Consider the following 144,179-nt stretch of genomic DNA (forward strand, 5'->3'; position numbering starts at 1 on the left):
TCTTTAAGGAGGATTGAGGGGTCAGCAGGGGGGTGGGGGTTAAAATGGGAAGGAGGGATGTGGTGGGGTATTGTTATCAGAGAGGGCAGGCGCGCTGTGGTTGTTCATTGAATTGTTGTTCTTCTGATATTTTGTATGCATATGTGAAAATGCGGTGAATAAAATATTTTTTTAAATATTCGTCTCTCATTCAGCATTTTCAGTCCTTTAGCTCATTGTTTTTCAATTTTTTCCCTCCAGAGCCCACTTTTGACAAATGGCCGACCTTCGGGACCCTCGTCAGCTGACCTTCGCAACCCATGTTCGTTTACATTTAATGCTAAAGGGGAGCCAGCTAGGTCTTCACTATCTCACTCCAGTCAGGTTCATAGGAGGAGGTGCAGACTTCAGCCAGTTCCTTTGTGCTAATAGAAAATCTAACCTTGCTATGTAGGTTGTCATGAAGGCCAATAACAACTGTTTTACTCAACACTGGATACACCTGGGAGATGTTACCCCAGAATGCCGACAGACTCATGGTTTTGACGAGGTTTTAATGTGCTGTCACAGGTCATGTACAGCGTCTCTTCATTTGGAGTGAGCTGTAATTTAATACTGCCACTGGCATCTGAAACTCAAAAACAAATTTTTCACCCACCACTTCTCTTTCAAAATCTGAAATTTGTCCTTCCATTTGCTCGTATTTCCCTGCATATAAACATGGACTTTGTATTCTTATTTCCATTGGCACAATTGACAAAACCATACCTCAAAAAATCATCTTTATATTGCTTTGTTCCCAAGTTATGTTTCTTCTTTGTATGCTGTTAACTCGTAGCCCTGGAGCTCTGTACTGAGCTAACACTAGCATGCTCTGTCCTGCCATGGATTCTGCTGAGCAACTCTCTTCCACAGATTCAGATGTGAGATCCTGTCCAGTAGGGACACTGTCTATTTGTATCTCTGGCCATCTTTTCGTTTTAACTAAATGATCCATCTTCACAGTCCTCTTACCTTGCTTGCAGCTAGAAAATGGAAGAAGTTTCCTGCATGGGACAGCAAAAGCATGTACATACAGGGCGCTTGACATCAAGTGCATGAACAGTGCGCATGACCTGCTCACTGCTGCCACTTATGGTCAGAAAACTGCACAGAGTCTCATTTTGTACTCATTTAAAATCTGGTAGCAGCCGCCATTCACAATGTAAATGCCCGTAGCAGCTGTTGTGGACGCTTCTCCCATGATCGGGACCACTGCGGGAATGCCATGACTAATCACTCTGTGACCCAACAGTGGGTCGTGACCCATGCTTTGAGAAACTGTGCCTTAGCCCTTCTCTAATGTTTCATTGCATAACTGTAGACTTCTATTAGTGGTTCCCTGTTTTTTTACTTCCTCTTCGTCAGACATTATCATATATACTCAAAAATGAAGCAGGAAACAGATACCATCCCTCTCTGTTCCAATGTTCAAGTGACTTTCTACCTCATCTTCAATATCTTTGTTTAAGCTTGATGAAGTTCTGAGTGCTACAAATATGTTGTTTGCCTTTTTCAATTGTGAAATGCGGTAGTTAAACTCTTGAGCATATTCTAAGAATTTACCTGTTGCTGGATTTGAGAGAGAAAACCCTCAATACATTTTCCTGAAGAATTGTTGTTTAATTTTCTCTGATATCTTCCCCTCCTTCGAGCCCCAGTTTTCTGCCCTTTCCCCCTCTTTCCACACTATTTCTCCCTTCTCATGTCTTGCTTCTCCACATTCAGATCCATTCCTCCGCTCGGCTCCATCCTCTCCATTTCTCTATGCTCAATCACTTTCCCCATTCACCCTCCCCTTGCCACACCCACTCAGCCCCCTCCCTCCATTCTGACACCCATTTCCACTCTCCTATTCTCACATCCCCTTTCCTTCCAATTCCATTCCTCCTCCCACATTCACCTGTATTCCCATTCCCCCATCTTATCATTCCTACTCCACCCATTTCTATCTCTCTCCCTCTTTCCCATCTCCTGCATTTCTATTTCCCTTTCTCCCCATTGCCATCTCTCTCCTTTTCCCCTTCTCCCATTTTTGCCATTGCCACTCCCCCATTCCTCTCCCCTGGCTGGAGAAATCTAGAACATAATCTCAGGATAAGGGGTTGATTATGTTGACCTGAAATGAGGAGAAATTTATTGATTCCAGTGATTGTGAATCTTTGTAATTTTCTACTTCCCTAGAGATCTGTGGCTGTTCCATTATTTAGGGCAGAGGAAGGCAGAAGTTTGATAACTCAGGGAAACAATCGTAATGAGGAACAGCCAGGAAAGTGAAGTTAAGGCACAAGACCAGCCATGGGGCAGCACGGTAGCCTTGTGGATAGCACAATTGCTTCACAGCTTCAGGGTCCCAGGTTCGATTCCAGCTTGGGTCACTGTCTGTGCGGAGTCTGCACATCCTCCCCGTGTGTGCGTGGGTTTTCTCCGGGTGCTCCGGTTTCCTCCCACAGTCCAAAGATGTGCAGGTTAGGTGGATTGGCCATGATAAATTGCACTTAGTGTCCAAAATTGGCCTTAGTGTTGGGTGGGGTTACTGGGTTATGGGGATAGGGTGGCGGTGTTGACCTTGGGTAGGGTGCTCTTTTCAAGAGCCGGAGCAGACTCGATGGGCCGAATGGACTCCTTCTGCACTGTAAATTCTATGATTGCATAGTAGTTGGCATGCATTCATTCACATTCCCCAACACCTGCTATCCCTTTCCCCCTCTTGCCTCAATTCTTCCTCCATCGCTCCTCAATTCCCTGACCATTTTCCCTACATTGCCCACACCACCTTCCCCAATCTCCCCACACTCCAATTGCCCTCTTCCCCAACGCCCATTCCACCCCTCCCCGCCCCAACCCCAGGTATGCACACATTCACATTCCCGAACACCCACTGTCCCTCTATCCATTCCCCCTCTTTCCCCAATTCCCCTACATTCCCACCACCCACCCCTTCCCCACATTACCCATTTCCGCCACCCCTTCCCCCCACTCCCCTTGTCCTCTTCCCCAACCGTACTCCCCATTCCTCACCTCCTACTCCCTTCTTACATTCATCCATCCCCCTCACTCCCATTCCAACCACCACGTCCCCAAATCAATTTTTACCCACCTGTTCACCACCTACCCATTCCCCACCCAGCCCCCCCCCACCTACCCATTCCCCACCCAGCCCACCTACCCATTCCCCATACCCCTCCCACCACTGCGCATTCCCCACTCCCGCGCATTCCCCACTCCCACCCACCCCCCCACCACCTCACCCATTGCCTGCACCCTCACCCCTGCATTTCCCTAACCCCTCACCCATTGCCTGCACCCTCACCCCTGCATTCCCTAACCCCTCACCTGCACCCTCCCCCTGCATTCCCCTACCCCCTCACCCATTGCCTGCACCCTCACCCCCCTCCCTACCCCCTCACCCATTGCCTGCACCCTCACCCCCCGCCCTACTCCCTCACCCATTGCCTGCACCCTCACCCCCTCCTTACCCCCTCACCCATTGCCTGCACCCTCACCCCCCTCCTTACCCCCTCACCCATTGCCTGCACCCTCACCCCCCTCCCTACCCCCTCACCCATTGCCTGCACCCTCACCCCCGCATTCCCTCAGTCTCTTTCTCTCAAACTGTGCGTCGTCAACCAGGTCCCCACCATTCAGGCTTGGCTCCCACACCGACAAAACCAATAAACCCCCGCGCGACATTCCCTTCCTTGAATCGTCCCTGTGGACGCCAAAGTTGAAGAGGAGGATTGACTTGATGCGAACAGGCGGGACGGGGGCGGTGTGGTGTGGTGTTGGGCGTGCGGCGTAATTGGCTCTCCCCCCGCCCTGGGGTGGTGCGCTCCGGCGGCCATGTTGGTTTCCGTTGGGCTGAAAGTTGAGGAAGAAGTTTAAACCGGGGCGCGAGGCAGCGGCCCGGTCACCCCGAGCGGACATGGGCAGCAGCTGAGAGAGGAGGAAGGAGAGAGAGAGAAAGAGGGGGAAGAAAAAAAAAACCAAGCGGACAGGAAAGGGAGACTGCTGAGCCTGAGAAGAAGAATGAGTTCCAACCAGCAGAGCGGCAACCGGCCCCGGGTCAATAACACCGGCTCGATGTTGCTGACCCCGCAGGAGAATGAGGGACTCTTCAACTGCCTGGGGAGGAAATGCCTGGTGAGTGAGTCCGCATCCAAGGCAAGGGCCCTGCCTTCGGTACCTGCTCCTCTAGCAACACCGGCAGGAGCATCGCCCACAGCCGGTGCCGGCAGCCGCCAGCCGCCAGCTGTTCGGGTGGTGGGCTCTCATACGGAGTTGAGCCCGGGGCCTATGGTGAAAGCAGCGCCTGCCATCCAGGCCAAGCCAGGAAGCAGCAGCTCCCTTTGGAGCCGGTGCTAAAAGATGCAAAGCTACCTCCGGCCAGCGGCTCAGTTTAATAATTGCACTGCGCAATGAGGAGCTGCCCTGAAAAAACACCATTCTCCATAACACCTTTCCGCATCCCCTCCTCTTAAAGCTCAGCCCCAACTAATGTTTTTAAAACATTCCCTTCGTGATTTGTGCTTTTTTAAACAGAAACCCTTGTTACCCCGCCAAATATTTTTTGGGGATTTCCTGTTGGGGCTTTTGGTGTTTTGACAGGAGAAATCTTGTACTTGTTTACCGAACGACAAGGGAGTCTGCCGAAAATCTAGTCTGAAATTAAATCTCAGTAGATCTAAACCATCTGGTGCATTGGCCGAACTTTACGAGACGCCGTGTCTCAACTGGAATTTGGCACCAAAGTGGGCTGTGCAGTCCTTTTTGATTTAAACCTGTTTACCTGCGTCGCATTCGTGTCGACAGGATGACCGTCCTATCGGTTGCCTCTTGCAAAGTGCCGCAAAGCAAGAAGGAAAAATTCCCATCTTTTAAGAATAGTTGCTTTCGATAAATAGTAATCCATTTAGTTTGTGTTTAGCATGGTGTTGTGTTCCTGAGTGCATTGTTTAGCAGCAGTTTGCCAGCTTAAAATGCAAGATGTCATTATAAAGTGAAGGGTTTGAAACTTCTGTTACTTCATAATAATCTTTATTATTGTCACTAGTAGGCTTACATTAACTGCAATGAAGTTAATGAAAATCCCCTAGTCGCCACATTCCGGCGCCTCTTCGGGTACAATGAGGGAGAATTCAGAATGTCCAAATTATCTAACAAGCACGTCTTTTGGGACTTGTGGGAAGAAATCAGAGCACCCTGAGGAAACCCATGCAGCCACGGGGAGAACTTGCAGGCTCCACACAGACAGTGACCCAAGCTGGGAATGGAACCTGGAACCCTGGTGCTGTGGAGCAACAGTGCTAACCACTGTGCTACCATGCTGCCCAAATTACTGCAAATAATCACTTGTCACAAGTAGGCTTCAATGAAGTTACTGTGAAAAGCCCATAGCCGCCACATTCCGGTGCCTGTTCGGGGAGGCCAGTACGAGAATTGAACCCACGCTGCTGGCATTGGTCTGCATTACAAGCAGCTGTTTAGCCCACCGTGTTAAACCAGCCCCTCGTGAATGTTCTGAGATGCAGAGTTGCAAAACGTGTCTAATGTGCATGGAAATGTTATTCTTACATATACCACACTATATAAGAGCATAGTCTTGTCATGCCAGGTTTGGGAGAAATGATGCATTGAGCACACTTTTTGCATGTCCAAATTTGCATGTGTTCATGAAATGAGTTTGTTTGAATCACCCTTTCCCCTCTAGCTATGCACCAATACCATATGCCTTAACTCATCTTTACCCAGTCCTGTTATGGCCAAATATTCCTCCAGTGTATCCATTCCTCAAGACTTCCATGCCCAAGTCCCAGTGGATACTCTTATCTTTCCTCTCCATTCAGCTTACTGACTGCCCACTGACCCCAACCTCCTGAATTGTCCTACTTTTTGAACATCCACTAGAGTACTGCAAATGGCTCTCCATTTGTGTGCCTGCCATTGGTGAGGATTCAGGGGTTTCTTTTCCCACCCACTCATGTACTATCTTGTTTATCCAGATTGATCCCAGGCGTTCAAGCTTATTTATCTACTGAAGCAGTTAAGTATTGCGCTGCTGCTTGCCTTGTATGCTTCATATCTCCCCGTAGACTTGTGTTTTTGGGCTTTCTAGGATGTGAAAGCAGAGAGCTGCCAAGAGTGAAGAGAAATAGGAGTAGACCATATAGCCCTGGAACCTGCTCTATTTAATAAGATCATGGCCTACTTTCAATTGCAACTCAATTTTCCCACCCAATTCCTTTACCCCTTGGTTCCTGTGGCAATAGTGGTGAAAAGGAACATTGGGAGAAAGAGGGGATGTGACACTTGGTAGTGATGAGGAAGTTTAGGGTTTGTGGGGAGAAAAGAGTAAAGCAAGTAATTGGAGGGAGAGACTTTGCACACCTGTACTGTAATGCTGAAGAAGGGCAAGGCAAAAGTGAGGTGTGTTTTGAAGGGAAAGAGTAGAAGTTAGCTAATTTAAGGAGGAAACAGTACCCAATGGTGGGCTGATGGAGTTGTTTGTTATTACAGGAGGGGAGGTAGGTTATTTTTGATCCGCAAAGGACGAGAGGACACGCTGGATAGTGGGGTTAAAACAGCAATCCGATCAGCCCTGATCTTATTGAATCGAAGAGCAGGCTCAAAGGGCTAACTGGCCTACTCCTATTTCTTATGATCTTATGTTGAAGAAACCTTGATAAGTTTCAGTATTATAAACTGCTGATATAGGCTTGTGGGTGGATCATGAGTACAGTGGCAATGGCATCAATCACAAAGACTGGATGATGTTGACCATTGGCTGTTCGTACTGCTGTAACAATCCAGGGTTGGTGAATGCTTTATTACACTGCTAACTTGAACCTGTCAATAGACTTTGAGGTCTGCTGGTGAACCACTTCTCAGTGTCCAACCTCTATCTCAGTCTTGTTGGTACAGTATTGATATAGGTGTTTCAGTGAAGTAACCCCCTGAGATGTTGTTATTGGGGACTCGGCAATGATGATGCCACTGAAGATCGTGAGTTTTTTCTTGTCTTTCTCTTGTTTGATCTGGTTATTACTGAATTACTTATACGGTGTGAATGTTGTGTTTCACTGTCAAGGAATGGGTTTTTTGAAGAGTTGTGAATGGAGCTAAACACTGAAAACATCAGCAAATGGCTTCATGTCTAACCTTTATAACAATGGAAAGTGATTGCAGCTAAAAATGGTTGGGCTCTTGCCCTGGAAATGGCTCCCTAAACCTCTCCCACTACTGTACCCAAAGAAGTAACTGGTCCATTCTTTCCACAGTTGCCCGATCTGTTCCATTACCTCAGTGCTTTCCTTGCTGAATTCCTGTCCTTTAACTCTCTGTAAAGTTCAAATTGTTCAAAATCCAGCTGCTGGAAACTCCCATCTGCTAACACATTGAATTAAAAATAATCTTTGTCTTCAAATCCCTCTAGAATCTTTGTCTCTTTTATTCCCATACCTATATCTCTGCAACCTCCTCCAGCAGAAATCCCATCCTGCGGACATTGGTTTTAAAATTAAAATAAAAATCTTTTGGATAGTCTTCGCTTTGATAATGGCTTTATTTTTTTGGCTCATTTCTTTGGAACTTCTTCACTAAACTCTTCCACTTTACTCCAGGGCCCACTCCTTCCTTGTTCATAAGTCGCTGAAAGCTAACATGCAGGTGTGCAAGAAATTAGGACGGTGAATAGTATGCTGGCCTTCATTGCAAGAGGATTTGGGTACAGGAGTAAATAATTCTTGCTGCAGTTGTATAGAACATTGGTAAGACCGCAGCTGGAGTATTGTGTATAGTTTTGGGTTCCTTCCTTGAAGAAGGATATCCATAGAGGGAGTGCAATGAAAGTTCAGACTGATTCCTGGGATGGCAGGATTGACCTATGAGGAGAGATTGAGGAGACTTCACTGTATTCTCTTAAGAGTTTCGAAGAATGAGAGTGTACAGAATTCTTACAGCACTCAACAGGGTAGATGCAGGAAGGTTGATGAGTCTAGAACCAGGGGACACAGTCTCAGAATAAGAGACAAGTTATTGAGGACTGTGAGAAGGAGGAATTTCTTCACTGGTGAATCTTTGTAATTCTCTGCCCCAGAAAACTGTGAAGACTCATTCATTGTGTATGTTCAAGGCAGCAATCAATACATTTTCAGATATTAAACCTATCCAGGGGTATTGGGATAGTGTGGGAAAATTACATTGAGGTAGAAGATTAATATGATCTAGTTGGTGGAGCAGGTTCAAGGGGCCGAATGGCCTATTCCTTCTCCTGTGTTCTTGCTGCTCTTTGTCCCTCACAGGACCAGTGGAACTAAGTCTAGGTAAGTCTTTGCTTTTAAAAGCAAATTCAAAACCCATTTCAGCATGGGCCAGATAGGCAACTCTCACTCTGTGGCTTGACACTGTTCTTTGACCTTGCTTCCCTTTTGACCTGTGCCACCATCCCCAACCGTCCCATCTCACTCTACTGGAATGAATTTGGAATATTTTCTGTTAAAATGCTAGATAAATCAACTTTAGAATTGAGCATAATCATTACTACTAGCTTATCGTGGCATGCACAATAACATTCATAGAAAGGACTGCACAGTTTAATTCAATAAATCTTTAATTGTGTTGGAGTCTCTGATGTTAGAGTCTCTGATGTTCTATTCATTATCTTTTTAAAATGCCAATTGATATGTTGTATTGCATGCAGGGAAGTCAAAAGCAAATGTAGAAATGACCCTAAATATAGTTGGATAGTGAGGAGATAATTGGAAACGGTGGGGAGAGTAGTGGGGAGATTGAGCGGAGCCATATAGGGATGCTGTTGGATGTGGAGGAACTGCTGACAAGGGTGCATTAGTTGTCAGACATACATTTGCACTAAAGCTGTTTGCTATTCTTCATCCAGAACCCCCAGTTGCCTTCTTTGGAGGAGAAGATTTTTTTGTGTTGTGGGTTTCTGAACCCCTCAACGGGTGGGTGAGAATGAGGCCCTTGAATCAGCCACCTGAGGGGAGCAAGTCAGTTGATGAAGAAAATCTTTAATTTATTTTATCAAAGTTATGAATAGCATTTATGAGGCTGACAAAATTAAGCTCCTCACCTCATCCTTCTCAAACTGTCTGCTACCTTTGTCACAGTTAATCATCCTGTACTCATCCAATGCCACTCCACCTTTATCTAACTGGATGGGGCTGCATTTGCCTGTTTCCAATCTTATCTATCTATTTGCAGCCAAGGCATCATCTGTAATTGTTCCTCTTCTCACTCCCGCACGATTACCTCCAGGATCTATCCATGCTGCCATATGTATGCTGAGGATACTGAGCTCTACTTCTACATCCCTCTTGATCCCCTCCACAACACTTCTGCCAGTCTGCTTGTGCATCATCCAAAAATCTGTCTGTGTACTACTTTGCATCAGGTCCTGTTCACCCATTATCCCATGCTGGCTGACTACATTGGCTCCTGGTTGAGCATTACCTCAGTTTTAAAGTTCTCATCCTTGTTTGCAAATCTCTCCATGACCTCACTCCTCCCAATGTCTGTAACCCCCTTCAACCCTGCATCTGAGTTTTATCTGTACTCCATTTATTTTGGTCTTGTGAGCATCCCCAATTTTAATAATTCCACCAGCTACCATGGCCCTAAGCTTAGAATTCTCTCCAACCCATTCCCCTGTTTGAGAAACCTTTGGTCACCTGTGTTAATGTTTCCTTCTGTGACTCGGTGTCATTTTTGTTTGTAACGTTCCTGTGAAGTGCCTGGAACGTTTTTACGTTAACTATGCAAATGCAAGTTGTTGCTCTCTCTTGATTGCCAACTTATTTTGCACAGGTGGGGGAGAGTTGCTTTCCTCCCAGCACAGCCACACTTGAGGTTTGTTCATATTAGTTAAGGTACCCTGCAAGTGAGAATCACTCAGCTGGTAACAGCAGGGTTGGGATACCCGGGTTTTCCGTATGTGCTGGTGCTTGGATGTGGCGACCTACTGCTCCCCGGACCTGGAATACCTGACCATGAAGTGCCGCCCATACTATCTTCCACATGAGTGCACTTTAGCCATTATCACCGCAGTCTATATTCCATCTCAGGCAGAAGTGAAGAAGGTGCTGGGCAAACTGTACACCGTTCTAAACAACTACGAAACAGAACACCCGGAGGCCTTGTTCATCGTGGCTGGGGACTTCAACAAGGCCAACTTCAAAAGTGTACTGCCAAAATTCCACAAGCACATCTCCTGTCCCACCAGGGGCGACAACACTTTGACCACTGCTACTCAAAAATCAAGGGTGCCTACCGTTCCATCCCCCGACTGCACTTTGGGAAATCAGACCATAAGGCGGTGCTCCTTCTCCCGGCATACAAACAAACTCCTGCGGGAGAATCCAGCTAAGAAGGTCATGCAGTGCTGGTCCGAGGAAACAGCAGAGCCCCTACTTGACTGCTTAGAGACAGTGGACTGGTCCATATTTAAGAACTCAGTGACCAACTTAAATGAGTATGCCACCACCATCACAGACTTCATCAGCAAATGTGCGGACGATTGCATGCCAAAGAAAACAGTACGTATGTTCCCCAACCGGAACCATGGCTCAATCGTGAGATTGACTCCCTACTGAAGGACAGGTCTGAGGCATTCAAGTCAGGCGATCCTGACCTATACAAGAAATCCAGGTATGACCTCCGCAAAGCCATCCAAGATGCCAAGAAAGAATATCAGACCAAGCGAGAGTCACAGACTCGCGTTATAGACTCTCGGCGATTATGGCAAGGCCTAAACAACATAACGGGCTACAACGCGAAGCCGAGCAGTATCTCCAGCAGCAGCGCACCCCTCCCCGATGAACTCAATGCATTCTATGCTGGTTTGAGCAGGAAACCAACGATCCACTGTTTAGTGCCTCAACAGCCCATAACACACCCATACCCACCATCACAGCTTCCGAAGTCAGATCGGCCTTCCTGAAAGTGAACCCTCGGAAAGCGACGGGTCCGGACGGGATCCCTGGTTGTGCACTCAGAGCCTGTGCGGACCAGCTGGCAGATGTGTTCGCAGACATCTCTAATCTGTCCCTACTCTGCTCTGAGGTCCTCACCTGCTTCAAGAAGACCACCATCATACCGATGCCAAAGAAGAACCAGGCACCGTGCCTCAATGACTACCGTCCGGTGACCCTGACTTCATAAGACCATAAGAGATAGGAGCGGAAGTAAAGCCATTCGGCCCATAGAGTCCACTCCACCATTCAATCATGGCTGATTTCAACTCCATTTACCCGCTCTCTTCTCCATAGCCCTTAATTCCTCGAGAAATCAAGAATTTATCAACTTCTGTCTTAAAGACACTCAACGTCACGGCCTCCACCGCCCTCTGTGGCAATGAATTCCACAGACCCACCACTCTCTGGCTGAAGAAATTTCTCCTCATCTCTGTTCTAAAGTGACTCCCTTTTATTCTAAGGCTGTGCCCCCGGGTCCTAGTCTCCCCTGCTAATGGAAACAACTTCCCTACATCCACCCCATCTAAGCCATTCATTATCTTGTAAATTTCTATTAGATCTCCTCTCGACCTCCTCAACTCCAATGAATATAATCCCAGGATCCTCAGACGTTCATCGTATGTTAGGCCTACCATTCCTGGGATCATCCGTGTGAATCTCTGCTGGACCCGCTCCAGTGCCGGTATGTCCTTCCTGAGGTGTGGGGCCCAAAATTGCTCACAGTATTCTAAATGGGGCCTAACTAATGCTTTATAAAGCTTCAGAAGTACATCCCTGCTTTTATATTCCAAGCCTCTTGAGATAAATGACAACATTGCATTTGCTTTCTTAATTACGGACTCAACCTGCAAGTTTACATTTAGAGAATCCTGGACTAGGACTCCCAAGTCCCTTTGCACTTCAGCATTATGAATTTGTCACCATTTAGAAAATAGTCCATGCCTCTATTCTTTTTTCCAAAGTGCAAGACCTCGCATTTGCCCACGTTGAATTTCATCAGCCATTTCTTGGACCACTCTCCTAAACTGTCTAAATCTTTCTGCAGCCTCCCCACCTCCTCCATACTACCTGCCCCTCCACCTATCTTTATATCATCGGCAAACTTAGCCAGAATGCCCCCAGTCCCGTCATCTAGATCGTTAATATCTAAGGAGAACAGCTGTGGCCCCAACACTGAACCCTGCGGGACACCACTCGTCACAGGTTGCCATTCCGAAAAAGAACCTTTTATCTCTGCCTTCTGCCTGACAGCCAATCGTCAATCCATGTTGGTACCTTGCCTCGAATACCATGGGCCCTTATTTTACTCAGCAGTCTCCCATGAGGCACCTTATCAAAGGCCTTTTGGAAGTCAAGATAGATAACATCCATTGGCTCTCCTTGGTCTAACCTATTTGTTATCTCTTCAAAGAACTCAACAGGTTTGTCAGGCACGACCTCCCCTTACTAAATCCATGCTGACTTGTCCTAATCTGACCCTGCACTTCCAAAAATTTAGAAATCTCATCCTTAACAATGGATTCTAGAATCTTGCCAACAACCGAGGTTAGGCTAATTGGCCCATAATTTTCCATCTTTTTCCTTGTTCCCTTCTTGAACAGGGGGGTTACAACAGCGATTTTCCAATCCTCTGGGACTTTCCCTGACTCCAGTGACTTTTGAAAGATCATAACTAACGCCTCCACTATTTCTTCAGCTATCTCCTTTAGAACTCTAGGATGTAGCCCATCTGGGCCCGGAGATTTATCAATTTTTAGACCTTTTAGTTTCTCTAGCACTTTCTCCTTTGTGATGGCTACCATATTCAACTCTGCCCCCTGACTCTCCGGAATTGTTGGGATATTACTCATGTCTTCGACTGTGAAGACTGACGCAAAGTACTTATTTAGTTCCTCAGCTATTTCCTTGTCTCCCATCACAAAATTACCAGCGTCATTTTGGAGCGGCCCAATGTCAACTTTTGCCTCCCGTTTGTTTTTAATCTATTTAAAGAAACTTTTACTATCATTCCTAATGTTACTAGCTAGCCTACCTTCATATTTGATCCTCTATTTCCTTATTTCTCTCTTTTGTTATCCTCTGTTTGTTTTTGTAGCCTTCCCAATCTTCTGACTTCCCACTACTCTTTGCCACATTATAGGCTTTCTCTTTTGCTTTAATGCATTCCCTAACTTCCTTTGTCAGACATGGCTGCCTAATCACCCCCTCTGATAACCTTTCTTTTCTTTGGGATGAACCTCTGTACTGTGTCCTCAATTACTCCCAGAAACTCCTGCCATTGCTGTTCTACTGTCTTTCCCACTAGGCTCTGCTCCCAGTCGATTTTCGTCAGTTCCTCCCTCATGCCCCTGTAGTTACCTTTATTTAACTGTAACACCTTTACATCTGATTCTACCTTCTTTCTTTCAAATTGGAGATTGAATTCGACCATATGATGATCACTGCCTCCTAAGTGCTCCCTTACTTCAGTCGTAATGAAGTGCTTCGAGAGGTTGGTCATGAAGCGCATCACCTCCATACTCCCAGAATGCCTTGATCCACTGCAATTCGCATACCGCCGCAACAGCAGATGCCATCTCCCTGGCCCTACACGCCTCCCTAGAGTATCTCGACAGCAAGGACTCCTTCATCAGACTCCTATTTATTGACTCCAGCTCTGCCTTCAGCATCATAGTCCCAGCCAAGCTCATATCAAAGCTCCAAAATCTAGGACTTGGCTCCTCACTCTGCAACTGGATCCTCGACTTTCTGACCCACAGACCACAATCAGTAAGAATAAACAACACCTCCTCCACAATAGTCCTCAATAACGGGGCCCCGCAAGGCTGCGTACTTAGCCCTCTACTATACTCCCTGTACACACACGACTGCGTGGCAAAATTTGGTTCCAACTCCATCTACAAGTTTTCTGACGATACGATCATAGTGGGCCGGATCTCGAATAACGACGAGTCCGAATAAAGGAGGGAGATAGAGAACCTAGTGGAGTGGTGCAGCAACAACAATTTATTCCTCAATGCTAGCAAAACTAAAGAGCTGGTCATTGACTTCAGGAAGCAAAGTACTGTACACACCCCTGTCAGCATCAACGGGGCCGAGGTGGAGATGGTTAGCAGTTTCAAATTCCTAGGGTAACACATCTCCAAAAATCTGTCCTGGACCACGCACGCCGACGCTACCAGCAAGAAAGCACAAAAGCACCTATACTTCCTCAGGAAACTAAGGAAATTTGGCATGTCCATATTAACTCTTACCAACTTTTACAGATGCACCATAGAAAGCATGCTATCTGGCTGCATCACAGCCATGGCAACTGCTCGGCCCAAGACCGCAAGAAACTTCAGAGAGTAGTGAACACAGCCCAGTCCATCACACAAACCTGCCTCCCATCCATTGACTCCATCTACACCTCCTGCTGCCTGGGGAAAGCGGGCAGCACAATCAAAGACCCCTCCCACCCAGCTTACTCACTTTTCCAACTTCTTCCATCGGGCAAGAGATTCAAAAGTCTGAGAACACGCACGAACAGACTCAAAAACAGCTTCTTCCCCGCTATTACCAGACTCCTAAACGACCCTCTTATGGACTGACTTCATTAGCCCTTCCCCCCTGTATGCTTCACTCGATGCCGGTGTTTATGTAGTTACATTGTGTACCTTGTGTTGTCCTATTATGTATCTTTTATTTCCTTTTCTTTTCATATACTTAATGATCTGTTGAGCTGCTCGCAAAAAAATTACTTTTCACTGTACCTTGGTATACGTGGCAATAAACCAAATGCAAATGTGTCCTATCATTAAAGTTTCAGGTTGGAAGATTGAAGGGGCATTGGGTTGCTATGAAATGAGAACCGTACCTTTAGCTATGCTGGGATGTCCAAGTAGACTTTGGTTGCGTGTGGCAAAGTAAAATGTTCTTGAGGTAGCTAGCAGTCACGCAACTGCTTTTATCATCTGTTTTACCTAATGTTAGAGTGTTGTGTTTAAAATAGAAATAGTAGCTCCACCTACAGATATGACTGCTAAACTGTGAGTATTCCAGCTTTCCTTCTTTGAACAAAAGTATGCGCATTGGGATTTTCAGTGCATCTTTAAATTGCTTTCCTGCAGCCCATACATCCTTTTCTAATATAATACATTAGGACTTTTACATCAAATATAATTACATGATGTAATTTTTTTATCACGTGGTGTTGTAGCGTTACAATTGAAACTGTATTCACGGCTTCCTGGCACAAATGTCAATCATCTTGTCTTGTTAAACACACTTTTATTGTCCTTTAAACCTGTAATAGTTTTCTGGTTTTTCACTTTCCTATCCAGAGCTGATCACTTCCCTGTCCAGAGCTGATCAGTAAACAAGATTTTCTGTAGTACTTTGTTCCTAATTAGCCATTTATCTTGTTTCTCTATGTCGCTCTTCATTGGCCATGTTCATGATGACTGACTCAACTAATTGCACGGCCCCTTATGTTTTACTGTTTTCTTGGCCAGTACTTGTTGCTGCAATGCTTCTTGCCTGCCATCCTCTACACCCCTTGAGAGCTCTATTAACAAATTCTCCTGTCTCTGATCAGATGTTATGTCCACCAAGCCAGGAGAGCCAGTGGTTTAGTGGTATTGTCATTCAGCAACCCAGGGTTTGGAGACCTGGCTTCAGACGGTCACATTTGAATCCAATAAAAATCTGGAATTAAAAGTATAACGATGACCATGAAACTGTTGTAAAAATCCATCTAGTTCACTAGTCTGTCATCCTTAATGTTCTGTCCTGCATGTGACTCCAGATCCACAACAATATGGTTTACTCCTAAATGCACACTGAAGTGGCCTAGGCAAGCCACTCGGTTATATTAAATAGTTATATTAAATTATATGAAATCGGCAAAAAAATAGATCTAGGCACCGGAAATGAAAACCCCAAATGCAACACAGTCGACCCTGCAAAGTCCAATTACTAACATCTGGGGGGAGGGGGGATCTCACAGGCTAGTCGAGCAACATAACTCATGAAATCATACCTTAATGTCCCAGCTACCACCATCACGTCCTTGGGTATGTCCTGTTCCACCGTCAGTATGGACACGGCAGAGATGTTGGCACAGTGGTATACGTGTGTGAGGGAGTTGTCTTGAGAATCCTCAACTCCAGACCCCATCAATTTTATGGTATTAGGTCAAACACACACATGCCACCTCAGCTGAGGAATCAGTACTCCTCCATGTTGAACACCACTTGGAGGAAGCCCTGAGGGTGGCGAGGGTGCAGAATGTACTCTGGCTGGGTGTGTCCTGGTAGCACCACTACAGACCGAGCAGGCTGAGTTCTAATGGACACAGCTGCTAGACTGGATCTGTGGCAGGTGGTGATGGAGCAAATGAGGGAAACGCATACTTCACATGTTAGACTTCATCCTCAACAATCTACCTGCTGCAGATGCATCTGTTCATGACTATATCGGTAGGAGTGACCACTGCGCAGTCCTTGTGGAGTCCCAAGTCCCGTCTTCAAATTGAGGACACCCGCCATCCTGTTGTGGTGCACTACCACTGTACTAAGAGGAATAGATCTTGAACAGATCTAACAACTCTATATTGGGCAAACATGAGGAGTTGTGGATCATCAACAGCAGCAGAATTGTACTCGACTACAATCTGTAACCTCCTGGCCTGGCATAGCCACCACTCTGCCATTACCACCAAGCCAGGGGGTCACCATCAGGCCAGAGAATCAACTCTGGTTCAATAAAAGTGCAGGAGGGCATTCAAGGAGCAACACCAGGAATACCTAAAAATGAAGTGTCAGCCTGGTAACATGACAGCTCAGAACTACTTGCATGTCAAGCAGCAAAAGAAGTAAGTGATTCCACAACCAATGGATCATATCTAAGCTCTGCAGTCCTGCCACATCCAGTCATAAACAACTCGCTGGAGGAGGAGTCTCCACAAATATCTCCATCTTCAATTATGGGAGAGCCCAGCATATAAAGATAAGAGTGTAGAATTTGCAACAATCTTCAGCTAGAAGGGTCAAGTGCATGATCCATTTCTGCCTCCTCCAGAGGTCCCCAGCGTCACAGATGTCAGTCTTCAGCCAATTTGATTTACACCATGTGATATCACTAAGTTGCTGAAGGCATTGGATATTGCAACGGCTTTAGGACGTGACAATATTCTGGCACTAGTACTGGAGACTTGTCGTCCAGAACATGCCACACCACTAGCCAAGCTATTCCCGTACAGCTACAACATTGATGTTGCCTAGTGATTGTAGAAATTATACAGGTATGTCCCATACATACAAAACAGGTCACATCCATCCTGGCCAATTACTGCCCTGTCCGTCTACTCTTGATCATCAGTATGGAAGTAGTCATCAACAATGCTATCAAGCGGTGCATGTTTAGCAATAACCTGATCCCTGATGCTTAGTTTGGGTCTGCCAGGGCCACTTGGCTCCTGACCTCATTGCAGCCTTGGTTCAAACATGGACAAAAGAGCTTAGAAGCCTTGGTTCAAACATGGACAAAAGAGCTTAGAAGTGAGGTCAGAGTGACTGCCCATAACATCAAGACAGAGTTTGACGGATTGTGGTATCAAGAAGCCCTAGCAAAACAAGTCAATGGGAATCTGGAAAATCTTTCTGCTGGTTGGAGTCAGACCTTGCACAAAGGAAGATATTTGTTGGAGGTCAATCCTCTCGGTTCCAGGATATCACTGCAGGAGTTCCTCGGGGTAGTATCCTAGGCCCAACCATCTTCAGCTTCTTCATCAATGAATGACCTTTCATATAATCTAAGGTCAGAAGTGGGAAGATCACTGATTGTGAAATGCAGCAAACACATAGGCACATCACCTGGAAGTTCCGCACAATACTCCCCATCCTGATGTTGAAATGTATTGCCATTTCTTCACAGACACTGCATCGAATTTCTGGAACTCCCTCCCTAATATTGTGGGTGTACTTGCGCCTCATGGAGTGCAGCAGTTCAAGAAGGTTGCTTACCACCACCTTTTGTCGGGCAAATTAAGGATGGGCAATAAATGCTGGCCTAGCCAGCAACGCCCATATCCCATAAATGAATTTTTAAAAATTCAGTCATAGAATGGCTGAATCAGCTGCCAGGGACTTGCATGGTGCAGAACATTGTGATGTCCTGCCAGCTATTCTGCCATCTGCATAAAATATGCACTTAGCTGGCAGAATACATTTGAATATAACTTTACGAAGTCTTACAACACCAGGTTAAAGTCCAACAGGTTTGTTTCGATGTCACTAGCTTTTGGAGCGCTGCTCCTTCCTCAGGTGAATGAAGAGGTCTGTTCCAGAAACACATATATAGACAAATTCAAAGATGCCAGACAATGCTTGGAATGCGAGCATTAGCAGGTGATTAAATCTTTACAGATCCAGAGATGGGGTAACCCCAGGTTAAAGAGGTGTGAATTGTACCAAGCCAGGACAGTTGGTAGGATTTCGCAGGCCAGATGGTGGGGGATGAATGTAATGCGACATGAATCCCAGGTCCCGGTTGAGGCCGCACTCCTGTGTGCGGAACTTGGCTATAAGTTTCTGTTCGGCGATTCTGCGTTGTCGCGGGTCCTGAAGGCCGCCTTGGAGAACGCTTACCCGGAGATCAGAGGCTGAATGCCCTTGACTGCTGAAGTGTTCCCCGACTGGAAGGGAACATTCCTGCCTGGTGATTGTTGCGCGATGTCCGTTCATTCGTTGTCGCAGCGTCTGCATGGTCTCGCCAATGTACCATGCTTCGGGACATCCTTTCCTGCAGCGTATGAGGTAGACAACGTTGGCCGAGTCGCACAAGTATGTACCGCGTACCTGGTGGGTGGTGTTCTCACGTGTAATAGTGGTATCCATGTCGATGATCTGGCACGTCTTGCAGAGATTGCCATGACAGGGTTGTGTGGTGTCGAGGTCACTGTTCTGAAGACTGGGTAGTTTGCTGCAAACAATGGTTCGTTTGAGGTTGCGCGGTTGTTTGAAGGCAAGTAGTGGGGGTGTGGGGATGACCTTGGCAAGATGTTCATCGTCATCAATGACGTGTTGAAGGCTGTGAAGAAGATGACGTAGTTTCTCCGCTCCGGGGAAGTACTGGACGACGAAGGGTATTCTGTCGGATGTGTCCCATGTTTGTCTTCTGAGGAGGTCGGTCCGGTTTTTCACTGTGGCGCGTTGGAACTGTCGATCGATGAGTCGAGTGCCATATCCCATTCGTACGAGGGCATCTTTCAACGTCTGTAGATGTCTGTTACGCTCCTCCTCGTCTGAGCAGATCCTGTGTATACGGAGCGCTTGTCCATAGGGGATGGCTTCTTTAATGTGTTTAGGGTGGAAGCTGGAGAAGTGGAGCATCATGAGGTTATCCGTGGGTTTGCGGTAAAGCGAAGTGCTGAGGTGACCGTCCTTGATGGAGACAAGTGTGTCCAAGAATGCAACTGATTTTGGAGAGTAGTCCATGGTGAGTCTGATGGTTGGATGGAACTTATTAATGTCATCGTGTAGTCGTTTCAGTGATTCTTCGCCGTGGGTCCAAAGGAAAAAAATGTCATCGATGTATCTGGTGTATAACATCGGTTGAAGGTCCTGTGCGGTGAGTAGGTCCTGTTCAAACTTGTGCATGAAGATGTTGGCGTATTGGGGTGCGAATCTGGTCCCCATGGCTGTTCCGTGCGTCTGGATGAAGAACTTGTTGTCGAAGGTGAAGACGTTGTGATCCAGAATGAAGCGGATGAGTTGCAGAATTGCGTCTGGAGATTGGCAGTTGTCGGTGTTGAGTACTGAGGCTGTTGCAGCAATGCCGTCGTCATGGGGGATGCTGGTGTAGAGTGCCGAGACGTCCATTGTGACGAGGAATGTACCTGGTTCAACTGGTACATGGGTGCTGAGTTTCTGTAGGAAGTCCATCGTGTCGCGAAACCAGCAGACAATGGGGGGGCCACTGTCGTACTGAACAGAACGGACTACTGCAAAGAAGTATACCGACAACTGAACAACCAAGAACACTACAGACAGTTACCCGCAGATCCGACCAAGGAACACATCCGCCAACTTAACAGACTGATCAAGACCTTGGATCCAGATCTTCAGAGCACCCTACGTGCTCTCATCCCACGTACTCCCCGCATTGGAGATCTCTACTGCCTCCCGAAAATACATAAGGCCAACACACCAGGCCGCCCTATCGTTTCAGGCAATGGGACCCTGTGTGAGAACCTCTCTGGCTACATCGAGGGCATCTTGAAACCCATCGTACAAGGTACACGCGACACGACGGACTTCCTACAGAAACTCAGCACCCATGGACCAGTTGAACCAGGTACATTCCTCGTCACAATGGACGTCTCGGCACTTTACACCAGCATCCCCCATGACGACGGCATTGCTGCAACAGCCTCAGTACTCAACACCGACAACTGCCAATCTCCAGACGCAATTCTGCAACTCATCCGCTTCATTCTGGATCACAACGTCTTCACCTTCGACAACAAGTTCTTCATCCAGACGCACGGAACAGCCATGGGGACCAAATTCGCACCCCAATACGTCAACATCTTCATGCACAAGTTTGAACAGGACCTACTCACCGCACAGGACCTTCAACCGATGTTATACACCAGATACATCGATGACATTTTTTTCCTTTGGACCCACGGCGAAGAATCACTGAAACGACTACACGATGACATTAATAAGTTCCATCCAACCATCAGACTCACCATGGACTACTCTCCAAAATCAGTTGCATTCTTGGACACACTTGTCTCCATCAAGGACGGTCACCTCAGCACTTCGCTTTACCGCAAACCCACGGATAACCTCATGATGCTCCACTTCTCCAGCTTCCACCCTAAACACATTAAAGAAGCCATCCCCTATGGACAAGCGCTCCGTATACACAGGATCTGCTCAGACGAGGAGGAGCGTAACAGACATCTACAGACGTTGAAAGATGCCCTCGTACGAATGGGATATGGCACTCGACTCATCGATCGACAGTTCCAACGCGCCACAGCGAAAAACCGGACCGACCGCCTCAGAAGACAAACATGGGACACATCCGACAGAATACCCTTCGTCGTCCAGTACTTCCCCGGAGCGGAGAAACTACGTCATCTTCTTCACAGCCTTCAACACGTCATTGATGACGATGAACATCTTGCCAAGGTCATTCCCACACCCCCACTACTTGCCTTCAAACAACCGCGCAACCTCAAACGAACCATTGTTTGCAGCAAACTACCCAGTCTTCAGAACAGTGACCTCGACACCACACAACCCTGTCATGGCAATCTCTGCAAGACGTGCCAGATCATCGACATGGATACCACTATTACACGTGAGAACACCACCCACCAGGTACGCGGTACATACTTGTGCGACTCGGCCAACGTTGTCTACCTCATACGCTGCAGGAAAGGATGTCCCGAAGCATGGTACATTGGCGAGACCATGCAGACGCTGCGACCACGAATGAACGGACATCGCGCAACAATCACCAGGCAGGAATGTTCCCTTCCAGTCGGGGAACACTTCAGCAGTCAAGGGCATTCAGCCTCTGATCTCCGGGTAAGCGTTCTCCAAGGCGGCCTTCAGGACCCGCGACAACGCAGAATCGCCGAGCAGAAACTTATAGCCAAGTTCCGCACACAGGAGTGCGGCCTCAACCGGGACCTGGGATTCATGTCGCATTACATTCATCCCCCACCACCTGGCCTGCGAAATCCTACCAACTGTCCTGGCTTGGTACAATTCACACCTCTTTAACCTGGGGTTACCCCATCTCTGGATCTGTAAAGATTTAATCACCTGCTAATGCTCACATTCCAAGCATTGTTTGGCATCTTTGAATTTGTCTATATATGTGTTTCTGGAACAGACCTCTTCATTCACCTGAGGAAGGAGCAGCGCTCCGAAAGCTAGTGACATCGAAACAAACCTGTTGGACTTTAACCTGGTGTTGTAAGACTTCGTACTGTGCTCACCCCAGTCCAACGCTGGCATCTCCACATCATGAATATAACTTTGGTATTGTAAAATGTCTTAATGGAGTTTATTCATACTTGTCAGCTTTTCTTCCAATAAAAAATCTTTACAGTAAGAAATTCACTTTTTCATAACCCTATTTTGGTTGTCAATTTAATGTCTCCTGAATAGTTGTATTGCAGAATTAAATAATTGTACAGATTATATATTTTACTGATGTTGCAAAACATGTTGCAGTAGCAATTTAAAAATAGAAACATTGTGAGAATTTAGGTTGTAATGTATTCTATTGTAGTAATTGAGATTTTCTGAAGTTTAATCACATTTTGTGCTGTCACTTAATCTATGAAAATTCCCTTAACTGAGAAACGTCGGTTTTAAAATTTAGTGAATGTACTGTAATTTCTGTTGTACAACATGCATTTACAGTTTGGAAGTTTCACCAGTTGATTTTTTGTAGGCATTTCTAAATTCAAATTGGTGCATTCTGCACATGTAAAATGAGCATATAAGATAGATTTTAGCATTTTCCCCCCATTTACTTTGATTATAAAGATGTACCATAATTGTTAGTGAAAATTCGCTCTAAGCCATACTGCATTGAAAACAGTATTTGACATTAGATTGTGGTGATTAGAGTGCATAGAATATTTTTGGCTTCCAAAAGCAGGGAAGCAAGTAGCAATGCAAAGTGATTCTAGAAGATTGGATTGGCTCTTGGTTTCCCTTCAGAGATAAAAGTGAGGGAAACCATTGGAAGAATACAGGAATATTTTTAGAGAAAGGGGATTGACAAATAATCAAAGCTTTAGAAGCTGAACCCCCAAGTAAAATGTTCTAATATATTAGCAATGGGTGACCAATGGGGATTTGAGATTCCTCTAGGATGGAAATAGGTTTGAATTGAAGATACGGTAATAATAAATGCCAGAAATGTCCGAAAGTATTCACTGAAGGAGCAACGTCCATACCATAGGAGGTTCTGTAACTAATTCTAAGCAGGATTCAGGAAAAATGTGAACATGTGCCTCTTTTCAGGAAGGATAAAATAAGCTGCAGCAACTATAGAATCATTAGTCATTCAGCAATTGAATCAAGAATGAAGTAATCATTACATACAATTAGGAATATCTGAGCATGGTGTAATGGGTAGCAGCTAACTTGGCTTGACAAGTAGATCCTGAATAATCTACTGCTTTATTTCACTCCAGAAATTGGTACAAATCTGGAAAGCCTTGAATAAACTCCTTCATGGAACATGTTGCTGCACAAGCATTGGATATCCTTTTTTAAAAATAAATTTGGCGTGCTCAATTGTTTCTTTTCCAATTAAGGGGCAATTTAGCATGACCAATCCACCTACCCTGCACATCTTTGGGTTGTGGGGGCGAAACCCACCAAATGGGGGGAAAATGTGCAAACTCCACACTGAGAGTGACCCAGAGCTAGGATCGAACCTGGGACCTCGGCGTCATGAGGCAGCAGTGCTAATCACTGCATCACCATGCTGCCCTAACCATTGGATATCCTGGGTAAACTAGTGATAGGGAAAGAAATTGGCTGAAGGAGATGAAGATGTTCTAAAGATGTGGAAAGCCATTTTAAATTAATCTGACTGATTGAATGCATTGGTGGTTTTACACCCCGCCCATTTGTTAATGAATAATATACTGACTGGAATGTAGAATTAATGAGCCTTCTGTTTGGGTTTTCTATTCAGCATGTTAAAATTATCACCTTGATTTCTGGCTGAGGAGTGCAGTGTCTAGTATTTCTGATCCACAAAAATGAGTAGCTTTGGAAAGACTTGTTGATATTGCTGAACTAATGAGTGGACTTGAATATCATCCATGGTCAAGGAATTACAGAATTCCTGGAATATACAGTAAAGTTGAGTGAGGCTGTCAGCACTCACCGTTAGTAAAGTGTAAAATTTCCAGTGATTGCACGTGAGCAGTTAAATGTGGAAATCAGGAAGTTGCTGTTACAGTTGCCCTACTCCTTGAATTTCGCTATAAACAGTATCTCATTGACTCTGCATTGAAACACATGGAACATTGTGAAGTTGCTGAGTTAGATGATAAATATGCAATTAAATGTGCTTAAAATAGTAGAACTTGTCCATTTCAATGTACGTTCATTTTAATGGTGTGATAAGTCTTAAATACGACCGAACGCTCTGACGCTAAAAATTAACTTTTATAGGTATCTCATTCCTTCAGATTTAGTTGTTACTTTACAATCTTTGCAAAGTGAACACAGTTTTAGTTAACTTTCCCATTTATTTCTTGCTTTAGTTACATCTTTCTTTCCCTCCCTTTCTTCACTTTCTGTATGCGATTTGGCATTAAACGTTCTTGGCGGCAAGGTGGTGCAGTGGTTAGCACCACTGCCTATGGCACTGAGGACCAGAGTTCGATCCTGGCCCCGGGTCACATTCTGTGCGGAGTTTGCACATTCTCCCCGTGTCTGTGTGGGTTTCACCCCCACAATCCAAAGATATGCAGGTTAGGTGGATTGGCCACAATAAATTGCCCCTTAATTGGAAAAAATAATTGGGTTCTCTAAATTTAACAAAAACAAGTAAACTTAAACGTTCTAACTTGCACATCCTGGTTCAGTTTCTACACTGCTCAGTCCCAGTTCTTCAATCTGATTTAGTTAAGGAATTAGACAATTGCTTGCCTTGTTAATACAAGTTGCAGAACTTCTTGTTGCAGGGTCAGCAACTTTTAAAAACTTTATAAGCCTTTTCAAAAATCCTTTTTTAAAAAACAAAACAAAAGCAAGAACTTTTCAGAGCCACAAAATGAAAATTCAGCATTTCTTTTTTTTTTAAATTTAGAGTACCCAATCATTTTCTTTTCCAATTAAGGGGAAATTTTAGCATGACCAATCCACCTAATCTGCATATCTTTGGGTTGTGGGGGGGGGGGGGTGAAATACACGCAGACATGGGGAGAATGTGTAAATTCCACATGGACAGTGACTCATGGCCGGGATTTGAACTCGGGTCCTCAGCACCACAGTCCCAGTGCTATCCACTGCGCCACATGCTGCCCTAAAATTGGGCATTTCTAACCCAAATACTTGGCAAATAATATGTATTAGTGTATCAATAGAAATTAATATAACAAATGGAACTGAGGTAATATTTTGGCTATTGATTCTCGAGATTTTTTCAAATAAGAAAGCTCCTAATGTCGCATTCAGGATGATTTACCATCTTGGCTCTATTGGAAACAATAACGGTTGCAACCATAAAATCTGTTTCTTGAACCAAAGGCTTTAACTAGAGATCATAGAATTTACAGTGCAGAAGGAGGCCATTCGGCCCATCGAGTCTGCACCGGCTCTTTGAAAGAGCACCCTACCCAATCCCACACCTCCACCCTATCCCCATAACCCAGTAACACCACCCAACACTAAGGGCAATTTTGGACACTAAGGGAAATTTTAGCATGACCAATCCACCTAGCCTGCACATCTTTGGACTGTGGGAGGAAACCGGAGCACCCGGAGAAAACCCACGCACATACTGGGAGAACGTGCAGACTCTGCACAGACAATGTACCAAGCCGGGAATCGAACCTGGGACCCTGGCGCTGTGAAGCAATTGTGCTAACCACCATGCTACCGTGCTGCCCATAATCATAATTTAGCTATACATTTGAACAGATTTGTTTAAAGCACAATATGTTTTCTGTTAAAATAGTCGTTGAAACTATATGCAAACATATCTCTTCCTTGACTTAACTTTATAATACTTTATTTTCATGTTAACATGTTAATGCGATCCAACTAGAAATGTTTGGGAGCTGCAAGTGAGAGGTTAAAGAACAACGTGCAGCTCCTGAGCTGCAGGTTGCAGCCTTCTGTTCTAATGTTCTAATGCAAAACTGTACAAAGTCTGTGTAAGTTGTCGCAAGCCGATAATGCTGCAAAATCCTTCCCAATATTTTGAAGTGGGCACATTAATAGTTGATTTAAAAATTGATTTGTGTGGTTTTGCATGTTGAAAGAAAAAAATGACTAACTTAAAGAATTACGTAGGTATACTTGGGACAAAGCATGGGGATCTGGGAGTGCCACTAAACTCAATTGCCTACATCAAGTGTCTGCTGCAGGTAATATTCTGGAAATGGAGTTTGGATCATAGCTGTTTCTGGTGCATAGTAATAACTAGTCTATTTAAAAATCCGCAGAAATTCAAACATCCCATTTGGTGCTGCAAGCTTTCCATAAAGGAGTATCACAGCATGCTTTTACTTTGAATATATAATTAATTTATCTCGGATCCTTTGAAAGAAATTCAGGCTTTAGATGTACCTCCTGACTACATGAAATTGAATTGGAGGTGCTCCACGGAGCCGATAATTCTTTTTGCTGCCACCCTGATGAAATTTGGGAGCCTTGCCCTATGCTTATGTTTCCAGATGTACCCATGTGTTACGGTGGTCCAGGTCTTAAAAGTTGCTAAGTTTACTTTTTAGATTAAAAAAAATTATGTTCAAAAGGAACACTTGCATACTGCTGTGAACATTTGAATGTTAATGAGGAATGTGCTAAAAACGGAATAACAGCTATTTATTTCTCATACGAGTACAGTTCCATGACCTTTCAGAAGGAGATATTTTTTGTGGGAGCCTTTACAGTGCTATTTGACCATGGAGCATATCACAACACCCCACAGGTTTTTTTAATGCAGTCTGTTCTTGTTCTGTTCAAATAGAAAAAGTTGAATTATCGGGTAGTCTAAATGAGTTACAGTTTCAATTTGAATTAACGGGTAATTTCAAAATGCAGGCAAAGTTCTTCTAAACAGTTTTTATGATATTTCTCTTAATGTCTGATAAGTATCTTTCATGTGGTTAACAATTGACTCAAAATGTGGTGTTTCAGTTCCTTTTCCTGACCACTGATCGTTAATCTTGAAACCATTGATGTGCTTTTCTGTGCATTTTATAGCTTATGGCATAATTGTGTCCGAGCACATTAAGAAATGTTCATAACCCTGTGGTTATGAAAAGGAAGTTGAGCATTGATCTCTAGGCCACTATTCTGTTCGGGAAACTTTCACTTCTGTGGTATTACTTAAAACATTTTTGGATAACTATAGAGAATACCCACCCAACGCACTCTGAGCAATATTTTTAACAATTATAGTTGGGCTGTACTCATTTATTTGAACATGGTACCTATCGTCAAGAATATTTAGGAAGAACATTATGCTGAATAAAAACAAAATCCAGATATAGCATCCTGATGATAAAGCTGCCTGGCTGTGACCCAAAACCATAACACAAATTGTATGTGTTGTAGTTGTGGTTTTATTTTGTGGAAAATCATAGAATCATAGCATTGAGAGTGCTGAAGGAGGCTATTCGGCCCATCAAGTCTGCACTAGCCCTTGGAAGGTGCACCCTACTTAAGCTCATGCCTCTACCCTATCCTTGTAACCCAGTAACCCCACCTAACCTTTTTGGACACTAAGGGGCAATTTATCATGGCCAATCCACCTATCCTGCACATCTTTGGACTGTGGGAGGAAACCAGAGCACCTAGAGGAAACCCATGCAGACACTGGGAGAAAGTGCAAACTCCACCCAGTCACCCAAGGCGTGAATTGTGCCTGGGTCCTTGGTGCTGTGAGGCAGCAGTGCTAACCACTGTCACCCTGCCACCTGACTACATATTCTCATTTTCTGTTTCATGTGGGAACGCAACATTGAAAAGTGATGGCAAATATCTTTTTCCTATGAATCATAAGACTTGCATTTGTATAGCACCTTTCACAACCACCAAATGTCACTAAACACTTAATCAATACATACATTTGAGGTGCAGTCACTGTTGTAATGTAGGAAATGCAGCAGCCAGTTTGTGTACAGCAAGCTCTCACAAACAGCAATACGAAGTACAGGAAATTGTTTTTTGATGAAGGAAAAAAATTGGAACAGGGCACGATAATTTCCCTACACCAAATCGTTCCATTCCTTATTTTGCATCTCCCTCAGAGGGTGGATGGGGTCTCTGTTTAACATCTCATCTAAATGATGGCATCTCTAACAATGCAGTACCCTTGGCAAAGCATTGGAAGTGTTTGCTTTAATTTTTGTGTTCAAGTCCTGGCTTGAACCTCAATATTGGTATACTTGACTCCATTGTGCCTAGAATATTATGTCATCGGCTTTACTGTAGATTTAGCTTGAATAATTTTATATTGACACTTAATGGCTGGAATGGGCGCTTAATAAAACTTAATCTTTAGTCAAAACATTTAGCAAGACTTGTGGTGCTTCTAAAGGTTTTGGGTTTCCCCTTTTAAAATGATCCTTGTCTGGCATTTATGGCACTTGTCGGCCCAAATCCGACGTTGAGATTCTGTTCAAGGCTAGTAGTATATACTTTGCCAGCATCACACCTGATCTTAGTTGGAGGGCAGTTGGTGGTTGGATTAATGATACTTTCCTGAGGAAACACCCCGGTTATGTACTGACTCTGCGATGATTAGTCTCTAACTTTGTTCTCAAGGGCAGCACGGTAGCATTGTGGATAGCACAATTGCTTCACAGCTCCAGGGTCCCAGGTTCGATTCCGGCTTGGGTCACTGACTGTGCGGAGTCTGCACGTCCTCCCCGTGTCTGCGTGGGTTTCCTCCGGGTGCTCCGGTTTCCTCCCACAATCCAAAGATGTGCAGGTTAGGTGAATTGGCCAATGATAAATTGCCCTTAATGTCCAAATTGCCCTTGGTGTTGGGTGAAGGTGTTGAGTTTGGGTAGGGTGCTCTTTCCAAGAGCCGGTGCAGACTCAAAGGGCCGAATGGCCTCCTTCTGCACTGTAAATTCAATGATAATCTATGATTAATCTAGGACAAAGGTTCGGCACAACATCGTGGGCCGAAGGGCCTGTTCTGTGCTGTATTTTCTATGTTCTATGTTCTAACTACCATGTTCATCTTTCTTTTGTGAAGAAGAGGTGCCCACAGGAACATATCAATGCATGATCAGCATAGATTAAAATGTTATCAGCAGAGAAGCAGCAAACTGAGGATGAAGGAGTAGGTCAGTTACTTGCCTAGAGGCAGGACAGTGGTGGAGGTAGAGGTAACTGAAGCCAGAGGAAAAATGGACTTCTCCCAAGTAGATTTTTTGTCCTGGATCCAACACTGGACTGAAAGAAGCAGAGAAGCCAGTACCAATCTCCGTAGTAAGAGCAGCAAGTGAGAACAGAACTTTAAAAACCTGAAAAAATCAAGTGGCAGAACATAGAATCACCATAGAATCATAGGATTTACAGTTCAGAAGAAGCCATTTGGCCCATCGGGTCTGCACCGGCCCTTGGAAAGAGCACCCTATCTAAATCCGCACCTCCACCCTATCCCTGTAGCCCCACCCAACCTTTTTTGGACACTAAGGGGCAATTTAGCATGGCCAATCCACCTAACCTGCACATCTTTGGCAGTGTCACAAGAATGGAACCTAGGTAGGAGTAATGCAGTTATGATGAGTCTAGGAAATAAATTTGAGTTGAGTTCCAGCCAACAACAGTAAAAATGGAATAAGTAGAATCCGGGGTGGTCGCATCAGTGATGGACTTTGTGCATAAATTGTAACAAGCCCCCTCATGGTAGCATCAGTGATGGACTTTGTGTATAAATTGTAACGAGCCCCCTCATGTGTGCAGGATACTATAGATTTGAACTTGTGAAGTGTTGTATTGTCTTTGGAAGGTAGATTGGAAAGCGCTGAAATGGGGCAACGTCTATTTGTAAATCAACAATCCACAGCTTATTTGACTTGGAACACAAAGAAAGAAACAATTTTTTTGAGTACGATGCACCAATGGATAATTCTATGTGAGATTATAAACATAACTTAAAAAGCAAGTGTATGCTGATTTTGTAATGGTCTTTGATAGGATGAACTAGTTGAAAATAATAGAATTTGATAGCATTCCTGCCACCTAGTCATGATAGTGGGTTGAAATTCAATGCCAGGACTTGAGCATAATGCTCAAAGCTGATACTTCAGTGCAGTACTGAAGGAGTGCTGCATATTTTTGCATGCCATTTTTCAGTTAAGATTTTAAACCAAGACCCCCTAAGTGGGCATAAAAGACCCCACAAACAGTATTTAAAAACATGCAGGGAGTTTTTAAACCTGTGGTTATCCCTCAACAAGACAAAAATAGATGATCTGGTTATTATCACATTGTTGTTTGTGGGAATTTGCTAAGCACAAAATTGCCGCTGCATTTCCTACAGTACAACAGTGAATACACGTCAAAGCATATTGGTTGAAAGTGCTTTGGGGTGCCCTGTCGTCATGATAGTGCCTGCATATGAATTGGAAAGAGAAACTTGATTAAAAGCTTTGTAAATGGGACAGTCCACAAGTGTTGGGGTAGCAGATTGAGAGTTGGAGCCAGGAATGATAGGAAATTGAGTCTAACCGGACTGCTGTAGCTTGGTACCTGTATTTGTTGCCTTAACATGTATGGAGAAATGATGTAAAGAGAGTAGAATGAATAGGTAGCAATTCTTGTTAGTCTGAATTCTATGACGATGGACTATATAATGGCCATCAGTGAGGGCAAGATCAAAATTATGAAAGTTTTTGGAGGGCAGGTAAAATAGAGTCTTTTTAATATGTACAGTGGGGTCTGAAAATTTTAATGACTGAAGTGTCCAATGTGCAAAGTATGTGAGAGCTAGAATTAAAAAGGGAAAAGTTGAATTAATCGAAGAAAGATAATATTGACTAGACAACTTGAATAGACAACTTGTTATGAAGTGGTGTTGAAACATGTTTGCTAAGTGAAGAGATGGCCAAGAGCTTTGGGATCTGAGTTTACAGATGCATGGGAAAAAAAGCAGATAAATAAACTAGTGTTGCAAATGTACTCTCAAAAACAAAGGTTAATTAGATACGTGTTGGGAATGGGATATTGAAAGTGGTGGTAGACTAATGGAAGAAAAAAGACCATAAGTGAGGAAAAGGAAGATGCTTTTCATCCACTTAAGAATAGAACGGCGCTGAGGACCCGGGTTCGATCCAGGCTCCGGGTTACTGTGCGTGTGGAGTTTGCACATTCTCCCTGTGTTTACGTAGTTCACCCCTTCAACCATAAATGTGCAAGCTAGGTGGATTGCCCACACTAACTTGCCCCTTAATTGGAAAAAAAAGAATGAAATGTCTAATCAGGAATTGAAGCAAAGAAAAAGAGAGGGGGCAATTGAGCAGACCATGGGTGAAACTCCTCGTGTATATGTCATTATTAGCACTTTTTAGATGGAACGTATTGACAGCATCCCTCTATCAACTGTTGCAGGTTGCACGTGTGCTGGATTGCCTCCCAATGGAGCTCTATTTATCTGTCTGCCTCATATTTTAGTTTACAAACAATCCTTTTTTATAATGTCATTAACCCAAGATGGTTATTCCCACGTTATTTTGAAATCTAAGAGTATGTTAATTGTTGATTGAAGACATTTTCTTGAGGATATGACCCTTTGCTGCTGTTTACCTGTGGCTTACCCTATTGTCTCAAAGCCACAGTAACATGTATAAATTTGTAGTTTGATGGCTGTTTCCTTGGGAACTTGAATTAAATGGTTTAAATCTGGAAGTGGACCTCCTTTATAAGATAAGTGGTAGTATATGAGAACATCAATAACATAATACAATATAAATTAAACTAAACATTCCTTCCTGACTAAATTAGTCAAAGCCTCCAAGATACAACAGTAACTTATAATATAGAAACATTTCTTGCAGTGGAAGGTGTACTGGTCTGAAATAAATTGGAAATCCCAAATTAATATGCTAGAATTTTGGATTTATTGTCACGTGTACCGAGGTACAATGAAAAGTATTGTTCTGAGTACAGTCCAGACAGATCGTTCCATACATGAAAAACATAGGACATACGATAAATACACAATGTAAATACATGGATATAAATATCGTGTGAAGTATATGGAGTGTAGTGCTACTCAGTAGGGAAGATGCATGGAGAGATCAGTTTAGTCCAAAAGAGGATCATTCAGGAGCCAGGCAGCAGCAGAGAAGAAGCTGTTTTTGAATCTGTTAGTGCGTGTTCTCAGACTTTTATATTTCCTGCCCGATGGAAGAGGTTGGAAGAGAGAATAACCTGGGTTATAACCTGGATTTTAGATAGTTAAACCTTCTTTGATATCAATCTTCTCCAATCCAACCAAAATCTCCTGGATTTGAATAACATGCTCAACTGAACATATTAGTTTAAAAAAAACTGCAGATGCTGCACAACAGAAAATGCTGGAAATACTCGGCAAGCCAGCCAGCATCTGTAGAAAGATAAATAAATAAAGTTTTAAAAAAATATATATATATTTATTCAAATTTTCAACAAAGCCCCCCCCCATCAACAAAAAGAAAGAAACAAGAACACAACAATCAGAAATTATACATTGGATTTCCCCCATATACAATAACCCCCCCCCCCATATAACATTTAAAAACACAAATAAATAGGGAAAAAACCCCACCTTCACCCAAACGCCACCCCAAAAGAACCCCCCCCCCCCCCCCCGCCCTTGGGCTGCTGCTGCTGCTGACCTCCTCCTAACGCTCCGCGAGATAGGCTAGGAACGGTTGCCACCGCCTGAGGAACCCCTGCACAGACCCTCGCAAGGCAAACTTTATCCTCTCCAGCTTGATGAACCCTGCCATGTCATTAATCCAAGCTTCCACACTGGGGGGCTTCGCATCTTTCCATAGTAGCAAAATCCTCTGCCGGGCTACCAGGGACACAAAGGACAGAATACCGGCCTCTTTCGCCTCCTGCACTCCCGGCTCGTCCGATACCCCAAATAATGCCAATCCCCCAGCTCGGCTTGACCTGGGCGTTCACCACATTGGACATAGTCCTCGCAAAACCCATCCAGCGCCAGGCACTACCAGAACATATGGACGTGATTTGCCGGGCTCCCCGAGCACCTCCCACATCTGTCCTCCAACCCAAAGAACCTACTCAACCTCGCCCCTGTCATATGCGCTCTGTGAGTAACTTTGAACTGTATTAGGCAGAGCCTGGCGCAAGAGGAGGAAGAATTAACCCTACTCGGAGCATCAGCCCACAGACCCTCATCTATCGCCTCCCCAAGCCCCTCCTCCCACCGAGGCCGCCGCCTCTTCCTTCAGCTCCTGGTAAATCGCCAAAACCTAGCCTTCTCCAACCCATACACCCGAAATCACCCTGTCCTGAATCTCACGTACCGGAAGCAGCGAGAATTCCGTCACAAACGCCCTCCCTTGCATGTACTTGAAAGCATTTCCCGGGGGTTGCCCAAACTTCTACTCCAGCGCCCCATAGGTTCGCAAACGTCCCATCGATGAACAGGTCCCCCATTCTTCTAATCCCTGCCCGATGCCAGCTCCGAACCCCCCCCCCCCCAATCCATCCTTCCCGGGACGAACCGATGATTCTCCCGAATCGGGGACCAAACCGAGGCTCCCACCTCGCCCCTGTGTCGCCGCCAGTGCCCTCAGATCTTCAGCGTCGCCACCACCACCGGGACTCGTGGTGTACCTTGTCAGCGAGAGCGGCAGCGGTGCTGTCACCAGCGCCCTCAGGCTCGTGCCCTAACAGGACACCATCTCTAGCCTCTTCCACGCCGCCCCCTCTCCCTCCATTACCCACTTACGGATCATCGCCACATTGGCTGCCCAATAATAGCCACACAAATTTGGCAGCGCCAGCCCCCCCTGCTACGCCCCAGAAACACTCTTCACCCTCGGGGTCTTATTCGCCCACACAAATCCCATGATGCTCCTGCTTACCCGTTTCAAAAAGGCCTTGGGGATCATAATGGGAAGGCATACTGGAACACAAAGAGAAACCTCGGGAGGACCGTCATTTTGACCGACTGCACCCTACCCGCTAGCGAGAGTGGCAGCATATCCCATCTTTTAAAATCCTCCTCCATCTGCTCCACCAACCGTGTCAAATTGAGCTTGTGCAGGGCCCTCCAACTCCTAGCTACTTGGATCCCTAGGCACCGAAAGCTCCTTTCCGCCCTGGTTTAGCTCACTGGGCTAAATCGCTGGCTTTTAAAGCCGGCCAGCAGCACGGTTCAATTCCCGTACCAGCCTCCCCGAACAGGCGCCGGAATGTGGCGACTAGGGGCTTTTCACAGTAACTTCATTGAAGCCTACTCGTGACAATAAGTGATTTTCATTTCATTTCCTTTCATTTCAGCGGTAGCTCGTCTATCCCCCTTCCCATGTCCCCTGAATGCACCACAAAGAGCTCACTCTTCCCTACGTTGAGTTTATACCCCGAAAAGCCCCCAAACTCCCTAAGGATCCGCATGACCTCCGCCATCCCCTCCACTGGATCTGCCACATACAACAACAGGTCGTCGGCACACGACACCCGGTGTTCCTCTCCCCCTCGGACCAGTCCCCTCCATTTCCTGGGCTCCCTCAGTGCCATGGCCAGCGGCTCAATTGCCAGTGCAAACAACAAGGGGGATAAGGGGCACCCCTACCTCATCCCCCGGTACAGCCAAAAATACTCCAACCTCCGCTGGTTCATAGCCACACTCGCCACTGGGGCTCGAAATAGCAGCCTGACCCAACTGATGAACCCCTCCCGAATCCAAACCTCCGCAACACTTCCCAAAGATATTCCCACTCCACCTGATCAAATTCCTTCTCCGCGTCCATAGCTGCCACTACCTCCGCTTCCCCCTCCACCGAGGGCATCATAATCACATTGAGGAGCCTCCGCACATTTGTATTTAGCTGCCTACCCTTCACTAATCCCGTTTGGTCCTCATGAATCACCCCCGGGACACAGTCCTCAATTCTCGTAGCCAGCACCTTCACCAGCAACTTAGCGTCAACATTGAGGTGCGAGATCGGTCTATATGACCCACATTGCAGTGGATCCTTGTCCCGCTTCAAGATCAAAGAAATCAGCGCTCTGAACATTGTTGGGGGCAAGGTCCCCCCTCCCTCGCCTTATTAAAAGTCCTCACTAGCAACGGGCCCAGCAGGTCCACGTATTTCCTGTAGAATTCAACCGGGAACCCATCCGGCTCCGGGGCCTTCCCTTGCCTGCATGCTCCCCAATCCTTTAACCAGCTCCTCCAACCCAATCGGCACCCCCAAAACAGCCACCACCACCTCCTCCACCCTTGGGAACCTCAGCTGATCTAGGAATCGTCGCATCCCTTCCTCCCCCGCTGGGGGCTCAAACCTGTACAGAACCCCATAGAAGTCCCTAAATATCTTGTTTATTCTGACCGCACTCCGCACCGTTTTCCCCCTCTATCCTTAACTCCACCAATCTCCCTCACTGCCTCCCTCTTACGAAGCTGATTTGCCAGCATCCGACTCGCCTTCTCCCCACACTCATACGTCGCCCCCTGCGCTTTCCTCCACTGTGCCTCTGCTTTCCCCGTGGTCAAAAGGTCGAATTCCGTCTGGAGGTTCCGTCGCTCCCTAAGTAGCCCCTCCTCGGGGGGGCCTCTGCATACCTCCTGTCCACCCTTAAAATCTCCCCCACCAACTCCCTCTCCCTCCCCTCTCTCTTCTCCCTGTGGGCCCTAATGGAGATTAGCTCTCCCCTGACCGCCGCCTTCAACGCCTCCCAGACTACCCCCACCAGCACCTCCCCGTTGTCGTTGGTCTCCAAATATCGTTCAATGCACCCGCCCGCACACCCCCTCATCCGCCAACAGTCCCACATCAAGGCGCCACAGCGGGCACTGGTCCCTCTCCTCCCTCAACTCCAGCTCCACCCAATGCGGGGCGTCGTCCGAGATGGCTATGGCCGAATATTCCGTTCCCTCCACTTTTGGGATTAGCGCCCTACTCAAAATGAAAAAATCTATCCGGGAGTAGGCTCTATGGACGTGGGAAAAGAAGGAACATTCCCTGGCCAGCGGCCTAGCAAACCTCCATGGATCCACTCCCCCCACCTGGTCCATAAACCCCCTAAGCACCTTGGCCACAGCCGACCTCTTACCCACCCTGGACCTAGAACGGTCCAGTGCTGGGTCCAGCACCATGTTGAAGTCCCCCCCCCCCCCCCCCCCCCCCCTATTATCAAGCTTCCTATCTCCAGATCCGGAATCCGACCCAGCATGCGTTTCATAAATCTGGCATCATCCCAATTCGGGGCATATACGTTCATCAGTACCACCCGCACCCCCTGCAACTTACCACTCACCATCACATATCGACCTCCGTTATCCACTACAATATTCAGTGCCTCGAACGACACCCGCTTCCCCACCAGTATTGCAACCACTCTGTTCTTCGCATCCAGCCCTGAATGAAAGACCTGCCCACCCTATCCCTTTCTCAGCCTAACCTGATCTGCCACCTTCAGATGTGTGTCCTGGAGCATAACCACGTCAGCCTTCAGTCCCTTTAAGTGCGCGAACACCCGGGCCCTCTTGACCGGCCCGTTCAGGCCCCTCACATTCCAAGTTATCAGCCGGATCGGGGGGACTCGCCCCTCCCCCGCCGACTAGCCATCTCCTTTTCTAGGCCAGCCACGTGCCCGCGCCTCCCACACCCTCCAGTCCCCCAGGCGGCAGACCCCCGCCCCGACTACCTCTCCTACTTCCAGCTCCCCTTTGGCCAATGCAGCAACAACTCAGTCTCTTTCCCCCCCCCCCCCCCCCCCCCCACGCTAGATCCTCATCTAGCCATTTTGCTTCCCCCATGACACTCCCGCAAGTCAGCTGACTCCTGCTGACCCTGGCCTCTCACGCCATTTCATCGACCCTCCCAGTGTGAGAATCCCCCCACCCCTTGGCAGTCAGTGTGCGCTCCTATCCAGCACCCCCCCCCCCCCCCGGGCCCAGCCCGGCCCCATCCTTCCCTAACGCAGGTAAAAGCCCGCGCTTTCCTGAGCCGGCCCTGCCCCCTCTGGCGCAGCTCCTTTTTGTGGCCTTGCCCCAATTCCCCATCCCTGGGCCTCCACCCCCCTCTTCCTCCGTGGGGCCCTGCCCCTCCAACACCGACACCCACACTCTCCCACAACCCCCACATCAAATCCATTCACCCACCCCCAACCAGCACTCAAGCAAAAAGAACATTCCCCAAACGCAGTAAACACAGTAAACATCCCCCCACGACAAACCCTCAATTTGAGTCCAACTTTTCAGACTGTATAAAGTTCCGTGACTCATCATGCGTTTCAAAATAGTGGTGCCGATCTTGGAAAGTGACCCACAATCGCGCTGGCTGCAGCATCCCGAACTTCTCCCCCTTCCAATGGAGCACCGGCTTAGCCCGGTTGAAACCAGCCCTCTTCTTAGCCACCTCTGCACTCCAGTCCTGGTAAATTCGGATCTCCGTGTTCTCCCACCTGCTGATCCGCTCTTTTTTGGCCCATCTCAGGACACACTCTGTCCATAAAGCGGTGGAACCTCACCACTACAGTCCTTGGCGGCTCGTTGGCTTTGGGTCTCCTTGCCAGGACCCGATGAGCCCCATCCAGCTCCAGGGGCCTCGGGAAAGCTCCCACGCCCATCAGCGAATTGAGCATCGTGCTCATATATGCCCCGGCATCGGGCCCCTCCACTCCTTCAGGGAGACCCAGAATCCGAAGATTTTTCCTCCTCGGCCTATTCTCCAGGTCCTCTACTTTTTCCGCCCACCACTTGTACAGCGCCTCATACGCCTCCACCTTCACCACCAGGTCCAAGATCTCGTCCTCGTTCTCCGAGGCTTTTTGCCGCACCTCCCGGATCGTCGTCCCTTGGGCCTTCTGGGTCTCCACAAGCTTCTCAATCACTGCCTTCATTGGCACCAGCATTTCTGTCCTCAGCTCCTCAAAGCAGCGTTTAAGAAACTCCTGCTGCTCCTGAGACCACTGCGTCCATGTTGCTTGGTCTCCACCCGCCGTCATCTTGCTTTTCCTCCCTCGCAATTTTCACTGCACCAGGACTACTTTTTTAACAGCTCCACTCCTGGTCCAATCCATATAATGTCGGGGGGACCTTGCTGACACCTTCCCACACTGGAAGCCGTCGAACAATTGCCCCTTGCCATTGGGGCCCCTCTGAAGAGCCCAAAAGTCCGTTCCCGGCGGGAGCTGCCGAACGTGCGACCGGAAGTCAGAAATAAATAAAGTTAACGTTTCGGGTCTGATTCTTTCATCAGAACTGGGAAGTTAGGAATGTGAAGGGGTTTAAGGAGATCAAATGGGGAAAGTGTGGAAAAAGAACAACAACGAAGATGGGAGACATTAAATAACAAAATAATTGAATTGGTGGAGCGGAGCCGGAGGGATAATAAAAGGTATGTCCAGAGGAGGTGTAACAGTAGAATAATCAACAACTGTCATCCCAAAGCAAAAATGCAGAAAAGGATGTTCAGCAAAACATGCAAAGAAAAGTAAACAAATTGGGGAACCAATTAAAGCCTGAAATTGTTGAAATCTGTGCCGCCCAAAAGCAAATATGTCCAAATTGCCAAGTGAAATGGTTATTTGCGTGTGCGTTCAATTTAGTGTATTCACTGCTCACAATGTGGTCTCCTGTAACTGGGGAGACAAAATGCAGATTGGATAACCTCTGGGGGACCCAACGTTTTTGCCACAAGCTTGACCCTGAATTTCCTGTGGCCTCTCATTTTAATTTGCGACCTTACTCTCGCACCAATACCTCTGTCCTCAGCCTACTGCATTCTTCCAGTAAAGCTCCATGCAAGTTTGAAGAATAGTGCCTCATTTGAATAAGTACTTTACAGCCCTATGGACTCAACATAGAGTTCAGCTATTTTTGTTTACTCCATTATGCCTGGAATATTAAAACAGCTTTACTGCTTTTCTCATTTTTGCTTTAACTGTTATTCTACCATTCACACCTCTCGGATACATTTTGTTTTTATACTTGCCCCGGATCTCTCCCGCCTCTTTTCTTAATATAAATTTAGAGTGCACAATTATTTCTTTCCAATTAAGGGGCAACTTTAGCGTGGCCAATTCACAAATCTTTGGGTGGTGGGGGTGAAATCCACACAGACACGGGGAGAATGTGCAAACTCCACACAGACAGTAACCCGGGGGCAGGATCGAGCCTGGGTCCTCAGCACCATAGGCAGCAGTGCTAACCACTGCACCACCGTGCTGCCCCCTCTCCTGCCTCTGTCCCACCACCCTTTTGCTATTTAATGTTTTCTGCCCATTCACAGACTACCACTTTTGTTCTTTTTCCATCCTCTCCCATTTGATCTATTTTAAATCGATTTCATTTCTAACTTTTCCTCTGTTCTGATGAAAAATCACAGGCCTGACATGTTAACTTTGTTTCTTGATCAACAGATGCTGCCGGACCAGCTGCCTATTTCTAGCATTTTCTGTTTTCAAACATATTAGTTGGCTTGTTCAGAAGCATTTTGTCTCTCCGCCCCCATGCTTCACAGTTTCCTCGTAACATTTGTATGCAGTCAGTATTCTGACTGGAGATATTTTTACGCCCCATCAGTGACTCAATTAGAAGACTCCTTTTACAAAGGGGAGGCAAGATTGCTTTCATTTTTCAGTCACATGATCTCATAAATGAGATCAGAGTCCAAAACCTGGATGGTAAAGCAATTGATAATTTCAAAACCGAGAGAGGTGGTTATTAGACCAGGCTGTTAGGCTTATGGAACTAATGCAAGTAGTAACACATGGTTACTACCATTCATTAATACTCTCAGCACTAGGGACCTGGGCTCGATACCGTGTGGTTACTGTCTGTGTGGAGTTTGCACGTTCTCCCTGTGTCTGTGTGGGTTTCCTCCGGGTGCTCCGGTTTCCTCCCACAGTCCAGATGCGCAGATTAGGTGGATTGGCCATGATAAATTGCCCCTTGGTATCCAAAAGTGCCGGTTAGGTGGGGATGGGGAGAGGGAGTGAACCTAGGTGGAGTGCTCCTTCAGAGGGCTGGTGCTGACTCGATTGGCCAAATGGCCGTTTCCTGTACTGTAGCGATTCTATAGATGGAGGTAAGATAGAGATATAGGCAATGATATAATGAATGGCTGAATAGCATACACCTATTCTTATAAATCATACTTGGAGGAAAAGAAACAATTTGTTTTCAAAGCCTAAAATTAATCAAACTGACTAAATTTCCATTAGTACTAATGCCAGATATCCTTGTTCAAGTCATGGACCAAGAGTTTTGTTTCCATTAGTCATATCGCTACTTTAGCCCAAGCCACTCATGGGGAAAGTGCTGACATCACTTTCCCATCCTGTAGAATTGGAGGTGCAAATCGGCAACTGATCATGAACATCCGCATTCTCAGTGATGGCTCAGGCTAGCATGTGAGTTTATAAGAAACGTTGAGGCTTAAGATCCAAGACGGCACAGAACCCTTGCACATAACTGGACTATAATGCGAGTGTCAAAACATGATTCTTCTCTCCAAAAGTGAACTGAATATGCATTCTTGCTGTACTGGGACAAAATAATTAAATGAACAATAAACTGTATAAAACAATAAGGCATACATTTATCTTGTCTCCTCAGCATAAAATTATAGACTCCCCCTCACACTCTCTGAGCAGAATTTTAAATGTAAAACATCCAGCTGCACTGAAGCATGCTCAATCTCTGGCCCCCTTTTACTAATAAGTGCAAAGCTAAAATCTCTACATCCTCGGGCTGTTGTGCTTCTTTTGGGTAACCAAATAAACTAAATCAACAAATTGAGGGATAAATTAAAAGGCAACCCCTTAAAGGAGATACTGTATCACAGAATATCTGAAGTCAAACGTATTAGATCCAGCTTTGAAAAGTTATATGATCTTTGACAATGGGAAAACCTTCTCATTTATCATAATTGCAACTAACTTAGGAACATAGGAACAGGAGGTCGCTGTTCAGCCTGCTCCACCATTCATTCAGATCATGGCTGATTGTCTGCTTCAACACCATTTTCCCCCCATGCTATCTCCATATCCCTTGATGTCATAAGTCTCCAGAAATCCATCAATCTCTGTCTTGAACATGCTCAATGACAGGTTCCACAGCCCTCTTGGGGGAGGCGAAGGGGGTGGGGGGGAGAGGTTGTCCCATATTCTGAGACTGTGAGAATACCAAACTGAAATGCCTCCCGTCTGTGTCCTGATCTTCTAGATGACTCCCCTCCCAGCCTGGGAGAAACATCCTTCCTACATCTATCCTGTTGAGCCCTTTTAAGAACTTTATGTGTTTGAATAAAACTGATAACTGATTTCTAGAATGGCAGGACTGACTTGTGAAGAGAGATTGAATCAGTTAAGATTGTATTCGCTGGAGTTCAGAAGGAAGGGGACTCGCATAGAAATCTATAAAATTCTAACAGGACTAGACAACGTAGATGCAAGAAGTTTGTTCTCAATGGTGAGGGTGTCCAGAACTAGGGGTCACAGTCTGAGGATATGGGATAGAATGAGATGAGACATTTCTTCACCCAGAGTGGTCAGCCAGTGGAATTACTACCGCAGACAGTCGTCGAGGCCAAAATATTGTATGTTTTGAAGGAGCAGTTAGCTGGAGCACTTGGGGCAAGGTGGATCAGATTTGGGAAGGGGAGGCAGGATCAGGCTATTGAGTTGGATGATCAGCCATGATTATGATCAATAACTAAGCAGGCTCGAAGGGCCAAATGATATCCTCTTATTTCTATATTTCAAAGACTCCAATGTTGGGAAATGGCCAGACCCTGTTACCTGCAATGTTGGGAAATGGCCAGACTCTGTTACTGAACTGAGGGTCAAAATCAGGCTCACACCAACACCAGATCCATTTGTATATTGCCCTCTGTAATTGTATATGTACCTCCCCAGTTTCTCTCCCCCCCCCCCCCCCCCCCTCCCTTTTGTTGCTGAGCTAGTGCATAATACCCTACCAGTTATTTTATTCTAATTTTTTTTGTGCGTGTTTCCTTCTCTTCTATGTGTGTGTATAATATATATATATATATATATATAATGAAATGAAAATTGCTTATTGTCACAAGTAGGCTTCAAATGAAGTTACTGTGAAAAGCCCCTAGTCGCCACATTCCGGCGCCTGTTCGGGGAGGCTGGTACGGGAATCGAACCGTGCTGCTGGCCTGCCTTGGTCTGCTTTCAAAGCCAGCGAATTAGCAATATATATATTAATATATATATATGTGAGTATGTATATATGTTTATATATATATATATATATATGTGTGTGTTAATCTGTGTACATAACAGTAAATATACTTTGTTCAAAAACCCAATAAAAAGCATTTATAAAAAAATAAAAAAATCAGGCTCACTCTGTCAATGGTGCAATTGATCAGAACCTCTGAATCAGAATTTGCCGATTCAATCCCTACTGCAGGTCTTGAGTGCAAAATCATTGCTGACACTTTGTTTTCGGTGCATTTTCAAACATTGGGCAGAATGTTTGACCCGCCGGGTCGGAGAATCGGTGTGGCATCGCGCCACGCAGCCCCGACGCCGGGATGCGATTCTCCACAATTCTCGGACCCCGCGGCGCCGGGATCGGCAGCTGGAGCCTAGCCCCCTGCGTGCCGCAGAATGGGGTCCCGGAACGGGCGCCGATGCTGGAGTAAAACATTCCTGTTTTTACTCCGCCGTCGGCACTTAGCTGCCCGTTGGAAGAATCCCGCCCATTATCTTTCCAAAGAGATGTTCATGCGAGGCTCTCTATCTCTGAAAATGAGTGTGCAAGATGCTTTTGCGCTTTTTGAAGATGGCCTGGTAAGGTCTTTGTATTATGATCGCTATTCTTTCAGTAACCAGCACTACCAAAACAATTAGTTCTTTGTGGGATCTTAAGTGACTTAAGATTTTTCTTTATTTGTGAAGTCCTTTGGAACATGTTTATAAAAATATATTTTGTTCCAAACATAGTCAAACACAGACAACAAATAATACCTCAAAATAAACATGCCACACACAGTTTGTCGAATTTGAACCCCACCACCCCCACCCCAACCCGGTACATGGAACTGGGATATTATAGATATTACTAAAACAGGGCTAAGGGAGGGGCAAGACTGACAGCTCAAAGTTCCAGGGTACAGTTGATGTAAGAAATATAGAACAGTAGGCAAGCGAGGAGGGGAAGTTGCGTTTTTGATGAGGGAGAATATCACGGCAGCATTGAGAGGCAATATATCTGAGGGTTTGCCCACTGAGTCTAAATGCGTAGAACTGAAAAAATAAGAAGGGAGAGATCACTTTGATAGGAGTACTACAGGCACCCAAATAGTCAGTGGGAAATTGAGGAGCAAGTGTAAGGAGATTACAAATAGCTGCAAGAAACATAGATGGTAATAGTTGGGGATTTTTACTTTCCCAACATTGACTGGGACAGCCATAGCATAAAGGGCTTGGATAGAGAGAAATTTGTTGAGTGTATTCAGGAGGAATTTCTCATTCAGTATGTGGATGGCCTGACTAGAGAGGGGGAAAAAACTTGACCTCTTGGGAAATAAGGAAGGGCAGCTGAGGGATCACTTTGGGACCAGTGACCATAATTCCATTAGTTTTAAGATAACTATGGAGAATGATCGGTCTGGCTCAAAAGTTAAAAATTCTAAATTGGGGCAAGGTAAATTTTGATGGTATTAGACAGGAACTTTCATAAGTTGGTTGGGGGAGTCTGTTGCAGGCAAAGGGACGGCTGGTAAATGGGAGGCTTTCAAAAGTGTGTTAACCAGGGTTCAGGGTACGCACATTCCTTTTAGAGTGAATGGCAAGGCTGGTAGAAGGAGGGAACCCTGGATAACTCCGGATATTGAGGCCTGGTCAAAAAGAATGAGGAGGCATATGACATGCATCGGGATCAAGTGGATCCCTTGAAGAGTATAGAGGTTGTCGGAGTAGAGTTAGAGAAATCAGGAGGGCAAAAAGGGAACATGAGATTGCTTCGGCAGATAAGGCAAAGGGGAATCCAAAGAGCTTCTACAAACTCATAAAGGGCAAAAGAGTAATTGGGGAGAGAGCAGGGCTCCTTAAGGACCTACAAGGTCATTTATGTGCAGATCCACAAGAGATGGGTGGGTTCCTAAATGAATATTTCTCATCTATATTTTCTGTTGAGAAAGGCATGCATGTTGGGGAACTTGGGGAAATAAATAGTGATGTCTCGAGGAGTGTACATATTACAGAGAAGGAGATGCTGGAAGTCTTAAAGCGCATCAAAGTAGATAAATCCCCATGACCTGATGAAATGTATCTCAGGATGTTGTGGGGGGCTAGGGAAGAAATTGCGGGTCCCCTAGCAGAGATATTTGAATCGTCGACAGCCACAGGTGAGGTGCCTGAAGATTGGAGGGTAGCAAATGTTGTGCTTTGCTTAAGAGGGGTGGCAGGGAAAAGCCTGGGAACTACAAACCGGTGAACCTAACGTCTGTGCTGGGTAAGTTGTTAGAAGGTATTCTGAGAGACAGGATCTACAGGTATTTAGGGAGGCAAGGACTGATTAGGGACGATCAGCATGGCTTTGAATTTGATTGAGGGGACATGGGGTGGGATTCTCCCCCTCATCTCCCCCCCCCCCCCCCCCCCCCCAACGCTGGTTGGGGGAATCGGTGGGGCGCCGCGTGTGTCCCGCCACGCTGTTCCGACGCCCGCACGCGATTCTCCCACCCTCCCTCCCCCCAAACCGGTGCGGCGAGAATCACGGCTGGCCGCTGGGAGAATCGCCGCTCGGCGTTTGCAACGGGCGAGCGGCGATTCTCTGGCCCGGTTGGGCCGAGCGGCCTGCCCAATACGACGGGTTCCCGCTGGGGCCGTCCACACTTGGTCGCTGCCGACAGGAACAGCGTGGGAACGCTGGGAGGGCGGGCGGCCTGTGGGGGGGAGAGGGGGGTTGCTGCACCGCGGGAGGGGGGCCTCAAATGGGGTCTGGCCCGCGATCGGTGCCCACCGATCGGCGGGTCGGCCTCTCTGAAGGAGGACCACCTTTCCTCCGCCGCCCCGGAAGATCCATCCGACATCTTCTTGCGGGGCGGCCTTGGGGAGGACGGCAAACGCGCCAACCCGCGCATGTGCGGGTGACGTAATTTATGCGGCGCCAAGGCCCGGCGCGCGTACATGATGCAACGCTGCTACTAGCCCCCCGGGGGCGGGAGAATAGGGGGCTGGGAGCGGGCTCCGACACCGGAGTGAAACACTCCGGTTTTCACTCCGGCGTCGGCACTTAGACTCCCAATGGAAGAATTGCACCCATGAGATTTGTTGAAGGGACAGCCAAGAAGGTAGATGAGGGCAGAGTAGTCGATGTTGTCTACATGGACTTTAGCAAGGTCTTTTACAAGGTACCGCATTGCAGGTTGTTGCACACGATTAAATCTCACAGAATCCACGGCGAGGTAGCCAATTGGATACAAAATTGGCTTAATGACAGAAGACAAAGAATGTCTGTAGAGAGGTGTTTTTCAAACGGGAGGTCTGTGACCAGCGATGTGCTTCAGGGATCTGTGCTGGGACCACTGTTATTTATTTATATTAATGATTTGGATGAGAATTTAGAAGGCATGGTTAGTAAGTTTGCAGATGACACCAAGATTGGAGGCATAGTGGACAGTGAAGAAGGCTAGGATAGCAACTGGATCTTGGTCAATTGGGCCAGTGGGTCATGAATGGCAGATGGGTTTTAATTTAGATAAATGTGTTATGATGCATTTTGGTAGATTGAATCGGGGCAGGTCCTACTCGGTTAATGACAGGGTATTTGGGGGAGTTCTAGAATTATAGAACAAGGAGATCTCTGAGTACAGGTTCATAGCTCCATGAAAGTGGGGTCACAGGTTGACAGGGTGGCGAAGAAGGCATTCGGCATGCTTTGTTTCATTGGTCAGAACATTGAATACAGGAGTTGGGACTTCTTGTTGAAGTTGTACAAGACAGTAGTAAGGCCACACTTGGAATACTGTGTATAGTTCCGGTCACTGTATTTTAGAAAGGATATATTAAAATAGAAAGAGTGCAGAAAAGATTTATGAGGATGCTACCAGGTCTTGATGGTTTGCATTTAGGGAAAGGCTGGATAGACTGGGGCCTTTCTCCCTGGAGCATAGGAGGCTTAGGGATTTTATAGAGGTCTATAAAATAATGAGGGGCATTGATAAGGTAGATTTTCAAAACCTTTTCCCAAAGGTGGGGGAGTCAAAAGCTAGGGCATAGGTTTAAGGTGAGAGACGCGAGCTACAAAAGGGTCCAGAGGAGCAATTCTTTCGTACAGAGGGTGGTGAGTATCTGGAAAGAGCTGCTAGAGGTGGGTACAATTTTGTCTTTTAAAAAGCATTTAGATAGTAATATGGGTAAGTTATATGGAATAGAGGGATATGGCCCAAATGTGGGCAATTGGGACTGGCTTAGTGGTTTAAAAAGTGGTTGGCATTGACAAGTTGAGTCGATGGGCCTGTTTCCAAGCTATAAACCTCTATGATCATCCCGACCTAGCCATTGACTTGGGACTTGATCTTTCCACCCTCGGCTGCAATACACAATTAAAATCACCCCCATGATCAGCTTGTATGAATCCAAGTCCGGGATGGACACCAGCACCGTCTCAACAAAGTCCGCATTGTCCCAACGCAGCCCCCACCCAATACTGCTTCCGTTCACTAGCATACCTGCTAGCATGGCGACTCCCAGCTGGAGGTCCAAAGGACGCCATCCAAACCGCCCAACCTACCCATCACTCTCCACCCCCCCCCCCCACCCTGCTTACTCTATACCGTCCCCTCTTTGACCCACCCCAATACCCAACCACCCTACGCAAAGAAAAAACAACCGACCGCAACCCAAATATTACATCTTAACATACCAATAACAAAACGACAACAGTGAAAAGCACACGTGCTAAAACACACCACATATCAAGTAAACAAATTGACTAGAGGACTGGACGGCGTAAATGCAGGGAAAATGTTCCCAATGGTGGGTGTGTCCAGAACAAGGGGCGGGATTCTCCCCTACCCGGCGGGGCGGGGGGTTCCGGCGTAATAGAGCGCGGGAACCACTCCGGCATCGGGCCGCCCCAAAGGTGCGGACGTTTTCGCACCTTTAGGGGCCAAGCCCTCACCTTGAGGGGCTAGGCCCGCGCCGGAGTGGTTTCCGCTCTGCCGGCTAGCGGGAAAGGCCTTTGGCGCCACCCCAGCCGGTGCCAAAAGGTCTTTGCCGGACGACGCATGCGCGGGAGCGTCAGCGGCTGCTGACATCATCCTGCGCATGCGCTGGGGAGGGGGTCTCTTCCGCCTCTGCCATAGTGAAGACCATTGCGAAGGCGGAAGAAAAAAAGTGCCCCCACGGCACAGGCCCGCACGCGGATCTGTGGGCCTCGATCGCAGGCCAGGCCTTCGGGGCACCCCCGGGGCCAGATCGCCCCGCGCCGCCCCCCCCCCCCCTCTTTCCCCCCCCCCCCCCCCCCAGGACCCTGGAGCCTGCATGAGCCGCCTTGTCCCGCCGTTCAAAAGGTGGTTTAATTCACGGCGACGGGAGAGGGTTGACAGCGGCGGGACTTCGGCCCATCGTGGGCTGGAGAATCGCCGGGGGTGGGCCCGCCGACTGGCGCGGCGCGATTCCCGCCCCCGCTGAATCTCTGGTGGCGGAGAATTTGGGACATGGCGGGGGCGGAATTCACGCCATCCCCCGGCGATTCTCCAACCCGGTGGGGGGGGTCGGAGAATCTCACCCAAGAGGTCACAGTCTGAAGGTTCAGGGTAAATCATTTTGGACAGAAATGAGACATCTTCACCCAAAGAGTCGTGAACCTGTGGAATTCATTACCACAGGAAGTAGTTGATGCTAAAACATTGAATATATTCAAGAAGCGGCTAGATATAGCACTTGGGCGAACGGGATCAAAGGCTGTGGGGAGAAAGCAGAATTAGGCTATTGAGTTGGATGATCAGCCATGATCGTGATAAATGGCGGAGCAGGCTCGAAGGGCAAAAATGCCTCCTGCTCCTATCTTCTTTGTATCTATGGCAAGTTCCAACATTAGCCCTTCCCCAACCCATGCTCTACCAACTCGCTCTTCCAATTTCTTCCATCGGGCGGGAGAACATGCACAAACAAATTCAAAAACGGCTTCTTCCCAGCTGTTACCAGACTCCTAAACGATCCTCTTATGGACTGACCTGATTAATACTACGCTCCTGTATGCTTCACCCTATGCCGGTGTCTAGGTATTTACATTGTGTACCTTGTGTTGCCCTATTATGTATTTTCTTTTCTTTTCATGTACTAAATGATCTGTTTGAGCTGCACGCAGAAAAATACTTTTCACTGTAGCTCGGTACACGTGACAATAAGCAAATCCAATCAATGCTCCTTGCATTCACCTCATCCGGCGTTTTAAAAAGTAATGTTCCCTGCCCTGGAAAGTCACCCAAAGTTTGGCCCAAACCAAACCTTGCTCCAAAAGAGTGCTGCTTTGGCCTTGTTGAACCCCATCCGTCACTTGGCTTGGTAGCTCCAATGTCCTGGTAAATCCGTATCCGATTTTCCCTCCTAACTACACTCTTGAGTCACCTTGGCCCACCGCAGAATATTTGCCTTGTCCTGGAATGGACATGGATCCAAGGTTCTGTGAAGAGGATCTAATGCTGCCTCAATCACACTATGCCAGCCTCCCTATATCTCCTTTTGCTGTTGACGAAATTCCCCCTTAACAAAGTCCATCAACTGCTCCACAGGCAGTGTGGCAGATGACGACCCTTTCCTCTCCGCCATCTTTCCCAAAGGTGCTGCGCCACATACATCCTCCAACTCCTGAGCTAGGGCTTTCGCGTCTTTGCTTGGTCTGATATCCTGCTGACCTTCCACTCTGGGAGAGAAGCCACCACCCTCTTCTCACTTCGCACTTTATCCACAAAGGTCACCCATTAAATGGGCAGAAAGGGCTAAAACCAGCACCACCAAGCAGGAGCCATCTTTCATGATCAAACCATGGCTGCCCCTTTGGGACATTCTTTTAAAAAAAAAAAAAAATTTAGAGTACCCAATTTATTTTTTCCAATGAAGGGGCAATTTAGCGTGGCCAATCCACATACCCTGCACATCTTTGGGTTGTGGGACAAAACCCACGCAAATACGGGGAGAATGTGCAAACTCCACACACTGACCCAGAGCTGGGATCGAATCTGCCCTGGGACATTCTGAAGACTTTCTCAAGGATTAAAGTTATGCTTTTTAATATATATATAGATATATATATATAGATATATATATATATTATGAAAAAAATGTTGGCAGTAGTAAATGTTTCAGCAAAAATTGAAGCATGTAAACCAGATTAAATGATCCTCTTGGTTTCTTTAATCTCCATTTTCAACTGTCTTCAGTATTTTGTTTACTTTTGTGTTGTATTGAAAGATATTAGTAGTTTATATTAGAACATAGAACATAGAACAATACAGCGCAGTACAGGCCCTTCGGCCCACGATGTTGCACCGAAACAAAAGCCATCTAACCTACACTATGCCATTATCATCCATATGTTTATCCAATAAACTTTTAAATGCCCTCAATGTTGGCGAGTTCACTACTGTAGCAGGTAGGGCATTCCACGGCCTCACTACTCTACTCTTTGCGTAAAGAATATTAATACTTAAAAATTCTCGATTGGGCTTTTCATATCATACAACATTCCAGGACGACTTAAAAACAATTGATCTGCTGCTGTGAACTTTATCAAATCAACAACTCATGGGTAGATTTATATTAAGTATATTTAGGCAAGGCTGCGTTTATATTCTTCCTGTGTGCTTAAATTACCTAATGTTTCTTTGAGAGTCTTACTATAGCACTTTGAAAGTTTTAGTATATGTATTGGTTTTCCTGTGGTGACTCAGACGCAACAGTGCGGAAGCCTTGCGGGCATTTATTCTTTCTCAGCATTTCTGCTTGAATCCTGGCGATGGGCCAGTGCACACAAATTGGATATCAGTAATGCACATCTCCCATACCTCTGCAGTCTTGTCTGCCGGAAGTGGGTTGGCTTTTTTAATTCCCAGATTTTGTTAATCACAAATAGCCTATTTTACCTTCAGTAAGTTGGATATCTCACTCTTGATTAAGTTTGTTTCGATAAATAACTAAAAAAAATGTTAGCTTCAGGTCCAGATTTTACTGAACTGTAAAGGAGAATACTTGTAAGCAGCAGATTTTCATAATTTCACTGTCAAACATGGGTATCCACAGTTAGGTGTAAAGTTAATGTTAAAAGAAATCTGGGTTGATGTTTGTGAAATGAAGTAATTTTTACCGTGAAGTTATTATTGGATACATTTCTAGTGTAGTCCAGGGTTCTACTATAACTTCTTTATTTGTCCTGTTTGTTTCAGTTCAACTTGTCATACGTGAATTTCTGCAGTTGAGACTGATACTGTCCTCTGCAAAATATAAAATTGTGCGCTACCATGTTCTGGAAAACTGACACGCGTATAATGCTTCAAGGATCACGTATCAATTGCTTCCATTTTATGTATAATTTTCTGGGAAGGAATTGGTTCCTGCCACCTTATTGAACTATCTTGGTTCTGAAATCAAAAAATTTTTTTTTTTTTTAAAGCCCAATTTTATATAACTCTGCAATTTATGAAGTATTTAAAACTCGTGAAGTAACTGTTAGCTTTATTGGTTCACTTTATTGAATCAGGACCCCTGCAGTGCAGAAGAAGGCCATTTCGGCCCATCGAGTCTGCCAATCCACCTATCCTGCACATCTTCCTGCACATCTTTGGGTTGTGGGGGTGAGACCCACGCAGACATGGGGAGAATGTGCAAACTCCACACGGACAGTGACCCAGGGCCGGGATTTGAACCCAGGTCCTCAGCGCCGCAGTCTCCGTGCTAACCACTGCATCACATGCTGTCCCCACCTAACCTTTTTGACATTAAGGAGCAATTTAGCATGACCAATCCACCTAACCACATCTTTGGAATGTGGGAGGAAATCGAAGCACCCGGAGGAAACCCATGCAGACACGGGGAGATTCCACAGTTACCCGAGGCTAGAATTGAACCCGGGTCCTTGGAGCTGTGAAGCATCAGTGCTAACCACTGTGTCACCCTGACGTCCAACAGAATGATTGTGTGACTTTCCCCTCATTATTGTTAAACTTCAGGAACATTAGGAAAGATGACCAATATCCTGGTCGAAAAGATAGGTTTTAAGGAATATGTTTGAGAAGGAAAGTGGGCAGCAAAGAATTTTCAGCAGAAAATTCCAGAACTACAGGCCTGGATGGCTAAATGTCAGCCACCAAAGGGGGTGTAGGAAGTAGGTATTGCACAAGAGGCCAATGTTACAGAAATGAGCTGTAGAGCTTGAAGGTTACAGAAATAGAGAAGGTCAAAGCTGTGAAGGGAATAAACATTGTGATAAGATTTTTAAATTAGAACTGTTGGGTAACCAGGAATCTTTATAGTTCAGCGAGCAAGGGTGATTGATGAGTGAAAGAGACTTGGTATGAGTTTGGATGAACTCTTAATTCATGAAAGGTGGGTGGCCAGCCAGACTATACGCTGGTATAGTCGTGTCTTTAGTTTTTAAAAAAAAAAAGCACGAATGATGATTTTGGTAGTAGATACGCCTAGTTATGGGTGGAGGCAAATGGCAGTAGCGTAATTGAGTGAGGTGGTGGTGAGAGAGCTTGGGATTCTTTACTGTATGTGCAGAATTTGGCATTGTCTTGATTGGGGGGGGGGGGGGGGGGGGCGGTTCACATATAGTAATGTGGAGACTGGGAGAAATTCTCTGACTGACTATGACTGGGTAGAACCAGGTTAAGAACAGTCCCAGTCAGCTGTTCAATGGAGGAAGAGGCAGCAGGTGACCACAGGCTGGATGAGGAGGGATATTGTTCTGGGGTATATTATTTATGACTTTGGGACCGTATGAGTGATGTGACATGTACCAGATTTGGGGACAATTCAAACATGGAGTTGTGGGATAGATGGGCATGGGTTTTGGGAAGACCAAATAGTTCAAAGGACAGGTTGAGAGGTGGTTCATATCTTATGTAATCCTTTGTAACTAAAGAAAAACAGTAAGGAAACTTTTGTAGGGATGAAAAATGGTAAATCATTTAGTAACAGCTTGCTAAATGTTTCAATAAACTGCAAGTATGAATTAAGATTTGAAATATTGTTCCTGACAATTTTGTGATACCATATAATAGGCAATTTATTTAGGGTAAGCACCTAACCTGCAATAGGGCAATATAAATAAGAAGTGATTTGAGGTACACCTACAAAATAAAATGCTTAGATTGTATGAAATTATTGAAATATTTTTGTTGTAATATAGTTCAATTTAAAAAGTTGAGGTTGAGGCTTATTCATTTCAATATGCAGTATTGCTTACATTTTTGAACTGTTCGGAGTAGTCAGATGTACATTCACAACTGTAATCTTCTACAACTGCAATGTTATGATAGTACAGGGCTTTTTTACGTGCGGGTCATGACCCATGAGTGGGTCACGGGAGGGTCGAGGAGCGATCAGTTGCGATGTTCCCGTGGCAGTCTCAATCACGGGAGAAGGGCCGAATGGCCGCTACTGGCATTTTTATTGAGCATGCCATTTATTGAGCATCATCTTTTACCTGAGAAGAAATTAGGCTGTGTGCAGTCTTACGGCCAGAACCAGTGAGCAGGTCATGCACCCTGCATGTACACTTGACGTCAAGCCCCCCCTGTGTATGTGCTTTTCCTGCAAAATCACAAAGGAGCGTTTCTTCCATTTTCTAGCTGCTAGCCAGTAAGGGAAGAAGGCTGAATATGGATCGTTTTGTTAAGTAAGAGATGGCCAGAGATACAAATAGGCAGTGAACCTACTGGACAGGATCTCCCATCTGAATCTGCTGGAATTAGCTATTCCGCGTTCAGGGCAGGAGAGAGCTCCAGGGCCTCTGGTTAACAACCCACAAAAAAAACGTAGTTGATTTCTTGAGGTATGGTTTTGTAAACTGTGCCAATGCAAAACCCATGTGTGTTATATGCCGGGAAGTACTGGCCAATGAGAGCCAAAGTTTCTGATGTTGGACGAAAAGTGCTTGATGAAAAATTCCTTTTAAGGTTGAGACCCCAGAGACAATTATTAACATAAGCTGACTCCAAATCAAAAGACTACGCTGCTGTACCTGAACTGTGATACCACATTAAAAACAAGCCAAAAGCCCATGAGGATGTCAGCGTTCTGGAGTAGCCTCTCCCAAGAGTATTCAGCGCTGAGTAAAACAAGCATTTTGTTACAATTGCCCTTCACGATGACCTGCATGTGCGAGGTTAGATTTTCAGTTCTCACAAAGATAAAGATGGCACAAAAGAACTGGCTGAAGTCCGCACCTGGTATGCACATTGCCCTCCCCTCCTGTAAATCTGATTGGAATGAGATTGTGATGACCAAGCAGGCCCTCTTTCACAGTAAAGATAAGTGAACATGGCGTCACGGAGGTTGGAGGGCATGGGTTGAGAAGGTCGGCTCGTTGGCAACACAGTAGTATGTGTTGAAAATATTTGCTAAATATTTACAATAATTCTATGATGCATACTTTAATGAGCTCTCTAAATTTATCTCAAATCTTGTAATATTGGTTGCCAACTAACCAACGATTATTGATCCCTCCAATTGAGCTGAGCCATATTGGCCAGGAAAAGTCCAGACTCATAGAACTAGTACCATCTGTACTGTTAACATCCTAGTACTAGTACCATCTGTACTGTTAACAGCTGGGGTAGATAAACTCGGTACACTTAAGTTATAAGTTAGAGATGAGAATAAAACTTGATTACTTGTCTCTCGATCAAGCATTCCTAGTTGTAAGGGAAATGCATGGAGATCAGATGAGGATGTGAACTAGTGGATCTGTAGGATGGACTAAGGCTGAGTCCTTGAGCTCAACCAGGATTTGTGAAAGAATAATTGTTGCTTAGAAGAAAAGTTGGGAGAGCACTGAAGGTTGTAATTATCCATGATTAGAATCATTCTAAACTTCAATTTGATGTTGTCAAACTTAGCCACCCCATTTGTTATTAAATGACTTTCTCTTATTTTGCAGAAGAATTTTCCTACCTTGCTAAACATTGACTTTTCATTATTTTGTACTTCCAGACATTATCGTCAGCTGTTGTTCAAGTATTCGCAGCAGAGCGCAGTTCTCATTGGACAAAAAAATGCTGTGGAGTTGCCTGCCTTATCAAAGACAATCCACAAAGGTCTTACTTCATCCGAGTATACGATATAAAGGTAAGGGCAAAGGTGGAGCTTGTTGACACAAGCTTTTTAAAAAAAATATATATATTTTTCAATATATAGCAGGAGGCAAGAATAGACATTGGACCACTGGAGAATGAGGCTGGAGTAGTAATAGTAAACCTGGATCTGATGGACTACACCCTAGGGTTCAAAGGAGATAGCTGAGGAGATTGTGGAGGCATTGGTGGTGATCTTTCAGGAATCATTGGAGGCAGGGACGCTCCCTGGAATGAAGAGCTTGTCATGAGAAGCAGACTCTGGGTCTGTACTCGTTGGAGTTTAGAAGGATGAGTTTCTTATTGAAACTTGTAGGTTACTGAGAGGCCTAGATAGAGTGGGCGTGGAGAGGATGTTTCCACTAGTTGGAAAAACTAGAACCCGAGAGCACAGCTTCAGACTGAAGGGACAAACCTTTAAAACTGAGATGAGGAAGAATTTCTTCAGCCAGATGGTAATGAATCTGTGGAACTCTTTGCCGCAGAGGGCTGTGGAGGCCAAGTCACTGAGTTGTCTTTGAGACAGAGATAAATATGTTCTTGAGTAATAAGGGGATCAGGGGTTATGGGAAGAAGACCGAAGAATAGGGATGAGAAGCATATCAGCCATGATTGAATGACGGAGCAGACTCCATGGGCCAAATGGCCAAATTCTGCTCCCATGTCTGATGGTCTTATATCTACTGGTCCATTTGTCACTATTTGAAGTAACATTCTAAAATACCATTTCCTTAGCTATCTTATAAAGATCTAAGATTATTAGATATTTAATTGCCACAGAGAAAAGCCTAGTCTTTTAGTCTTTTCTCATGACTTAGATCGTTGCTACCTAGAATCAGTTATTTAGTTCTTCACTGCCACTGCACACTGCATCCAGTTCTTGACTGTGACACCTAACTAGAGTTTGATAATGAGAAACATTCTGACCAGTGTCCTATAATGTTTGGTTATGATTTCTGATGACTTGTGTTCTAATGTTTTGTCTGTGCAGTTAAACTGTCTATTGTCTAGGCTGTTGACCATGTTAGTATTAAGTCATCCAGGAAGACACCTGGGAATCTCTCTTGGCTTTATAAGTAATTCAATATTCATGGACAATATTGCACGGAATCTCCCCAAAAATTTTGAAGTGTGGTCTCCAGCGGGAAATGAGGTGCAATTCCTACTAGGGACGATCCAGTTCGCAATGCACCCACACACAAATGTTATTGGAGCCAGGGGGTGATTCACGTTGAGGGACCTGAAGAAGCCGTCAAGGGCAGATCCTCGGAGGTTGAAAAGGGCACCCCGATTTCAGAATAACACTACAGCACCACCTGCTAGGGCTAACGGCCCCGGAGAATCACCTCCATTATCTTTCTGCATGCAGGCTTTACACAATCTGAATTAAATTTCATCAGTCGTTTCTCTACCATACCCTCTGACCTATTGTATCATCTGGAAACTGGAATGATGTCATTCTGCTGTATGCATCTTGTTACTTGAAGAGTATATGCATTTGATTTATTTAATCACGGTAAGCCAATGGAGTTTTGCCGATTGTTAACGATGGAAGCCTTGGAGAAGCATTGATTGGGAATTATTTGACTTAATGGTGCTGCCCTAGAATTGGGGTTATTTGCATATCCTTCTTCATTCATTGTGCAGCATCTAACATTCAGCAATCTTAATTGCAGAGCGAATTCTGACCTGGCAGAACCTGATTTTGTTGCCAATCCAGTTTTCAGGATCATGGCAAGAACTCTGGGTTGTGCACTTGCACTCATACACACATCTCCCCTTTCCGAGATTAAATTTTAAATGTTTTGAGAGCACCATTAATGGACTACCAAAACATTTTATGTAACTCTGGGTAAGTGCATAAATTGTCCTAAACCTGGAGAATGCGAAATACTAGATAAATACTGCCCTGCAAATCCAATAGGTGTTTGATAAACATCTCTGCTCCTGGCCACTGCCTACTCTGTCACTCACACTAATAGTAAGAAGTCTTACACCAGGTTAAAGTCCAACAGGTTTGTTTCGATGTCACTAGCTTTCGGAGTGCTGCTCCTTCCTCAGGTGAATGAAGAGGTTCCAGAAACATATATATAGACAAATTCAAAGATGCCAGACAATGCTTAGAATACGAGCATTAGCAAGTGATTAAATCTTGTGGGAATTTGTGGGAATAAAGCTAAGAAATGAATCACACTGTGTACACAGGAGAGAAAAAATTACCCTCCATATATGTTCATGCTAATATAAACTATTCTGCTGACTCTTTAGTATGCGTTTGCACATGATTGTTGTTGGATGTTTTTCATCTTTCATGCTCCCAAAGATTTGCTACATTGAACCTTATTCCTCCTTGCAATGGATGACCTTATTTTCTCCTGACTCCAGTGAAGGCTGTGTAACATAAGCTGTGTACACATGATATCAGTACTAATTCTTCCATAGCGAGTAGGAATTGCTTTCCAAGGTCATGCAACATCATAATCACAAAAATATGAATGCTATTGTATACATACAAGATCGCAATCTCAGATGGCATCAAATTTTTTTTACATTTGGATTACCCAATTGTTTTCCTGGGCAATTTAGCGTGGCAATTCCACCTACCCTACACATCTTTTTTGGGTTGTGGGGGTGAAACCCACGCAAACACGGAGAATGTGCAAACTACACACGGACAGTGACCCAGAGCCGGGACCGAACCTGGGACCTTGGTGTCGTGAGGCAGCAGTGCTGCCCCTATTTATTTAATAATCTTTATTGTCACAAGTAGGCTTACATTAGCACTGCAATGAAGTTACTGTGAAAAGCCCCTAGTCGCCACACTCCGGCACCTGTTCGGGGACATGGAGGGAGAATTCAGAATGTCCAAATTACCTAACAGCACGTCTTTCAGGACTTGTGGGAAGAAACCTGAGCACCCAGAGGAAACCCACGCAGACACTAGTGTGACCAACAGGCTTGATAATACTAATTGCTCAGTGAATGAATGAAAGATATTAGCCATGATTTGAGCAGTTGACTGACATTTGTTTTCCCCTTGTACATTGTAATGACATGTCTTCAATCTCTTGCTACTGCATTTGCCAGTATGGATCTACGAAGGTTGCCATGTACTGTAGTAATGCTCGGCAGAGTTTAAACTGTCTGAATGATGGGAGCAGAGCAAGAAAAAAACATTTGGCTTGCCTGCACGCCCATAATTTGGTCCTCACTGTCACTCTCCTGCTTGGTATATTTTATCTTCGACCATTGTCTCCCAACAAATCAAAAATCTGCTATTGTGTTCAGTCTGCACCTCTGGTCAGTTTTTTTTTAACTAATTCCCCCATTGAAAATATTCCTGCCCATCTCTCTTGGCATTGCCTATGTATCTTAATTCCAGTATGCAGTGACTTGTTCCGTTGCATTTAAATAAATTTTGATTAAATAAACTATCTGATACAAAATTTCTGAAGAGACTTGAAGAATTTTGAAATGGGGGCAGAAGGAGAAGGTGGCCGCAGCAAAAAATGATGGCAACATTAAAAGCAACTGTTGAAATTGGACAGTAGGTCAGGTAGAATCTGTGGAGAGCGAAATGGAGCTGGTGTTTCAGTTCTGAAGGACAGTCATTGAACTGCAGCAGTAACCCTGTTTCGCTTTCCACCGATGCTGCTAGACCTGAGTATTTCCAGCAGTTTCATATTGCTAGCACCCACAGTATTTGAAAATACATCAACTTGAACTCCGATTTAAACAAAGGGTATAAAAGTGGCAAAGCTTCAGGTCTCCGGAGGGAAAATTTCAATTATTGTATCAGCTCTTGTTGTCAAATTAACATTTAACTAATTTTTGTTTCTATCATAGGATGGGAGGCTATTGTGGGAGCAAGAAATGTACAACAATTTTATTTACAATCCGTCTCGATCATACTTTCATACTTTTATTGGTGATGTAAGTTATTGCTTTACTATGTAGTCTTGTGACTTATTTGCTTAAAAAGTGATTCTATGATCAAGTAAAATTCTGTGCAATTATGTGCATGTTTCTAATTAGCCGTGTGGCATTGGTTACTGCAGAATGTGTAAGTAGATAACAATGGCAGCATTAAGAGACAGACAACAATTCAAAAATAGAATATCATCCATCCCTCAAATTGAGCTGCAATTGTTTTCACTTTTTGATATTTAACAAAGCACTCGCAGTTATATATGGCACCTTTCACCACGGAAGGCATTCAGAAGAGATCTGCAGGCAATTAACTAAGTGTTATCACTGTTTTAATATAGGAAAAGTGACATAAAACGCCAGTCTGATCATGGCCACATAATCTGTTTTGTGTGATGTTCATTAAGGGATACATCATGGCCAGGTCACTAGCAAAAATGCCCCCACTCTTTTTCAAAATGTGCCATGGGATTGATCTCTCTTCCCCCACCTCAGAGGGCAAAAAGGTCCTATTTGAAAGCATGTCTAACTGCATTAATCCCTCAGTATGGAGGTGTAAGTCTATATATTGTGTTCGTGTCTGGACTAGGACTTGAGCCCATAACATTCAGGGGTGAATGTGTTATCACTGAACCATGGCTGGTATTCATATTCGTTGATTGCAATGAATTTCCTCCTCGGGAGCAATAATTATGTCTCTTCCTGTAACTGCCTAATCATCTTCAACCATTATTTTTCTTCCGCTCTTAGTATTTTGTACTGACTTATTCTCCTTTCTATAAGTTTCCTGCATGCTGTTTTTACATCTAGTGAAGAGCTGAAAACACACTGAAGGCTGTACTATTTAATTGCAGAAATAGTCTTTACGAAATTGAAACAATGGCTGTATCTTGGATCTATAAAATCCTGCAATTCCAAAAAATATCTGACTACAATAGAAACACTTAGTTAACTTAGTTTGCCATATGACTATCGCGTTGGCATCTCCCTTTCCTACCTAGAGAAGTGCTTGTCTTTTGTACATTATTTTCTTGGGAGGTTGGGAGAAAAACAGGGCTTGGAGAGCGGTGTCCATGCTGCTGTTCATATCCTGTCACTCTTAACAACCAAAGTCTAATGGCAAACAGCCATTGATATCCCACTCTACCACAGAACAAGAAGATAGGATCAAAAATAAACCTTTTAGCCCTATGAACCTGTTCCAGTATTCAATGAGATCATTTCTGATCTGTACCTCAACTCCATTTACTTGCTTTTGGTCCATATCCCTTGATTCCATTACCTAGTAGAAATCGATTGATTGCAGTCAGGGAAATTTCAGCTAACGTTGCTTCCACAGATAGCAGATTTTTACTGGAGCTTTGTAAAAGGTGCTGCTTAATTTAACTGTGGATTCGATATAATTTTAAGATTATGTTCTTGTTCTGGATTCTTTCACCAAATAAAATTTTGCAGCCGTCGGAATTTATTCCTTTAAATCCTGCTGTAATTCTAATGAATTTACTGTGTCCCCTCCAAGACTGTGTACTTTCATGAGGGTTGGTACCTAAAACTGCATTGTACTTTCATGAAATCAAGGTAAGAATCTGTACTGCTGAAAGTATTTCTTTGGTTTTAAATTCAAAGCCCCTTGAGATAGATGCCAACATTCCAGTAGCCATTGTGATTTAGATTTGTACTAGCTTTGAGATCTTGGCTCTTCCACTGTTTATAGTTTTTCACATACAAGAAAGTGTCTGATCATCACACTTTCCCACATTAAACTCCACCTTTGTAGTTTTGTCCAATCGCTCCATTTGTTTATGTCACGTTGAAATTTTCATTTATATAGCATGCTGTGTAGCCAAACTTGGTGTCATCTGCAGACTTGGGCTTAACAGCTCTCTCTTCATCCAAGTTGTTAATATATGCTGAAAAGCTGTGACTCCCCCCAGTATAGGATTCTGGAGATGGGACACAAAATTGGGACCAGAAAGGCAGCAGGTGATCTGGGTTGTATGTTGGGAGGAAGCACATGGCCTGCAAACCACTGTACTTAAATCAAAATGAACAAAAGTTGCTGGGCTTACCTTTACATTTTAAATACTGGCATAGCATTTGCAAGTCCTTTGGCACCACCACTGAGTCTAAAGAAGACTAGAAAATTATGGCTAGTGCTTTCACAATTTACACTCCCTTCCATATCCTTGGATGCATTATTGGTCCCGGTCGGTGCTTATCAACTTACAGACCGCCTATCCAATACAACCATAACCTGGACAGTACCATCGCCCTTGGTAAAGACCAATGCAAAGTATTTATTTTATTAACGCAACCATGCCCCCTGTCTCCGTTCGTAAATCCTGTTTTTGGTCCCTAATTGGCCTCACTCCTCCTAAATAAACTATTTATATTATTTATACCTTTTATATGCCTGAAGAAAACTTTGGGATACCCCTTTTATGTTACCTGCCAGTCTCTTCATACTCTGCTTCTCTTTTTTTGCTCTTTCAATTTCCCTCAATTCCAGCCTGGTTCTCAGTTGTATTATGCAGTTGACATTTGTCATAAGCACACTATTTTTTCATCTTAATTTCTATCTATGTAATGAGCACTCTAAAGCTGTTTGGTGGCATCCGTGACCCTAACACCAAGGAAATAGCATACTTTCATAGATACGAGCCCAGTCTCTATTCCTCCTAACTATTGAATCTATTCCTCTTCCAGCATGTGCCCCCCAGTGCAGCTCCACTACCATGGCCTTGGCTCTGACTGCATTCTTCAGATGAGCCATCATGCTCATCAATGTTCAGAAATGAGTACTGCTGAAGTGAATTACTGATTAGAGAGTGGGATGTACGTTAGTCTCCTTTACTATCTGTCTGTTTCTTGGTGATTACCCATCTCCTCCTCTTTCCCCCCCCCCCCCCCCCCCCCCCCGAAACACACACACACATCCTTAAGCCACACAATGACCACATCTATAAGTGTTCTAGCCACAGAACTATCAACCTCACTGATGCACTGCAGTGAAACCAGTTGCTGCTGCAACTGATGACAAGGTGCACATTCCAGAGTCCTGGAGTTCGCTTAGAGCACAGGATGTGCACTTAAGAGGTCAGAGCTGCTCTGCCATTCCTCTATGTATCAAATAATAAACCTGGTTACTAATGAACCTTGCTTAAGATAAAGGGATTCAACAGCTCCACACTTCCCTTCTATTGATGTCATTTAAATATAGGGAAACAATGCTATATTTTACCTTTTTTGTTTTTGTTTAAATATTTAACTTCCCAGCTGCTTAGACTAACTTTGGAGAACGGGAAACACAGCAACATACTCACCAGCCATTGAACTCTTGCAATGTCACAGTTTGATATTTTTTCACTTTTTCAAACTCCAACATGCCTAGGTCTGCTTCAGCTCTGTGGTAAACCACTGTATTGTATTATACCTGCTGTATGTAACATGCCTGGGCTTGCCCCTGTTGGCTCCGCCTGTGGCTCCTCCCTTTGGGCTCAGGTATCAAGGTGGCCAACCTCCGGCCCTGCCTTCAGTCTGGGGCCGGCTGCCAGCAGGTATCTTTAAGCTAATTAAAGCCACAGTTTCACTCTCAACTCGTCTTCTGTCGTTATTGACGGTACATCAATTTAATTAGCTTAAAGTTTTAAGATGGACCAATCACTCAAACCTGATCGCCTGGAGCTGGACCTCCAAGCAGCCGACGCCGCTACCACGTTCGAACACTGGCTACACTGCTTCAAATCCTCCGCCGTCGCCGAGACCCACCAGCTGCGAATTCTCAACTCCCAGATGAGCCCGCAAGTATTATCAGGGACTCTGCCTCGTACGCAGATGCGATAACGCTGTTGAAAGGACAGTATGTCAGGAAGGTCAACGAGGTGTACGCTAGGCATCTCCTTGCCACAAGGCGACAGCGCCCCGGAGAATCGCAAGCTGAATTTCTGCGAGCATTGCGGGTACTCGGCCGGAACTGCAATTGTAAGGCGGTATCGGTTGTCGAGCACACACAGTTGTTGATTTGGGACGCCTATGTTGCAGGCATAAAGTCAAATTACACTCGCCAGTGCCTACTAGAAAGGGGTACACTCGACCTCCAAGAGACAGTACAGCTTTCGGACTCGTTAGAAGTGGCCTTCCACAACGTGGATGCCTACACCTCCGACTACGTGGCACTCTCGTGGACGTCGTGGGCACCCGACCCAGGTGCACCGCAAGCCTGTGCCTCGCAGCAACCCGCCAATTCTGGAGCCCTAAAGTGCTACTTCTGTGGCAAGGGTAAGCACCCCAGACAACGCTTCCCAGCGAGGAGCACGACCTGTTACGGGTGCGGAAAGAAGGGCCATTTTGCTAAAGTCTGCCAGCCCCGTCCTGTTTTTAAACCCAGCAGCGCTGCATGTAGCCTGTGGAGGCCGCCATCTTCACCGCCACTCGCCACGTGTGGCCCCTGGGGGCCGCCAACTTTGAATCACCCCACTGCCTCCCGGAACCCCTGCTCACCTGATCGTAAGCTGTGCTCCGCCACCCTCGATCAGCCCGCCCACCTTCCGCAGCTCGCCTCCATCACCCTCGACCAGTCTCGACCGCATACCTTGCCAACTCCATGATGGCCGTCCGGATCAACGGCCACGAGACAACCTGCCTTTTCGACTCCGGGAGCACCGATTTTCGTTCATCCATATACGGTACGGCGCTGCTCACTCCCAATCTTACCCGCAAACTAGAAAATCTCCCTGGCTTCCAAATCGCATACCATGGAAGTCCGTGGGTACTGTGTTGCAACCCTTACAGTACGGGGCGTTGAGTACAAAAACATCAAACTCTACGTCCTCCCACAACTGTGCGCTGCCATGCTACTGGGCCTCGATTTCCAGTGCCATCTCAAAAGTGTTACCTTGGAGTTCAATGGACCCCTGCTCCCCCTCACCGTCTGTAGCCTCTTGACCCTTAAGGTCGCCCCTACCCCGCTCTTCGCTAACCTCATCCCGGACTGTAAGCCCGTCGGCATTAGGAGCAGACGATACAGTGTTCGGGACAAGGCCTTTATCAGGTCGGAGGTCCAGCGATTCCTGCCGGAAGGGATCATAGAGGGCCTGGAGAGCCCAAATGGTGGTCGTCAAGACTGGGGTGAAGCACCGGTTGGTCATCGACTACAGTCAGACTATCAACCGGTACACGCAGCTCGATGCGTACCCCCTCTCCCTCAAATCTGACATGGTCAATCAGATTGCGCAGTACCGAGTCTTCTCCACCATTGATCTGAAGTCCGATACCACCAGCTCCCTATCCACATGGAGGACCGCCAATACACTGCCTTCGAGGCAGATGGCCGCCTCTATCACTTCCTCAGGGTCCCCTTCGGCGTCACCAATGGGGTCTCGGTCTTCCAACGGGAGATGGACCGAATGGTTGACCAGTACGAGCTGCGGGTCACGTTCCCGTATCTGGATAATGTCACCATCTGCGGCCATGACCAGCAGGACCATGACGCTAACCTCCCAAAATTCCTCCACACTGCCAAGCTCCTTAACTTCATGTACAATAAGGAGAAATGCGTTTTCCGCACAACCTGCCTAGCCATCCTTGGCTGCGTTGTGGAAAACGGAGTCCTAGGGCCTGACCGCATGCGCCCCCTTCTGGAACTTCCCTTTCCCCACTGCCTCAAGGCCCTGAAGAGATGCCTGGATTTCTTTTCCTACTATGCCCAGTGGGTCCCCAATTATGCGGACAAGGCCCACCCACTCATTAACTCCACCCTTTTTCCCCTGATGGCTGAGGCCCGCCTGGCCTTCAACCACATCAAAGCGGATATTGCCAAGGCCGCAATGCACGCAGTAGACGAGTGGCCTTCATGTTCAATAACACAAAGCGGGGCAAGATCAAGAATGGCAAGATCCTAAGATGGAGGATCGAACTCTCCACCTATAATTATGATATCTTGTATCGACCTGGGAAGCTCAATGAGCCCCCAGATGCCCTATCTCGCGGTACATGTGCCAGCGCACAAGTAGACTGACTTTGGGCCCTCCACAATGGCCTCTGTCACCGCCGGGGGGGAGTGTCACCCGGTTTTTCCACTTTATCAAGGCCCGCAACCTGCCTTACTCCATCGAGGAGGTCAGGACCATGACCAGGGACTTCCAGGTCTGCGCGGAGTGCAAACCACATTTCTATCGGCCAGACAGAGCACACCTGGTAAAGGCCTCCCATCCCTTTACGCGCCTCAGCGACGATTTCAAAGGTCCCCTCCCCTCCACTGACCGTAATGTGTACTTCCTCAACATCATTGATGAGTATTCACGTTTCCCTTTTGCCATCCCATGCCCTGACATGACCTCTGCCGCAGTCGTCAAGGCCCTGCACGGCCTCTTCACCTTGTTCAGTTTCCCCAACTCCATCCATAGTGATCGGGTCATGAAGTGATCCTTCATGAGTGATGAGCTGCGTCAGTACCTACTTACCAAGGGCATCGCCTCAAGCAGGACTACCAGCAACAACCCCCGGGGGCTCGGAGGGTGGAGACGGAGAACGCGACGGTCTGGAAGGCCGTCCTTCTTGCCCTACGGTCTAGAAGTCTCCCTGTCTTCCACTGGCGGGAGGTCCTTCCCGATGCGCTCCACTCCATCCGGTCGCTCCTGTGTACCGCCACCAATGTGACCCCTCATGAGAGAATGTTTGTCTTCCCCAGAAAGTCCACCTCAGGGGTCTCGCTCCCTTCCTGGCTGACGGTCCCAGGGCCCGTCCTCCTCCGGAAGCATGCGAGGAATCCAGTCGGATCCCCTGGTCGAAAGGGTCCGTCTCCTCCATGCTAACCCCCAATATGCCTACGTGGCACACCGTGACGGGCTGGAGGACACAGTCTCCCTTCGGGATTTGGCACCTGCAGGTTCCCCAGCGACCATCACCACTACCCCCGACCCTACACCTTCTCCCTCCATTGCTACCCATGTTGCATCAGGGCCACGGCATACTCAGTTAGTCCCAGTGCATGGCACGCCAGAGCCTCGGGGTCCGTCGCCAGTCACTCATCTACTTGATGACGCAGAAGACGACACGCAGGCCTCAACACTTCATCCGAAACCAATATCCACACCACAACCGGGACTGCAGCGGTCACAGCGGAAAGTCAAAGCCCCCGACAGACTCGATTATATAATTCAACCCGTCCACTTCACCCCCGCCGGACTCCTTTTTAACGGGGTGAATGTGGTAAACCACTGTATTGTATTATACCTGCTGTATGTAACATGCCTGGGCTTGCCCCTGCTGGCTCCGTCTGTGGCTCTTCCCCGCGGGCTCGGGTATCAAGGTGGCCAACCTCAGACCCTGCCTTCAGTCTGGGGCTGGCTGCCAGCAGGTATCTTTAAGCTAATTAAAGCCACAGTTTCACTCTCAACTCATCTTCTGTCGTTATTGATGGTACATCAACCTCCCAGTTTTCGCTTCAGGTAAGTGAGAGGCCCCAAGCCTGGACTACCATTTATCATCTTCCCCTTGTTCCTGATTTCTTCCAGATCACTCCAGCTCATGGTTCTCTGCTTGGATAAGTCAAATGTTCTTCAACAAAAATAAATCTAGCTTGAAGATGGAGAGAAAATATTTCTGATACTTGGGGAATTTAAAACTCTTGGGCAGCACAGTAGCATTGTGGATAGCACAATTGCTTCACAGCTCCAGGATCCCAGGTTCGATTTTGGCTTGGGTCACTGTCTGTGCGGAGTCTGCACATCCTCCCCGTGTGTGCGTGGGTTTCTCCGGGTGTTCCGGTTTCCTCCCACAGTCCAAAGATGTGCAGGTTAGGTGGATTGGCCATGATAAATTGCCCTTAGTGTCCAAAATTGCCCTTGGTGTTGGGAGGGGTTACTGGGTTATGGGGATAGGGTGGAGGTGTGGACCTTGGGTAGGGTGCTCTTTCCAAGAGCCGGTGCAGACTCGATGGGCCGAATGGCCTCCTTCTGCACTGTAAATTCTATAATCCTATGAAAGGGGCATAGTCTAAAGTTTAATGGCTGGTATTTCTAGAGCAAAATACTGTATTTTCAAATAGAAGTTTGAAACTCTTTTGCAAACTCTTACTAGTTAATTTTAGATCTGAGATTGATAGATTTAAAAAAATAACTATTGATATCCTAATAGATAGGAGACAGTGGAGCTGGTCACGGTCAGTGGACAGACTCAAAGTGCTAAATGGCTGACGCCTATTCTTGTGGAAAGAATAATATTATCTCACTCATTCCTTTCCCCAGTCTTGGAGGGCTTGTAACAAGAATAATGCCTGGTTTTATTGACTGAGACACATAGGAAGGCTGAAAGATCAACTGCATACTCTACGGGGGAAAAATGATTTAATCTGGGAATTATGTTTGAACTACTGACTGAACCCATAAAAAAACATTTTGATGGTTTTGAGGAGAGGTAAGTATCTAGTGCTGGCAGTTCTCCATCTCTTTGTCCTCCATTCCTAAAGGCAAGGGAGATTTGAATCGAGGACAGTCCTCAGCAAGTTTCTTGAGATTTGTAATCCATGAAATTCAGAAATTTGCTATAAAACTCCCTAACCAACAATCTTTGAGATGGCAGACTTATGTGACAAAGCAAGCCAAGATAATTTGTTTAAATGTTCTCCAACTCCTACATTAAAACAATGACTTCAAAAGTACTTGCTTGTGAAGTTCTTTCGGAACATCCTCAGATCGTGGGAACTGTAGACATACAAACCTATCTTTTCAGTAATTGCCCATTGCACCACAACCGTGAATTGGGATTTGTGGTCAATTCAGAAAAACTGTGCATTACATTATGGCATAATATACCAAGTTGTTCAGAGTCCTACAACTGAATGTCATCACTAATTGGTTTGTATATATTCCATTGTTTCAAGAAGTTACTAGATCAAGGATTGTTAAATAAACTGACTCTCACTAAAGCAGAAAGAAACACTTGACTGGATGGGCTGTGATTGTAGTTCTTGGCACCAATATAAACAACCAATGATCACTCCTTTTGTGATGCTTGGACACAGTTTATGGGAATCCCATGTGTCCAAATGTATATGTCCAACAGAATCTACTTCAGTTTAGAGCTTAATGATGTGGTTAGATAAAGTATTGAAAAGCATTACTTTTTGTAACATTGATTTTGCAATTACTTCTCCAGGTAAGTCAAATTGGGCTTAACTTTGCAAGTGAAGAAGAAGCAAGAAGATTCAGACACGCAATCAGTGATATAACTGGAAGACGCCAAAGGAGAACCGGTATGTACTGACTACATTTTAATGGTATGGGTAATGTGCTTTAGCAGTTGTTCACTGCTTTTCAAGTACATTTAATGGCTCTAAATTGATTTTCTTTTGGCAGAGGTGGAGGTGTTCTTTTGAGGTTCATCAGAAGTTACAATAGCAGTTTACTAATTTGCCATTAATGGGAATTTAGTTGCCTTTGTTTAAATTTTAAAACCTAAATTTGCAATTACGTTTTATTTTTTGTTATTGGATGGTAGAACTATGATAATGTTCCTTCGAAAATCTAAACCAGGAGGGCATACTTCTACCTGTTACAAACAATTTCAGATCTAATTAAAAGGCATCTATAATCATTAAAACATTAATTGAAACCAACATTTATTTTTTATTTTGACAGTTTTAGTTAAGGCTCTTTACCTTAAATATTATTCTCCCTTTGCAAACAATTTAAATTTTCAACTCCATAGACTGGTTCAACACTGAGAATTATTTCATTTTGTGCCGAGGTGCTCAGTTAAGTGACACGCTTATTAATTTTTGTTATGCCAAATTGCATTATTATTGCAGCCAAATAGTGTTACATCTATTTATAATGTGTACAGAACTATCTAATGTAAAAGTAGGCTTTAATTCCCGTTAATAACATTGAAAATAGTTTTGTTTTTGTTCCAACAGAGAAAAGGCGAGATGCACCACCTTTAAATGGTATGTACTTAACCATGGTTTCCAAAGGAAACAACTAATCTAATCCAAAGCAAAATACTGTAGATGCAGGGGCAGCACGGCTGCACAGTGGTTAGCACTTCTGCCTCACAGCCGGCTTTGATCCCGCACCCGGGTCACTGTCCGTGTGGAGTTTGCACATTTTCCCTGTGCCTGAGTGTGTCTCACCCCATAACCCAAAAAGAAATGTGCAGGGTAGGTAAATTGGCCTGCTAAATTGCCCCTTAATTTAAAAAAAAAATAAAAAAATTGGGTACTCTAAAAGTACTGTCGATGCTGGAAATCTGAAAGAAAAACACAGCACTTCAGGAATAAGCTGTAGGGAGAGGTACAGAAATAATAACCCGCAACCACCTCAAGATTGGCAATCAGTGATGGTGGGAATACTTTTGGCAGGGGGGGGGCATACTGTGTGAGGCTCGGTTTAACATAATTACTCTGAAGGTAGATGTGCTTTTTTTCCCTTTCTAACTCTTTTAGAGTGGTTGAGTGTAAAATTGGCAGAGCCACGCAAAGTTACTGATTTTGAAGTGCTTTGTCGGATTCCAGTCCAGTGAAATTATCCAGGGGGCATTAACCCTGCTGGCCAATTGTCAGATAAACTCTGACGTGGGAACTTCCAAGAGGGGTTTCTTAGTGTATCTTTGGGAAGGTATGGCTCAGAGTTTCAGTTCGTTGACATTTTGTCAGACTGGAAGACATTGGAGGTGAACAAGTCCAGAGCAAGGGAAAGAAGAAGAGAGCAAGAAAAGAGGAAATGCAAGGGATATGTAAAAAGTGGAAGGTGGAAGTAATTAAATGACTTAATTAAATGACTAAAGTAATGGAGCTCGGCAAAATGAGACACTTCACAGCCTTCTGGACTCAACATAAGTTCAACAATTTCCGATCCTGATTGTCATTTTGTTTTTGGACAACAGTTGCTGGTTATGATTGCGACTGAAATTTGCAGTCTCTGGACCCATCAGTTTTTTTCTGGCTCTATCATTCTCTGTGGCTTTGCACCATTATCCTAGCCACTTCATCACAAAACTTCCCTTCATTCTTTCCAACCCCACTTTAAAAGCTTGTTACATGTCCTGACTTCCCATTCAACCTAAAGGAAGAGTGTAATGGGCCATGATGGGAGTGGAAGGGTGAATTAAAATGGCAAGCAACCGAAATCTCTGGATCAAGCTTGTGTACTGAAAGAAGGTGTTCAGCAAAGTGATATAGCCAATCGATATTTGTTTCCCTAAATGTAAAGGAGACCAAATTATGAGCAGTGAATATAATGTGCTAACTTGGATGAAGAAGACGAGAAGGAGTTTTTCCTGGAAGGAGCTTTGGGACTGAGGATACTGAGGAGGAAGAAGTTGAAAGAGTGGGTATTGTGTGTCCTGCACTTGCATGCTAAGTTGATGGGAAAGGCGATCAAATGTTGGGGTGATAGAAATGTAGGCCAGGGTGCCACTGTGAGAATGATTCCTAGGGATCCTGAAAGGGGAGCAGATGGAGACATATTTGGGGTTGTGCTTGATGTGGCAGAAAGGGCAGAGGATGATCCATTGAAGTCTAAGATGACACGATGGAATCTATTTCAGTTTTGGGCACGAGGAGAATGTGTCGGGCAGATTCATGGGAAATGGGAAGGACACAGTAGGGTCCTGTTAGCTAAAATCAAGGAGAAACCTTGGCTAGTGAAAATAAATCATCAGGTCCTGTTTGGAAAATTATTTGCAACGTTATTGAGGCTAATTAAGATTGTTTAAAGTTAAACTCATTACTGATAAGACACAGCAGCGAAAGACAAAAGAATGGACAGTTCTTGAGGTTGAATGGTGAGATTTAGTTATTGTAGTTTGAACAGGACTTCTTTTGGAATAGGACATGGACACCAGATATTTGGTTGAATTGATGTTTATGAAGCATGGAGGAGGATAGAGAAGCATTATAACTGTTTAGCTGAAGAAAAATGCAACTCATCAATACTTTGTCAGACGGGCAGTGATGAGGTTGAGAAGTAGTGGAGAGGTAAAGCTGGGTGCCCTCGACATACATTTAGAAAAGTCATCAAGGGAATGCATAGAGATGAGAAAAAGGAGATGACTGAATAGAGCTCCTTGGTGGTATTTCAGAGATAATTGTGGGGCTGGGAAGAGGTGTCATTGCTGGAGATACTGTGGCTTCAACTGGATAGGTAAGTCTGGAACAAGTGAGGAAACACAGTGGTTAGCACTGTGTCTTCACAGTGGTTAGCACTGTGTCTTCACAGCGCCAGTGTCCCAGGTTCAATTCCCAGCTTGGGTCACTGTCTGTGAGGAGTCTGCACGTTTTCTCTGTGTCTGCGTGCATTTCCTTCCTCTGGGTGCTCCGGTTTCCTCCTCCAAATCCTGAAAGACGTGCTGTTAGTTGAATTGGACACTCTGAATCTTCCCTCAGTGTACCCGAACAGGCACTGGAGTGTGGCAACTGGGGGATTTTCACAGTAACTTCATTGCGGTGTTAATGTAAGCATACTTGTGACAATAATAATAATGAAGAAGAGGTAGTGTTACTGATAGCAATGAACGGAGAGGCGTTAAAGGTTGATGGTGTAGTTGACCGTAAAATACTGCAGAGGTCGAGGAACAATGCAACTTGCTCCCATCACATAACTTGAGATTGGCAGGGCTGTTTTGGGTACTGTGGCAGGTGCCAGATCATGACTGGAGGGATTCCAGCAGAAAGGTGTGAGCTCTGATTTTTGGGAGTTAGCTGCATATTTACGAGCTTGAATTGGAAGGGTGAATGGGCACTAGTTTGCAATGACTGAAAAGGGTGGGTTTTTTGGGAGGGTGGTGGCGATTGTAGATTTGAAAGCGAGGGGCAAAGGCCCCAAGCAAAGGGAAAGATTTGCAATGTCAGCTGGTATAGGGACCAGGCAGGGAAGTGGGTGTTCAGTATCTTAATTTCACCTCGTGTTCACCTTTTGCAGTCGAAGATGACCCATGACATCCGCTGGAATTAATTAAGCTAAAGTTTCAGGTCTGATATGTTTGAAGATGACTAATGAGTCCAGATTTGTTGCATGTTGGACATGTGTAATGGAGGTTCACTCGTTTTCTGTTGGCCCTTTGGCTCAACTGGTCCAGAGGAAAGCAAAACCTGATTGTGTTTGATGTGGTCCAGCCAGCTCTGATGATGTTTGGCGAAACCAGCTGTAGACCAGATATGTTCAAGTCTGCACGTCTCTTGAGGGAATGAAAATGCTGGCCATATTATGGAATGGTCAGCATTCATACTATCATGTCTTCAGCATGTGTTTATGGCATGTAAAATAAACTGGAGTAATAATATAGAGAATTAAAAACATACATATTCATGTTTTACATTTTAAATAATCCTTAGCAGTAAAGTCATAAGTAAGCCTTGAAAATTACTGTCGAGAAATAGAATAGTACGTATGGGAGAGTAGCTTCATTGTAATTTAATTCTGGCGTTTCAATGACCTTCAATTCTAAATCTGTTGGAATAAATACATAACCATTATATAAAAATATGCCTTTTTTTGTTTATTTTTTTGGAGAATGAATTGTTTGTAACCTCGTTATCAATGGCCAATGACTGAATGTAGTTGTGCAATGTACGTTTTGAGTTTTGCATGTGAGGGCTGCTAGCTCTTCATATCAGAAAATCATGGCCAGCAATTTTGTTGTGTATGCCTAAGGTGAGGCCTCTTGTCAGCAATACTGCAGGATTTATTTGAGTATTAAATCTAGAAACCCATAATATAATTTCAGATGGCACAGTTTAAATATATGGATAAAACATTTTATGTACATTAAAATGGCAATGAAAACATTTTTAACATTGCAGATATCTTTGTAACTTAAAGGAACAGTTGCTGAATTGATTGGAAAGGCAAAAATTATGCTGTCGTTAATTCTGAAGTCTGGTGCCTTGTTACAACATATTTTCTTGCATGAAGAAAGGCCTGAAAAGCTTCCAAACAAATTAAATCTACAGTGGTCTTAATGATCTTATGCCGTTACAATTTGTTGGTTACATTTTTTGTGTAGTAAAATGTGACAGGCAATTTTAATGGAGGTCCAACAACACAAACAAATGAATGACTAGCTGATCTGTTTCTGGTAGTGATCCGTTTTCCCAGTGCTGTGGCCTTTCAGATAGTGCCAGGGGATCTTTTGGCAGGCATATGGGGGCCTCAGTGTAACAGTCACCAACAATGCGGCACTTGCTCACTGCACTATAAGTGTAGGCTCAGCCTGAAGTAGAATCATTTGTCTCACACACTTTTCTAATGTGTACTAGTAAATATCAAAGCACTTCAATACAAACTTTGAAAATCTGCAAACTTGCAACTCGTTGAGATTTGAAAGAAAAGGCAAAATAATACGATAAGTAAAGATTGTGCTTTCAAAAGAGTGTTAACTAGGGTTCAGGGTGAAGGGTAAGGCTGGTAGAATGAGGGAACCCTGGATGACTCGAGATATTGAGGCCATGGTCAAAAGGAAGTAGGAGGCATATGACATGCATGGGCAGCTGGGATCAAGTGGATCCCTTGAACATTATAGGGCTTGTCGGAGTAGAGTTAAGAGAGATATCAGGGGGGCAAAAAGGAGACATGAGATTGTCTTGGCAGATAAAGCAAAGGAAAATCCAAAGAGCTTTTACAGATACAAAAAGGGTGACTAGGGAGAGGGTAGGGTCTCTTAAGAATAAACAAGGTCATCTATGTGCAGATCCACAAGGGATGGGAGAGGTCCTAAATTAATATTTCTCATCAGTATTTATTGTTGAGAAAGGCACTAATGTTAGGGAAATAAAAGGTGATGTCTTGAGGAGTGTACATAATTGCAGAGAAGTAGGTGCTGGAGGTGTTAAAGCACCTCAGGACCTGACGAAATCCCAGGACGTTGTGGGAGGCTAGGGAGGAAATTGCCAGCCCCCTAGCTGAGATATTTGAATCATCGACAGCCACAGGCGAGGTATCTGAAGATTGGAGGGTAGCAAATGTACCCTTGTTTAAGAAGGGCTGTAGGGATAAGCCTGGGAACTGCAGACCGGTTAACCTTAATTATTAGAAGGTATTCTGAGGGACAGGATCTACAGGCATTTAGATAGGTAAGGGCTAATTAGGGAAAGTCAGCATGGCTTTGTAAGGGGAAATGTCATGTCTCACGGGTTTTTTGAAGGGGTAACCAAGAAAGTAGATGAGGGCTGTGCAGTCGACGTTGTCTACATGGACTTTAGCAGGGCCTTTGACAAGTACCACATGGTAGGTTGTTGCAAAAGGTTAAATCTCATGGAATCCAGGGTGAGGCAGCCAATTGGATACCCAAGCCAAAAGGTGGTTGTGGAAGGTTGTTTTTCAAACTCGAGGCCTGTGACCAGTTGTGTGCCTCAGGGATAGGTGCTGGGTCCATTGTTATTTGTGATATATATCAATGATTTGGATGAGAATGTAGGAGGCATGATTTGCAGATGACACCAAAATTGGTGGTATAGAGGACAGTGAAGAAGGTTATCAAATATTGCAACAGGATCTTGACCAATTGGGCCAGTGGGCCGTGAATGGCAGATGGAGTTTAATTTGGATAAATGTGAGGTGATGCATTTTGGTAGATCAAATCAGGGCAGGGTCTACTCAGTTAATGGTAGGGAGTTGGGGAGAGTTACAGAACTGAGAGATATAGGGGTACAGGTTCATAGCCCCTTGAAGGTGGAGTTGCAGGTGGACAGGGTGGTGAAGAAGGCATTCAGCATGCTAGATTTTATTGGTCAGAATATTGAATACAGGAGTTGGGACATATTTTTGAAGTTGTACAAGACATTGGTAAGATCACACATGGAATACTGTGTTCTGTTCTGGTCACCCTATTATAGGAAGGATATTGTTCAACTAGAAAGAGTGCAGAGTGAAGAAGAGATTTACGAGGATGCACCAGGACTTGATGGTCTGAGTTATAAGGGGAGGCAGGGACTTTTTTCCCTGGAGCGTAGGAGGCTTGGGGGTGACCTGAAAGAGGTCTATAAAATAATGAGGAGCATAGATAAAGTCGATAGTGAACATCTTTTCCCAAAGTTAGAGGAGTCTAGAACTAAAGGACATAGGTTTGAGGTGAGAGGGGAGAGATACAAAAGGGACCAGAGGAGAAATTGTTTCACACCGAGGTGGTGTGCATCTGGAACGGGATGCCAGAGGCAGTGGTAGAGGTGGTATATTTTTTTTCCTTTTGGGTGGGTATTGAGGGATATGAGCCAAATGTGGGCAAATGGGACTAGCTTAGTGATAGAAACTGGGCATCTGGGCCAAAGGGCCTGTTTCCATGCTGTAATCATCTATGACTCTATGACATTGGGTATTAAATATTATGTAAAATGTACTGATTTTGTAATTGGATTTACTCCTTTTCTAAATGGCACAAGCCACTTTGTCACATGCTCTGATGAAATAAACTGCCGTGATTAAATTAACCAGAAAAAAACTAGTGTATAATTATTCATTATGAAATTATGTTTATGAACTCATTAGTCTTCGTACTTCAGAGGGACTCCAATTCTTTATCCCAATTTTTGCACTTTCAGTATCTGCTGAAGAAAGTGCTTGGTTAATGGTTGGGAAAATGTTGCTTGAGTAAATATGACTGTGCTTGAAAATTGTGAGTTCTATTGCTTCTGCTTGTATCCCATATGCACAGAAGCATGGATTTTTAAAAATATGTCACACTTAATATAAGTTGCTCAATTGTGGCTTGTCTTTTCAGCATTATTGAAGCAATTCCATCTGCCAAGTCTTCAATCACAATTTGAAACTTCTAATATCCAAGAGACTTGAGTATTATAGAAGTCTAGTCATTCAACATTTTCCCCTTGTTTTAATTTAATCAGGCACAGAAAAAATGCTGTGTACATTGGGTTGGAACATCTAATGGTGCTTGCTGTATAAGTGTGCATTGTTCTGATCTGTTATCAGCCAAACTGCCTCTATAGATTTAAAGTACGCATACATAGCATGATGCTGATGTTTCAGAAGATTACTTTTGAATAGAATTCGGAGAACCACCCAAATACTAAACAGTAAATGTTTTTCTTTTCCAATAGTGCACCACCAATAAGTAATGGCATTTGTTAACTATTGATTCAAGAGATGTGAAAAACACCTCGGAGTAGGTCATTTTTGCCCATTCCTAACTAACTTTGAGAAGACCACCCTTTCTCCTTATCCCTGTTAAACCTAGGAGCAGGAGTAGGTCATTTAGCCCCTCTCGCCAATTTTACCATTCTTTGCGATCATTGGTAATCTGTGACCTAACTCCATATACCTGCCTTGCATTCCTTAAAACCTTGGTTCCTTTTGTTAGATTTTTGTTAACCTGTCTCAGTATTTTAAATTGGAATCTTCATTGTACTTATTTTTAACCTTCTCCATATGCTCTATTATGTATGTCTGTTCCCTGCCACTGCTGCTTAAAGCTGCAACTGAAATCGTATTTGGAGAAGTACCCCTGTAAAGCTAGCTTTCCACACAATGACCCGTGAAACAGACTGGTTGCTTAGACATCTCTTCTCTGTGCTCTCTTCAGATTTGAACGATCTCTGCAATCCTCTGGTTCGTAGATAATGGAGAGGCAGACCTGAACATAGGAAAAGGAGTAGGTCATTTGGTCCCTTGAACCTGCTCTGCCGTTTAACCAGATCATGGCTGATCTTCTACCTCCATGCCATGATGTCATTGCTATCTAGAAATCTATCAATGTCTGCTTTGACCATAGTCCAGAACTAAGCCTACACAGCTCTGTGGGGTAGAAAATTCCAAAGATTCAGCACCCTCTGAAGAAATTCCTCCTAACCTTGGTCCTAAATGGTCTACCACTTTTTTTTATTCTTTACCCCGTTCCAGGCACACGCGTTCAGATACCTTGAATTAGATCACCTCTCATTCTTCTATGCTCTAGAGAATACAGGCCCATCCAAAAGTGAAACCAAATTAACGTTTCGAGTCTAATATAATATTCTGATGAAGCCATACAGATGCTGCCAGACGTGCTCAGTTTTGTGCTTTCATTTCAGATTTCCAGCATCTGCAGTATTTTGATTTTATAATCCTGTTTTACTCCTCCAATTACACACTTGTGCGTTAAAGCAAACAAGTTGTTAATTGAGCTTCAGTCAGCATTCTTAAAGAATAAACTGCAGTTTAAAAATGGCATAGATGGGCAGCATGGTGGCACAGTGGTTAGCACTGCTGCCTCACGGCGCCGAGGTCCCAGGTTCGATCCTGGCTCTGGGCCACTGTCCGTGTGGAGTTTGCACATTCTCCCCGTGTTTGCGTGGGTTTCGCCCCACAACCCAAAGATGTGCAGGGTAGGTGGATTGGCCATGCTAAATTGCCCCCTAATTGGAAAAAATGAATGGGCTACTCTAAATTTATTTTTAAAAACGGCATAGATAAGACTGTTTATCAGAACCCATCACTCACTGTTTGTCAATTACGCCAAACTAAGTACATCAAGGATATTTTAGTCCATTTTGAATTTGAATATTGTAAGCCACAGTTGTTTGTCTGAGAAATTGAACACGTCAGATAATCTGATCTTGTCTGATCTATTTTCTACAACGAAAGCTAATTTTGCACACAACAGCTATTCCAACAGCAGTTTACATTTTTCTAGAACAACCCCCGTGAGCTTCAATGGTGCTGGATGGTGTTGGGAGAGAGTTTTTTGAAGGAGATTATAGCAAGATGGAGTGGTTTATGAAGAATGAGAGCATGGACTAAAAATGGCTAAAGGCCCTGCTACCATAGTTGGGAAATGCAAAGGAAGCTCTGAGTGATAAGCATTTAATGCCGTACAGAGCTGGAAGACCGAGCAGAGGTAGAAATTATCAGGTCACAGAGGGCAAATATAAAAACATTTTTTTAATATAAATTTAGAGTAGCCAATTATTTTTGTTTTCCGATTGAGGGCAAATTAGCGTGGCCAATCCACCTAACCAGCTCATCTTTGGGTTGTGGGGGTGAAACTCACGCAGACATGGGGATAATGTGCAAACTCCACACGGACAGTGACCCAGGGCTGGGGTTCGAATCCGGATCCTCAGCGTCTCTGAGCACCTTAGAAGCCCTACAGTACAGAAGAAACCATTCAGCCCTTTGGGTCTGCAGCAACCTTCTGAAAGAGCAGCCCACTGTCTCACCCTATCCCTGTAACCCCACCTAACCTGCACATCCTGGACACCAAGGTTCAATTTTCTAGCATGGCCAATCCACCTAACCTGGACCTCTTTGGACTGTGGGAGGAAACCGATGAACACGGAGGAAATCCATGCAGACACTGAGAGAATGTACAAACTCTCCACAGTCACCCAAGCCCGCAATTCAACCCGAGTCCCTGGTGCTCTGAAGCAGCAGTGCTAGCTACTGTGCTACCGTGATGCCCAGTACTCTGGGCAGAGTAAATAGGGAGAAACTGTGAAGATTGCGAGTGAGTGGGTACAAGTTTAAAGTAGTTTAATAAAAGAAGTAAAAATGACACTTTCGTGCAGTGAGTGGTTTAGGGTCTGGAATGCAAAATCAATGCGGTGGATGGAGGTTCAATTGATGTATTCAAAAGGAAATTTCACAGTTATCTGAAAAGGAGGAATGTACAAGATTACATTGAGAAAGCTGGAGAATGAAACTAGGTGAGTTGCTCAGAGCCAGTGCAGATGCAATGGGCCAAATGACCACCACCTGCACTAGCAAGTCTGTGAACTGTTGGAGATGATGTGTGAAAATAGAATTATGATATAAAGAACTTAAGTAGAATAAGCTGGAGCTTTTAAAATGTAACCTATTGCAGTTTTAATTTGGAGAAGGTAAAAAGGAATATGTGGAGTATCTGAACATAGAGAAGACCAGAATGGGTAAAGATTAAAGCAACAGTGGGGATCAGGTGAGAATTAAAATGGATAAAGCCAAGTAATTAATGTAAATGGTCTGTCATGGATTGAAACTCAACTTGTTGTAGTAACGGTACAGTGGTTAGCACGGCCGCTTCACAGCACCAGGGACCAGGGTTAGATTCTGGCCTTGGGCGACTGTGTAGTTTGCACGTTCTCCCCATGTCTGCATGGGTTTCCTCCCACAATCCAAAAATGTTCACATTAGGTGGATTGGCCATGAAATTGCCCCTAGTGTCCAAAGATGTGCAGTGTTAGGTGGGGTTATGGGGATAGAGCGGGGGAGTGGGCCTAGGGAGGGTGCTCGTTCAGGGGGTTGCTGCAGGCTCGATCGGCCGAATGGCTTCCTGCACTGTAGGGATTCTATGGATTCAGTGGAGCACATGTCCAGGTCCTGCATTCCATAAAATGGAGAACCTTGTATGGCTTGGTGGCCAAAAGTAAAATTGTCTGCAATTTCAAAAGAAAATTGGGAGGGGCTTTTATTTTCGATGTTCATATTTGGCTTGTTAGATTTGGCTTAGCACTTTAAAGTGTATACGGTATTGAGCAAAGATTGGATCCAATTACCTTCAGGAGCAATCTGCAATTTCAATTAGATAATCACTGTCAGAACGCAGGGTCATTTTGGTTGTCAAGATAGTTACTGAAATTTGGTAACTGTTGCATCAAAGTCTTCATTCCTAATGGGTAAATAACTTATTTAATTTCTGATACCAAAAACAGACATATAACACTGTGGTGCTCTACTGAGTCTGAAAGTTCCCTTTCAAACGACATTTCATTGTTCAATGTGGCTTTAAGATCTAATTCTAGGAGCTTTGAGTTGGGATTTGCCGTTTGTAACAGATTTTCATTTTGAATCATTTGGCCACTTCAGTATAAAGACCTCCAGTTTATCCTTTTTCTTTTCTCTCAAAATGTAATGATTTTTCCAAGACTGAGGAACAAGCTACATTTTTTTTTTTTGTTGCATTGCTTTCGTGTTACACTCATGCCATGAGATTTTAATTACAGTTTAAATTTTGAACGTTGGATGTAATTTCAGTGTTTGGGTAGGTTCTTCTGGAGAAGTTGGGAGTTGTATCTAAAGGTTTAACTTTTTTATCTGAGAAGTTACTGGAGAGAACAACTTTAAGAAGAAATCATAATGATTTTTTTCCCTGTATTAGACCCAAATGTAAACTAGCTTGTTGTCATGACTGCCTCATCTTGGAGGATGCAACTACAATACTGACTTAATCTGTTTGGATCAGCAAAGTGACTAAATGACATTGGGGCTGCATCGTGGGAAGAGAGATAGTTAGTCATTCATGGGTTCACATAAACTGCAGCAATGGATGGAAGGAAGGAAACATCTGTGATCTAGCTTTCACTCCCAGTCCTCCCTCCACTCCTTTTCTCTCCCATGAACTGTTACCTAAAGGAAGAAGTATGAAGGTAGGTAAGCACTAAGTTACACAGCCAGTGATGGATTTGGTGTGTTTTTCCTTCACAGGACCATCCCTTCCTATGGCTACAGTTGACATTAGGAATCCAGAAATTACCAATGTTCGATACAATGCACAGGTTAACAATTTTGTATATGCCAAAGAGAAAAAGAAAGTCAAAGGTAAAAAGAAGAAATTGACTAAGGCGGACATTGGTACACCAAGTAACTTCCAGTAAGTATTCTTGATTGTTCAGTAATTGAAGATTACTTTAAAATCCTTTCTGCATGTAAATTTATTTTTAATGATTCTGCATAGAATGATGGCGGAATACACTATAATGTTTTAGCTGGTTCAAGATTTCAGATCTGGAAACTGCAAAACTAAGGAGATGCTTGAATAATTTGTGCTTTTAGCTGTTTGTAAGCCTTCCTATTACATGTTCGTTTGTGATGTTTGCCCGCATGATCGTTGAGGACAACCAAGGTGCCACTAAATTTCAGCATCCATAATAGAAGGCTCAGGTGTATTAATGAAGGGGGCGGCACGGTGGCGCAGTGGTGCGCACTTCTGCCTCACGCCGCTGAGGACCCGGGTTCGATCCAGGCCCGGGTCACTGTCCGTGTGGAGTTTACACATGCTCCCCGTGTCTGCTTGGGTTTCACCCCCACAAACCGAAGATGTGCAGGTTCGGTGGATTGGCCACGTTAAATCGTTAAATTGCCCCTTAATTAGAAAAAATGATTGGGTATTCTAAATTTTTTTTTAATAAAGTATATTAATGAAGAATTTGTTACTGTTTTCTTCAGCTGTTTGAAAAAAGGCACTTCTTGACACTTGAGAGTCATTTTTTTGGACCAAGGAATGCAAGCATTGGTATCACTAAAGTTGAGACTGAAACTTTAATATGTTGAATTTATAGAGGAAAAATATTGTTGATCATGAAATTGTGCTAAAAGTCCAACTGTGATTGAAACATGAAAGAAAATGTGCAAATCAAACTACTGCCTCAATAAAGACAGTGTAATATTCCGCACGGGACTTACGAGGTGGGAATTATCACTTTTTCCTCGTGGTTCTTGCAGAGTGCAAGCTCTCCCGCCGAGGGGCGGGGAACTCCATTTAGGTATGTATAAAAGGTCAGCCAATAAGGCACCAACCGAGAGAAGACTGGGTAGAGATCTACCGGGTGTTGTATTGAAAATAAACCAAAGTTTGTTATTCTCACTCGGTGTAGACTCCCAGTGTCCTTATTAAAGACCTCTGCAATTGTTTTAATCCTTGAGCTAAACAAAAGGGGTGGGTGCATCAGCCAGGGTTTCCATGTGATTTCTACCCAGCCTGCTCTTCTAGGATGTTATGTGAAGGCAAGGTTGATTTCAGCTGTGAGTGCTGGCAGTCCATTCGGCCACCAACGTGGGATCAACATGTGAAGAATAGTCCTTGGGAAAGGGACTTGAGAACCACTACCTGTGAAATTGCACTGACCTGACTCACTTCCTTCAGTAGAGAAAAAGATTAGGGAGAGGAGGGGCAAATTAGAATGACGATATTATCCTTAAAATGTTCATTTGAATTTTCCTGGTGCGTGTTGTTTTAAAAAGGCTCTTTTAAAAGACACGTTGTATTCTGTATTGTAAATTTGCATATGATTTGTGTCCTTTCCAATTACAGGCATATAGGACATGTTGGCTGGGATCCAAATACAGGTTTTGATGTAAGTAAAATGATCTATTCTGAAATCATCTGAGCATTTGTTTTCTTTTAAAATATTGAAATCATCTGAGGATTAGTTTACTTTTAAATATTTGAAAAAAATCACATATCTAGATAGGCAGGGTTATTGTCATGATCTTGTATATTTGCTTTAAATGAGCAGATTTGTTTTATGTCCTTTTTATAAGTATGCTTGATATGCCATTCCTGGGTTCTTATCCCTATGACTCCATGATTTTGTGTTCATGGAAAGCAGATTGAAAAATCTGTTGTGATTGTAGAATCACCGTGAATATATCATGCAAAGGAATTGCTGATGATATTGGTTGCAAACTCGCTGTAAGAGTTGAAACAGGGATCCTTTCGAATGACCAAGTTTTTGATTTGAAATAATTATCTTAAACACAGGAACGGCAATCTAGATTTATTTCATTTTACAGAAAATGAAACAATATTTGAGTTGAAGACATATGTATGTACCTGTTGCTCCTATTAGTACTTTGAAACTAGTTGCTTAAATATTTTTTTTTGGGTAGCAAGTATTCAGCAGGCACCTCTTATGCATAAATGTAAAATTATAACTGGACAAACTTTCCCTACAATTTTACAAAACAAGAAACTGAGACAACTGGAGTGTTTGAAAAAGACTTGCAAATGAATATCCATCATGAATGGAAATTTTCTTGTCAGTGTCAAGTACTCCTTGGTTAGGTGCTCAATGCAACGTAAAACTACTTTGTTTAGTTTTAAACCGGAATTTGATCACCCATATTGCATCATTATAACTTCACTTCCCATGTATGCTGTTCCTGAAGGCCTTTCCATACCACAGATTGTTGGTTGTGATCATTAGTTGGAATGAATTGATGCTGCCTAATTAAATTGATGCTCCTCGTTGAATAAGACTTTTCATGTCTTGAAAGCTGCATTTGAACACATCATACAAGTAAAAACATAAATGTTCTGATCAACTACATTACACAATCCTTATCACTGAACAATGCACTGAATTGACATCCGCATATAGCCAATGGGTCCTCCGATAGATTTCCCCCAATGGGTAAAGTATCCCAACCTAACATTATTGCAGATTTGATAAATGCAAACGCTATGATAATGGGGCTACGTAAGAAGTTCAGTATAATTCATTTTAATTTTCTCTTCTATATTTCTGTTGAGTCACCTTTAATTGCTAAAATATCCATGCTCATTTTATTTACAGCTGAATAATCTGGATCCTGAATTAAAGCATCTGTTTGACATGTGTGGCATTTCTGAGTCACAGCTGAAGGACAAAGAAACATCCAAAATTATATATGATTTTATAGAGAAAAAGGGAGGAGTTGAAGCTGTGAAAAATGAGTTGCGTAGACAGGGTAAGTTCGCGAACATATCATCTACATTTTCAGGATCGGCTTGTTGACCAATTTTAATGTTTGCCAGAGTTTAAGACTCAACAGCAGTGGTTTATCAGTTTATCATTGATCTTTTGACTAAAATGCTACTTTTTTTGTACAATACTCGCATTAACTATTCTACCATAGTATAATTATTACATGTTGCGGAAAAGAGTGCTCCGCTTCGCGTGCTATCCTAGCCTCCCATTTGATTCATTTCTGACCTTCTCATGGCACATTGATTTCCATCATAGTTTGAATGTTTTTCTCTATCCTTTATGCGCTAAAAAAAATTTTTTGACTGTATTTTGACTCCGTAGGTGACTCCCGATTCCAAATTCTTGGAGTTTGTCTTCGCTAACTTTGTAATCTTCCGGTAATGTGTACTAGGTAATGCAAACATTGTTTGTAATTACTTTAGCTGCTACCAAGTGTCTTGAACCTCCAAGATTCTCTCTTGCCTTTGAAGATGATAAAGCATCTTATGATCTTATTTTAATTTTAAACTATTAAACACATTTATGGAACTGTGAACCAATAAATCCTGCAGCAACGTTTTTGTGACCTACGAATGAAACTGCAAAGTGAGCCACACCCTCTAGGAACTGGGATTGAAGCAATCCCAGTTCAGTTCACTTGGGACACCTAGAGGCAGCAAAGAGATGATGTTTTCAAACCAACTAGATCCCAGCTCCTAGAAAAGAACACAGTAGTGATTACTCCATTGCATCCCTCAATTCTCTCATTCATTATTTCTAATTGAAGCAATGTTCTTTAACAGTTTTAAATTATTCCTTTAGATATTTGAATTCTACATTCAGATTCTGGGTTAAACATTATAAATTATATATGATTTAGCCGACTTCTGTATTGTGATTTCCCATAAAACTATGCGAGTTCTATCTTGGATATGTTTAGTCTAATTCACCCGAAACCATTTTAGCAATATTTTATCTTCTAATTCTCTTTAGCGTCATCGATGTTTACAGCATGGAAACAGGCCCTATGGCCCAGCTTGTCCATGCCGTCCAGTTTATCACTAAGCTAGTCCCACTTAGAACATAGAACATACAGTGCAGATGGAGGCCATTCGGCCCATCGAGTCTGCACCTACCCACTTAAGCCCTCACTTCCACCCTATCCCCATAACCCAATAACCTGTTCTAACCTTTTTGGACACTAAGGGCAATTTATCATGGCCAATCCACCTAACCTGCACGTCTTTGGACTGTGGGAGGAAACCGGAGCACCCGGAGGAAAACCACGCAGACACGGGGAGAAAGTGCAGACTCCACACAGACAGTGGCCCAGCGGGGAATCGAACCTGGGACCCTGGCGCTGTGAAGCCACAGTGCTATCCACTTGTGCTACCGTGCTGCCCAGATTTGCCCACAATTGGCCCATATCCTTCTAAACTCACCCTGCCCATGTAAGTGTCTAACCGATTTTTAAAAGACAAAATAGTACCTGCCTCTACCACTGCCTCTGGCAGCCCGTTCCAGATGCTCACCATCCTCTGTGAAGAAATTTCCCCTCTGGTCTTTTTTGTATCTCTCCCCTCCTTAAACCTATGCCCTCTAGTTCTAGACTCCTCTACCGTTGGGAAAAAATGTTGACTATCGATCTTATCTATGCTCCTCATTATTTTATAGACCTCTGTAAGATCACCGTAAGCCTCCTATGCTCCAGGGAAAGTCCCTGCCTCCTTATACCTCAGACCATCAAGTCCTGGTAGCATCCTCGTAAATCTCTTCTGCACTCTTTCGAGTTTAACAATACCCTTCCTATAATAGGGTGACCAGAACTGAACACCGTATTCCATGTGTGGTCTTACCAATGTCTTGTACAACTTCAACAAGTCCCAACTCCTGTATTCAATATTCTGATCAATAAAACCGAGCATGCTGAATGCCTTCTTCACCACCTTGTCCACCTGCGACTCCACTTTCATTGTATTCTCTGCCTCAATGTTGACATGGTAAGCCAATACACACAAAATCATGGTAGTTTCTGTAAAGGCAGGTTGCATGGATACAATTTTTGCTGTCTGTTGCTAGTACAGTCTAAAATGAACCCTATTGGTCAGAAATATTTCTCCCTTCCCAACACCCGCCAAAGCTCCGCATCAACCTCTGCTACAAATGTTTATCTACTTTTCCATTTAAAAAGATCAATAGTCCTTAAAAATATATATTTTTATTCCAAGCATGGCAAATGACGTGCTTCTTCAGTGAATTGGACATTCTGAATTTTCCCTCCATGTACCGGACCAGGCGCAGTGGTGTGGCAACTAGGGGATTTTTCACAGTAACTTCATTGCAGTGTTAATGTAAGCCTACTTATGACAACAAGAAAGATTATTATTAATTAACACAACAATATTACAATTCGTGAGCATCAATAAAACAAATACATGTAGTGCAAACAGTTTCTCCCCCCCCCCCCCCCCCCAATCACCTTTTGCTGGTCACGAATAGGTCCTTGAAGATGGTGATAAATTGCTTCCACCTGGAGTGGAACTCTTCCTCCAACTCCCTGATAACAAATTAGATTTTTTTCTAGGTTTATGAATTCTGCCTGGTCCACCAGCCAGTTCAAGGCCCTAGGTGGTGCTGCCAAACTCTACCGGGCTTTCAAGGAGGTAATTCACCGGCCCTCTTTCTCCCCCCCCCCCCCGCCACCCCCTCAAAAAGCTCCAGTTGGTCCAACACTTTGAGATTGCCACCAGAAGACATGGCTAACCCCCACAATCTCCGACATGGTTCCGAAGAAGGTGGCCCAGAATTCAACCAATTCACCAGAAATGTGGGAGTAGTTTTCCAGCCCCCTCTGGCATCCCTCACATTTATCCTCCACCCCAAGGGAAGAGCCCACTTATGCGCACTTTTGTTAGGTGTGCTTTGTGTACCACCGTCAGCTGCATCAAACCCAGCCGAGTGCACGATGTGGAGTTGACACTCTACAGAATTTCACTCCAGAATCTTCCCTCCAGCTCGAGCCCAAATTCCTCCTCCCATCTCACCCTTGTTTCGTCCGGTGAAGCCCTTGCTTCCTCCAGTAGTCACCCATTTATGTTTGAGTTATTTTTCTTTTCCCAACTCATCATATCAATCTGTCTAGCAAGATGTGCTTAGACGTGTATGAAGAGGCCTCCCTGCAGAGAAAGTCCCGCATCTGGAGGTATCTGAACTTCGGGAGTTGAAACTTGTCCGTTAGTTCCTCCAGGTTTGCCATGCTGCTGTCCACTTGCATGTCCCTAAACTTCCTTGCTCCCCCCTCCCCCTTCCATGTTTTGTAGGTTGTGTCCATTCCCACTGGTATGAATCTGTGTTTCTTACAGATTGGTGCCGAGACAAACATGTCCCTCAGCTTGAAGTGGTGTCTGAGTTGGTTCCAGACCTTTAATGATGCTGCCACAGCTGGCTCGTCGAGAACCTGGCTGGGGAGAATGGGAGTGGGGCAGTAACCAGTGCCCACAGGGAAGTTCCTGATGCTTCCTTCATCTGCACCCACTTTGCCCCCAGCTTCTCAAGCCAACTCCGCACCCGTTCCACGTTTGCTGCCCAATAGTAGAACATGATGTTTGGCAATGCCAGACCTCCTGAGCGTCGTTCCCTCTGCAAGACAGTTCTACATATCCTCGGGTTCTTCCCCACCCATACGAAGGCCGAAATCAGCTTGTCTACCTTGGCGAAGAACAATTTGGGGAAGAAGATAGTGAGTGACCGAAACACAAACAGGAACCTCGTAAGGACGTTCATTTTTATCATCCGCACTCTGTCCGCTAGGGAGAGTCCCACCTTTGCAGATCCGCCTTCACCCCTTCCACCAATCCGGTTAGATTAAATTTGTGGCTCTGCTCCCAGTTGTGGGCTATCTGGATCCCCTGGTTATTAAACTTCTTTTGGGCCAACTTGGACGGAGCGCACCCAGTTCTGTCTCTCTTCCCTGAGGAGAGGCGGGAAGGTTTTTGCTCTTAATCCGATTTAGTTTGTCTCCTGTGGAGGCTCCAAACACTCAGGAGCTGGATAATCTTTTCCATGCTGGCTATTCTCTCAATGCCATTCCACCCGCTTGCTGACCTGAAAGATATATCCAATGGCGCGTTTGGCAGGACGAACAGCTCTGACAGCGTGCATTCCTGTCTCGTGTCTCTGTACAGCTGGAAGTATTCTGAGTTTGTGGCATTCGTCCAGATGCTCGCATTGGGAGCGCTATACAGTAGTTTCACCCAATGGGTGAACATTGGCCCAATCCATTCCAATTCCTCGAAGAGGTGCTTTCGTTCCATCCGGTCAAAGGCCTTCTCTACATTCAAGGAGATGATCACCTCTGGTGTCCAATCCCATGATTCAACAGTCGTCTGATGTTAGCTGACAACTGTTGGACTTTGACAAACCTGGTTTGATCCTCCGTAATCACTTCTGACAAGCAACTCTCCAGTCATATTGCCAGAACCTTCACAAGAACCTTTGTGTCGGTGTTCAAGAGTGAGATAGGCCTGTATGACCCACACTTCACTGGGTCTTTGTCTTTCTTCGGTATGAGATTGAAGCCTACGCGAATGTGGGCGGCAAGGCCCCCCTCGACAGTGCGTCTTTGAACATCCCCAGCAGGCGTGGAGCCAGCACCACCGAAAACCTTTTGAAGAAGTTCACCGGGAACCCATCTGGTCCCGGCACCTTCCCGGATTGCATGGATTTGGTGCACTCTATGACCTCTTCCTGACCCAACGGTGCTTCCAATCCCTGCCCCCTTCCAATTGATACACCGTCCCACCCAGCTCTTCCTTATGCTCACCTGGTCCTTGATCCTGGGGTGTAGGGCCTCTTGTAGGAAAATTACATCGGTGTTCAGGTTTTTTTGGTGGGAAAAGACTTGGGATCTTCTGACTGGGCCATTGAGCCCCGTCTCATTCCAGATGTCTATCTGACGAAGGGGACTTGCACCCCCTCTTCCTTTAGGGTCAGCCGTGACCGCCTCGTGGGCATGCCCATGTATACCTGGGCTTGCCTTTGTTCTCCGTCTGTCCAAGATAGTCACCGCCACCGACCTCATTCAGACCGTTCAACCACGCACCCTGTGAGAACAGCATTCTACCTATCCCACCTTGTTCCCATTCGATCAGACAGCTTACCCCGACTCATTTCTCCCCGAAACGCCTCACCCACCCAGGAGATGTCACGACCACCGCTCTCTTTTCCAGTCCCCAGGTCCCCTCATTACTCCCATTTATTAACGTGTTCACTAACATCCTCTCCTCCCCCCCCCCCCACACACACACACACACACACCATCCCCAGTGAAATGAAGCCAGTAACCCCAATCTGGTTGATCCCCAACCGCCCTGCACCCACTCTCTCTCCATTTAAGGTTGCCCATGTTGGCAGGGGAATGCCCAAGAAGCCCAATGAGGACTGCCATACTCCCCTTCCCCCAGATGGACTGAACCCGATAACTGCAGATTCCAAATCTGTAACCTCAGACAGCAGAAACCAATATAATCTGTAGGAAAGATACCAGACCATGTGGAAATTCCTGACTCAACACAAGAAACATGCAAAAAAAAAAAAACCCCAATAAGATATAAAAACATCCACAGTTCCACACACCTCCACTTAGTTCTTTCCCAGTCCATTCTTTTGTACGAAGTCGTTTTCCTTCTCCATGTGTTTTTTTAAATGGTCTCTGACCTTATAGGGGCCCAAAGTTTTGCTGGGTACAGCATGCCGAATCATACTTTGATTTTGAAAAGTGCCACCTTGGCTTCTAACGCTGGGTATTTAACTAGGTCGGAAGTGCCATCTTGGCTTCTAACGCTGGGTATTTAACTAGGTCGGGCGCAATTTCCTGGTAGACGTGAATGGGGTGTCTTTCCAGTTGCAGGTCCGCATGGTTTTCATCAACCTTAGGATACGTTCTTTGTCTAGGTCCTGGTAGCTGTGGAGTCTGACAATTACCGCTTGCGATGGTTCTCCGGGTCATGGCTTCGGGTCATCCCAAGACATGTCACAAGTGTTATTAAATAGCATTTGGCATTGAGGCCTCAAAAGATTTTAGAGGACCAGTGACCAAAAGCTTGGTCAGAGAGAGACGTTTTAAAAAGCAACTTTTGGGGGAGAGGCCACATGAGATTTAGGGGAAAAAAAATGGAACATTTTAAAATTAAGACGTTGCCGAACTGGGACTCATTTTAGGTCAGCAAGTGCAGGAGTGATGAGTGAATAGAATTTGGGGTGAGTTAATACAAAGGCAGCAGAATTTTACATGACCTCGAAGCTGTGGTGGGAACAAGCTAGGAGGCTGCACAAGAAAGCACTGGAATCCCGAATTGTCAAGTATAAAAATGCAACTAGAACTGATTACTGGGGTGCCACACTTCTAATACTTCTGGAATTTGAAATACAAATACCCACCCAAATGTTGTTATCCATTGTCTGTCAACTAACTTTCTAACCCTTTTTTTTTTTCCCCTTCAAATTGTTTTTATTCAAATTTTTATCGAAACAATTTTTTTTAACATAACCATTAGCAACATTAAACAAAACAAGGCGAACGTTAAGATTATATAATAATTTTTTTTAAAACAAAAAAAAAGAATATGCAGTAAGTGAACCTTTGCCCCCTCCCCTCCCCTCCCCAGATTGCTGCTGCTGATGCCATTTTAATGCTCCCCTAAAAAGTCGAGGAACGGCTGCAACCTCCAAGAGAAGCCACCTCCGAGAGAACCCCATCATGGACCCTCTCAAGGCAAACTTTATTTTCTCAACCCTGAGAAACCCAGCCATGTCACCTACACAGGTCTCCACACTGGGGTTTTGAGTCTCTCCACTTTAAAAGGATCCGTCTCCGGGCTACCAGGGAGGCAAAGGCCAAAACTTCGGCCTCTTTCGCCTCCTGAACTCACGGATCGTCTGACACACCAAAGATTGCTATCTCTGGACTCGGCACCACCCGCGTGTTTAGGATCTTGGACATTGCCTCAGCGAATCACTGCCAGAACCCTCTGAGAGCCGGACATGCCCAGAACATATGGATATGGCTCGCTGGGCTTCCCATACATCTCACACATCTATCCTCAACCCCAAAGACCTTGCTCATTCTCGCTGCCGTTATGTGTGCCCGATGGACCACCTTAAACTAAAATAAGCTAAGCCTGGCACATGATGATGAGGAATTAACCTTGCTTAGGGCATCAGCCCACTGGCCCGCATCTAGATCCTCGCCTAGCTCCTCCTCCCACTTGCCCTTAAGTTCCACCACTGGGGCTTCCTCCGCCTTCTATAGTTCTTGGTAGATGTCCGACGCCTTCCCCTCCCCTACCCAGGTGCCAGAGACCACCCTATCCTGTGTCCTACGTGGGGGTAGCAACGGAAATGTCACCACCTGTTTTTTTAGAAAGGTGCGTACCTGAAGGTATCTGAAGGCATTTCCAGGGGGCAGATTAAATTTCTCCTCCAGCATCTTCAAGTTGGGAAAAGTCCCGTCTATGAACAGGTTCCCCCATCCTTTTAATACCTGCCCTATGCCAGTTTTGAAACCCTCCGTCTACCTGGCCCGGAACAAATCTGTGATTGTTGCGTATCGGGGTCCAAACTGAGGCTCCTTCCACCTCCCTGTGCCTTCTCCACTGATCTCAGATCCTAAGTGCCGCCGCCACCACCGGACTTGAGTAGCATGCCGGCGAGAATGGCAGAGGTGCCGTTACGAGTGCCCTAAGCTGGTGCCTTTGCATGACGCTGCCTCTAACCTCTCCCACGTCGACCCCTCCCCCAATACCCATTTCCTAATCATGGCTATATTAGCTGTCCAGTAGTAGCTGCACCCTCCCCGCTAGAGAAAGCGGGAGCATGTCCCACTTTTTTAAAGCCCCCCCTCCATCTGCTCTACCAGCCGGGATAAGTTAAGCTTGTGCAGGGCATCCCAGTTTCGAGCCACCTGTATGCCTAGATACCGAAAGCTCTTCTCGACCATCTTAAGCGGAAGCTCTCCCAGTCTTTTCTGCCCTTTAGCTTGGATCACGAACAGCTCACTTTTCCTCTCGTTTAATTTGTACCCTGAAAAGTTACCAAAGTCCCTCAGAATCTGCATGACCTCCCCCATCCCCTCTAGTAGGTTCGAAATATATAGGAGCAGAACATCCACGTAGAGCGAGACCCGATGCTCCCCCCAAACCAACCCCTGCCAGTTCTTTGAAGCCCTCAGCGCTATGGCCAATGGCTCTATTGCAAGGTCAAATAGTAACAGGGAGACGGAGCACCCCTGCCTCGTCCCTCGGTGAAGCCTAAAATACTCCAACCTCACCCTGTTCGTGCATTCACTTGCTACGGGGGCCTGATAAAGTAGTTTGACCCACCCTATGAATCCCTCACCAAATCTAAACCTTCTTAGCGTTTCCCACAGATACTCCCATTCCACCCAGTCAAAGGCTTTCTCTGCATCCATCACAGGCACTACTTCTGCCTCACCTCCTTCTGAGGGCATCATAATGTTTAAGAGCCTCCGTACATTGGAGTTCAGTTGCCTGCCCTTAACGAAGCCTGTCTGATACTCCCCTATCACCCCTGGAACACAGTCCTCTATTCTAGCGGCCAGCAATTTGGCATCTACGTTCAAAAGCAATATCGGACTGTGGGACCCACATTGTAGCGGATATTTCTCCCGTTTGAGAATGAGTGAGATCGAGGCCTGTGACATTGTTGGGGGGAGGACTTCTCTCTAGCCTTGTTAAAGGTCTGAACTCAACAGTTCCAAAAATCTCTTGTACAATTCTACAGGATAGCCGTCCGGCCCCGGGGCCTTGCTCGACTGCATACTCTCAAGGCCCTTAAACAATCTTCTCCAACTCTATCGGGGCCCCCAGTCCCTCCACCAGATCCTCTTCCACCTTTGGAAACCTCAATTTGTCCATTAATTGCTTCATCCCTTCCCCTCCCGCCGGGGGTTCTGACTCATACAGTTTACTATAAAACTCCTTAAAGACTGTTCACCTCCTCTAGGTCCAAGACCGTGTTACCTTCCTTATCCCTAACTCCCTCAATTTCCCTGGCCGCCTCTCCTACGAAGTTGGTGCGCCAGCATTCTACTCGCTTTCTCCCCATACTCATAGACTGCCCCTTTTACCTTCCTCAGCTGTGCTACCGCTTTCGCTGTGGTCAGCAGATCAAACTCCGCCTGCAGTCTCCGGCGCTCCTTCAGTAGCCCCATCTCAGGGGTCTCCGCGTAACTCTTGTCTACTCTGAGTATCTCTTCTCTGAGTATCTCCTCTACTAGCTTCTCTCTCCGCTCTTTCTTTCTTTCTCTCTATGGGATCTGATAGAAATTAACTCCCCTCTGATAACTGCCCTCCGAGCCTCCCAAACCGTAGTCGCTGTTACCTCTCGGGTATCGTTTGTTTCCAAGTAGTTTTGGATGTTTCTATTTAGCCGCCCACAAACCTCGTCATCCGCTAGCAGTCCCACGTCTAGCCTCCAGAGTGGGCGCTGTCCTCTCTCTTCACCAAGTCGCAAGTCCACCCAGTGCGGAGCATGGTCAGAGACTGCAATGGCCGAGTACTCCATCCCCTCCACCTTTGGGATTAACGTCCTGCTCACAACAAAAAAATCTATACGAGAATAAACTTTGTGAACGTGGGAGAAAAAAGAGAACTCCTTCGACCTCGAGTGAATCTCCATGGGTCTACGCCCCCCCACCTGTTCCATGAAACCCCTCAGTTCCTTAGCCGCTGCCGGTCGCTTTCCTGACCTGGACTTTGACCGGTCCAATACAGGGTCAATTCACAGTGTTGAAGTCACCCCCCATGATCAAATTATGTGAGTCTAAGTCCAGGATTTTACCCAGCATGCGTCTCATGAATTCCACGTCATCCCAGTTCGGGACATAGACGTTCACTAACACCACCCGGGTCCCCTGTAGCTTTCCACTCACCATTATGTATCTGCCCCTTTATCAGCCACAATACTCCCTGCCTCGAATGCCACCCGTTTACTGACCAGAATTGCTACCCCTCTGGTCTTTAAATCCAGCCCCAAATGGAACACCTGGCCACCCCACCCCTTTCTCAATCTTGTTTGATCTGCTGCGAGTTTTAAATGAGTCTCCTGTTGCATGGCTATGTCTGCCTTTAACCCCTTTAGGTGCGAGAGCACGCAAGCCCTCTTGACTGGCCCATTCAGACGTCTCACATTCCACGTGATCAGTCTGGACAGGGGGTTAACCCTCCCCTGCCGACTAGCCATCCCCCTTTTTCGGCCAACCACGAGCTCGCTCCTCCCACTTACTCGAGCCCTCCCACTGGAGGCCCCCCCCCCGACTCTCCATTTCTTCCCCAAAGTTGGCTCCTCTTCTGTCAGCAAAGCAGCATCCCACCCCCGCGCGACACGATCCTAATCCCCCAAGTCAAGCACCAGCTTAACACTAATTCTCCCCCCATTACGCTTCCGTGAGTCAGCTGACCCCGGACGCTCCTGCCTCTGTCTCTGATCATCCTGTTGTCTCATTATTCGGGCCCCTCTCTTCCCATGGAAAGCCCAATTTAACTGCCTTTACAGTCCCCAAAGAATTCTCCCCCCCCCCCCCCCCCCCCCCCCCCCCAATGAAACAAGAAACAAACCCCGGGCCTGAAGAGCAGCCCTAAGTATAGGACCCCTCTTCCCCCTCTGTGGCTGAGCTCCGCAAAAGCAGAGAGCATGGCCAAATAAACAGGGAACAAAAAGGGAAACAACATAACATAGCTCCCTCCAGCCACCTCCCCAGCCCCCTCAAGCATTTAAATTACTCCCAATCTTATGTTAGGACAGCATCTTGTTATACATCCCCACCAGAGCGTTTCATCAAAGTGTAGCTGTCTTTTAGCTCGAGTCCAACTTTTCCTGTTTAATAAATGTCCACGCCTCGTCCGGCGTATTGAAGTAGTAATGCCGGTCTTGATACGTGACCCAAAGCCCCGCCGGATGCAGCAGCCCGAACTTCACCCCTTTGTTGTGGAGGGCTGTCTTAGCACGTTTGAATCCAGCGCGCCTCTTGGTCAGTTCTGCTCCCAGGTCCTGGGATATGCGAATTACACTGTTTTCCCACTTGCTGCTCCGCTCCTTTTTGGCCCACCGCAAGACACGTTCCTTGTCTGAGAAGCGGTGAAATCGCACCACCATAGCCCTCGGCAGTTCGTTAGTCTTGGGCTTCCTTGCAAGGACTCTGTGCGTCCCGTCCAGTTCCAGCGGCTGAGGGAATGCCCCCGTCCCCAGCAACGTGGTCACAAATGCACTCGCATCCGACCCCTCCGCACCCTCAGGAGGCCCAAAATTCACAGGTTTTGTCTCCTGGACCTGTTTTCATGGTCTTCCAATCTCTCCTACCATCTCTTATGCAAGGCATTGTGCGCCTCCACCCTGACGGCCAGACCAAGTATCTCATCCTCGTTATCAGAGACCTTTTTCTCGAGCTCCCTAATCGCCTTTTCCTGCATCTTCTGGGTCTCAACCATCTTAACGTTATCATTGAGTCCTTCATCGGGGCCAGCATCTCCGTTTTTAACTCTGCAAAGCAGTTTCTGAGGAAGTCCTGCAATTCCCGCGACCACTGGGCGCATGCTGCCTGATCCAAGTCGGCCGCCGTTTTATGCTCCTGCACCCGTTTCACCCGCTTCGCCACACTCACTCACTTGCCTCGCAGCCCTACTTCTGGTCTCCTCCATAAACCGATGCGGGGAGCCTTTTCAGCATTGCTTGCCCTGTCGAATTTCACCACGGGAGAGCCGCTAAAGCTCCTAAAAAGGGCCTGTAAGTCAGTTCGCGGCGGGAGCTGCCATATTCGTGACCTACTCTCGCATGGCCGCCACCAGAAGTCCTAACTTTCTAACTCAACAGCTATGTTTCTCCATGTCACATAAATTTTATATTAAAAAAAAGTGAGTCTCAGAATTCTAACGGTATTGTGCCTGTAGGTATTGCTACATATTATGTGACCTAGACCTTTTCATTGAGCAGGAAGGCATGGATTGGATTAATTTTTATTCATACCAAACACCCCTTCACTAGCACTGACTCAAATTTCTCCTTTCTCTTCCTCTCATTTCTGTCTTTTCCTTTCCTTGTCCTGTTCTCTCCTCACTGGGTTCCCACTATTCTGAAAACCTGCAGCTAAATTTGTAAAATCCAAATTCTCCTGACTATTCATGTGTACCAAGATAACGCTAAGTGATTGATTGTACACCTGAGTTTTTTTTAAACCGCCTCTTGAAATGGCTTTGACAAAACCATATGCACAACAGGTCATTAATAAAAAGGCTAAAATATTAAATATAATTTGCCGTTAATAGATTTGCTGTTGTACTTGATTGTATTATGAAATGTTCACCAACAAGATTTCCCCCAACTGACATTTAGCTATCTGTTTTTAATAATGTTGCATTGGCAACCCTGCAGGCCAGTAGTATAATTTGCATAACTAAGGAGGATCGAAGTACTGTGGCATACACTTCTGTTAATATCCCCTCTGACTCGGATGCATGCTCAGAGTTTTTTTATTTATCGTGTCAATTCCTTTCCTGCAGTAACCTCTACTCAACATATTTGTTCTCATTTTTGATCCTTTCTTAATAAAAAGCAAAATGTTTAATTTATTGCTGCCATACTTTTAACCTCTGCAAATACATTTCCACTTTTATCTGAAAGTAACCCTCCCTTCACCTAATCTGATTATAAAAGTGTTGCTATTTCCTTTAATGATATCTGCTAGACATTTTATTTTCCCTTTAAAACTTTTTCATAGTTCATAAGATATAGGAGCAAAACTAGGCCATTTGGCCCATCGAGTCTGCTCCGCATTCGATCATGGCTGATATGTTCCTCATCTGTTACCTACGATGCTAAAGACCAAAAGCTGGAAATCAGTCAGAGTATCTCCTCCCTTGAACACATGAACTAGGAGTAGGCAATTTAGCCTGCCGAGCTTAAACACCTTCAATGTGATCATGGCTGGTCCCATCATGGCGTCAACTCCCTTGTTCTGCCCATTCTCCCTAGCTCTTCAACCTATTACCAATTAAAACCTATGTTTAATCTATCTAATGCATTTTCTGTATACAATTTATTTATAGCTAGTATATCTTGCAGTGTTGAACATGAGTTGAGTCAAAATATAGATCTTCGGGATAATTGGATTAAATGATCTCCATTTTTAAGTCAAACTCCATCTTCATACTTCTATTTACATCATAAATATTTCCTTTCTTTGCATTTATAATGGAAACTGCCAATATATTTTTTTATGCTGCAACCCTCAACTGCTACAGGATCATGACAGAAGGGAATGTACAATGAATGACCTTGCACAAGGACAATTTCCATTATAAATCCAGATATTCAAAGTTAGGGAAAATGCACAGTAGTAATATTTTAGTGTTATCTAGTTTTATCATGACTTCATTTATGTTTCTGTTTAGTCTAAAAATACACTTGTTCACATTTCTCCATGTTGCGTTCATCTGTTCTCCCTCTAACCACTCCTCCCTTCTGTCTGTCTTCTCACAAATTGCCATGCCCCTTCATTTGGTGTCATTAACCAACTTTGTGCTTATTTCCACATCCATTACATAAACAGAAAACGAGAGCAATTCCAGCACAGATCACTGGGCTACATACTAACCACATTTTACAAGGGCTGAGTTACCTACAAGTGTGGTAAAACACCTTAACCTCTAATGTTCTAGCTTATCTGTGTTTTTAGAAAGAATGTAATATTCACCAGTCTCTAGTCTTTTGTTTAGAAAGAGGAATTATGCCAACGTTGAAAATTAATGTTATGTTTCAGATATCTCTTTTAATTTTATGCGATCCATACCATCTGGACCATTTTGATGTTTAGTCTCACTAACTCTTTAATGTCCCCTTTTGAATACTAACAATGGCTCTTAGCATAAAATAATATTTTTCTCCTTTTGATTTGCTTCTATAGGTTCATCACAGTGGTTTGGTAGGTTTTTGATCTAAAAGTGTGCTGGTTTGAAATTTCCTTTTTCTAAAATTCACATTGATCAAAACATAGTGTGTGAACTGAATGCACTAACAGCTGGATTTTATTTTGAAGATTCCTGCTTTTTGGCCTTAAAAGTACAGTTAAATCCTGAGATTTATTTTCCCAATTGCATAATAATTAGCATGACCTGTTTACAGAGTACCATATACAATCATCAGCTCTCTTTGTAGCTTAGTAGGATTTTGTACATATTAGCTTTGTTTTCCCTACCACCTCTCCAACTATATTGTTTTTGACAAAGAAAAGAACCAATCAATGTTTTGCTGTCTCAACTGGGGCCTGCAGAAATCAGATACTGCATCCAGAGAAATTTTTCATCAGCCACTAGGTCTCGGTATTAGTTGAGACCTTAGTCCATTTCTAGAAAAGCTACCACTGTGCAGATTTATTATCGCAAGTGGAACAAGTTTGCAGAATGGTGTGTGAGTAGGTCTGCTGTCTCTGTAAGATTCATATTCTGGAGTACCATTAAGTTGGATCACAATTATGCCCAAACTTTATTCAACTATATGGTCACCATTGCAGCCATGAGCATCTGGACCAGTCAATTTATGCATCTTTATATCTTTTCTGTGAGCTGCATGAATGTTGCATCTAAATTGACATCACTATTCAGATCTGTGGAATTTGAAGATTCTTAGCGAGAAGAAATGTTTTAACCTCCACCTATATGATTAAAAAATTATAGCTTTTAGTTGTTAGATTAGCCCTGTTTTATTTGATATGAGCCTGGAGTACTTAATGGGCTTGGTCAGGATTCCTCTCCAAGGCGGTTTACTTCATTTAGGTCAGGAATTACTGCAACCTCTGTTTCCATCCTTCAATTGGAAACAAGTTGTATGTTTCACTGTGTAGACCACAAAGTTGTTATTTTCTTTCTTCAAAATGAGCTTCGACATAAAGATCTTGGGTGATACCAAATATAATGAGGCTAACAGAATATATTCCCTATTTTATCATTTAGCTAACAAAATTAAGGTCTCGTTGATGGTCATTTTGCATGTTCCACACTATTGCTTCTCTTGTCAGGACTCATCCACTAACAGCAGTGGTTAGCACTGTTGCCTCACAGCGCCATGAACCCAGGTTCAATTCTGACTTTGGATTGCTGTTTCGAGTTTGCACATTCTTCCCGTGCCTGCATGGGTTTCCTCCGGGTATTCTGGTTTCCTCCCACAGTCCAAAAATGTGCAGGTTAGGTGGATTGGCCATTCTAAATTGTTCCTTAATGTCCAACGGTTAGGCAGGGGCCTGGGTGGGGTGCTCCTTTGGAGGGTCGGTGCAGACACGATGGGCCGAATGTCATCTCCTGTTCTGTAGGGATTCTATGAGGTGAAGTGTCTTACATTGGTACAGCAGTGTGGACATTGCTGTTTAAATTTGGCCAATGCCAGTAAATAATGGCAGATCTGTTTTGACAGCAAGAATAGAATGTCGCAGCTAATGTCGCTTCTTTCTCCTAAATTGATACTACTTGTAAGGCTCCTTCAGTAGATGCAGGATGCCTAAATAATTTGAGAGATAAAATTGATCTACTGGTAGAGTGTTCATTCTTGTTTTGAAATAAGTACCCTGACAAAAAATGTAAACTGGATTGTTAAGATCCTGAACTTTACACACAGCAAGAGCAGGGAGGTTACAAGAAGAGGTCATGACAATCCAGATCAGACAAAATCCTGTGATATAAAAGATTTGCCATAATTAAAAGATATATTGCCTGCTATCTTTACACAAAACAAAAATCAACTTGGCCAATTACATTTAAACTGGAGATTCAATTATCACTTTTAACTTCAGTTTTCACTGAATGTATTATTATAATAGTTCAAATTGAGTTTGTTTATTTAACAAAGGATCAAATATAGGTTAAATAAACTAACTCAATTTGAACTATTATAATAATACATTAAATGAAAACTGGAGTTAAAAGTGATAATTGAATCTCCAGTTTAAATGTAATTGACTGAGTTAATTTTTGTTTTATGTAAAGATCGCAGGCCTTATGACTACAATATCCATTGTTTTTTTCTTAGTAATTCTGTTTATTGAGTTCCCACATGATTCTTGAATTTGAACTGTTATCTTGTTTTGTTTCAGCTCCACCTCCACCTCCGCCTTCCAGAGGAGGGCCACCACCGCCCCCCCCTCCTCATAGTTCAGGACCCCCTCCGCCACCTCCTGTTCGTGGGCGAGGCGCACCACCTCCGCCACCCCCATCAAGAGCCCCATCAGCAGCCCCTTCAGCAGCTCCCCCTCCCCCACCTCCACCACCTTCCAGGCCAGGAGTGGGAGCTCCACCACCACCACCTAGCAGGTTATATCCTCCACCCCCACCTCCACCAATCCCATCAGGTCCCCCACCACCACCACCTCCACCACATCCTGTTTCTGGAGGCCCAGGAGCTGGTGGAGCACCACCTCCACCACCACCTCCACCCCCTGGCCCCCCACCCCCTGGCCCTCCTCCACTTCCTGTACTGGCCACTGAAAATGATGCTCTTCCTTCACCTACTGGTAACAAATCAGCTCTTTTGGATCAAATCCGAGAAGGTACTCAGTTGAAGAAAGTTGAACAAAGCAGTCGGCCAGTATCTTCCTCTGGAAGGGATGCACTGTTAGGCCAAATACGGCAGGGTATACAGCTTAAGACTGTAAGTATTTTTCTTTATGATCAGTCAATTCAAGTTGTGACTATTTCTTCAGAAGATTTGATATTTTATGCTTGTACTATATAGAGCAACGTAAATGCAACAGAAAACTAACTGAAATACATGGATAAAGTTGAACTTAAATTCTTCTGCAAAATATGCTTCGTTCATTGATGTTTAAGGCTTTCACTTTCAGTGACTGGCATATGTGCGATGTTGAATTGAATCTTGTCATCTAGCATTTTATGCTGCAATATGAACTTTGATACAATAAAACAAAACTAAACGTGGTGAACTCACTCGAGAGATTGATAAATTGCATTATTGCTTTCCAATACATTTTTGCTGTCCCTTGCTGATTTCATAATAATGGTTATTTATGGAACAGGAGACCATTCAGCCCATTGAGTCGATAATATTTAGTTCAAAAATTCAGTAAATTCAATGAAGCCACTTTTGCTTGATTGTGGTTGAGGCTTGCATTGTAGATCATGCCAGTTAGGAAGTAAAGCCTGCAGCCTGTGTGTTAAACAAGTCACTATTGTATTGTGTATTCTATAGTTCAAGTAATGACATGTCAATTCCTTTACAGGTAAATGACCAGGATTCTTCTTCTCCATCAACACCTACTCCTACAGCAGGAATTGTGGGAGCCCTGATGGAGGTCATGCAGAAAAGGAGTAAAGCCATTCACTCTTCAGGTGGGGTTGTCAAATAGTCACTGTCACTCTGAGTCCCAGAAATTACACCTGACTTTTAAATATGCGACAATCTTTTTCAAATTGTATCCTTTAACCTTTCCCCAGCTTAATTAAATAATTTGCACATACAGACACGTTGCCTTTGTTACAGAATAGCACCACATTCCCCCAAAATATTAAATTTAAAATAACATCCATTCTCACATATGGAGACCACCCATTCAGCTCCCATGTGACTTTCCCCTGCTTGCTGTCTACCAAGCCAAGGTGCTTCCAGTTCCCCTCATTGTGGTTGGTGCTTTTTCTCTCTCACTCACTCACAAACCCCATCTCTCCTTCTCAATCCTCCCTCACCACCCCCTGCCTCTCACAATCCACCCAAGCCCATCTCTCCTTTCTCAGACTCCATCAACTTCTACCTCCTCTGTTCTCACCATTTTCAGTGTGTTTCCCATTTAGGTGTCAAAACATTGAAAGTGCCTCCATAAAGGCCTCTTGCTTCCAATTTCCTCTCTGTAAACCCATCACACCTCTAAATCTTTCATCCTTTGGTTCAATGATTGCTCTTCTTATGGTTGTGCAAAGTACTTTGGGACATTTTGCCTCTGCCAAAGATGCTGAATGAATGCAAGTTAGTCAAAAGTGATCAAATGAAATATCCTGAAACATTTGTGCTTAAGAACGGTCGTCAAACATTATTTGATGACTAATAAACTAAGTCCAACATTATTTGCAGATGAAGATGAGGATGAAGATGAGGAAGAAGATTTTGACGATGATGATGAATGGGAAGATTAGATTTTCTTAACAAGACTGTAAACCTTCCTGTCTTTGAACCTTGTAAAATTGTCCTGTAAATGTTCTTCAGATTTTGCTGTATATTTTTGTTGCCTTTGCTCTTTTTCATAATCTGTGCAATACCTCATTTAATAATTCATTTGACAAAGCATTGTGGATAAAGATATTCCCTATGCAAAGTTGTGTTGGGACATATAAAGAACAACATATGAATGTGTTCATTCCAACAACAAAAGAAATTGTGTGATTGAGTAGGAGCAAAGTCGACATGAACTTTAATTATGCTTGTAAAAGCCAAAATAGCAACACTATTTTTTCAAAACCATGCAATTTCTGTACCTAAGAAGAAGCAAGTCTTATTAAAGCTTCGCATAGCACTATAACTTTTTTAAATACAGCTCTTCTATTCAGTTTCTTCAGCACTTCATTGTTGCTGAAGCTGGTAGAATTTTGCACCGTTCTGATGTAATTTGTCACATAAATGCACAGCTTACAGACAACTCATTTGTGTCTTACTGTTCAGCAATACTGTCTTGAGTGATCCAATGCAAAGATGCACAGCAATTTATCTGTGTTTTATACTGTATGCAGCAATACTGTCTATCATGACTATTTTCAGTTGAAATCCCCTTACTTATGTCTGTTACTTTATTAAATATTTATACTCCTGGCTTATTCCATGTCTGTTGGAAACTTGGTCAAAGTTTTTCAAATAGGAATTCCAGTCCTCTTGGAAAACTCTAAATGCAATCAGGGGGACAAGGATTTTTAACCCTTAAAGTGCTAAGTAACAGCATTTCTTCTAATCATCCATAATGCATATTTAGCAGTGTAAGGGTTAATGGAAAATAGCCTAATGTTCAGTTTTTGTGGAGGTGAAAGCTGTGATTAGGAATTTGCATTTAATGTATTCATAAAGGGCTGTGCTTAATGCTTGTTAAACTGCAGTGGGGAATATTTGGAAGTGAATGTAATAATGACTGTTGACATCAGTATCTTTACATTATAGTCCTTTTAATGACCTTGCATCAGAATCAAAGAGCAAACTCGATACAGATTTGCAATTATGGAATGAAACTTTGAACTGAAAAATATCTAAATAAATGTTTAAAATTCACTGAAATCTATCTTTCCTGGCTTTCAAGATTTATTATTGTTGTTATCTTTCATTCAGCTGTTATAATTGAGCCTCATTATTTCCCACCATCAGTCACTGTTCTCCTGAGCAGTCTAATTTCTCCTTCATGGTTTTGCGGATAGTGCATGCAATGTATTTATTTTCTCAATTTCTGGGACTACTGGTTCAAATGTTTTTTTATCTCTGACCATTTGCTGTACCTGTGCAAAGTATTGTGACGGTCTTGTCTCAATTTTGGAAATCAGAATAGTTTCCATATTGTTATAATTTTGGATTGGATTTGTTTATTGGATTGGATTTGTTTATTGTCACATGTACCAAGGTACAATGAAAAGTATTTTTCTGCGAGCAACTCAACAAATCATTAAGTACATGAAAAGAAAATACATAAGGCAACACAAGGTACACAATGTAACTACATAACACCAGCATCGGGTGAAGCATACAGGGGTGTAGTGTTAATGAGGTCAGTCCATTAGAGGGTCGTTTAGGAGTCTGTTAACAGCGGGGAAGAAGCTGTTTTTGAGTGTGTTCGTGCGTGTTCTCAGACTTCTGCATCTCCTGCCCGATGGAAGAAGTTGGAAGAGTGAGTAAGCTGGGTGGGAGGGGTCTTTGATTATGCTGCACGCTTTCCCCAGGCAGCGGGAGGTGTACATGGAGTCAATGGCTGTGAGGCAGGTTTGTGTAATGGACTGGGCTGTGTTCACGAGTCTCTGAAGTTTCTTGCGGTCTTGGGCCAAGCAGTTGCCATACCAGGCTGTGATGCAGCCAGATAGGATGCTTTCTATGGTGCATCTATAAAAGTTGGTAAGAGTTAATATGGACATGCCAAATTTCCTTAGTTTCCTGTGGAAGTGTAGGCGCTGTTGTGCTTTCTTGGTGGTAGCGTCGACGTGGGTGGACCAGGACAGATTTTTGGAGACGTGTACCCCATGGAATTTGAAACTGCTAACCATCTCTACCTCGGCCCTGGTGATGCTGACAGGGGTGTGTACAGTACTTTGCTTTCTGAAGTATTGCTTCCATTTGTGAGATCTTCACTGTCTTCCAAAACTTTAAATAACTTTGTTCTTTTTAACATTTTTTGTGCCTCTTCCTTAAAGGACGGATAACTGAGATGTTAAGTTGCAATGTTAAATCACTTTTGATTTTCAACTGAAATTGAAGTTTTAACAGTTACAGACAATTAAGATTGTGTAAAGCCTGAAAAATCAATTGATTCCACCCAGAGCGAAAGTAGCTGAGTTGCTTTTGTTGGTGATTCTTTGCCCGGATGTCCATGTCTATTATAGAAGCTCTGCCTTTTTCAGTGGTACAGAGCCTAGTTGCAATGATATTATGCAACAATCATCATTAATTTAACCCTTGCTGCCTCCAGCAATCATCTTTGTCTTCAAAAACAGCAAATGCATTGTTTAGAAAATGATTTGTTTTTGGCATAGGAGTACTTTGTGTTAAGGGGTTGTTGTAGGGCACTCCAACCTGGATCTGAAATGGTTTGTGAAAGGGAAAACAAAATTGCATATTCTTTATGCCAAGTATTTTGTTTCAAAATCTGCAAGGTTAGCAGAAGTGGAACGGTAAGACTGGTTTATTTATGTATCCTCACTATTTTTCGGTTTTACTTCTTGCCACTTATCGCCTGCTTCTGTAAGAAACACCCTTGTAAATAAATCTGATTGTTTAAATTACTGTTACATTGACTTTAACAGCTGATATTGATCACCTTTTAAAGTCTAATGTGATGGAATATTGTGCACTGTCAGGTAACATTTTTACTATAACATATATATAGTGTGTATACATCACCTTTCAAAGGTACTACAATTCACCATGCCCTCTCAATTGTAGGCTTACTCTCGGCTGTATCTGTTAAGCATCTATTTTAATTTTCTAAAGATTCTAAATTGCTACAAATTTACATCTCCCAGCAAACAGTATCCTTCAGATTTAAGAGCTCATTGTTAACTGCTCACAATTGTGCAGTCTATCTTTGCCATTTGGACATTGCAAGAATTAGAATAATGTTTGACCTCCAGTATTAGCAAAGTGCTATTGGTCATCTCCAGTCCTCGATGTGAAGCATCGAGGGAGCGACTGCTCTGGAATACCGCATCCTCCACAACAACGTTAAACAGCGAACACGCCTGTTTAGTGTGTTAGGAATACGGCCTTTAAAAAAAAATATTTCGTGAACCGCCTTTCCCAAACCAGTATCTTAAACTATTTAAATGGCGAATTGGAACCCTACCATGGCCCACTGGATCATTTGGGCTCCTTCAGGTGCCATATAACGTTTAAAAATAAACTTGTGCTTTAAATTAGTTTAATCGATAATAATGCAAAAAACTGCGAGATCTTCGACAGGATAGAAATGCCGCACTTAACAGGCGTTGACTAATGAAATGCTTGTAGCGATTCCAAAGCGGTTTCTTATTTCAGACGAAGTTGAACTCTTTCCAATTTCTGCAGTTGCCACGTTGCTTCACAGCTTACTCGTTGTTTTAAACTGGCGGGTGAAGCCGTGTTCTATTTTTTTTTTGCTGCCTCTGCGCCTTGTAGTATCAGATGAGAAGATGAAAAGCGCTTCCTCCCACCCAAACACAACATGCAGTCCCATCCAGCTCCAAATCCAGCCACTATAATCCATTGCATTGCTGCCGGCATCTTACCAAAATTGTCGTGTATCTGACAGAATTTGAATTGCTGTGTTCTTCCCACTTTGACATTCTTTGTATCTTACCGCGTGGTATTTTCCCAACTCTGATGAATTGTGCAATGATGCCCAGGCACACCGCTCAGCCGTGCAGCACTGCAATAGCAATAAGGACGAGAACAGTGCCGCTCACAGCAAATAACTCACAATGCCTATCCCTACCTACCCCACTGGGCTCCTCCAGTATTTTCAACACAGATCGAAGGGATATGGGGAATAAGGCAGGAGAGTGGAGTTAGAGATCAGGACCGGCTAGAGGGCCTTCCATGTTCCTATTTTAAAACCTCCCAAGATGTGGCAGCGGCAGGTACAGATTCTTAAACGAAAAAAAGGCTGGCGATATAATTTATAAATAGCGAGTGTGTGATACATCTATAAACGGGAGGGGTTTGATGTACAACAGACCTATAAATAGTGCGGATTGCAATGTACAAATAGTGGGAGTTGTGATGCTATGACGGTGCCAACTTCCTATTGTCTGTGCGTTGACACAGCTCACTTAAAAAATAAAATCACGTCTGTTCATTATTCCCTTTTGTCTCATCCTCATCCAGTCTTTTTAGGATTGAATTTTAAAATAAGTTTCTCACTTTTCACTGCATTTCTCACAACGACCGTCTCATTATGTTCCTCTTTTCCTGGCGCTGACTCCATGAGTTCACTGAAACCGGTCAAAAAAATAAACTAATTGAAACCGATTATTTATTTATTTTTTACCGTGAAAATAAGCTATTGATGAACTGAGGCCGTGTGTTGGGGTCGGGCTGGGGACAAGGAGTCCTGTGGGCTTGAGGTGAAAGGTCGGTGTATAAGCGGCGAGCACTGGTATTTTGGTCAAGGGGAGTGGGCAATGCGGAGAATGTTGCTCTGCGATTGACACCGAGATAGGGGGAGGGCGATGTGTCTGGAAACGATGCCCGCCCTTTCTTCTCGCTCTCTTGTTTGAAGTGTTTTGAGGTGACGTGTGTTGCTCAAAAGGGAACATGCTTTCACACATTGTTGGAGCAGCGAGCACATGATGATCTCAGGCCGCTTTAAAAGTTACCTTGCGAGGAGCCGGAGAGCCATCCCGCCGCTTCGTGCAAACCCGGACGCAGCCGAAGTTGATCGGTGGGAGAGGGGGACAACGTTTTTTTTGCCACCTCCGTAAAATTCGATTTTCTCTTCGAAATGTCGCAGTTCGGCTACAGGAACGAGCTTCAGAAGTACGACGACATCGACGAGGATGAAATCCTCGCTTCCCTGACTTCCGATGAGCTGAAGGAGCTGGAGAAAGACTTGGAAGACATGGAGCCCGATGAGTTCGTTCCCATTGGGCTGAGGCAGAAGGACCAGACGGATAAAACCCCCCAAGGGACTTTCAGCAGGGAGGCTTTGATGGCGTACTGGGAACACGAAACACAGAAACTCTTGGACAGCGAGAGACTTTCGGCCGAGCTAAACCAGGTGAGCCCCGAGTCCCAGACCCTGACCGAAAGGACAGCATCAGGTCGGCCTCAAATCTAGAATCCCACCGCGCCAAAGGTGGCCCACTCGGGCCCATCGTGCCTGTGGAGAGCTGTCAGATCTGTCTCCGTTCCCTGCTCCCTTCATTCTCCTGTCGATGTTTCCTTTTCAAGTATCTATCCAAGTCCCTCTTGATTATAAAAGCAAAATAAGAAGTCTGACAACACCAGGTCAAAGTCCCAACAGGTTTGTTTCGAAGCGCTAGCTTTCGGAGCACATCTTCCTCAGGCGAATGAAGAGGTGGGTTCCAGAAACACACGTTAGGTGAATTCACCTGAGGAAGGAGCTGCGCTCCGAAAGCTAGTGATTTGAAACAAACCTGTTGGACATAAACCGGGTGTTGTAAGACTTCTTATTGTGCCCATCTCAGTCCATCTCCTCATCATAAAAGATGCTGGAAATCTGAAATAAACTTTGGGCTGGATTCTCCAGACCCCCAACCACAATGTTACCCGGCAGCGGTAGGCGGCATGCCGTTCGCTGGCAGCGGGATTTTCTGTTCTTGCCGCTGTCAATAGGATTTCCCATTGAAGACACCCCATGCTGCCGGGAAACACCCTGGTGGGGGTGCGCTGTTGGCGCGAACAGAGATTACTGCCACCAACAAACAGCCTGAGAATTCCAGCCAAAACAGAAAATGCTAGAAAAGCCCAGCAGGTCTGGCAGCATCTGTGAAGAGAGAAATTAGTTAGTGTTTCCAGTCGGTATGACTCGTCTTCAAAGCTGGATGAGAAGGATGTGAGTTCAAGCCCAACTTGGAGCACAAAATCAAGAATTACACCCCAGTGCAGTGCTGTGGGAGTGCAACACTGTCAGGGATGCTCTATTTTCTAAAGGATGTTAAATCCTTTCCGTGCTTTATTGTGTTTTAAAGCCACTGCTTAAATGCTGTTGAGCTCTGAAGAAGTCGTATTGGGCACGGTGCCACAGTGGTTAGCACTGCTGCCTCACATCGCCAGGGACTCTGGTTCGATTCACACTGTCCGTGTGAAGTTTGCACTTTCTCCCTGTGTGGGTTTCCTCCGGGTGCTCCGATTTCCTCCCACAGTCCAAAAATGTGCAGGTTAGGTGGATTGGCCAATTTCTAAATGACCAATTAGGGTGGAGTTGCAGGAATATGGTGGGGGTTTGGGCCTAGGTGGGAAGTTCTTTCAAAAGGGTCAGTGTGGACTCGATGGGCCGAATGGCCTCCTTCTGCACTGTAGGGATTCTATGGATTCCAGAAACATTGGCGGGGTTTCTCCATTGTCCAACGGCAAAATCATATTTGGCGATCTGGGGGACAGTCCCCATTTGCCACCGAATCGGGCCGGTGCTGTTTTTCAGATGCTCCTCCCCCTCCAAATCGGCATCAGCGCGTCGCTTTAAAGCCCTCCCCCGATGGGCCGAGTTCCCGGTCACGTGTGGTCTGAGTTTTCATAAAGCCGGACTGTGTCCAGTGTCGCCACAGTCGGGCGGGAGGCATGCTGCTGGCAGGGGGCACCTCAGCGAGGGTTGGTGGGGGGTTTGCAGGGGATAGTGAGGGGGTGTCCAGGGGGACACCATGTTATGCGGTGCGACCGCTGCAGGTCGTCACCGTGCGATGCGTGGCCACGGATGCGGCAATTCTCCAGCCGTTTATGTCCGGAACGCCCGGAGTTTTATGTGGCGCGGCTGCTAGCCCCCCACTAGGCGGAGCATCGGTGCAGGGGGGGAGTCGACTTTTTCATTGTAAAACTAGACACTTCCTCCGGACATAGCCTCAAAACTAGAGAATCCACAAAACTGGAGAATCCAGCCCATTAACTCGGTTTCTCTCTCCATAGATGTTGCCAGACCTGCTGAGTTTATCTAGCATTTTCTGTTTTTATACTTCTTGGTCGTATCTGCTACAATTTACAGATCATTAATATCACCATGTGAAATTGTTCTGCTCATCTCCCTTGTGGTTCCTTCCCCAATTATCTTAGATGTACCCTTTTGTTACTGATCCTACTATTCCCATTGAAAACTCAATTTTAAATCACTTCTCACCCACAGTTCACCATTCCTTTATCTTATTTGAAAAGCACTGTGGATATTTTATAGATCAGAAAGAGTACTTTACAAATACACATGCTTTGCAAGGGAGTGCTCTGTCAATTCTCGCAGTGTGGAAGAACCCATAAAAATAGTGAAAGTCCCCCAAAAGAAATCTCTGCGTTAATTTCTAAAAGCCGGTGTGAACTACCTAGAGTAATCTAGTACGTCATTGCAGGGAGAATATTCTATTAACAACCTGTACGATAATCACTCGTGGGCAGCACGGTAGCACAAGTGGATCGCACTGTGGCTTCACAGCACCGGGGTCCCAGGTTCGATTCCCTGCTGGGTCTGTGCGGAGCCTGCACGTTCTCCCAGTGTCTGCGTGGGTTTCCTCCGGGTGCTCCGGTTTCCTCCCACAGTCCAAAGATGTGCAGGTTAGGTGGATTGGCCATGCTAAATTGCCCTTAGTGACCAAAAAAGTTAGGAGGGGTTATTGGGTTACAGGGATAGGGTGGAAGTGAGGGCTTAAGTGGGTCAGTGCAGACTCGATGGGCCAAATGGCCTCCTCCTGTACTGTATGTTCTAAAAAAAAACAATAGCAGACTAACTTGTTTCTAACTTATGCAGAAATATTGAGAAATCTGAGAAACTAGGGGACAGGGCTTTGAATTCGATCATGTGTTTTATGGTTGAGGGCCAGGTATTTGCATGCATTGTGCACTTCAATATGCGTTGCTGATTAATGTGAAAATATGAACCTGTACGATACTCACTATTGTCAAACCTCGGTGTGTAATGATGAGATTTCTTACATGAATGCAACACAAATATGTGAATAATAATTGGTTACATTTTTCAATTTGATACATGCCTTTTAGGCATCATTTTTATTGTTGCTGATTATTACTCCATATACGCTTACCACCTTTTTGCAAAACACTTTTGATAGAGAAGAGTCTAATTGGAAAAGCTACTTACGCACTCTTATGTAAAGCCTAGAAAAGAGCAGTTGGATAACGGGATCCCTATCTGCCTGCCAAACCTCCTAAGTGCCAAAAATGTTGAAAAGGAATTTGGCTGATTTTGGGAGGGGTGGGGGGGAATTACTAATTTCTCTCAGAACCCAAAGTCAATCAGAATAATTCCAGGAGCTCACAATGACTGTAAGACACATGCAGCAATACCCAGTAACCTTCTACACATTGTGGCTTCACTTAGGACCTCATCCCACTTCTTTTTGAATGTTTATTTCCACATACTGCACAAGCTAACTACTGGTTCTATAGTTGCAACTCAGAAAGCTATGTTGGGATTCAGTAATAACTAATGTTAAGGCACCCATCTGATCTATTCCGACCTAAAACTGAAATCAAACCTATGGGCCTAAACAATTGTCTTTGTCAATTTTTGCTACCATATTGTCCTCCCCCAATTTTAGTCTCCGATGAGCTGTTCAAGATATGGCCAAGGAGTTTGACGAGCGCATCAGCCATTTCTCAGAGTACCCTTGGTTGAATGCTGTAAGGGTTATCAGCCCAATCTGTTCTAAGATCCCTTAATCTCTCTAAAAACAAATCCCTATGTTGAATACTATCAGTTTTAATAGCAGTCCTGCAGTATATTATTGGTAACTCCGTTCATCTTCAGTAGTTAAGACTGATACATAGCAGGCATTTAATCCCTTGTATCTTGAGAGTCATCCAAATCAGATCTGAAGAATCCTTTTAAACGCTTAGTGCAGTCCACAATATCCTACTGACCACAAATACCATTGGAAAAGTAATTTATCTTATTACCACAGCTAAACACACTATTCTTCTCCAATAATTCATAATCCATAATTTTAAGAGTAGGGAAAAGTTGGAAATAACTAGAGAATTTAAAAATCCATACCAGTGGGAGAAAACTGACATCAATTCTAAATTATAATCCAATAGAATGGCTGAAGCCATGTGTATACTGTTTTACTTATGGTATTTATTTTTCAATGTTAATTTCAGTCAGAAATCACTGAAGCTGGGAAAGAAAATACTGAAGGTGACTATGAGACAGAAAGTGATGAGGACCAATCAGAGAATGAAGTCGACATAGAAGAATGTATATCGGAAGGAACCGAAGATGAAGATGACGTAACAGAGGAGCAAGAAGAGGAGGCTGAGCAGGAGAATGCACAGGAGGAAGATGACAGAACTTTAGGGAACAGGTCAATTAGCAGCAATGGACAGAATGGATCACACTCATGTAATGGACATGCTGATCACCAAACAAACCTAAACAATATCACGCAGCACAACAAAGAGAAACCAACGGAAACTGATCCAAATCTCAAAGCGACTGCCAGCTCACCAAATGGAAGCACAACTTTTATTGAAGACACGCTAGACAGCATTAGGAATAATGATTCTGAAAAATCAGAAATCAATCTAAACAATATTGAAAACATAAGTATTGCAACATTCGCACTCATTGCAGAAGCTCTAAAATATAATACGGTTGTTAAAATTTTGAGCCTGGCCAACACTCATGCTGACGATCATGTGGCATGTGCACTAGCTGACATGTTACAAATTAACAGAAGCATCACCAATCTTAACATTGACTCAAACTACATCACAGGCAAAGGAATCTTGGCCATCATAAGAGCCATACAATACAATGGTATATTAACAGAACTCAGATTCCACAATCAAAGACATATATGTGGAGGGCAAGTTGAAATGGAAATAGCTAAACTTCTTAAAGAAAACACAATGCTGATGAAATTAGGCTACCATTTTGAACTGCCAGGACCACGGATGGCGATGACAAGCATCCTGACCAGGAATCTGGATAAACTAAGGCAGAAACGCCAACAGGAACTAAAACAGCAGCAGGAAATGGACAAACTGCTTGGCATTGTGGAGCCAATGAACCGAAGGGCGTTTACCTTGCAGAAGGATTCACCAAGATCCTCCCCACGTGCTTCTCCAAAGAGTTCACCTTGGTCGTCTCCTAAAGTGGTCAAAAAAATCAATTCTTTGCAATCTGCCATTCCTCCTCCTCCACCACCCCCTCCACCACTCCCAGAGAAACTTGTGCTTCCTGAGCCACCACCCCCTCCTCCACTACCAATACAGCCAACCCCCAGTAGAAACATAGCAGAGGCCATTAAGCTTCAGCAGATGGGCAAGATGAGATCGCAGGATATCCACCAAAATGCAAAAGTCAAGAAAAACAAAAGCAGAAACAAGAAACTAAGCAAGGAGAATCATATTTTGAAGGAGCTCAAAAACTCGTTAAGACCAATTTCAGACCAAAGATCAGAGAATGGGTCAAGACCAGCAACTCCTCAAAGGACATTCCACGATGAACTTATGTCAGCTATCCGGTCAAGCAGCATAAAACAGCTAAGACCTGTAAGTTATAACAAGGAGGAAAATTTACAATGTTAAGAGAAAATTTATCTCACAAATTTATGTAATTGAATTTTTGTGCATGAGCAGTTGAAGGTGCTGTACTCTTTGGTAGCGATTGTAAATATACTATCTAACATCACTGTATGGGGATTTAAAAAGTTTTTTTTCAGTCATGTTTAAGATTTGTTAATACCCCTATCATATCTAAATAGAAAATGTAAATTTTTTAAAAATTACTATAATGTATATTAAATAATGTTGATCAAGTCGAACGTGTGACAACAAAAGAAGTTTACTTGCTTGTCTAATGGCTCTACATTCATTTGTCCAATCAAATCATTGTCACTAAACTCCACAGCCAGTTAAAATTCTATTTTGCAAAAATAATTTAAATGAACCTTTGAGCATTTACGCCAGCTGAACAAGGCAGTGTGGTGTTATTTGTGGCTTGAAGCAGGCCACCAAGTTTCTGTTGCAAGGGCAATCCAGTTATTGCTAAATTGACAGGTAAATTACTTCAGTTCTGTGTTCAGCAACCACAATGTTAGTTTAGAAAAACATGCCATTTGAAATTTATTTTTACGAAATACAGTTACGTCCAACCAGAGGCATGTGATTAATTGAAAATTCAGTCGGGGGTTCAAAGTGCACTCTGCCATTTTAGTAATGAACATATCGATGCACTTATATTCAAATCTTTGCTCCCCTATTGTGCCAACAATGTGCCTTAGCCCCAGCCTCAGAAAATATTGTGCACTACACAATTGGGAACTTACTGTTTTCAGCATCAGCAATCCTAGATTATTCACAAAGAAATATCGAAAACTAAATTAATTTTAACTGCACTATATGTTGCCTGAAGTAATATAAATGTAATCATCTGCGTTTTACTAAAAACAGTAATGATGCATATTTTTTAGGTTGAAGTTCCAGAATATCTTCGATGAACATATCATTTGTTTCTTTCATCAAGAAGGAATGATACAAATCTATTCAACAATGGACCCTACAAATGTAGGAATGGTTGGTGTCGTCAGCTCTGATCTTCTCATAAACTCAGTAAAATATAATGTGCACTTTCAAATGTGCAAGAGCTGAGTATTGTAGCGTGTGAAGTGGACATTGAGTTCTTTCTTTAGCATTAGTCAATGGATGCAAAGCGTCTTAATGAACTAATAACTATCATAAGAGTAAATGTATTTATATGTAAATATGTAAACAAAATAATTTTCTATTTAAGTAGACAATTTTCATAATACTGTTAAGTGCTAGATGAAGGAAAATGTTTTGGCAATTGCTTTAAAGAATTAAATGTAAACAACAGTGACTTATAGATGTTAAACTTTTAATACTGTTATATAAGCAGCAACATCTGTCTGTAGAAGAATCTTCTGATAAACATGGAATACATAATTTGAAATTAATTTTCTTGTTTTTGTTAAATATTAGGCAGTACTGGGCAATAGTAATACCTAGTTTTGATGTGCCATTGAAGTATTGCAAGGTTTGTCCTTTTTTCACTCTATTGGTGTTGGTTCAGATAGTGGCTTGGTCCATAAGCCCTGCCAACCCTCGGGTACCTCACCTAAAGGGCTTTTCTTCATGTGTGCGCCGAAGCAGTGAATGATAAGGTTCATCCAACAGTGGTGGGACTCAGAAGAGAACAAAGTTAAGCGCTGTCTTGGCCAAAACCCATTTTGTTAAACCAGGAAGAACTGCTGGAGAACCAGGTTAGCGCAGTTGGCTGAACACCAGGTTTGTGACACAGAGTGATGCCAACAGCACAGGTTGAATCCCCGTACCGGCTGAGTTATCCATGAAATTCACCTGAGGTGTGGTGACCCTCAGGTTAAATCACCACCAGTCAGTCCTCTTGTCAAAGAACAGGAGAACAGCATATGGTCTTCGGGACTACGGCAACGTTCACTGTTCAAAATGTTCCACTTCATTTGTTTGTGTCTCAAGCAATTTAATTTCATCTGGCAGTAACTAACCTCTGGCAGTGCAAAAGTTAAATGGGCCAGACCATCAGGAGTCGACACCATGCTTTCTCACGTTGTCCATTTAGCCAATTATTTGGTCGGAGGCTGGGGACAGTCAGCTACTCTTTTTTCGAAAAGGAATGACCTGGAATCCATGTTTTAGAGGGATGTGATAGCACTGGAAAAGGTGCAGAGACAATTTACCAGGATGCCTGGGCTGGAGAGTTTTAGTTATGAAGAGAGATTGGATAGACTGGGGTTGTTTTCCTTGGAGCAGAGAAGACTGAGGGGGGCATGATTGAGATGTATAAAATTATGAGGGTCATAGATAGAGTAGACAGGAAGAAACTTTTCCAGTTGGTGAAGGGATCAATGACTAGGCTATAGATTTAAGGTGAGGGGCAGGGGGTTAAGAGGAGATGTGCGGAGAAACGCTTTTCACCCAGAGGGTGGTGGGAGTCTGTAACTCAATGCCTAAAAGGGTGGTGGAGGCAGAGACCCTCATAGCATTTAAGAAACATTTAGATGTGCACTTGGGATGCCAAGGCTTATAAGGCTGTGGGCCAAGTGCTGGAAGTGGGATTAGAATAGCCGGTTGTTTTTGACTGGGGCAGACGCGATGGAACGAAGGATCTTTTCTGTGCTGTAGACCTCTCTGACTTTCTGTGGAGCAATAACTGACTTTAGTCGTGTTTTACTACCGGCATTTCAAATTTCAAAATAAAAGCTGTCATCTATATTGAATTATAATCTCAACTAGCTGCCTGACGGCAGTCAGTGTGGGTTATTAATAGAGTGTTTTGCCACTAACATTATCAGTAAACTTTAAAACCAACATATATGGTTCTTGCTGGCTACAGCAGCATTTCAGCATATCTTCTGGTTGTGAGTCAATATCTAGACAGTTGAAGTTCTATTTCAGGATGTGTGTACAATGTATTGGATAATAATTCTGTTGAATGCATGATTACTATATATCCCAATGGTGATACAAGTGAGTGTTGCCTTCCTCTTCAAATAGCCACGGCACAGAAGATCAGTTAATGGTATCATTATTTCTGCCTCGGAAGCAGGAATTGTCCCATACGAGTACAGATTAAAAAGCTCACTTATTTTTCCATAGAAACATGTGCTGGTGGTACAACACTGTCACTGACATTGTAATAAAGTGGAACTTGGATTAAGAATGGGTACTCGGGTCTATTAACACCACTTGCACAAGTAAGAGCAGTCTTTATCTGGTGTGGTCAAATTTACTTTACATTTCTCTTCTCACCTACCTCTCTCCTCCAAATAACACAGAAAGAGGAAAATCTCAGTTGGAATTCTCAGATACAGAATTTTATTTGTTGTAATCATAAATTTGAGAGGCCTTCCAAAAATATGCATAATGGCAACCAATTCAGCTGTGACAAACTCAAAATTCAAATCCATTTACTAATAGAACATAGAACATTACAGCGCAGTACAGGCCCTTCGGCCCTTGATGTTGCGCCGACCTGTGAAACTACTCTAAAGCCCATCTACACTATTCCCTTATCGTCCATATGTCTATCCAATGACCATTTGAATGCCCTTAGTGTTGGGGAGTCCACTACTGTTGCAGGCAGGGTTTTCCACGCCCTTACTACTCTCTGAGTAAAGATCCTACCTCTGACATCTGTCTTATATCCATCTCCCCTCAATTTAAAGCTATGTCCCCTCTTGCTAGACCACCATCCGAGGAAAAAGTCTCTCACTGTCCACCCTATCCAATCCTCTGATCATCTTGTATGCCTCAATTAAGTCACCTCTTAACCTTCTTCTCTCTAACAAAAACAGCCTCAAGTCCCTCAGCCTTTCCTCATAAGATCTTCCCTCCGTACCAGGCAACATTCTGGTAAATCTCCTCTGCACCCTTTCCAATGCTTCCACATCCTTCCTATAATGCGGCGACCAGAATTGCACGCAATACTCCAAATGCGGCCGCACCAGAGTTTTGTACAGCTGCAACATGACCTCATGGCTCCGAAACTCAATCCCTCTACCAATAAAAGCTAACACACGGTATGCCTTCTTAACAACCCTCTCAACCTGGGTGGCAACTTTCAGGGATCTATGTACGTGGACACAGATCTCTCTGCTCATCCATACTGCCAAGAATCTTACCATTAGCCCAGTACTCTGTTTTCTTGTTATTCCTTCTAAAATGAATCACCTCACACTTTTCTGCATTAAACTCCATTTGCCACCTCTCAGCCCAGCGCTGCAGCTTATCTATGTCCCTCTGTAACTTGTAACATCCTTCCGCACTGTCCACAACTCCACCGACTTTAGTGTCATCTGCAAATTTACTCACCCATCCTTCTAGGCCCTCCTCCAGGTCATTTATAAAAATGACAAATAATATTTGATCTAAATGAGATACCAGCTCAAAACAAGTCACACCCTCAGCCAGAACATCCCTAATCCTGCTCATCAGCAATTTAACCCATTACCCGTGACAAAATCGGGGAATTGTTTTTGGGGCTGATTTTGATGTTATTATCATTCATTTTCGTATTGAGAAGAAGCTGCGACCAACTGGAACAAAAACAATTTAGGCCAGTGTCGAGGGCTGATGTGTGGCACACAAACAAAGAGCAATATAGCATAGGAACAGGCCCTTCGGCCTCCCAAGCCTGTACTGGTCATGAAACCACCCTTGGCCAAAACCCACACAACTGATGGGAGTTCTGATTAGGGTGATCCCTGCTTGATTTTCTGCTTCCTGACTAGCCTGTCCACTCCAGTACCACAGTTTTAATATTCTCACCAATTGTGTTGCACAGGTCCATTGGTTAAAATTTATTAACAAATTGAGATTTATATTTCTCAGTGTTTTATACTGTACCTTGATCTTTTCATTCACATGGCTTTGTTTGGATTTTCCACAAAACAGTGATGACAAACCACATAACATTCCAGGTCTCTTTGGGAAAGTGTTACTTGTGATATCAAGCAAATGAAAATGAGAGCCATTCTATCTTTGATCGGACCCCAATAGTTGAAATATCTGAGTGAACATGACCAGACTGGCTTTTGCTTAGCATATCAAATGATATATGAGGTTCGAGTCAACAGTGTTGTTCAAGTCAGAGGAAAATCAGACCTATTTTGGTAGGGCCTCCAACACACTTACATAGATTTTTAGTTTAACACCATCAAGTACTCCTCACAAAATAGGATACATCCTGAGGATCTTCATTTGAATTGTATGCAATATTTTGTCTTAAAATTACATGTATTGGGGCAGCACGGTGGTGCAGTTAGCACTGCAAAATCAAGGCGCCGAGGACCCGGGTTCAATTCCGGCCCCGGTTCACTGTCCCTGTGGAGTTTGCACATTCTCACCATGTCTGTGTGGGTTTCACCCCCGCAACCTAAAGATGTGCAGGATACGTGGATTGGCCACGTTGAATTGCCCCTTAATCAGAAAAAGAAAATTGGGCACTTTACATTTATTAAAAATAAATAAATAACAATTACATGTAAAAGTACATCTGAGTTGTCAAAGGGATGACCTGTCCCTTTGGCTGTTGGAGCAGTATATAACATGTTGGAGGACATGTATACCTACAGTGAACTAAAGTTGAGCTGTCAGTTTTATGGCCAGGTTCTGCTGGTTTCAGAGACAACGTCCACTTCTGACCTCATTTACGGCTTCAGAAATGATATTCAGTCTGCCAACCTCATCTAATATCAGGATGGTTCTAACTTTGCTGCTGTGTGTCACCCCTCCCTTGAACCTATATACAACAACCCACGCAAACTGCATGGGTTAACAGCTGTAAGATCAAGCAGTCCTAAATATACTGTTACAATTACAAAGCTTATAGGATTGTCACGTTTTGGGACTGTGGCCAGAATTTTCCGGTCATTCACGCCAGCGGGATCTTCCGATCCCACTGAAGACTCTCCACTCCTGTGGGTTTTCCAACGAGAAACTTCATTGACAACGGTAGGATCAGAGGATCTTGCCACAGGCCAACGGTGGGTCGTCTCTGCTGCCGTGAAACACGCAGTAGATTGTGTGGAAAATCCTGCCCTATGTCTTTAATACAGGGTAAGGGGTCATGTGACCAGCTTTGAACTTTGCTGACAACAAGTCAACAGGTTGTTAATTGTTAAAGGGGTGCCTGGTTTGTTTTACTGGTAAGAAAGTGTAACACATTCACTCCTGTGAACAATGACCAGAGCAGCTGTGCTGACTGTGGATAGACTGTTAGTCTCTAGGACTCACAGGAAGGTACAATACGAAGTCTTACAACACCAGGTTAAAGTCCCAACAGGTTTGTTTTGATGTCACTAGCTTTCGGAGCGCTGCTCCTTCCTCAGGTGAATATTGGATTTTTTCAACAAAGCACTGGCTCTGATGAATCAGGGTAGACTTTCTTTAATGAATGCACATGTGAGCATCAGCACAATATTGTTCAGCCAGTTATCGGGTATCCTGGAAGCTCCTACATCTCCCACTATGGTCAGTCTCCAATACTTAATCCTTCTATTTTAATGTCTCATCTACCTGTAAAGTACATGGTAACAGTTTCTATGCTAACGGCACAGCTGCCTGAAAGTATATATTCAGGAGTAGCAGAGAACCTTATTGCTTACTGATACAGCTATGAAGGAGTGGACATAAAGAAGATGGACTTGCAACAGGACATCCTTTCCGCAGGAGAGCAACTCACATGTGGTAGCAAGGATAGCTACAACATCAAACTATCAGGAGCGTTTAGAAGAATGTTGCTATCTAACTTCAAAAAGTCTGCAAAATGGTTGCCTAGCACTTAGTTGTATAAAGCAGATAGGCCATGTATGCCTGCCAAAATGTTTCCTTTCTATTTGGCACACTTTTATTGTAACTTATGTATACCTGTACAGCTCTCTCATAGCTATCTGACCAAGCTGACAATTTTCAACTGAAACTATTGTCATTTTAACATCCATAAAGGTGAACTCACAAGATAACTCACAACAAAACGTAAGGGGTGGTTATTTTTGACAGAGATGAGGAAACTTTTTTTCACTGAGAATTGTGAATCTTTGGAATTCCCTACCTCAGAAAGCTGTTCTAATATTGATATATGCCTAGTCTTTGTCAGTATTTATGTTCATAGGTTTTTCTCATTAGTGAGGCACGATCAATTTGGCTGGAGATGGAAGTTGAATTCAAACTGAGGCTTTATTAGTATCCGAAGTATGGCCTCCTACACAGCTGACAAAATGGCTGCGAGCTGAAGGCCACGCATATTTATAACCCGGCTCCTGGGTGGAGCTAGCATGCAGGGGCCCAGGTGAACCTGTAGTGCAGGTTCTACCGAACAACCCTTAATATAGGAACACAGTGCTTTACCACATTCCCTCCCTGTTAAAATTGAGTCCAGCGGGGGTGGTGGATAACTATATACAATTCGCAATCTTTAATATTTACAGAACAGTGAAAACAAAATGTCTGGTCATCCGGTGGGTCGGTCAAAGGTTCAGCCGGTCCGGCCTTGATCGTCCTCTGGGATCGACGAAGTGGAGCCGGCGATGTTGGTGCTGTCGTGGTCGAAGTTGACTCCGGGAGCGTCCCAAAATCCTCTTCATCAACAGGGGTGGGCAGGGGGAGGACAGGCAGTCCTAGGGGGGGTGATGGGGGAGGCTGGGGAGGGGAGGGTGGGGACAGGGGTGGTGTGGGGGCGGAACCTGCTGGTGCCAGGTCCCTGAGGGAGACGGTATCCTGGCGGCCGTCGGGGAACGCCACGTAGGCGTACTGTGGGTTTGCGTGGAGCAGGTGCACCCTTTCCACCAACGGGTCCGCCTTGTGGAGCCGCACATGTTTACGGAGAAGCACGGTTCCCGGAGCTGTGAGCCAAGTTGGGAGTGATACCCCGGATGTGGACATCCTGAGGAAGACAAAAAGACGTTCAGGTGGTGTACTGTTAGTAGCAGTGCAAAGTAATGAGCGAATGGAATGTAGTGCATCAGGGAGGACCTCTTGCCAGCGGGAGGCCGGGAGATTTCTGGACCACAGGGCCAACTGGACGGCCCTCCATACCGTCCCATTCTCCCTTTCTACCTGTCCGTTTCCCCGGGGGTTGTAGCTCGTCGTTCTGCTGGAGGCGATACCCCTGCTGAGCAGGAACTGGCGTAGCTCATGATTCCTGAATGAGGATCCCTTGTCACTGTGGATGTAGGCGGGGAAGCCGAACAGAGTGAAGATAGAATTACGGGCTTTAATGACGGTGGCAGACGTCATGTCGGGGCATGGGATGGCGAAGGGAAAATGGGAGTATTCATCAATCACACTGAGGAAATACGTGTGTTGGTCAGAGGAGGGGAGGGGGCCTTTGAAATCCACGCTGAGGCGTTCAAAGGGGCGGAGGCCTTCACCAGGTGCGTGCGGTCTGGCCGGTAGAAGTGCGGTTTGCACTCCGCACAGACCTGGCAGTCCTTGGTGATGTCCTTACTTCCTCAACGGAGTAGGGCAAATTTCGTGCTTTAATGAAGTGGTACAACTGAGTGACCCCTGGGTGACAAAGGCTGTCGTGCAGGGTCCGGAGTCGGTCTACATGTGCGCTGGCACATGTACCTCGGGATAGGGCATCTGGGGGCTCGTTGAGTTTGCCAGGGCGATACTTAATCTCGTAGTTATAGGTGGAGAGCTCGATTCTCCACCGCAAGATTTTGTCATTTTTGATCTTGCCCTGCTGTGGTCAGTGAGGAGAGTGAATCTCCTGCCGGCCAGGTAAAGCCTCCAATGTCGCACAGCCTCAACGATAGCTTGGGCCTCTTTTTTGACGGATGAGTGCCGAATTTCGGAGGCATGGAGGGTGCGGGAAAAGAATGCCAAGGGCCTGCCTGCCTGGTTGAGGGTGGCGGCAAGGGCGACGTCCGATGCGTCGCTTTCTACTTGGAAAGGAAGTGTTTCGTCTACAGCGTGCATTCCAGCTTTAGCAATATCAGCTCTGATCCGAGCGAAGACCTGTTGGGCCTCGGCCGTCAGGGGGAAGTGAGTCGACTGTATGAGTGGGTTGGCCTTGTCCGCATAGTTTGGGGGACACTGAGCGTAATGCGAGAAGAACCCCAGGCAGCATTTGAGGGCCTTGGGGCAGTGGGGGAGAGGAAGCTATATAACCGGCGCCGGAATGTGGCGACTAGGGGCTTTTCACAGTAACTTCATTGAAGCCTACTCATGACAATAAGCGATTTTCATTTCATTTCATAATGATTCTGATTAGCCTTGTTATTTCAGATTTCTAGCAATGCAGGATTTTGCTTCAGTTACACATGTTAGGCAAGAACTGAGTCTCCTGGAAACTTCGGCAAATAACCCAGGCAGAAAAGGTGATCTTAATTTAAAGCAATTCTAACTTCTACCTGAGAGGTAGGCATTGACCTTCAGCCTCCTGGATTACTAATCACCTTAATATTGATTGAGTTAACAATTCAAACATTCAAATTAGGAGCAGAAGTAGGCCATTCGGTCCATCAATATTGAATATTTTGCAGTTTTGCAGGAAACCATGCCAATATGTAGAAACTTTGATAGCCAAATGGTTGCCATCAATAATGCTCTGGACTTTGGATACTCCTAATGTGGAAGAATTACTATACTCATGTTTTTCTATCCATGGTGAAAGCAATGAAGGTTTTTATGAAGGCTTGTGGACATCAGGTGATCTCTTTGATATCTATTTGCTCCAGGTTTACTGATATTTTATTGGATTTGAGTCACACATTTGCACTTGAGTGCAGAATTTGGGTGCATTAGGGTGCTATAGTGAGAGTTTGGTGACTGAGGGATATTAAGAGTTCATTTTTATCTAAAGTCTAGACTTTTATTCAGCAAATTAACTTAAGAATTGCTGTTTGGGTTAGAAGGTGAGTTTTAAACGAGCTTTAAACAGAGTTGACTCAGGCTCTACTTGCAGCCGCCGCTTGTTAATTGGATTAAGCCAGTTTTTAGAGGCTAGAGTCAGACAGTATACAGGTGAGCCATCTTACAGTGATGACTTTGTTTGCACTGGAGTGCTGAATTTGGGTGCATTAGAGTGCCATAGTGAGAGTTTGGTGACTGAGAGTGTTAGGTGAGGAGGGAGCAAGTGCTCCTTTCATTTCCTTTCCTACATTTCCTCCAAGTGCATGAAAAGAGCTGGGAGTTTACAGAGAGTGCAGCTGACTGGGAGCAGAGTCGGAGGGCGGAATCCGAGTTGGTTCACAGGGCAGCTACATTCTGTACAGTAAGAGTTTTTTTTTTTTGTTGTTTTGTTTTTTGGGGGCAGCAAGCTATCTTTGTATCATTTAGCAGAATCACCAATTTTAGAGGGTTCACTGCAGAGAGTAGCAGCAGTGTGTATATATATAATTTGTTAAGGGCCTGGCAGGTGTTTAATCTTTTTTTTCCCTTTTAAATCTGTATTGGAATTTAGATCAGAGGGGATGACGGCTAGGGCAGTTGCATGCTCCTGTAGGAGGTAGGTGCTGAGGGACACCACTGGTGTCCCCAATGACTAGATCTGCGGGAAGTGCACCCAACACCAGCTCCAAAGAGACCTCGTTAGGGAGCTGGAGCTGGATGAACTTTGGATTATCCGGGAGGCAGAGGGGGTTATAGAGAGGAGTTACAGGGAGATAGGCACACCCAAGGTGAAGGACGAGAGTAGCTGGGTTACAGTCAGGGGAAGGGAAAGGAACGGACAGACCGTGCAGGGATCCCCCGTGGCCGTTCCCCCTCAAAAAAAAGTTTTGGATGCTGTTGGGGAGAGGGGGGGAGGGCGGGGAGACCTACCAGGAGAAGGCCCTAGCGGCCAGGTCTCTGGCACTGTAACTGGCTCTGTGGCTCAGAAGGGAAGGGGGAGAATAGGAAAGCAATAGTGATAGGAGACTCAATGGTTAGGGGATTCTGTGGTCGCGAACGAGATTTCCGGAAGGTATGTTGCCTCCCGGGTGCCTGGGCCAGGGATGTCTCGGATCGAGTCGACAAGATTCTTTTTTAAAATAAATTTAGAGAATCCAATTTTTTTTTTTCCAATTCAGGGGCAATTTAGCGTGGCCAATCCACCTAACCTGCACATCTTTGGGTTGTGGGGGTGAAATCCACACAGACATAGGAGAATGTGCAAACTCTACACGGACAGTGACCCAGGGCTGGGATTCGAACCCGGGTCCTCAGCGTTGCAGTCCCAGTGCAAATCACTGCACCACATGCCGCCCCTGTCTCCCCTCCTTCAGGGGGGAGGATAAGCAGCCAGAAGTTGTGATGCACATAGGCACCAATGACATAGCTAAGAAAAGGGATGAGGATCCAAAAAGTAGTTTTAGGGAGTTAGGTTGGAAGCTAAAGAGCAGGACAAGCAGAGTGGTAATCTCAGGATTGCTACCGCTGCCACGTGCAAGTGAGGCACGGGACAGAGAGCGGGTGTGGCTGAACACGTGGCGACAGGACTGGTGCAGGAGGGAAGGCTTCAGATATGTAGATCATTGGGATACCTTCTGGGGAAGGTGGGACCTGTACATGAAGGGTGGATTGAATCTAAACTGGAGGAGCACCAATATCCTGGGTGGGAGGTTTGCTAGGGCTCTTCGGGAGGTTTCCATCCCGTTTGGCAGGGGGATGGGAACCAGAGCTATGGATCAGAGGATAGGGTAGCTGTTGAATAGGCAGAAATAGTATGCAGCCCGTCTGTGAGGAAGGATAGACAGTTGATGGGGCAAAGTTGCACTCATGGAATGGGTCAAAGTGTGTCTGTTTCAATGCAAGGAGTGTCAGGAATAAGGAAGATGAACTTAGAGCATGGATCAGTACTTGGAACCAAGATGTTGTGGCATTACGGAGACTTGGATTTTGACTTGGACTAAGGGGGCTGTTTAGCACCGGGCTAAATCGCTGGCTTTGAAAGCGGACCAAGGCAGGCCAGCAGCGCGGTTCAATTCCCGTACTAGCCTCCCTGAACAGGCGCTGGAATGTGGTAACTAGGGGCTTTTCACAGTAACTTCATTTGAAGCCTACTTGTGACAATAAACGATTTTCATTTCATTTTAAAGGGGCAGAAATGGTTGTTCGATGTTCCGGGGTTTAGATGTTTTAAGAAGAATAGGGAGGGAGGTAAAAAAGGAGGAGGAGTGGCACTGTTAATTAGGGAGTGCATCACAGCTGCAGAAAAGGAGGTAGTCGAGGAGGGTTTGTCTACTGAGTTGGTATGGGTGGAAGTCAGAAACAAGAAAGGAGCAGTCACTTTATTGGGAGTTTTCTATAGACCCCCGCAATAGCAGCAGAGAGATAGAGGAACAGATTGGGCGGCAGATCTTGGAAAGATGCAGAAGTAACAGAGTTGTTGCCATGGGTGACTTCAACTTCCCAAATATTGACTGGAACCTCCTTAATGTTAATGGTTTGGATGGAGCAGATTTTGTCAGGTATGTACAGGAAGGATTCCTGACTCAATATGTAGATAGGCCAACTAGGGGAGAGGCCATATTGGACTTGGTGCTCGGCAACAAACCAGGACACGTGTCAGATGTCTCGGTGGGAGAGCATTTCGGTGACAGTGACCACAACTCCTTGACCTTTACTATCATAATGGAGAGGGACAGAAAGAGACAGTATGGGAAGGTATTTAATTGGGGGAAGGGAAATTATACTGCTGTTAGACAGGAGCTGAGGAGCATAAAGTGGGAACAGTTGTTCTCGGGGAAATGCACAACAGTAATGTGGGGGTTGTTTACGGAGCACTTGGTGCGAGTACTGGATAGTTTTGTCCCACTAAGTCGAGAAATGAATGGTAAGGTGAATAAGCCTTGGATGACAAGAGAAGTGGAGCTTCTAGTCAAGAGGAAGAAGGAAGCTTATGTAAAGTTGAGGAAGCAAGGATCTGGCACGACTCTAGAGGGTTACGAGGTAGCCAGGAAGGAACTCAAAAATGGACTTGGGAAAGCTAGAAGGGGGTATGAAAAAGCCCTGGCGGGAAGAATTAGGGGAAACCACAAGGCGTTTTTCACTTATGTGAGAAATAAGAGGATGATCAGAGTGAAAGTAGGGCCGATCAGGGATAGTGGAGGGAACTTGTGCCTAGAGACTGAGGAGATAGGGAAGGCCCTAAATGAATATTTTGCTTCAGTATTCACTAGAAAGAGGGACTTTGTTGCTCATGATAACAGCGTGAACCAGGTTAACAGGCTCAAACATATAAATTGATATAAAGAAGGAGGATGTGCTGGAAATTTTGAAAAGCAACAGGATAGATAAGTCACCTGGGCCTGATGGGATATACCCAAGGTTACTACGGGAAGCGAGGGAGGAGATTGCTGCGCCGTTGGCGATGATTTTTGCGTCCTCACTCTCCACTGGAGTAGTACTGGATGATTGGAGGGAGGCGAATATTGTTCCCCTGTTCAAGAAAGGGAATAGGGAAATCCCTGGGACTTAGAGACCAGTCAGTCTTACGTATGTGGTGAGCAAAATATTGTAAAGGATTCTGAGAGAGAGGATTTATGATTATTTAGAAAATCATTAAATATAGTCAGCATGGCTTTGTGAGAGGCAGGTCATGTCTCACAAGCCTAATTGAATTCTTTGAGGATGTGACGAGACACATTGATGAAGGTCGGGCAGTGGATGTGGTGTATATGGATTTCACTCAGGCATTTGATAAGGTTCTCCATGGTAGGCTCATTCAGAATGTTAGGGGGCATGGGATACAGGGAAATTTGGCAGCCTGGTTTAGCACAGGGCTAAATCGCTGGCTTTGAAAGCAGACCAAGGCAGGCCAGCAGCACAGTTCAATTCCCGTACCAGCCTCCCCGAACAGGCGCCGGAATGTGGCGACTAGGGGCTTTTCACAGTAACTTCATTTGAAGCCTACTTGTGACAAGAGATTTTCATTTTCATTTTTTTTCATTTCATTACGTAATTTGGAATAACACAAGCTGCCACTTGATGCAGTTTTGAGTAAAAGATGCTCCAGACTTTGAAGTGAGTTCAATGTGTTTTATTGAACTATTAGCACAGTTCTCAATGAGTTCGACTCTCTGCTAATCTAAATGTAGTAACTCAGTCTAACTGAACCAGCCTTGCTCTAAGCCACATGCTGGGGTGTGATGCTGAGGATACACCCTGTCTCACTCTGTAGATGTTGGTCTGTGGAAAGAGGCGGGGTGTGAGTGCCTCATCCCTTTTATAGTGAGATCCCACCCCTGAGTGTCCTGACTGCTCATTGATCGTGTCCGATTCTGTGTGTTCATTAGCTGCATGTTTGCATATCATGACAGTCTGGATACAGAATTGGCTGGCTGAAAGAAGACAGCAAGTAGTAGTGGATGGAAAGTATTCCGCCTGGAGGTAGGTGACCAGTGGTGTTCCGCAGGCATCTGTTCTAGGACCTCTGCTCTTTGTGGTTTTTATAAATGACTTGGATAAGGAAATGGAAGTGTGGGTTAGTAAGTTTGCCGATGACACAAAGGTTTGTGGCGTTGTCAATAGTGTCGAGGGCTGTAGCAGGTTACAACAGGACATTGATGGGATGCAGAGCAGGGCTGAGAAGTGGCAGATTAAGTTCAACCTAGACAAATGTGGTGATTCATTTTGGAAGGTCGAATTTGAATGATGAATACAAGGTTAAAGGCAGAATTCTTAGAAGTGTGGAGGAACAGAAGGATCTTGGGGTCCACGTACATAGATCCCTCAAAGTTACCACCCAGGTTGATAGGGTTGTTAAGAAGGCGTATTGTGCGTTGGCTTTCATTAACGGGGGATTGAGTTTAAGAGCCGCGAGACTTTGCTGCAGCTTTATAAAACCCTGGTTAGACCACACTTGGAATATTGTGTCCGGTTCTGGTCGCCTCATTATAGGAACGATGTGGATGCTTTGGAGAGGGTACAGAGGAGACTTACCAGGATGTTGCCTGGACTGGAGGGCATGTCTTATGAAGGAATGTTGAGGGAACTAGGGCTTTTCTCACTGGAGCAAAGAAGGAAGAGAGTGGACTTGATAGAGGTGTACAAAGTGATGAGAGGCATGGATAAAGTGGATAGCCAGAGACTTCCCCAGGCAGGAAATGGCTGGCACAAGGGGACATAATTTTAAGGTGATTGGAGGAAGGTATGTGGGAGATGTCAGAGGGTGATTCTTTACACAGAGTGGTAGGTGCGTGGAATGCACTGCCAGCAGAAGTGGTGGAGTCAGAATCATTAGGGACATTTAAGCGACTCTTAGGCACATGGACAGCAGTAAATCAAAGGGGTGTAGATTAGGTTGATCTTAGATTAGGATAAATGGTCGGCACAACATCGTGAGCCATAGGATCTGTACTGTGCTGTACTGTTCTAAGTTCTATGTTCTATGTTTTGCATTCTATAACCATTACAACCATTGGCACTACTGTTGTTTAGACACTTTCCAGTCAGATTCCAACAGATGGCACTACTAAGCAACTGCCTCCTTGATAGCACGATGCAGGTGAAGGCAGTTGTCCTCAGCCAGACATGGTTCTACTCTTTACTGCACGGGGAAGAATGGTTGTGGATCACCTTGTTATGGGCCAAGGCTTCGAAACTCCAAAGTGTATCATGAAGTTCACCTGACTTATAACTTTTATGTTGAATTTGGCTAGGATGAGCACAAGAACCTTCACTTTCAGGTGTGATTCATCAGATTTCCTAGGCACTTTCATCAAAACAAAGTTTATTGTAAGAATGTTGTTAACATATATAGAACAGTTAGCAAGAAGTTGTTATCAATTACAAACTTGAAAAAACACACAGCAGCTATAGTAAGCTATGTATATAACTCTGGGAATCCCCCTTAGCAGCTGTTACAATTCAGTAACAAAATCAAATAAAACCAAAACCCCTTTCAAGGGCGTGGCCCAGCACACTATAATGAAAATCACTTATTGTCACAAGTAGTCTTCAATGAAGCTACTATGAAAAGCCCCTAGTCGCCACGTTCCGGCGCCTGTTTGGGGAGGCTGGTATGGGAATTGAACCGTGCTGCTGGCCTGCCTTGGTCTGCTTTAAAAGCCAGCTCTTTAGCCCTGTGCTAAACCAGCCCCATAATCTCACTGGAATGGGACTGGTCCTTTCCCTGAGACCCAGCCTCCAACCAGCGGATTCAAAACTCCTTCCGGAAAACAACTTTAAAGTTACCGAGGCAGTTTGCCACACCCAATATGCTTTCAGTTCCCTGCAACAGCTTTAAAATAAAAACAGAGAAAACAGGGAAACACTGCGTCTCTTCTGCAGTCGAAACCAACAAACTGAAAAGGAAACCCAAAAATCTGAACCCCCTCTGACCTGACCTCTACAGCCCAGCTCCACACACAATTGACATCACTGAAGTAGTGCTATAAGCTATGTGATAAGACCAAGCCTTTCTTAAAGGGACACTCGCATGACGCAATGTTGTAAGTAAACATTGGGCGGCATGGTAGCACAGTGAGCAGCACTGTTGCTTGACAGCACCAGAGACCCGGGTTCGATTCACGGCTTGGGTCACAGTCTGTGCGGAGTCTGCATGTTCTCCCCGTGTTGGGTGGGTTTCCTCCGGGTGCTCTGGTTTCCTCCCACAAGTCCCAAAAGACTTTAATGGGCAGTTCAAAGTATAACCACTTCCAAAACTTGACATCCCTAACACCTTCCTTTGAGTGCTAGAGACTAACAGTCTATCCACAGTCAGCACAGTTGCTCTGGTCATTGTTTACAGGTGTGAATATGTTACACTTTCTTCCCAGTAAAAACCAGTAACCCCGTTAACAATTAATAATCAGGCCAGATTTGTTGGCAGCAATGTTCAAAGCAGGACACATGACCCCCTAGCACAGTGGTTAGCACTGTTTCATCACACCAGGGTCCCAGGTTTGACTTCAACTTGGGTCACTGTCTGTGCGGAGTCTGCATGTTCTCCCCGTGTTGGGTGGGTTTCCTCCGGGTGCTCCGGTTCCCTCCCACGTCCTGAAAGACGTGCTTGTTAGGTGAATTGGACATTCTGAATTTTCCTTCAGTGTACCCGAACAGGCGCCGGCATGTGGCGACTAGGGGATTTTCACAGTTACTTTATTGCAGTGTTAATGTAAGCCTACTTGTGACACTAATAAAGATTATTATAATTATTACCTCACACATTTTTTTCCACCTCAATTAAGATATCAGAGTAGCATTCAATCTAACATCCAGTTTAGCTAAAGGATGTTTGGCATAGCAAGGGTTAATTGGGAATGGAGAACGGTACTGCCCACAATGTGATGTAAAGTCTCACAGGACAAGTGACCCACACACAGAGCAGACAGTTTAGGACATGGAGTAGACTTGTGTTGAAGTAAACATGGAGTTAGCTCATAGTTTGGGCTATTCTTTGTACTATATGTACATAGTTATGCTTTATGAATAAACAGTTAGGGTTCAGCCTTACAAACCCCTGAACCTCTTTGTGAGGCCAACAACACAAGTTGCCTTGCAATATTGAAAATTCAGCAGTTGAGTTTTGAGTGCTCACTTCCTGGAGGCCAGAACATCACTGGGCCCTTGTCATAAGTTTAAATTGGGGTTGCAGAGTGCACAGCCCACTCCCAAGGAGAAGATCAGGAATTCACATAATTTAAATACAGTTTAAACCAAATCCATTTTATCATGGTCGCTTTGATCAGAAATGATCAAAGCCTTTGATTACCTTAAAAAAACGACCAAATCACATGCAGCAAAAGTTGAACATGAGTCTGCCGACATTGGGCAAGTCTGATTTCCCAGTCCTCTCATGCTAAAATTCCATGCCATTAATTCAATTAAAAGATTGGGTACAAAAAGTCATGCTATGCTGGTTTACAAAAGCAACAATAGTGTAGTGCAGGAGTTGTCCCCATTCCAGCTTATCTTAAAACATAGTTGAGATAATTCTGATCAAATTAGAAACTCTCAATATAACTGAAAGAGGAGCCTGCCTGCTGCTAATCTACTATGCGATTCATGTGTGTTACTTGGAAACACACCCTCCACCTAATCCCAATATGCATCTACTCCAAAATGGATAAAAGTTGGATGGATGTAAACTGAGTTAATACTTGAAATCACTGCATGGTCTGTCCATTAGCTTCCTAGTTTGGGCAAACTAAAATATTCTCTGAGTAGCATATGGCCTCTGACTCGTCAGTAATAACTGCAAGTGAAGTGCTATGTCATCACAAAACAGAAATATCTTCTTTATCTGTACTGAACTCAATTATAGGCACTGTTAGTAAGTGAAATGGTATGTTGTGCTTTTCTATTTGCCATGGATTAGATGAAGACAAACCTTCCATAGCTCTCTCCTTTTGTCACTGCGTGCCTTTATATTGAGCTCTCGTGTAACAAGCCTTTATCAAATAGATAAATCACACAATTCTAACCAGTTTCTTTATATTGGCCTAAAATATTTTAATAGAATGCAGATTTCTCCCCATTTGTTGTGGCTTCTTTAACATAATTCGCAAGATTATTTCCCTTGATATTCCACTCATTTTTCAGCACAATTGCTAATTGTTATTGCTAATATGAGAGACGTTTTTGGAAAAGGATGTTTATTACAAAAAAAAATAGGCTAGGGGTGGGTGAAGTCAGGGATAAGTAACACAGTCTTTTCACATCCATGGCCAGTCTGGGGCCGATAGGATGAAGAGCAGGGTTTGGACAGACCCCAGGAAATATTTATTTGCATTGGGTCACTGGAATGAGTGATTGAGTTCAGGAAACACGATTTTAATGAATGAAACAATTGAAAGGAAATAGAAAGAGCCCAGATCTGTACTCTGGAAGGATGAGATTAAATAGCTTGAAAGGCCTTCATAAACCGATATTGTGAAGTCTCCTATGTTAGTTGTAAGAATCTATGGTTGGTCTATGAATGGGCAACATTAAAACTACCCTGTCTTTATCAGAGAGGTCACAAGATTGGCTAACTTGGAAAAGAGGAGCGTTATGAAGGTGTTTTATGAGGATTAGGTTAAATCACAAAAGAACCAAAGCAAGCCATCCAGGAACGTCAGCTTACCTTGGCATTCAATTAACCTAGTGTACTTTACCTGTGCCAGTTCCACAACCCCTACTGCCTAATAAAAATCCAACAAGCTTTTGAAATTTCAATTGACCTTGCCTCAACAGACGGCAGCAGTGGTTAGCACTGCTGCCTCATGGAACTGAAGTCCCAGGTTCAATCCCGGCTCTGGGTCACTGTCTGTGTGGAGTTTGCACATTCTCCCCGTGTTTGCGTGGGTTTCACCCCCACAACCCAAAAGATGTGCAGGGTACGTGGATTGGCCACAATAAATTGCCTCTTAATTGGAAACAATGAATTGGGTACTCTAAATTTAGTTTTAAAAAATACCTTGCCTCAACAGCTTTTAAAATAGTGTTTTTCATGACTCCTTCCTAAATGTTTATTGACTCACCACTAGCTCTAACTTTAAGATTGTGGCCCATTGTTCTGGACATTCCCACCAGAGGAAATAGTTTTTATCTATCCAGTCAAATCCTTTAATAATCTTAAACACCTCAATTAGAACATCAATTTAACTTCTATACTCAAGGGTCTACAACGCTAGTCTATTCCAACTGTCCTTATAATTTAACTGTTTTAGCCCTGGTGTCATTTTGATGAATCTGCACCGCACTTCCTCCAAGCCCAATCAATCACACTGTTAATAACAAGGTAACGTTTTCTGTGCATGTTATATCTGCTTTCACAAAGATTTACATTGTGTTGCATTCCTCAACACTTAAATTTCAACACTTAGAAGTGTAAAAATATTGACCGAAAAAATTAGGATATGTGACTGAGTCCAAGATAATATTGGCCCATAACTTCCGGGTTTCCAAGTGTCACATTTAGAGGGTGTACCTATGATCGCCCAACCCCTCCGCGCCCACCCCACCCCACTCCCCTTCATGGTGCGACTTGGACCAACCCCCACCCCTCCCGGACGGAGCCCAATCCCGAACTGAGCCCTCTCCTTTATATATAATATATATATATACACATGAAATACGACCAAAAAGGAGAACAAACAGGAAGTCTCATAAATAAATAACACCCCACCTCTACCCCCCCACCCTTCCCCTCCCCCCATTCCCCTCCTCCTCCACCACCGTTTCCCCCCCCCACCGTTCCCCCCCCCACCGTTCCCCCCCCCAACCCTTCCCCCCCCAACCCTTCCCCCCAACCGTTCCCCCCCCACCGTTCCCCCCCCACCGTTCCCCCCCCCACCGTTCCCCCCCCACCGTTCCCCCCCCACCGTTCCCCCCCCACCGTTCCCCCCCCACCGTTCCCCCCCCACCACCCCCCCACCACCATCCCCCCCCACCGTTCCCCTCCCCCCCCACCGTTCCCCTCCCCCCCCACCGTTCCCCCCCCCACCGTTCCCCCCCACCGTTCCCCCCCCCACCGTTTCCCCCCCCACCGTTCCCCCCCCACCGTTCCCCCCTGCTCCCCCCACCATTCTCCCCCCCATCGAACCCCCCCCCCACCGTTCCCCCCCCCATCGAACCCCCCCCCACCGTTCCCCCCCCACCGTTCCCCCCTCCACCATCCCCCCTCCACCGTTCCCCCCTCCACCATCCCCCCCCACCGTGCCCCCCCCGCCGTTCCCCTCCCCCCCACCATTCCCCTCCCCCCCCCACTGTTCCCCCCCACCGTTCCCCCCCCACCGTTCCCCCCCCACCGTTTCCCCCCCACCGTTTCCCCCCCCACCATTCCGCCCTACCCTTTCCCCCCCACCGTTCCCCCCCCATCGTTCCCCCCCCACCGTTTCCCCCCCCACCATTCCGCCCTACCCTTTCCCCCCCACCGTTCCCCCCCCCACCGTTTCCCCCCCCCACCATTCCGCCCTACCCTTTCCCCCCCACCGTTCCCCCCCCACCGTTACCCCCCCACCGTTCCCCCCCACCGTTCCCCCCCCTCCCCCCCACCGTTCTCCCCCCCCCACCGTTCCCCCCCCACCGTTCCCCCCTCCACCGTTCCCCCCCACCGTTCCCCCCCCACCGTTCCCCCCTCCACCGTTTCCCCCCTCCACCGTTCTCCCCCCCACCGTTCTCCCCCCCACCGTTCCCCCCTCCACCGTTTCCCCCCACCGTTCCCCCCCACCGTTCCCCTCCCCCACCGTTCCCCCCCCCACCGTTTCCCCCCCCCACCATTTTCCCCCCCCACCATTTTCCCCCCCCACCGTTTCCCCCCCACCGTTTCCCCCCCCCACCGTTTCCCCCCCCACCGTTTCCCCCCCCACCGTTTCCCCCCCACCGTTCCCCCCCCCACCGTTTCCCCCCCCACCGTTTCCCTCCCCACCGTTTCCCTCCCCACCGTTTCCCCCCCACCGTTCCCCCCCCACCGTTCCCCCCCCTCCCCCCACCGTTCCCCCCCCTCCCCCCACCGTTCCCCCCCCTCCCCCCACCGTTCCCCCCCCCTCCCCCCACCGTTCCCCCCCCTCCCCCCACCGTTCCCCCCCCCTCCCCCCACCGTTCCCCCCCCCTCCCCCCACCGTTCCCCCCCCTCCCCCCACCGTTCCCCCCCTCCCCCCACCGTTCCCCCCCTCCCCCCACCGTTCCCCCCGTCCCCCCCGCCCCCCCGTTTCCCCCCGTCCCCCCCATTCTCTCCCCCCCGTTCCCCCCCATTTCCCCCCCCCATTCCCCCCCCCATTCCCCCCCCATTCCCCCCCCCATTTCCCCCCCCCATTTCCCCCCCCCCATTTCCCCCCCCCATTTCCCCCCCCATTTCCCCCCCCCATTTCCCCCCCCCATTCCCCCCCCCATTTCCCCCCCATTTTCCCCCCCCCATTTCCCCCCCCATTTCCCCCCCCATTTCCCCCCCCCATTCCCCCCCATTTCCCCCCCCACCATTTTCCTCCCCCCCGTTCCCCCCCGTTCCCCCCCTTCCCGTTCCCCCCCTTCCCGTTCCCCCCTTCCCCTTTCCCCCCCTTCCCCTTTCTCCCCCCCTTCCCCTTTCCCCCCCCTTCCCCTTTCCCCCCCCTTCCCCTTTCCCCCCCCTTCCCCTTTCCCCCCCTTCCCTTTCCCACCCCTTCCCTTTCCCCACCCCTTCCCTTTCCCCACCCCTTCCCTTTCCCCCCCCTTCCCTTTCCCCCCCTTCCCTTTCCCCCCCCTTCCCTTTCCCCCCCCTTCCCTTTCCCCCCCCTTCCCTTTCCCCCCCCCTTCCCTTTCCCCCCCCCTTCCCTTTCCCCCCCCCTTCCCTTTCCCCCCCCCTTCCCTTTCCCCCCCCCTTCCCTTTCCCCCCCCCTTCCCTTTCCCCCCCCCTTCCCTTTCCCCCCCCCTTCCCTTTCCCCCCCCCTTCCCTTTCCCCCCCCCTTCCCTTTCCCCCCCCCTTCCCTTTCCCCCCCCCTTCCCTTTCCCCCCCCCTTCCCTTTCCCCCCCCTTCCCTTTCCCCCCCCTTCCCTTTCCCCCCCCTTCCCTTTCCCCCCCCTTCCCTTTCCCCCCCCCTTCCCTTTCCCCCCCCTTCCCTTTCCCCCCCCCTTCCCTTTCCCCCCCCCTTCCCTTTCCCCCCCCTTCCCTTTCCCCCCCCCTTCCCTTCCCTTCCCCCCCCCCTTCCCTTTCCCCCCCCTTCCCTTTCCCCCCCCCTTCCCTTTCCCCCCCCCTTCCCGTTACCCCCCCCTTCCCGTTACCCCCCCGTTCTCCCCTGTTTTTACCCCCTGTAACCCCCCTTCCCCTCCCCTGCTGAAGTTTTAACTATCCTTGAAGATGTCAGTAAACGGCTTGCATCTCCGGACAACTTCCCCCCTCAACCCTCCCTTAGCTATAGATGAGATAAATAAAAGGTTTAATTGAGAAATCATTAAGAGTAATTAAGTAAATCATATTAACCATGAGAGTGAGGAAAGCTGAATAGCTGGGAACTAATCAGATAAGACTCTAAATTTTCACATTTTGCAAGTTGCTTGAGACTTGCCAGAAAATCCCCCCTGCCCTCTTAAGGCAAAATGGACTTCTTTTTAAAACAAACAAAGATACTGACTTAAATGGCTGCCATAGAACAGCTGACATGCCTGGTATTACAAATTGGTAAGCTTCTAGAAGTTTCCACCATGGATTACAATTAGGATATGCCAAGACAACCTCACACCTTCTGATGTCAGGAATTACTTCAAAGATGAACCAAAGCATACTCGCTCCTACCATTTTCATTTCTATAAAATTACCTTTCTGGCAGAGATCGAAGTTCTACTGAAACAGTGGTTAGAAGACTTCCTTTCTCGTTCTTCACAGGGAAGAATAGTCCATTCAGAAGTGATTTTTTAAAAAATGAATCCCCTAAAACAATAACCATGGTCTGTCCAGATATGAGGTCATCAATTACCTTCTGAAAGGTGGCATGTGACCAGAATAACCATCTTGAAATATCATTTGTTACAACATTCAAGCTGCTAAAAAGACAGAAGAAATCTGCTAATAGAGCAGTATCATTTACTCTCTTTCCCTTCTCTCTCTCAAGATGTTACAGTCTGGAATCCTTCACAGATATAGAGAATTTCTATCAAAAGGAACTTCAGGTACAAAATCATCAACTATTGGAAAAGATGAATTACATTTAAAAAAGCGACCATCTCCAGAAATTACAGTTTACATCAAGATCACGATGGAAGAGATCTGCCTCAAAAGATAGACTCAAGCGAAGGGCTTATAACAAGTGAACTGTTTTTTTTTGTTGCCTTTTGCTGTTGAATTTTAATTTTGCCAATAAGTAACTTCCTACTGTGTACTTATAATTTTACATGCTTGTGTGTGCAAATATTTATTTGTGTGTGTTGCGAGAGTTGAGACATAAGTTTACCCTTTTAAATATCTTTATATCCTTACCTGGGTGTAGTTTTTAGCACAATAACCTCATTGTATTTAAATTCAAAAATGTTTTTCAGACTGAGGTTTTTGCAATCACATAAATGATGAAACGCAAACATGAAATTAATACCTTCAACCTTCTAAATAATTAAAACGCCTGTTACAACCAATCAAGGAGTGGGAAAGAAAGGATGAGTTGTGAAATGTGCCCTCACAGGTCATAACAGTTTACTCCATACCCAGTCAAAGGGATGCCTGCTCATTTCTATCATTGTCATGTGTAGCCTAACACTAAACGTGCTCCTTTTGGTAGTATGAGCAGCAGGGAGACAGGATTAGTGCAGTTCCAACCCCAGTTAAAGCTAGTCTGCACCTCTAAGCTCCCATTGCAGCACAAAGAGAATCTACCCAACATCTGATTGCTACATGAGATTATAAGACCCCTGCTTATTGTAATATGTGCCGGCTTGGTAGTATGCTGGTTCAGACTGCTGACTTCATGGCTGCAGTTCTCAAAGGGTTTTGGAAGGTCTCACGTAGTCCAACAATCTACATGTCGCCCCAGAGAGTGGCAGTGACTCCATGTTGCACAAACCTACTGTCCTCTTTCAAGGTGACGGCTATTGGTGCGGCCACACTGCCACTTGGCTAGTGCCCTTGCCAGCCAGCACAGACTGTTACCTATGTGCCAAGATGGTGCTGAAGCTTGTCCCTCCAGACCAGCAAAGGGTAGCACTGTGTAGGAGAATTAAGACATGCAAAGGCAACTGAAGACAGACACACAATGGGAATGCACAAGGACAAATTGTTTGATATTGTAGGGATTATTGGAACAGTTGTAGGATAAAGTTTAGATGGAATGGTTGCTTTATGGTGTCTTTTTATTTCAGCATTTTGTCTGAGGATGTTGGGATGATTGGTAACACAGGGCTGGTAAGATGCAAATGTGTTGAGCAAGCAATCAGGGTCTGATGAGATGCTCCTGGACAGTATGTCTGGACAGTTGATGTGCCAACTGCCTCCTCATTTCCTCTCTTTCCTTCCTCCATATGAGGTAGCCCTCAAAGTCCTGCACGTTAGGGCAGCACCTCCACGATGACCAGGAGAATGCCACAACCATAAACCAGGAGACACTCTGGTGAGCAATGGAGCCTCCAAATTCATAGTTTCAGGATATCTCTTTACTGAGATACAGGTCGCACAATCCCACATGTGTGTAGTCGATGGCTCTATCGTCACAGGGAAGCCCGCAATCCTGGCAAAGCCATATTTTTCCTACTTCTTTCTAATTGCAGAGAAGACAGAGAAGTCCCCTCTCATGTTGTACAGGACCTCTATGACCATGCAGATGCAGCGATGGACAGCAAACTTGGTGATGTTGCCTACTCCAATGTGAAATGATCTGCCAACATAGTTTTATGGGGGAGGCGTTTTCAGAACCCCAAAATGTATCATGGAGTTCAACCAGCCTCTCCCTTGAATGGATTTGTTGCTTTTCCGAGCACACGGCTTTTTCCCTAGGTGTGGGATTACAATTATGGACATGTGGGGTTTTAAACACAAAACACTGTTTATTCCATGAACTCAACTTAACATCTTAAATAAACATTGGATCTCTTAAAACCCCTTACTTCAAAGGTAACTCAGAAAATGTTGCAACAGTAAATAATTCCTTAAAATGTTCCTTCAAACTTCCAAGAGACTTAACACCTTTAAACAGTATCACATCAGGTTAAAGGAAATATATATTTTCTGTAGCATGGCAGAGATATATTAGCTTGGTTGATTTCAGCTCCAGCAAAACAGCCAGGCACTTTTCAAACTGAAACTAAAAACCTGCAAAATGGCTGAACTGAGCTGAGCTGAGCTGAGCTCCACCCACTCTATGACATCACTGTTTTCTTGAAGGTACATTGCTTAAACATCCAGTTCTTAAAGGCACTCTCGCATGACAATAGAAATTGAGGGCCACAGTTGTCTTGACTTCCATTGGTCATTTGAGGTTGTTGTGCAGGCATTCCCAGAACAGGATTCGGTGAATGCTCCCTCTCCCAGCAGTAGCTATGATACTTTCACCCCGCATAGGTGCTGCCAATTTTGAGCCAGCACATCATGAGTGGCACGGTAGAACAGTGGACAGCACAGTAGCAGAGTGTTTAAAAAAATATAATCTTTATTGTCACAAGTAGGCTTACATTAGCACGGCAATGAAGTTACTGTGAAAATCTCCTAGTTGCCACATTCTGACGCCTATTCGGGTACACAGAGGGAGAATTCAGAATGTCCAAATTACCTAACACGCACGTCTTTCGGGACTTGTGGGAGGAAACGGGAGCACCCGGAGGAAACCTACGCAGACACGGGGAGAACGTGCAGACTCCGCACAGACAGTGACCCAAGCCAGGAATCGAACCTGGGACCCTGGCGCTGTGAGGCCATAGTGCTCAACACTGTGCTACCATGCTGCCCACTATTAGCACTGTTGCTTCACAGCGCCTGGGATCGGGTTCGATTCTGGCATAGGTCACTGTCTTTGCGGAGTCTGTATGTTCTCCCCGTGTCTACGTGGGTTTCCTCCGGGTGCTTGGCTGGTTTTCGTTGGCCAGGAACAGCTACCGGAACATTTGGGTGAATGGCTTCCATGTCCTTAGGAAGCCATCTTCCGACCCCTGGAAGGTGAATTTGATTTTCTCCATTTGGATAAATTCCGATAGGTCGGACAGGCAGTCTGCAGCTTTAGGTGGTGCTGCTGACCGCTAGCCGAGCAGGATTCTACGGCAGGCGATCAGGGAGGCAAAGGCAAGGGCGTCCTCCCTCCTCTGCATGTAGAGATCTGGCTGGTCTGATACCCCGAAGACAGCCACTTTCGGGCACGTCTCCACCCTTATCCCCACTACTTTGGATATTCTCCCCGTGTTTGCGTGGGTTTCCTCCGGGTGCTCCGGTTTCACCTCCCATGTCCCAAAAGATGTGCTGTTAGGTGAATTGGACATTCTGAATTCTCCCTCTGTGTACCCAAACAGGTGCCGGAATGTGGCGACTAGGGGATTTTCATTGTAACTTCATCGCAGTGTTAATGTAAGCCTACTTGTGACATGAATAAATATTATTATTAAATCGAGATGTAACTGCTCAGCGACAAGCCTGTCCTCCATTTACCAGTGGTATTAAAGCCCAAGGGGGTCTACCTCTACAGACTCCATATCTGGAAGCAACTGGGATTTTCCTAAGCAGAGTTGAACACAACTATTACCAAAATTCCTGCATCTCTGCCTTCTTACTTACAGAACTTCTGTGAATCTCTCCATGAGCATTGAACTTCCACTAACTCCTTTTAATCATGTTGCCTTGTGCAGTTGAACCTAGTGTCAGCCAGAGGGTGTTTACAGGGATGATGAGGTCCAACATTGCAGATCAAATGCCAGGCATTAAAACACTGCCAGATATCACAATGTGCTCACTCTGTATGCTGCCGGGCATTGGAAGGGACACCTGCGTTTCCAGCCCCTACAACATGGAGATCGATGGGGAGGGGGGGTTGCACCTCAACATGCCAGGAATGGCCCCTGTGCTATTTCTACCTCACCTGGCCCTCACAACATCAAAATCAGTGGCCGATGGAATCGAATTTTGCAACCACTAAGTGAAATATAGCAATGAATCATTTGCTCGTATGTGATTTCTGATACATCAGTTACTCTGCCGCCTGGAGGAATAACCCCCATCTTCAATAATTCTGATATATTTCTCCAGCATATAGATCCCTGGCAGTTTGTTCCATTTTTGACCTTGACTTTGTCTTTGTTCTGTATGTGGCAACAGCTTGCTGGAGCCAGTCAGCAGCTGCCATTCCTGTTGACAGAACATAGTGTTACATTCCTTCACTTAACATGTTTACTCAGCAACACAAGCCAACTTTCCAGCGAACCTAAGGCCCACTAATTTCTGAGGAAAAAAAATGTTAAGTGCAGAGTCTGTTTTGCCCCCCACTCCCCCATCCCCCTTCGGAATGTCAATAAGATTTAAGTGATGGAGAGTGCAATTCCTTTTCTGTGTTTTTATATATATATATATATCTAATATATATATATATATGTGTATATGAACTTTGTGGTCCTTAAGTTAAAGGATTAGTGCTGGGGGGGTGGCGGGGGGGGGGGGGGGGGGGGGGGGGTTGGTGAGCATTTCTATTTCAGGGACCCAGGGGGTGAAACATGTCCTGGGCAGTAGGACAAGGGGTGATAGCAAGTCAGTGGGCAGCTTCATGAATCAGTGTTTTCCCCACCTGTTACTTTGTTTACGAGCTACTGTAAATCATACAGAAAAGCACCATTGCATTACCTGTATACACCATGTTATAAAAGTGATTCAGTGCTGTTCTGGTACTTTTCCAGTAAAAATATACTTTGTCAACTACTTTGTCATAAAGACCTGAGCCAAGACATTATTTCTCTGTGTGCGAATCAGGTGGTATTTGGGTGGCAGACAACAAATGAAGCAGAGCTTTGTTGTCATGTTTGTTTGTTCACTTTAATGTCTTTCCAATTTTCTACAGTTCATTTTGGCAAGTAGAAGAAATGTCTATCCTAAAATGGTGGTAGAGATATTTCCCTGTCATTAGCAGCTCATCTACACTCAATGGGAATCGTGTACATATGAGGCATCCAAATTTGCTTGATGCTGTAAATAGCAATCCGTATGTGTCTGTCAGATTGTGCCTCCTAACTGTTTTACCACTTTTCTTTCTTCTACCTGCTGTGTTGCTGTCCTTCCTGGTCCTCCTCCGTCAAGTCAGAATGAAGTTCCCTTCTAAATTTCCCTTTACCCTTGCTTCCTGTTACAAATGGAAGAAGTGAAAGGGGCCAGGCTCGTGAGGGTAGAAGATACTGGCCAGGGTTTAGAGCTCACCAAAGTATATCATGGAGTTCAGCTGACCCACAACTTTTAATAGATTTTGGTTATGGGAAGCACAAGGGCCCACTTTACAGGTGTGATGCAACAGAGAACTAAAAGTATTTTAAAAACAAAACAATGTTTATTCTATGAATCCAGTTAACATTTTATAAACACACAGTAAACCTCTTATCAACTACCAACACTGATAACCCTCCAAAAAGATACAGTACTTTATAGGTAACCCTTTCCTAACAACATCCATAAGTCAAAAAACCCTTTTTTAACAAAGACAGTAGGTTTGCATTCATTACAGAAATAGGAATTACTTTGAAATCAAGTGATCTGGAAACATTCTTTAGCATGAAGAGAGAGAGGCCAAAATACATCTGCTTGGTTTGAATGCAGCTCTCCAACTGAAAGCAAAACAAAAACACAGAGCCAAAAAGAGCTTCCAGCTCAAAGCAAAAGTAAAAAGCAGAATCACATTCCAGCTCCACCCACACAATGACATCACTGCAGCCATTTGATGAAACACACTTTTCTTAAAGGGACTCTCACATGAAACCTCCCTCCAAGAAAACCATCAACTTCACGATGGTTTCATTTTTCACCATTTCACTTTCCTTTAAGAAATATTGACAGCAAATATAATTTTTTTTTTAACAAAACAAAACCTGCAAACATTTATAATAACATAGTCCATTTTAGTTATTCTTCCTGCAACTGGTATCCCTTTTGATTGACAGTCTCTTTGGACAAGAAGGTCTCTGCACAATCCATCCATTTCTCTACGCCACGGCATTTCTCTTCAAGGTCAGATACTTTACTTCAATCTGATTACAGAGCCCCTTGTAATTCTCCAACATAGGAGCATTGGTCAACACAGCGTTCAGGCAGTCAAATGCCTGTTGACCCTCCGCTGTCCACTTAAATTTGCTACGCTTCTTTAGCAAGTCCGTCAGTGGAGCAACCACACTGCAAAAATTCGGCACAAATTTCCGGTAAAATCCACTCATGCCAAGAAATCGCATTATTTCCCTTTGTTTTAAGGGTATTGGAAACTTCCTAATAACTTTTGTTTTCACATCCCGTGGGACCATTCGACCCTGTCCGATTGTATGGCCAAGGAAAGTGAGTTGGCCTTTTCCAAATTCACTTTTAGCTAGGTTTACCACCAAACCCGCCTCCTGAAGTCGATCGATTAACCCCATCAGATGCTTTAAATGTTCTTTCCATGTCTGACTGAAAATTACCAGATCGTCGATGTATACCGCACAATTGGGTAATCCTGAAATGACTTTGTTAGTTAACCGTTAAAATGTGGCTGGGGCGTTTTTCATGCCAAATGGCATAACTTTGAATTGGTATATACCATCTGGAATCACAAAAGCTGAAATCTCCTTCGCATTTTAGGATAAAGGTACCTGCCAGTAACCTTTAAGAAAATCCAGTTTGGAAATAAAAGCTGATTGTCCCACCTTCTCAATGCAATCCTCCAAATGTGGGATAGGATAAGAGTCCATTCTTGTAAATACATTAACCTTTCTATAATCCACACACAACCTTGGGTACCGTTCGGTTTCAGTACCATCACTATGGGTGAGCTCCATTGGCTGCAACCCACTTCAATTACGCCATTTTTAAGCATACTTTCAATTTCCTTGTTAACCTATGCCAATTTTAAAGGGTTAATTCTATATGGATGTTGTTTATTTGGAACAGCATTTCCTACATCTACATCATGTATAGCCATTTTAGTACTTCCCAACTTATCTCCACAAACTTGCTCATGTGATATCAATAATTCTTTCAGGTCAGTTTGTTTTTCCTCTGGACGGTAACTTAACAATTTATCCCAATTTTTAAGAACATCCTCGTTTTCCAATTTAATTTGAGGGCTGTCAAATTCAAAGTAATCTGGATTCGGTTCTTCACTTTGGGTTAGAATCATTAAAACCTCCTCCTTTTGCTCTCCTTCCCTTTCAAAGTACCTTTTAAACATATTCACATGACACACTCGGTTAGTTTTCCATCTATCTAGCGTTCTTACCACATAATTCACCTGACTTAATTTCCTTTCAATCTGATACGGTCCACAAAACCTTGCTTTTAAAGGTTCACCTACCACTGGTAACAATACTAACATTTTATCTCCACTGGTAAAAAACTACGAACTTTTGCTTTCTTGTCCGCTACCCATTTCATCACATTTTCTGCAACTTTTAAATGTTGTCTAGCCAATTCCCCTGCTCTATTTAATCGTTCCCTAAAATTTGACACGTAATCCAATAATGTAATTTCCGACTGCTCAGTTACCATTTTTTCCTTAATCAATTCAAGTGTTCCTCTTACCTCATGACCAAAAATTAATTCAAAAGGACTGAATTTGGTTGACTCATGAGGTACATCCCTAATTGCAAACAGTACGAATGGAATTCCTTTATCCCAATCCTCTGGATAATCTTGACAATAAGCCCTCAACATTGTCTTTAATGTCTGATGCCACCTTTCTAATGTTCCGTGCGATTCTGGATGGTACGCAGTTGATTTAAATTGTTTTATTCCTAAACTATCCAAAACTTCTTTGTATAACCTTGAGGTAAAATTTAATCCTTGATCCGATTGTATTTCTTTTATTTTTGATTTTTTAAAAATTGGCTTTTCTCATATTTATAAATAGTTGCTGTGTATGTACATTACATTTTTCTTGCCTGCGCTAATTTACTTTATTTTACAGAGGTTTGTTTCGTCCTTCATTTAACTATATGTACATTTTGTTGCCCTCTGGATCAGTCTATGATTCCCCCTCCTTTGGCTTCAGCCTTCCTCTTCTCTTGTGGTCCCCCCCCCGCCCTTCCCTCGGGTTTAGCAGTCCTTTGATTCCCCATCTATCTTTTTTTTCCCTAACTTACTCCCCGCAGCTGGCCTTGAACAGGTTTTGGAACAGGCTGACGAACTGCCTCCAAGTATCCAGGAAGCCTTCCTCTGACCCTCGGATGGCGTACTTAATCTTCTCCAGGTGGAGAAATTCCGAGAGGTCAATGAGCCAGCCTGCAGCTGTGGGTGGTGCTGCCGATCGCCAGCTGAGAAGGATTCTCCAGCGTGTGATTAGGGAAGCGAAAGCAAGGGTGTTGGCCCCCTTCCCCATGTGTAACTCTGGCTGCTCCGATACCCCGAAGATTGCCACTATCGGGCATGGCTTCACCCTCACCCCCACAACCCTGGACATTGCCTCGGAGAAGGCTGTCCAGAACGCAGCAAGCTTGGGGCAAGCCCAAAACATGTGGGTGTGGTTGGCCGGGCCCCTCCGGCACCGCTCACATTTGTCCTCCACCTCCGGGAAGAACCTGCTCATTCGGGTTCTGGTCAGGTGTGCTCTGTGCACCACTTTGAGCTGCATGAGGCTGAGTCTTACGCAGGAGGAGGTGGAGTTCGCCCTGCACAGTGCTTTGCTCCAGAGTCCCCACACTACCTCCGTCCCCAGTTCGTCCTCCCATTTTTGTCTGGTCTCGTCCAGTGGTGTTTGAGCTCTGTCCAGTAGCTGTCCGTATATTTTCCCAAATAGCCCCCTCCGGGCCCCTTCTCATTGCTTGTGTCCTCTAGTAGTGTGTTTTCTGGGGCCCCGGGGTACCCTACTGTCTCTTTGCGGAGGAAGTGCTTTATTTGGAGGTGTCTCAATTCTGGTCCTTTTGCCAGTTTCCACTTCCTCGTCAGTTTGTCCAATGTCGCCAGTCTGCGCCCTGCGTAGAAGTCCCCGACCGCCAGTGTGCCCCCATCCCGCCTCCATCTTTTGAAGGTGGTATCTAGCACTGCTGGGGGGAATAGAACAAAGAACAAAGAAATGTACAGCACAGGAACAGGCCCTTCGGCCCTCCAAGCCCGTGCTGACCATGCTGCCTGACTAAACTACAATCTTCTACACTTC

General features: G+C 44.9%; 2 protein-coding genes across 4 annotated transcripts; both read left to right on the top strand.

Moving 5' to 3' along the window:
* The first annotated feature begins 3,821 nt into the window (after positions 1-3,821).
* Positions 3,822-101,936, top strand: LOC140396189 (actin nucleation-promoting factor WASL-like). 2 transcript variants are annotated; one of them, XM_072484457.1, is made up of 12 exons: positions 3,822-4,161; positions 54,128-54,262; positions 58,114-58,200; positions 67,351-67,447; positions 68,111-68,140; positions 79,584-79,749; positions 81,190-81,232; positions 82,454-82,607; positions 96,582-96,599; positions 98,760-99,313; positions 99,903-100,011; positions 100,748-101,936. In XM_072484457.1, exons 1-12 carry the CDS (start codon positions 4,048-4,050, stop codon positions 100,807-100,809), a joined length of 1,569 nt encoding a protein of 522 aa, XP_072340558.1. In that variant the 5' UTR covers positions 3,822-4,047; the 3' UTR covers positions 100,810-101,936. The 2 variants fall into 2 exon arrangements, with proteins under 2 accessions (XP_072340558.1, XP_072340559.1); XM_072484458.1 differs by lacking the exon at positions 96,582-96,599 and having other exon boundaries at positions 3,823-4,161.
* A 3,709-nt stretch (positions 101,937-105,645) lies between these two features.
* LOC140396190 (leiomodin-2-like) lies at positions 105,646-114,737 on the top strand. Of its 2 annotated transcripts, XM_072484461.1 has the most exons (3): positions 105,646-106,109; positions 110,174-111,568; positions 112,489-114,737. In XM_072484461.1, exons 1-3 carry the CDS (start codon positions 105,834-105,836, stop codon positions 112,513-112,515), a joined length of 1,698 nt encoding a protein of 565 aa, XP_072340562.1. In that variant the 5' UTR covers positions 105,646-105,833; the 3' UTR covers positions 112,516-114,737. The 2 variants fall into 2 exon arrangements, with proteins under 2 accessions (XP_072340562.1, XP_072340561.1); XM_072484460.1 differs by lacking the exon at positions 112,489-114,737 and having other exon boundaries at positions 110,174-111,858.
* Positions 114,738-144,179: the final 29,442 nt, after the last annotated feature.

Source organism: Scyliorhinus torazame, chromosome 19 (genome assembly GCF_047496885.1).
Source record: "Scyliorhinus torazame isolate Kashiwa2021f chromosome 19, sScyTor2.1, whole genome shotgun sequence".
Taxonomy (NCBI): domain Eukaryota; kingdom Metazoa; phylum Chordata; class Chondrichthyes; order Carcharhiniformes; family Scyliorhinidae; genus Scyliorhinus; species Scyliorhinus torazame.

Excerpts from the sequence above, each read along its gene's own strand:
- LOC140396189 (XM_072484457.1), top strand. The coding sequence starts at position 4,048 with ATGAGTTCCAACCAGCAGAGCGGCAACCGGCCCCGGGTCAATAACACC. Across the intron at positions 4,162-54,127 it reads GCCTGGGGAGGAAATGCCTG|ACATTATCGTCAGCTGTTGT; the intron begins GTGAGTGAGTCC and ends TTGTACTTCCAG. Across the intron at positions 81,233-82,453 it reads ATCCAAATACAGGTTTTGAT|CTGAATAATCTGGATCCTGA; the intron begins GTAAGTAAAATG and ends TTTTATTTACAG.
- LOC140396190 (XM_072484460.1), top strand. The coding sequence starts at position 105,834 with ATGTCGCAGTTCGGCTACAGGAACGAGCTTCAGAAGTACGACGACATC. Across the intron at positions 106,110-110,173 it reads TTTCGGCCGAGCTAAACCAG|TCAGAAATCACTGAAGCTGG; the intron begins GTGAGCCCCGAG and ends TGTTAATTTCAG.